The sequence below is a fragment of the Gossypium hirsutum genome, chromosome D13 (genome assembly GCF_007990345.1).
Source record: "Gossypium hirsutum isolate 1008001.06 chromosome D13, Gossypium_hirsutum_v2.1, whole genome shotgun sequence".
NCBI lineage: Eukaryota > Viridiplantae > Streptophyta > Magnoliopsida > Malvales > Malvaceae > Gossypium > Gossypium hirsutum.
Window position 1 is genome coordinate 59562116 of NC_053449.1, and position 121095 is coordinate 59683210.

Sequence of the window (121095 nt, forward strand, 5' to 3'; positions counted from 1 at the left end):
TCTAAAAGCCGAGGATTGAATCCAAGGTGAAACGAGACAATTGGAGGTTGGAATCTCCCATAAGAATTTCCTTTCTCTCAACTTTATTTTTAATTTCTCAAATTTTCGATTCAATATTCCTAATTCTGTTTTTATTTTATTTTTTTGTTTCTAGATCCAAACCTTTAATTCTGTTATTTTCTTATTTTTTTCAGGAACGCAGGTTTTCTTGGGCAAGATTCTGCTTGGGATTTCACGGAATAAGATATTGTGCAAATCTAGTCCCTGAGGATTTGGCCCTACTTCCCCTTTACTATTCGTTTTCATTATTTATTAGGGATAGGATATTTTTGGCGCTTTTAACGACCGCATCACTTCCGAAGCAGATTTTCATCAAGATCGAATACCTCCTTTTAATTTCTTCTGAAGTTTTTATGAGTTTCTTTGTTTCTTGTGATTTTTTTGACTTTAAGATGTTTTTGTTTAGAATTATGAACTAATTCCCAAGATACCTAGAGATGATGAAATTTATGACAATTCTATTATTTAATTTCTGTTTTACATGATAAATACTTAATTTTTGTTCTCAATTATGTGTGCTTATTTCTTGTTTTAATATTTCTGAGATATTAATTCATGTTTAATGTGCTTAATTCAATGGAGCAAAAGTCCCTGTTTAAGAGTAGATCTAGATTGAGTGGAGTTGCATGCAATCCTAGAAATAGAACGACATAAATCTACTGAAATAGAGTCAAATCTCATAGGAGAATCCATAAATCAAGCTAATGCGACAATAGGGGTTTTAATTAGAAAGAGATTTTAATTAATCAACCTAGAGTCAGTTGCTTCTACTCTCGAAAGAGATATTAACATAATTTAGGGATTTCTACAGATCAAGACACCAAGTGAATTAATCGTTTAAATTAGATTAATAATAATAGAAGGAGTCTAGGTGGATTCTTTCCTGGGTATTGTCTCTCTCATTGGTTATCTTTTGATTATTTTCCTGATTCGTTCTCTGTTGTGTTCTTAGTTAAATTAGTTTAATAATTTTAGATTAAAACTCATCACTCCAAATTGACGGTTAAATAATAAGAAAATGATAATTATTAATAATTTTAGTCTTCGTGGATACGATATCTCTACTCATCGTAGCTATACTATTATTCGATAGGTGCATTTGCCTTAGTCGTATTTTTAGTTAGTCACATAAGACACATCAGCTATCTTTTGATGAGTCAAACCAGGAAGGAAAAAAGAAAGGTCTAAGTTGAAGCTAGACAAGACAAGTCTCAAAAGGGGGTTTACAAAAAGAGTAAGGTTATGACCAAATTCGCCCTGATATGTTCGCCAGTGATATGTTTGCTAGTGATGTGTTCAAGAAGAACATATAGGCGTCAACCATGCCAGTAAATTTCATGAGCTTACATGAAACTCAAGGAGTTATTTACGTGCATTACTCCCTATTACTCGTAATATTAATAATATATTAATATGTTATCATTTAATAGTTGATGTATGGAATCTCACTATGTTCATTCAAACTTATGAGTGGCTTGCCTTAAGTGCAGGATCCAAGGCTGTTATGAAAAGTGTGGGAAGGGACCAAGGCAGATCTTGCGGAATCCTTATGGGCTTTTTTTTGTTCTGGTATCATGCATATAGAGGGGCTCCCTTATAGGCTACATCTTGAGGTTGAATTTGTAATTAAGTAGAATCCAATTTTTCAGAATAAGTGTATAAATAAATTCAGTGGATGAGTATGATTGTAAAGAACATTAATCTACTTAGTTAGGTAATCATATAATAACAAGTTTAATGTGATGTTCATTTATGGAAAGATTATGGATAATTAATTGATTGGATTAAAGTTGTACGACAACATAATATTAAATCTGGCATGAAATTAAATAAATTAAAAATTTGTTGTTAGATAATACGGTTCAATTATGACGTTCAACACCCGGACCTGACGATTGGGTTCGCGAAGTGGCAAGGTGCAAGTTATAGCTAAAACTTTGGTGCATGCACATTTTGTCTAGTTTGCATGCTAGTCTTTTGTTTAGTTCCTTGTAATTTCATTTAGTTAAGAATGGATTTGGTTTGCTTTTGTTTTGATGTGTTTAAGTGCTGATTGACATAATCAAGTTATGTGCAAGCAAAGTTTTACAAGTTACAAGGTTATTAGTGGGAGTAGTTAAAGGTTCGATTGTATTTGGTATTGGTTTGACAATATATGTTGTATTTTTAAAGAAATGAAATACATATTGTTATAGTAGGCGCCGACAATAGAACGAATGTAAAACAATAAGAAATAAAATTAAAAATATAGATTTTACGTGGAAATTTTTTTGGGAAAAAATCACAGGCAAAAGAGGAGAAATTCACTAATGTTAAAAATTAAATGTTAGAAGAAGAGTTTCAACTACATTTATATAAATGTTAAAAAACTTTATTCTAATCTATGTAAAATAAAAAAGTGTAGTTTTTACGAATTCTTCTTATGCAGCATATATCATTTGAGCATCTTTGCTGTTGTTTTTGCTCCTTAAAACTATAGCCCTTGGATGATGAAGTTCTGGCTAGGGCTGATAGGATCAATTTGTGTAAATCATATAGTAATTCAAAATTATCAGAAATGTAATAAAACGTCAACTCTGAAATTCAATTTTGTGTAAATCTTTTCGTCAGTCCAAAACAGTTCGATGATGATGATATTCACATGGCGAAATAGAAGACGGTGTGAGCACGGAAAGAAAGGCGGTCCCGCTTTATGTGGTTCTGGCAATCGATAGCTTCATTTGTCAATAGTCAAGTCTGAAAATAGTTAGCCTTGAAAGTGACCCACCTTAACTATATACTGGTACACTTTCTATTTTCATCCATATATAGGGAAGTGCTATACGAAATCTTGTTCCATTGTGAAAGAAAACCAATGCATTGGTGATGGCAGCTGAGAATTTCATCTTTTTTTGCTCTTTCTCTCACAACCTATGTTAAAGTTCAACAAAAGTGATGGTCAAGTTTTATTTCAAAAATCAAACCCTTTAATTTGATGTAAGTTTCCACCTTCAGCAATGATCCAGTCCAATCTCTCTTTGTCTCTTCAAACCCAACGGTCAAGGAAGTTTCCTCTTTTGTTTACACAATTGAATAGAGTTCCAGTTTTCTCCGAGAACAAAATAAATGTTTCCCACTAACAGTAAAAAGAACGTTAGTTTACTTTACGTAATCTAGACGTGTTGATGTTGCTTTACATATTATACAACTTTCACGTTTCTAGGCAAGAGATTGATTTTTCAATGGCTTCTAATAAACCCATTTTTTTCTCCTTCTTCTTCTTCCTTTTTCTGTTTCTCTCATTGAACCTGCAAAGCTCAGTCTCACAAACATGGATCAAAGCTGGTTACTGGGACTCTGGCGCTTCCCTTCCAGTTTCTGATATAAACTCTGCTCTTTTCACTCATCTTTTTTGCGCTTTTGCTTTTCTAAACTCAACCTCCTATCAGCTCTTTATCAACTCCTCAAATGAACAACATTTCTCTAACTTCACCAGGACTGTAAAACTAAAGAATCCATCCGTTACTACTATTTTGTCCATTTGGGTTAGAAGAACTGAGTCTACCACCTTTTCTTTGATGGTTAATGAAACTTCTCGTCGAAAATCTTTCATTGAGTCTTCAATCAAAACAGCCAGGTTTTATGGTTTTCATGGTTTAGACCTTTGTGGAGTTGAGCCTCGGAATGGCATCAATATGACCACTTTTGGTACTTTCTTGGCCGAGTGGCGAGCTGAGGTAGCATCCGAGTCAAGAAACTCCGGTAAGACACAGTTGCTATTAACTATGTCGGCTAATCGCTTGCCGATTGTCAACTCAGTGAGTTATCCTATTGAGTCTACAAAGCTAAACCTGGATTGGGTGTCTATTATAGCATATGACTACTATGTGCCAACATTAGATAGGTTTACTGGTTTTCATGCTGCTTTATATGACCCATTAGGAAGGGCCAACACTGATGATGGCATAAAGGAATGGTTAAAGAGAGGATTCCCTGCTGATAAGCTAGTTTTAGGTTTGCCTTACCATGGCTATGGATGGAGGCTTGTTAACTCTGGTGACAGTGGCATTGGTTCAGCAGCTTCAGGGCCGGCTGACACCATTGATGGTTCAATAGGGTATAAGTCAATCAAATCATTCATTCTAGATTATGGTTATGGCGTTGAAGCTGTGTATAATTCTACTTATGTGGTGAATATTTGCAAAATCGGGTCGAATTGGATCAATTTCGATGATGTGGAAGCCATTAAAGCTAAGGTTTCTTATGCCAAGGTAAAGGGTCTGCTTGGTTACAATGCCTTTCAACTTTCCAATGACGATAATTGGGTCCTTTCACAAGCTGGTAAGATGGTTCTCTCCCTTTAGAACATAACAAAATTTTCAGAAATTATTGAATTTTTAAACATTGGCTTGGAAAAAGACTTCAACTAGCATTATTTCTTGCCTCTATTTGGTATATTTGACTTGGAAAAATACATTACCTGTCATTTCTTTTTGTCTCTTTTACGGCATTTCAGTTGGAAAATATGCCACATAGGTGTCTTGTCATTATTATGCCATGTTTGCATGCTAAAATATTAAAGAACAGAGCTTAAGTTTGCTAAAATTCTGAAATCTTTACAGAACATTGAACTGTAATTAATGTAATGAATAATGTATCGTTGTTCCGCAGCTTGTGGAATAGGCACCAGTCAGCCAAAGAAACATCGATTATTGGTTATTGTTTCGGTTACAGTTGCTGCAGTGGTTTTCCTAATGTTAGCTATCACCTGTTACCTGCAAAAGAAAATATTCAAATCACAAGGTAAGAATGGACATGTGAGAATCTGCAATGATTCCAAACAGTTATCGAACATTGACTCGAGAAGGTTTCAACTGCAGGGCTTTGGTGTGCATTGAAAATGTTGGTTTCTTGGATAAGAACCAAAACATCAGCTGAAAAAAGGCATGAATACGATGATCCTAATCTCCAAGTTTTCAGTTTCTCTAGCATTAAAGCTGCCACCAATAACTTTTCAAATGATCATAAGCTCGGAGAAGGTGGATATGGACCTGTTTACAAGGTAATGTACTATTACTCTATTAGCCACTTTCGGGGGCTTTGCGGTAATGTATAATGTGTTTGAAGAACCACACGTTTGCCGCTTACCTGCAGGAGGTTCTGAAATTCCAAGTACATTCAAAGGATTAATCTTTTATCGTACCTTTTTTTGGTTTTTAAAACTACTAACTGAATTGTGGATTGTGGACTATAACAGGGAAAGTTACCAAACGGGCAGGAAATAGCGGTGAAGAGGCTCTCGAAAAGCTCGAATCAAGGGTTCGAGGAGTTCATGAATGAGGTCACTCTTACAGCTAGGCTTCAACATGTGAATCTAGTTCGAGTTCTGGGAATTTGTACTGAGAAGGAAGAAAAATTGCTGGTTTACGAGTTCATGCCACACAAAAGCTTGGATTTCTACCTCTATGGTAACCAATGCTTAATTTTTTCAACTTAGTATGAGTGTTAAGACATTTTTATGGCATGTTATTTCATAAACTTCTTCAGCAAAACACATTGTTCATGCACTTAACCGATGCAGATCCAATTAAAAGGCATCTGTTAGATTGGAGAAGACGAGTCTCGATAGTCGAAGGCATTACACAAGGGCTTCTATATCTCCAAGAATACTCAAATTACACTATAATTCATCGTGACATAAAGGCGAGCAATATCTTATTAGATTATGAAATGAACCCAAAGATATCAGATTTCGGGATGGCTAAATTTTTCAAGAAGGATGAACTTGAAGCAAACACCGGCAGAATTGTTGGGACATAGTAAGTGAATCAGACGGTCTCAAATGATACATATCCGATTGTTTTCCATCTTTTCCATTGAATCTATACATAGTTATTAATTCATTGATTCAATGCAGTGGCTATGTTCCTCCGGAATACGTTAGGAAAGGAATATACTCAACCAAGTATGACGTTTATAGTTTCGGAGTTCTACTTCTGCAAATTATCAGTGGCAAGAGGAATTCCAGTCTGTATGGATGCCATGAAAACTTGAATCTTCTAGAATATGTAAGTAACTTTGAGACACTTTTTTTTCATCTCCATTTGGCACACTTTTTCTTCATCTCCATTTTGCAGTACGAATATTGTAAAATGTATAATGTTGAATGATAATATCCAGGCATACGAATTGTGGAAACAAGGTCGAGAGGCAGAGTTTTTCGATGCATCACTGGATGATTCATCTTCGTCATGTAAGCTCATTAGATGTATGCAATTGGCACTGCTATGTGTGCAGGAAAATCCTGCAGATAGGCCGTCAATGGTGAAAGTTTTTACTATTCTCAAGAACGAAAACAGTGCTGCAATCTCTGTACCTAAGCAGCCTGCATATTCAATAACAAGATACGAAAGGAAGGAAAGTATAGACATTGGGAGGAAGAAAGTTTTTTCTGTTAACGATGCATCGATAACCCAAGTGGAACCTCGATGACTGACAGCTTATGCATTTGGGAAACATTTATGTAAAAGGATCATGTTTTTTTTTTTACCAACCTTTGGTCATGCAAATATAGATATTAAAGATTGGAGCAAGTTGTTGAATCTATAGGTTTAATGGTGATTGATTTTCAAGCCAAAAAGAACAGGAAAAGAGGAAAATTTTCATTACAAGCTGAAGTTGGAACAAATAACTAACCTTATATTGAGTCTGGGTTTTCCTTTTTTGCGTATGAAAGCTGCATGTCCCTTCAAAACTTCAACTTTGTTACACCTCAGGATATTTTCCTCTTTCCTTACAATATTCAAAGATTTTCATATTTTCTTCAACGTCGTATGTTTTCTGCTATGCAATCACCATGAAAACAGAGAAATAAGGAACCAAAGCCCTCGACTCCAAGTCCAAACCACACCATCAGCAAGAAAGAAGGTATGAACCCCATACCAACAGGTAGTGATGTTGGAATCAGTACCATATTAATCGGTTGAACTAAAAATTCGTATTAATCGGTTCAACTAAAAATCGGTAATTAACTATTTACTAATTTGAACTTTGAAGAAAAATGTAATAACTCAATATCCTTTTATATATATATATATATATATATATAAAGACTATGAACAAATTTGTCAATTGTCGTTTCATTGTCTCCTGCGATAATTATATCATCCCAAATGTAACATCATTTGAATTGAACAAACATCGATGCATTTCATCGAGATAATGAAAACAATGGTAACATCATTTGATATATAGCTCTTAAAGATTGCTTTAACCTGTAAAGTGGCTCATGAAATTTACACACAAGGTTTTTACCTCTAAACGTGTTGCTTATAAATTGGGGGTTGTTGCATATATACAATTTCTATAATATCCCCTGTTGACATCTATTTTCTATGGATGGATGAAAATTTAATTAAAATTTTCAAAGCAGTCTATTTTTATGTCTCAAAACATACTAACTTTGAAGCTAAAAATCTCAAAATAATTTATGACTTGTCTCAAGACATAAATATCCTTGTCTCAAGGTATGAATTTGAAATTTGATATTTGAGTTTAGATTCGAATTCTAACTCTAATATTAACTCATGCAATTCCGTAAATTGATAAAATGAAATCATTGAGTTTATAAATAATATATATGTGAATTATATGATAATTAAATTGAATGTATTTATGCTATAGTAGCTTGAGTTGTGATAAGTCATAAAAGTAACATATTTTAATCCTATTTTTAATGCGTTTCTGGATGATTAATGATGTAAATTAGTGAATTTGATGCTCCTAATCCTTTAAATTCATGTTTCTATCACTACATCAAAACAGGCTTTTAGCGACGTTTTTTTAAGCCTTTAGCAGCGCTTTTTAGCGCCGCTAAAAGTATTTGCAACGCTTTCAGGAGAGCATTTAGGAGCAAAAGGAGCGAAAAACGAGTCAAAATGGGACGAATAAAGTTGTTTTCAGGATCCACATGACCTAGGCATATCCAGACGGGCTGGCCACACGCCCATGTGCTAGCCCATGTTGATATCGCACACTGTTTCCCAAACACGCAGAAAAACTCAATTTTTAGACTTTCTTAGTATTCTAAAGTCTATAAATGTCAATTAGAAGAAGACTTAAGGGGGCATTCAGAGAAGATTGAAGAAAAGACTCGAAAAACGCCATCGGATTCAACTCGAAAGCGGATCTCCTTCAAGATTGAAGATCTCCATTTAATTTCATTCGAAGTTTTATTGAGTTTCTTTATGTCTTGTTGTTATCCTAATTTTGAGATGTTTTCATTCCAGATTATGAACTAAATTTCCTAGATACCTAGGGAAGATAAAACCTATGATGAATCTTATTATTTGATTTTTGATTTACATGATAAATATTTGATTCTTGTTCTCAATTATGTACGCTTATTTCGTGTTTTAATATTTTTATGATATTAATTCATGTTTAATTTTTTTATTTCAATGGAGCAAAAATCCCTGTTTAAGAGTAGATCTAGCATAATTGAGTGGAGTTGCATGCAATCCTAGAAATAGGACGACATAAATCTACCGAATTAGAGTCAAATCTAATAGGGGAATCCATAGATCGAGTTAATGCGACAATAGGGGTTTTAATTAGAAAGAGATTTTAATTAATCAACCTAGAGCCAGTTGTTCTTACTCTCGAAAGAGATATTAACATAATTTAGGGATTTCTACGGATTAAGACACAAGTGAATAAATCGTTTACATCGAATTCATAATAATAGGTGAAGTCTAGGTGGATCCTTTCTTGGGTATTATTTGTCTCATTAAGTATCATCGATTATTTTCCTATTTCATTCTCTGTTACGTTCATAGTTAAATTAGATTAGTAAATTTAGATTAAAAACAATCACTCCAATTCATCGGCTAAATAATAGAAAAAGTAATTATTAGTACTTTTAGTTCTCATGGATACGATATTCCCTACTCACCATAGCTATACTATTGTTCGATAGGTGCACTTGTCTTTGTCATAATTATAGTTAATTTAGTGACCATCAAGTAGTTTCGACAACATAACATGACATCACATGTTCGGAACCGACAATCAGATCTAGAGTGTTACAAATTCCACATTTACTCACATTATATGTTTTTTGATATCTCAAAAAATGAATTCTACTGTCACTAAATGTATGAAATTAATCATACAACATCTGATCATTTTGACCATCCGATCCTTTATGAAACAAGAGCCATAAAAAAATTATTAATGAAACAAGAGCCTTAGTCGTATTTTTAGTTAGTCACGTGAGACACATCAGCTATCTTTTGATGAGTCAAACCAGGAAGGAAAAAAGAAAGGTCTAAGTTGAAGCTAGACAAGACAAGTCTCAAAAGGGGGTTTACAAAAAGAGTAAGGTTATGACCAAATTCGCCCTGATATGTTCGCCAATGATATGTTTGCTAGTGATGTGTTCAAGAAGAACATATAGGCGTCAACCATGCCAGTAAATTTCATGAGCTTACATGAAACTCAAGGAGTTATTTACGTGCATTACTCCCTATTACTCGTAATATTAATAATATATTAATATGTTATCATTTAATAGTTGATGTATGGAATCTCACTAAGTTCATTCAAACTTATGAGTGGCTTGCCTTAAGTGCAGGATCCAAGGCTGTTATGAAAAGTGTGGGAAGGGACCAAGGCAGATCTTGCGGAATCCTTATGGGCTTTTTTTGTTCTGGTATCATGCATATAGAGGGGCTCCCTTATAGGCTACACCTTGAGGTTGAATTTGTAATTAAGTAGAATCCAATTTTTCAGAATAAGTGTATAAGTAAATTCAGTGGATGAGTATGATTGTAAATAACATTAATCTCCTTAGTTAGGTAATCATATAATAACAAGTTTAATGTGATGTTCATTTATGGAAAGGTTATGGATAATTAATTGATTGGATTAAAGTTGTACGACAACATAATATTAAATCTGGCATGAAATTAAATAAATTAAAAATTTGTTGTTAGTTAATACGGTTCAATTATGACGTTCAACACCCGGACCTGACGATTGGGTTCGCGAAGTGGCAAGGTGCAAGTTATAGCTAAAACTTTGGTGCATGCACATTTTGTCTAGTTTGCATGCTAGTCTTTTGTTTTGTTCTTTGTAATTTCATTTAGTTAAGAATGAATTTGGTTTGCTTTCGTTTTGACTGTGTTTAAGTGCTGATTGACATAATCAAGTTATGTGCAAGCAAAGTTTTACAAGTTACAAGGTTATTAGTGGGAGTAGTTAAAGGTTCGATTGTATTTGGTATTGGTTTGACAATATATGTTGTATTTTTAAAGAAATGAAATACATATTATTATAATAGGCGCCAACAATATAATGAATGTAAAATAATAAGAAAAGAAAAAATATAAATATAAATTTTACGTAAAAAATTTTTGGGGAAAAAAATCATGGATAAAAGAGGAGAAATTTATTAATGTTAAAAATTAAATGATACAAAATGAGTTTCAACTATATTTATTTAAATGCTAAAAAACCTTATTCTAATCTATGTAAAATAAAAAAATATAATTTTATACGAATTCTTCTTATACAGCACATATAATTTGAGCAACGTCTTTGCTGTTGTTTTTGCTCCTTAGAACTATAGCCCTTGGATGATGAAGTTCTGGCTAGGGCTGATGGGATCAATTTGTATAAATCATATAGTAATTCAAAATTATCAGAAATGTAAGAAAACGTCAACTCTGAAATTCAATTTGTGTAAATCTTTTCGTCAGTCCAAAACAGTTCGATGATGATGATATTCACATGGCGAAATAGAAGACAGTGTGAGCACGGAAAGAAAGGCGGTCCCGCTTTATGTGGTGCTGGCAATCGATAGCTTCATTAGTCAACAGTCAACTCTGAAATTTGTTAGCCTTGAAAGTGACCCACCTTTACTATATACTCGCACACTTTCTATTTTCATCCATAGGGAAGTGCTATACGAAATCTTGTTCCATTATGAAAGAAACCCAATGCATTGGTGATGGCAGATGAGAATTTCATCTTTTTTTGCTCTTTCTCTCACAACCTACTGTTCAAGTTCAAAAAAAGTGATGGTCAAGTTTTATTTCAAAAATCGAACCCTTTAATTTGATTTAAATTTCCACCATCTGAAATGATCCAGTCCAATCTCTCTTTGTCTCTTCAAATCCAACTTTGTTACGGTCAAGGAAGTTTCCTCTTTTGTTTACACAATTGAATAGAGTTCCAGTTTTCTCCGACAACAAAATAAATGTTTCCCACTAACAGTAAAAAGAGATTGATTTTTCAATGGCTTCTAATAAACCCATTTTTTTCTCCTTCTTCTTCCTCTTGCTGTTTCTCTCATTGAACCTGCAAAGCTCAGTCTCACAAACATGGATCAAAGCTGGTTACTGGGACTCTAGCGCTTCCCTTCCAGTTTCTGATATAAACTCTGCTCTTTTCACTCATCTTTTTTGCGCTTTTGCTTATGTAAACTCAACCTCCTATCAGCTCTTTGTCAACTCCTCAAATGAACAACATTTCTCTAACTTCACCAGTACTGTAAAACTAAAGAATCCATCCGTTACTACTATTTTGTCCATTTGGGTTGGAAGAACTGAGTCTACCAACTTTTCTTTGATGGTTAATGAAACTTCTCGTCGAAAAGCTTTCATTGAGTCTTCAATCAAAACAGCCAGGCTTTATGGTTTTCATGGTTTAGACCTTTATGGAGTTGAGCCTAGGAATGGCATCAATATGAGCAGTTTTGGTACTTTCTTGGCCGAGTGGCGAGCTGAGGTAGCATCCGAGTCAAGAAACTCCGGTAAGACACAGTTGCTATTAACTATGTCGGCTAATCGCTTGCCGATTGTCAACTCAGTGAGTTATCCTATTGAGTCTACAAAGCTAAACCTGGATTGGGTGCATATTAGAGCATATGACTACTATGTGCCAACATTAGATAGGTTTACTGGTTTTCATGCTGCTTTATATGACCCATTAGTAAGGGCCAACACTGATGATGGTATAAAGGAATGGTTAAAGAGAGAATTCCCTGCTGATAAGCTAGTTTTAGGTTTGCCTTACCATGGCTATGGATGGATGCTTGTTAACTCTGGTGACAGTGGCATTGATTCAGCAGCTTCAGGGCCGGCTGTCACCATTGATGGTTCAATGGGGTATAAGTCAATCAAATCATTCATTCTAAATTATGGTTATGGCGTTGAAGCTGTGTATAATTCTACTTATGTGGTGAATATTTTCAAAATCGGGTCGAATTGGATCAATTTCGATGATGTGGAAGCCATTAAAGCTAAGGTTTCTTATGCCAAGGTAAAGGGTCTACTTGGTTACAGTGCCTTTCAACTTTCCAATGACGATAATTGGGTGCTTTCACAAGCTGGTAATATGGTTCTCTCCCTTTAGAACATATCAAAATTTTCAGAAAATACTGAATTTTTAAACATTGACTTGGAAAAAGACTTCAACTAGCATTATTTCTTGCCTCTATTTGGTATATTTGACTTGGAAAAATACATTACCTGTCATTTCTTTTTGTCTCTTTTACGGCATTTCAGTTGGACAATATGCCACATAGGTGTCTTGTCATTATTATGCCATGTTTGCATGCTAAAATATTAAAGAACAGAGCTTAAGTTTGCTAAAATTCTGAAATCTTTACAAAACATTGAACTGTAATTAATGTAATGAATAATGTATCGATGTTCCGCAGCTTGTGGAATAGGCACCAGTCAGCCAAAGAAACATCGATTATTGGTTATTGTTTCGGTTACAGTTGCTGCAATGGTTTTCCTGAAGATAGCTATCATCTGTTACCTGCAAAAGAAAATATTCAAATCACAAGGTAAGAATGGACATGTGAGAATCTGCAATGATTCCAAACAGTTATCGAACATTGACTCGTGAAGGTTTCAACTGCAGGGCTTTGGTGTGCATTGAAAATGTTGGTTTCTTGGATAAGAACCAAAATATCAGCTGAAAAAAGGCATGAAAACGATGATCCTAATCTCCAAGTTTTCAGTTTCTATAGCATTAAAGCTGCCACTAATAACTTTTCAAATGATAATAAGCTCGGAGAAGGTGGATATGGACCTGTTTACAAGGTAATGTACTATTCCTCTATTAGCCACTTTCGGGGACTTTGCGGTAATGTATAATGTGTTTGAAGAACCACACGTTTGCCGCTTACCTGCAGGAGGTTCTGAAATTCCAAGTACATTCAAAGGATTAATCGTTTATCATACCTTTGTTTGGTTTTTAAAACTACTAACTGCAATGTGGATTGTGGACTATAACAGGGAAAGTTACCAAACGGGCAGGAAATAGCGGTGAAGAGGCTCTCGAAAAGCTCGAATCAAGGGTTTGAGGAGTTCAAGAATGAGGTCACTCTTACAGCTAGGCTTCAACATGTGAATCTAGTTCGAGTTCTGGGAATTTGTACTGAGAAGGAAGAAAAATTGCTGGTTTACGAGTTCATGCCAAACAGAAGCTTGGATTTCTACCTCTATGGTAAACAATGCTTAATTTTTTCAACTTAGTATGAGTGTTAAGACATTTTTCTGGCATGTTATTTCATAAACTTCTTCAGCAAAACACATTGTTCATGCACTTAACCGATGCAGATCCATTTAAAAGGCATCTGTTAGATTGGAGAAGACGAGTCTCGATAATCGAAGGCATTACACAAGGGCTTCTATATCTCCAAGAATACTCAAATTACACTATAATTCATCGTGACATAAAGGCGAGCAATATCTTATTAGATTATGAAATGAACCCAAAGATATCAGATTTCGGGATGGCTAAATTTTTCAAGAAGGATGAACTTGAAGCAAACACCGGCAGAATTGTTGGGACATAGTAAGTGAATCAGACGGTCTCAAATGATACATATCCGATTGTTTTCCATCTTTTCCATTGAATCTATACATAGTTATTAATTCATTGATTCAATGCAGTGGCTATGTTCCTCCGGAATACGTTAGGAAAGGAATATACTTGTTGGAGCTGAGAGCAACTAACAGCAAATTTCAGCAAGAAACTTGAGCAGCAAGTGTCGTGACTTGCAGCAAAAACAAGCAGAAAACAAAACAGAACTTTTAAAGTAAAAGCAAGAAAAAATGAAGAAAGTTTTTGAATGAAAACTTGATTACATTTTGTTCATTCATTAATTATATAAATGGCTTAAAGCCAATACATAAATCAAGCTTCTAGCTTGTCAAAATAGTAGGTTAACCAAAACAATACCTACCATCACTAGGTTTCCTAGTAAATTGGAATAATAACTTGTACAAATGAATAAAGCTGGTGAACAGCTCAATCACTATCAAGATTACATCAAATATCGTCTTATCATAGTTCAAAGTGAACTAAATTACATTACATAAACAAAAAAATTCAAAATGAAGCTAAACATCCTTGCTTTCTCGTGCAAACTGCTGCTTCTGCATGGTGGTCTTCAATGCTGCATGCTAACCACCTTTCAACACTCTTCCTTGGTTAGCATGTTGCTGACTCCCATCTTCATTCTTAAGCTTTGAAACCTTGAAACATTAAGAGGTTTTGTTAAAATATCTGCTAATTGTTCATCAGAACTGCAATGAACCAGTTTTACTTCATGAGCTTGTTGCATTTCTCGAACTGCATGAAGTTTAATGCTAAAATGTTTTGTCCTCCCATGAAAAACAGGATTCTTTGCAATTGCAACAGCCGATTGGTTGTCACACATTATCTCTGTTGCTTCCTCTTGTTCAAGGTTGAGGTCGATTAGGATTTTTCTAAGCCACATGGCTTGATTAACAGCTGCAGCAGCTGCTACATATTCTGCTTCTGCAGTAGATTGAGCAACCAGTGCTTGTTTCTTTGAACTCCAACAAAATACTGCTGAGCCAAGATTAAAAGGATAGCCTGAAGTGCTTCTCATATCGTCTATCGAGCCAGCCCAATCAATGTCACTGTAACCAACCAATTTCAGGTGTTTTGTTTTGGTATACAGCATTCCATAGCTCAGGGTTCCTTTGATGTATCTGAGAACTCTCTTAGCAACTTTAAAATGACTTTCATTGCAGCAATGCATGAACCTCGAGAGTAAGCTCACAGCATACATTATATCTGGTCTAGTGGCTGTTAAATATAATAAACAACCAACTAGACTCCTATAAGTTGTCTCACATACTGGTTCAAAAACACTTTGACTCGATAGCCTTTCTCCAACAGCAATTGGTGTGCTGGTGGCTTTGCAATTTTCCATTGAAAATTTGCTGAGAATTTTCATGGCAAAAGTCTTTTGACTTAGCCAAATTTCTTTCTTTGATTGTGTTACTTCCATGCCTAAAAAATAGGTCATCAACCCCAAGTCTGACATTTCAAAATGCTGTTGCATTTTGGTTTTGAAATTGATCAGCATCTCTTGATCTCCTCCTATCACCAATAGATCATCGACATATAATGACACAATGAGCTGAGTTTCTGCCTTGGTCCTTTTGACATACAAAGTTGGCTCGCTAATACTCCTCTCGAATCCCAGACTGATCAAATAACTGTCAATCCTGCTGTACCAGGCTCTTGGAGCTTGTTTCAAGCCATACAAGGCTTTGTTCAGCTTGTATACCATTTCTTCTTTGCCAGTCACTTCAAAGCCTTGAGGTTGTTCCACATAAATCTCTTCTTTTAGGAATCCATTGAGAAATGCTGACTTTACATCAAGCTGATGTATCTTTTACTGCCTTTGTGCTGCTAGTGCAACTACCAATCTGATGGTGTCAAGCCTGGCCACTGGTGCAAAAGTCTCCAGGTAGTCTGATCCAAACCTCTGACTATAGCCTTTGACAACCAACCTTGCCTTTAATTTGTTTAAACTACCATCAGCATTCTGTTTAACTCGATAAACCCATTTAACTCCAATAATTTTCCTGTTTGCTGGTCTTTCAACTAAATTCCAGGTCTGATTCTTTTTAATCATGCTGATCTCTTCAATCATTGTCTACTTCCAACCCTCCTGACTTTCTGCTTCTTCAAAACAACTTGGTTCAGCAATGGCCACTTGTGCTCTTTCATAAACATCAGTCAATGATCGAGTCCCTCTAATTGGTTCATCATCCACATCCATTTCAAATGTGTCTTGATCAGTTCCAACTTGATCAGATGCAAGTTCTTCAGTTACAGCTCCTGGTTCATTTTTATCCCAATTCCAGCATGCCTTCTCATTGAACACAACATCTCTACTCACAAGGATCTTGTTTGTAGAGGGTTCCAGCATTCTATAGCCCTTTTTAACTGTACTATAGCCTATCAGAATCCTTGCTTGAGCTCTTTTATCCAGCTTTCCTCTTTTCACAGCTGGAACTTGTGCATAACATATGCAACCAAAGGTTCTGAGATGAGCCAGTGATGGCTTGAACCCAAACCAAGCTTCAAACAGAGTCTTCTGAGCTAGGGCCTTGGTTGGAAGTCTATTTTGAAGATAGATTATTGTGTTTACTGCTTTAGCCCACAAGGTTTTAGGCAGATTTTTTTCAAACAGGAGGCACCTTGCCATATTCATCAAGCTTCTGTTTTTTCTTTCACTGACCCCATTTTGTTGAGGTGTATATACATTAGTCAGCTGGTGTTTAATACCTGCATTTTTACAGTAAGCTTGAAACTGAGCTGAGGTATACTCAGTTCCATTATCTGACCTTAGTGTCTTAAGTTTGCAGCCAGCTTCAGTTTCCACAGCAACTTTAAACTTTAAAAACACATGAGCCACTTCTGATTTGTGTTTCATAAAGTAAATCCAGCAGTATCTTGTATGATCATCTATGAAAAGAATAAAGTACCTGTTCCCATTAAGAGACTCGGTCTTCATTGGTCCACACACATCAGTGTGCACAAGCTGCAACTTCTCTGATGCTCTCCATACTGTGTTTGCAGGAAATGGAAGCCTTGCTTGCTTTCCATGTTGACACACTTCACAAATTTCATCACCTTTCACTGTTTTGATGAAATTTTCAGCCAACTCTTCATTAATCATCTGAGCCATTGATTTGAAGTTAACATGTCCAAGCCTCTGGTGCCATAGCTTGGAGTCATCAATAGAGGCAATACAGGCTGAATGTGAGTCATTTGGCCATTCCACTTCAAAGCACTTATCAGTCATGGTGACTGTCATGAAATTTGATCCACTTGGATAAAAAATTTGGCATTCTTTCTGCTTGAACACAACTGAGTATCCTCTCTCTAGCAGTTGAGCTATGCTAAGAAGGTTTCTGTTAATTTTAGGCACTAATAGCACATTCGAGATGACTTTGATGCCTGCAGGAGTGTGTATCTGTACATCCCCTTTTTCCTTCAGCCTTTATAAACTGACCATTTCCAATTTTTACTTTGGTTTTACAAGCTCTGTCCAAAGTTTTGAAAATGGTTGCATCTGGTGACATGTGGTTTGTGCATCCACTGTCCAACAACCAGCCTTTCGAGCTTTTCTTTTGGTTTGCTGAGCATGACACAGCAAAAACTTGTTCTTCATGATCACTGCTATCCTCAGCTACTTGAGCTTCAGCCTTTTGTTGCTGAAATTGGTTCTGTCTCGGTTTACTTTTATTTTTGCAAACCTTTTCCACATGCCCTTTCCTTTTGCAATACCGGCATACAGCATCTGGTCTGAACCAGCAATCTGCTTCAGGATGACCAGTCCTTTTGCAGTATCTACAGGGTTGATCCCTTTTCCTTGTGTTTTCAGACCGTGACTTGTCCCTCCAAGTCTTTTTACCTTTATGAGCAAAGGTGCTCGATGTTGGCTTGGCTTTTCTCCTTCTTGGTGCTCTTCTAGTCTGCTGGCCCTTCTTTGCTCTTGTGCATACAAGGCATTGATTAACTCAGTTAGGGAGATGGTTGTCAAGTCCCTTGAGTCCTCGAGAGATGAGATCTTTGCCTCATACCTCTCAGGTAATGTGGATATGACTTTCTCCACTATTCTGGCTTCACCGAACTGCTCTCCTAAGAGCCTTATGCTGTTTACAACAGCCATAATTCTGTCTGAATACTGCTTGACTGTTTCTTCTTCTTTCATCTTGAGATTTTCAAAGTCCCTTCTCAAGTTGAGAAGCTGTTGTTGCCTTGTTCTCTCAGTCCCCTGAAACTCTTCTTTCAGCTTGTCCCAAGCCTCCTTTGGTGTTTCACAAGCCATGATTCTTGTGAAAATCACATCTGAAACACAATTTTGTATGCATGACATGGCCTTGTGCCTTTTTTTCTTTCATCAGCATGTTGCCTTATTTGAGCAACTGTTGGATTTGCTCTGAGAGGTGCTGGCTCAGCATCTGAATTAACTACCTCCCATAGGTCGAATGCCTGCAGGTAAGTCTTCATTTTGACTACCCAAATATGAAATCCTTCTCCATTGAAGGTTGGTGGTGCAGCTGGTGAAAAACCTGATGAAGCCATGGTTTCTAGTACTGAACTACAACAGGTCCTCTAAGAATATGGCTCTAGATACCAATTGTTGGAGCTGAGAGCAACTAACAGCAAATTTCAGCAAGAAACTTGAGCAGCAAGTGTCATGACTTGCAGCAAAAACAAGCAAAAAACAAAACAAAACTTTTAAAGTAAAAGCAAGAAAAAATGAAGAAAGTTTTTGAATGAAAACTTGATTTCATTTTGTTCATTCATTCATTATATAAATGGCTTAAAGCCAATACATAAATCAAGCTTCTAGCTTGTTAAAATAGTAGGTTAACCAAAACAATACCTACCACCACTAGGTTTCCTAGTAAATTGGAATAATAACTTGTACAAATGAATAAAGCTGGTGAACAGCTCAATCACTATCAAGATTACATCAAATATCATCTTATCATAGTTCAAAGTGAACTAGATTACATTACATAAACAAAAAAATTCAAAATGAAGCTAAACATCCTTGCTATCTCATGCAAACTGCTGCTTCTGCATGGTGGTCTTCAATGCTGCATGCTAACCACCTTTCAACAATACTCAACCAAGTATGACGTTTATAGTTTCAGAGTTCTACTTCTACAAATTATCAGTGGCAAGAGGAATTCCAGTCTGTATGGATGCCATGAAAACTTGAATCTTCTAGAATATGTAAGTAACTATGAGACACTTTTTTTTCTTCTCCATTTTGCACACTTTTTTTCATCTCCATTTTACAGTACGAATATTGTAAAATGTATAATGTTGAGTGATAATATCCAGGCATACGAATTGTGGAAACAAGGTCGAGAGGTAGAGTTTTTCGATGCATCACTGGATGATTCATCTTCGTCATGTAAGATCATTAGATGTATGCAATTGGCATTGCTATGTGTGCAGGAAAATCCTGCAGATAGGCCGTCAATGGTGAAAGTTTTTACGATTCTCAAGAACGAAAATAGTGTTGCAATCTCTATACCTAAGCAGCCTACATATTCAATAACAAGATACGAAAGGAAGGAAAGTATAGACGTTGGGAGGAAGAAAGTTTTTTCTGTTAACGATGCATCGATAACCCAAGTGGAACCTCGATGACTGACAGCTTATGCATTTGGGAAACATTTATGTAAAAGGATCATGTTTTTTTTTTTACCAACCTTTGGTCATGCAAATATAGATATTAAAGATTGGAGCAAGTTGTTGAATCTATAGTTTTAATGGTGATTGATTTTCAAGCCAAAAAGAACAAGAAAAGAGGAAAATTTTCATTACAAGCTGAGGTTGGAATAAATAACTGACATTATAAGAGTGGTTTTGGATTGGCGATTGGGTGCGGTGGGGTGAGTTTAGTTGACTTTTTGTCTCACACTACATTATCGCTACAATGTCTAATCTCATCGTCACCGTTATTTTTACACTAACTGCAGGTAAACGCGCTGCCCATCCAAACTCATCTTAAGTCTAGGTTTTCCTTTTGAGCGTATGAAAGCTGCATGTCCCTTCAAAACTTCAACTTTGTTCCACGTCAGGATATTTTCCTCTTTCCTTACAATATTCAAAGATTTTCATATTTTCTTCAACAACGTATGTTTTCTACTATGCAATCACCATGAAAACAGAGAAATAAGGAACCAAAGCCCTCGACTCCAAGGCCAAACCACACCGTCAGCAAGAAAGAAGGAATGAACCCCATACCAACAGGTAGTGATGTTGGAATCAGTACCGTATTAATCGGTTAAACTAAAAATCGATAGTTGATTATTTACTAATTTAAACTTTGAAAAATATAACCAGGGATTTAAATAACGGTCGCGGTCGCGTTACGTTTATCGCGGTTGCGGACATAACGGATGCTATTGCGGTCATCGCAGGTGTCGCGGTCGTGAATTTTTTTAAAATTCACACAATTTATTGTAAAACATTCTAAGCCTTTTCCACAACTTCACTACTCTCCTTACTCTCTTCAGTAACCAAGGGCTTAACTTGACCACTTAGTTCTCCAATTTTACCGACTATTGCATGGCTTCCACGTTGTTCTTTACACTTGTGCACGTGTAAATCAAACAAACTCCTCTTTGTTCTTCACTTAAATTTTTTTATCAACAAATTCAACGTTTCATTACTTGAAAACACAGAGGAAATACACCCCCAAACTACTTTCTTTCAAAAATATTTCAGGAGAAAGAAAGTGAGTGCAAGTGTGCAACAGTTGTTCTGGTTTCAACAGCAACATGGATATTGCTTCAGCCTACAAGTATATCAGTTCAACTTCATCACTATCGCTTCATGGCTCATCATCTTCATCCTTGCTTCACTTTTCCTTTGGGGAAATGTTCTCAGGCTTTTCGGATGTTCAAAGTCTCTCATTTGTTTTTCAGGTGGTCATACAATCGGCATATCCCATTGCCCGGCTGTTTCGCGCCGGTTGTACAATTCCACTGGCCCCCGCAGAATCGACCCAACCATGGACAGCAAGCACGCTGAAAACCTCAAGATCTTAGCTACTACTCACTCTTGCTCAAAAGAAGGGGTGGACTGTGAACCTAAGCTAATTCTTTTCTCTATTGTACCTGAACGGAATCCCCAACCTTCATCTCATCCTTCAATCTGATGCTGCTTTAACCACTGTAACGAAAAATAACAGGAATAGCGGCCCGTTATTCCCGTAATTGGCCGTTACCCGTTAAATTGCGGCCGCGATCCACCGCTATTGGTGTGACTCCGCTTCATACCGCTATTTTTAGCAATAGCGGTTTCGGACGGCGCCACTACCGCTATATAACGGCCGCTATTCCGATATCGGTCCGCTATTTAAATCCCTGAATATAACAACTCAATATCCTTAAATATATATATATAAAGACTATGAACAAACTTATCAATTGTCGTTTCATTGTCTCCTGCGATGATTATATCATCACAAATGTAACATCATTTGTGAATTGAACAAACATCGATGCATTTCATCGAGAAAATGAAAATAACGGTAACATCATTTGATATAGCCGTTAAAGATTGCTTTAACCTGTAAAGTGGCTCATGAAATTTACACACAAGGTTTTTACCACGTGTTGCTTATAAATTGGGGTTTGTTGCATATATACATTTTCTATAATATCCGCTGTTGACATCTGTTTTCTATGGATGGATGAAAATTTTAATTAAAATTTTAGTAGTGTCTCAAAACATATTAACTTTGAAGCTAAAAATCTCAAAATAATTTATGACTTGTCTCAAGATATAGAGATCCTTGTCTCGAGAAATGAATTTGAAATTTGGTATTTGAGTTTAGATTCGAATTCTAACTCTGATATTAACCCATGTAATTCCGTAAATTGATGAAATGAAATCATTGAATTTATAAATACATATATACGTGAATTATATGATAATTAAATTAAATGTATTTATGCTATAGTAGCTTGAGTTGTGATAAGTCATAAAAGTAACATATTTTAATCTCATTCTTAATACGTTTTTGGATGATTAATGATGTAAATTAGTGAATTTGATGCTCCTAATCTTTTAAATTCATGTTTCTATACTTAGTAGAGCATTTGGGAGCGAAAAACAAGCCAAAATCGGACGAATAGAGGTATTTTCAAGATCCACACGACCTGGGCATCTCCACACGGGCTGGCCACTAGCCCGTGCCGATATCGCACCCTGTTTCCCAAACATGCGGAAAAACTCAATTTTTAGGCTTTTTGAACATTTTAAAGTTTATAAATGTCAATTAGAAAAAGACCTAAGGGGGCATTCAAAGAAGATTGAAGAAAAGACTCGAAAAAAGCCATCGGATTCAACTCGGAAGCGAATCTCCTTCAAGATTGAAAATCTCCATTTAATTTCATTCGAAGTTTTATTGAGTTTCTTTATGTCTTGTTGTTATCCTAATTTTGAGATGTTTTCATTCAAGATTATGAACTAAATTTCCTAGATACCTAGGGAAGATGAAACTTATGATAAATCTTATTATTTGATTTCTGGTTTACATGATAAATACTTGATTCTTGTTCTCAATTATGTATGATTATTTCGTGTTTTAATATTTTTATGATATTAATTCATGTTTAATGTGCTTATTTCAGTGGAGCAAAAGTCATTGTTTAATAGTAGATCTAGTATAATTGAGTGGAGTTGCATGCAATCCTAGAAATAAGACGACATAAATCTACCATATTAGAGTAAAATCTAATAGGGAAATTTATAGATCAAGTTAATGCGACAATAGGGGTTTTAATTAGAAAGATATTTCAATTAATCAACCTAGAGTCAGTTGTTCTTACTCTCGAAAGATATATTAACTTATTTTAGGGATTTCTACGGATCAAGGCACAAGTGAATAAATTGTTTACATCAGATTCATAATAATAGGTGAAGCCTAGGTGGATTCATTCCTGGGTATTGTCCATCTCATTAAGTATCTTCGATTATTTTCCTATTCCATTCTCTGTTACGTACATAGTTAAACGGTAATTACTAGTACTTTTAGTCCTCGTAAATATGATATTCCCAACTCTCCATAGCTATACTATTATTCGATAGATGCGCTTACCTTTGTCGTAATTATAGTTAATTTAGTGACCATCAAGTTGTTTCGACAACATAACGTGACATCAGATGTTCGGAACCAACAATCAGATCTAGAGTGTTACAAATACCACATTTACTCACATTATATATTTTTTGATATCTCAAAAAATGAATTCTACCGTCACTAAATGTATGAAATTTGTAACACCCCCTAACCCTTATCCGTCGCCGGACTAGGGTTACGAGGCATTACTAAACAAAACACACCTCAATACAAACGTTCAATAGAATTCAAGAATTTAACATTGATATGCAATTCGTTTGAATACATGTTTAAATCAACTATTTCTAAATCAAAATATAAGCATTGTATACATATATAAATGGAAATATATTAAGCTTAGCCAAATTTTAAGTAAGTATAATTATAAATTCTACTTTAACCTTTTTAAAACAAAACATAACATTTTGATCCCGTTAAACCATAAGAAAATAAGCCATTTTCGTATGGCTATTAATTTCATATACAATATATCAAAGTACGACTTTCCAAAACATTTATCTAGCCTGTACATGCCAAAGTTAAAATTTAAACAGTTTAATACCGAGACAGTAAATAGAGTGATGAACTTGCTAACGATCCCCAAGCTTGAAGCTTGATCTTAAGTCTAAAAATCAAAAAAACATAAACAAACAAAGTAAGCTTTTATAGCTTAGTAAGTCTATAGCATAACAGAAATTATAAAAATAATTATGTAATTTCCTGATACACTTAATGAATTCGCAAATACTATATATGTTAACTATTACATATAGTCAAAAGCATATTTAATTATCAACTCTTAAAACCGAATGTAAATTCACCATAAACATGAATAGTCGAATGCTTATATACATATATGCTTAACAATTATTAGCTCCAAATGTATATACACTTATTATAACTAAATGTATATATGTATTTATCACCTGCATATATCTAAATGCATATATGTGCTTATCGCTTGCACTTCATCGAATGCATATATATATTATTCAAATACATATGCCAAAAGCATATACTTATACTTATCAACCACATGTGCCGAATGCACATATATATATATTTACTATAATCCACATATGTCGAGTGCATACACATATATATATCCAACAATTTCATGATAACCAACATATATATATACTCACTAAACACAAAGATTCGAACGTTTATATTCTCATCAAATACTTAGAAACAAATGTTCATATATTTATCCATTACATATAACCAAAATCATATATATACCCAATGCAAATAATCACTTAATTTAAACAGATTCACTGGCACTTAGCTTGTTAGGCTTAAAGCCTGATTCAGATCACCGGCACTTAGCCTGCTAGACTTATAGCCTGATTCAGATCACCAGCACTTAGCCTGTAACAGCCCGATTTTGGGTCTAGTCGGAACAGTGGTTTCGGGACCACAAATCTGACGAGGAAAAAAAATGTAATGTAATGGCCTGAATTTTCAAATGTGTCGGAATGGTGATTCGAGATCGCTAAATTCGACAAATGAGTAGAAAATATTATTAATTTAGTGAGTATAAGTTAAATGTGAAGTTAGGAAAAATTTTGAAATAGTGAATAGTGCACTAGAAATAAATATTAAAATAATTAGAATCGAAAACGAGGTATTGAGACCTCAGAGATTTTAAACATAGCCATAAATATTTTTATAAATATTTATAGAGTGTTAAAAAGTTAGTATTAAAGTTTCATCAAGAAATTTTAAAGTTCCGATAATTAATTGAACAAAAAGGACTAAATTGTAACAAATGCAAAATTATAGTAAATCATTAAATAGCTTAAATGATAAAAGGAAGAGGGCTTAAAAGGAAAATAGACCCAAGGTCTATTTGAGCTGGACGGCAAAGGCAGAAAATCAGGAGAATTAAGGGCAAAATTGGTATATTGCAAAATTTACTTAATAAAGTTAGGACCAAAGTGGAATTATCTAGATTTCTCTTCATTTTTTCTGCATTCTCATCAGCTAAAACACCATGGAAGGGTTTCTTCAAGCTGGTTCTTCATATTTTACTGCAAGTAAGTTCAATTCTTGATCATTTCTTGAAATTTTTGTATTTTTATGACTTTTACAACTAGGCCCACTTGTTGAATTCATTAGTTTTTGATTTTATGGAAGAAGTTGAAAGTTGATATGAATTTGTGCTGGAATTATATGATGATTTAGCATGAAATTAGAGCTTTAAATTGTTCATATGCTGATTTTATTGAAAGAATTGAATAGAAAGTGAATGTTTGGGACCTAATAGTAAAACAGTTTGAAGTTAGAGCTATATGTGGAAATTCTAAATTTCAATAGTTGTGAAATAACTTATAATGTCTAGTTAAAGTATTAATTGAGAGAATTAGATCAATTGAGGGGTTAATTGAGAAAGGACTGAATTGTATAAACTGTGAAATTTGGGGCAAAATAGAAATCAACATTTTGCACTAAAACAGTTTTGGACAGTAGCAGTAGTCTAACTTTGAAAAAATCACCAAAAATTGTAGAGATTTAATTAGAGGATGAATAAAATATGAAATTAAAGCTTATTGAGTCTAGTTTCTTATAAAAGAAACGGTGTAAGCAATGGAATTATAAATCATGAGATATAATGGATTTTGTGAGACAAGGTCAGAATGAATTCTGGTTCCCCTGTTCTGACTTTGGAAAATCATTAAAAATTGTACAAAAATGATTATGAGTTATAATTTATATGGTTAGAATCCTTAATGAGTCTATTTTCATAAGAAATAAACGGAAACATTATCCGAATTCTGTACAGTGAGACAATTAATTTTTAGTGAAGAGTGGTCGGAACTGTCAGACAGCAAAATAGGAGAAACTTTAAAGAATAAACTGTACTATTTTGCTAAACCAAAAATTCTGAAAATTTTATGGTAAGAAGATATATGAATCTAGTTTCGGGTAAAATTTACGGATATTAATTTGGAGCTCTGTAGCTCCAAATAAAAATAATTTAGTGACTCTGACTCGGATAAACAGTTTTGAATATACATGTGAGTGAATAGTGAAATTATAGTTAATGTTCTTTAAGTGTATTATACACATTAAGGATGTGGAATGGAGAGGAGGAGGAGGAAAATTGGGAAATGTATGAATGATTTGTGTATAATTGGTCATATGCTTGATTATAATTGATAAACGATAAAATAGAAATGATACTTATATTTGTGCATTATTGGATATGGTTTAAGCTCATGTGTAAAAATAAAGTTTCATAGTACGTGTGAATAGTAAATTTGGTATATGATTGGGCATGAAGTAATGTCATGAATGGTTTATGAATTAACATCTGTTGATAAATGTGGCACATTAATAAATGTTGTGCTCATCCATGCTTATAATGCTTATGTTATATGTGTATTTGGCTAACATATTTGGTATACATGCTTAGGCTTTGGCCACGTAGTGGCTGAATTATGTCACGTTAAATTTATAAGTTATGCATTGAAATGTGATTATTGAATAGAAATTGAAATGGTTTGAATTGAATTATTGAATTAAACTGGAATATTGAAATTGGTGATTGATATGGATTTTATTGGAATTGAAACTGAGAAAGTAGAAATTGATATGTGAGACTGATACTGAACTAAATTACAGAATACTGAATATTGTTATGTATACTGCATTGAACTGTGAAAATACTGAAATAATGAATTACTACAATACTGTGAAACTGATTGAAATAAGAAATTATAATTGATACTGAACTAAGATGGAAATTTATACTGGAAAGTGAAGGTTAAATACCCTATTAACTAGTTGGGCTAGTCGGATATAGTTGGCATGCCATAGGATATGGAAGAGTACGGGGTATTTGCCGGATTACTGATTAGGCACTTATGTGCCGACTACTATTACTGTTACTGATTCGACACTTTGTGTGTCGAATACTATTACTGTTACTGTTACCGACTCGGCACTTTGTGTGTCGAATACTGTTACTGTTACCGACTCGGCACTTTGTGTGTCGAATACTGTTACCGTTACTGTTACAGATTCAGCACTTTGTGTGTTGAATACTGTTACTGCTACCATTACTGATTACTGTATACTGGTGTGTTTGGTTGGAATCCGTGTATCCGTCGAGTCCGAGTCAAGTTAATAGGGGCAAATGAAATAAAGTTACTGATAAAACAAAATCTGAATGATAAGACATATGTGAAAAGTGAAATTTGAAATAAAGAAATAAGAATGATAGTTATATATAATTAGTTGATAATATTAAAAGATTGAATTGTTTATTAGTAGTGATAATTGTAATGAAAAGTATGTGTGTGATTTAATGTAGGTAATGATAAATTTTATGAAATAGATTTTGATAATATAAAATGATGTAAATATGAGAAGTGAAAATGAAATAATTTGAAATAGTGAAATAATATTTTAATTTAATTGAATACAAGTTATTGAAAAATATTTATGGATTTAGTGTATGAAGTGAGTATGTATCGGGTCTCATAGGCCATATTTATTAAGATTATAATATTTTGAGGATATATTATGAAAAGTTATAAAAGCTTGTTAATAATTTTGAAGTTTTTAATTTAGATGAAATTTTATAACTCGGTTAAATACATTTACAAGTGTATGTGTTCTGGTAATGCCTCGTACCCTATCCCGGTGTTGGATACGGGTAATGGGTGTTACATAGCCTGCTAGGCTTATAGCCTGATTCAGTTCACCGGCAGTTAACCTGCTAGGCTTATAGCCTAATTCAGTTCACCGGCACTTAGCCTGCTAGGTTTTAAAACCTGAAAATCTCAATTTCTCATATACAAAATAATTCCTCAAATATTTATTAACAACAAATACATATTCACTGTTGTCCATGCTCAAACATAAATGAGTTTGCAAATCATATTTTCAATCAAATTCAAGTACTAATAACTTATAATCATATAAATACATATTCGAACCTCATTTTTAAAAACATAAACTTTTATGTCTTTAATTCAATCTAAAAACTTGTACACAAATGTACATATAGATATATTCAAACTCCCGTATACATATTTAACATTTATACCTTTTAAATAAAAATTAAAAGCCCATACAAGTATGTTTATTTATATTCGAACCTATATGAATTTATATATATACACATTCTTGCCTTTACCTAAGTTCACAACTTATTCATGTATATATAAATATACTTAGCTAAATTTAATACAAATAATTTACATGTGCTTATGCATACACACCTATTCGAGCATAATATATATATATTTGTATCTAAGCTCAATATGAAAACATATTTATGTACATCCATACATATTCAAAACTATACATATATGCTTAACATTCATATCTTATAATATAATCAATACTTAATTATATATATAAATGTTCCATCTCACATATAATCACCTTATTTAAAAAAAATTACCTATACAATTACAATATACATATCACTAATCAAACCCAAAGTTTTTTTTTTTACATATATATATGTATATTCGAAAACCCATGTATACATGAGTATAATACGTACCTTTAATCAAAGCAAGAATTTATACATGTGTTTATTTTCTCATATTCGAATCTTATGTATATATATATATAACCTTCAAACAATCAATTAAATTCAGAACATATTCATATAGATACATATATAAATATTAATACATTATATATTTATATATATATATATATGCTTTTATAGCATTCCTACTTTAACTTAACTCAAAAATTTATATAAGCATATATATATATATTCGAACACTTTATACACATATATATATACCATTTATAATTCTAATTTATTCAATCAAATTACTTCAAATTAAAGCTCAACAACAACTACAATCGATATACATACATATATACTAATTTAATATCATTAAATAGCTAATAGACTTACCTCGGATATAGACGGAGACGTTCGACTATTCGACTATTTTTGTTTTCCCCCAATCCAATTCCGTTTTCTTTGTTTCTTGATCTAAACATATTCAAATTTAGCTTTTTTATCCATCAAATCATTCAATTAAATCCAAAAATATATAAATGGGCAAATTACCATTTTGCCCCTAACATTTTACTTTTTTTTTTAGTCCTTTTTGCACAAAACACAAAATACACAAAATTTAATCACACCATACTAGGGCCGAATGTTCCTAGTGTTCATGCAAGTCCACACATTTCATTTATTTCACATTTTAGTCCCTCAAAAATTTATTTTCACAATTTAGCCCTAATTACTCAATTTCACCAAAATTTCAAAGACAAAACATGTTAATCTTTCACATATCTTTCATTTTTCATCATCAACTATCACAAAGCTCAAGCATTCATCAATGGAACATTTCAAAATCATCAACAATTCACAAAATTAAGACATGGGTTTTGAAGTATTCAAAGCAACGATCTCAAAAACGTAAAAATTATCAAAAACCGAACAAAAACTAACCTTGAATTAAGCTTCAAAAGATGGCCGAACCTAGCTTAGGTTTCTTTCTTTCTCTTTTCTCTAGTTTCGGTCAAAATAAGATGAAAATGTGGCTTTTAATTTGTTTGTCTTTTAATATATATTAACTTTATAATATAATATATTGTTAACCTTTATACATAATATAAAAACTATAAATTATAAGCATAATGCCCTCCACTATCATGATTAATGGCCTAATTTCCTATTAAGGACTTCACATTATAAAGACATTAGCAAGTTAGTACTTTACACATTAATTAGTCAATTTCACATTTTACGCGATTAAGTCCTTTTATTAAATTAAGCACACAAACAATAAAATTAATTCACGAAACTTTCACACATGTAAATTAACACATAATAAACACAGAAAATAATATTAATTTTAATATTTTTTTATTTTTAGACTCAGATTCGTAGTCCTGAAACCACTATGTCCGATTAGGGTCGAAATTAGGCTGTGACAAAATTAATCATATAATATCTCATTTTGACCCTCCGATCCTTTATGAAACAAGAGCCATAAAAAATTATTAATGACTTTTTTTCTCAATAAAATTTTTTATTAATAAAACGTGGCATTTGTGAAAGAGAAACATAAGGACTAATTGATGAATATTATATGACACTGGTAACTCTAAACTTTTTTGCTTTCATTTATTTCGATCAAGAAATAATAGGAAATAATCCATTTCTCGATCTCTTTCATCATATACACTCGCATGTCCAGAACATGCAGAATCAAAGTTTATTTGCGACAAGTGAAAACAAGCATAAAAGAAAAAAGGAAACAGTTTTATAATTAAGGCTCCAGCTGCGTTCAGATGAATAAATCTCCATGAAAGCTCCAGAATAAATTGCGAATATTTGGTACGATTTCCAACTTCAGGTGGCTTCTAGTGGATTCGTTCCCATGTATTTGATGCTGTCAAACACATAAAATCATAGCAGACTTAGCCTAGCAGTAAATATATACAGATTAGTGAAGTTCTTGAAACTCCATTGAAAAAGGTTATAGTATTCAAATGGAAACAGCACTGAGATGAAAACCTACCAATTCCTGAAAGTGTCCAGTTCATGTCATATCCAAGGGCCCAAAAGAAGTAACCCCCAAGATTCTGAGTCTTAGCATACTCAACCTTCTTTTCCACAGATGTCGGTCCATCATAACCGATCCAATCGGTTCCCGAGTACGAATATTCCGATACAGTATCTCCGTCATACACTACATGGGCATAGTGTTCATCATTGTATTTTACAATATCACTGTACAACATTATGCCATTGTTTCCCGGCCCAACACCATTAGCTGGCGCTCCGATCCCATGGTTTTTGGGGTGTTTCAGTTCCCACGATTTTCCATAAAGTGGCATCCCCATAACCAGCTTCTTTGGAGGGACACCAGCTTCAATCCATGATGATATACCATAACTTGTGCTTATATTGCTAGTTTTGTCGTAGAGTAGAGCATGTTCACCAGTGACTGAAGTGTCCCAACTTCCATGGTAATCAAAGCACATAGGATTTACAAAATCAAGGTATTTTGCAATGGCATCAGTAGGGTATGTTCTAGGCAGATCTAAGAAAAAGCTTGAAGCGAAATAAACAGCAGCACTTAAAAGAAGAGGAGGCTTGCTAGAGGCCGAAGCCTCACTCTCAACAGCCTCACGCCATTCTTTGAAGAAAACCTCAAGGTTCGACATGTCAGTTGGGTTATTAGGAAACTCCCAATCAATGTCAAGTCCATCAAAGCGATATTTCCTTGCCGTAGCAATGGTGGATTTTATGAAAGCGGCACGATTATCAGGGTTACTGACCATGTTGGAAAAAATACCGGAACCGGAATTCGCTCCTCCAATCGCTAACAAGGCTTGTGCCAGTGGCTTTTTGGCATGAAGGGTGGCTGTAAAGTTTCCCATCCACTGATCATCAGGTTGGGTGATGGACAAACCGTAAGAAGAAGCATCAATGCCAACAAAAGCATAAAACACATGTGTGAAGTACAAGGTAGGGATTGAGGATGGTGGGAGACTATAAGCTAGCCATGAAGGCCAATAGCCACCCTTGATCACATCATCAGGATAAGGTGAAGGACTAGGAGCCGGTTTTGGTGACGGAGATGGTGCTACACAGTTAAGCGTAGGGGATCGTGTATCCCACGTTGGCTGGTAATTACGAGCAGTGGAGAAGGAGACACTTGCAACGAGAATTATTACAATAATGGCCAAGAACAATGATGATATTCTTTGCTTGGCCATTTTCTGATGATTAGAAGATAGTACCTTAAATGATTCTTTTAATTACTTTGTAGAATCAATAGAGAGTAAATGCTGTATATATAGAGAAACATATAGGAAAGTGGAATAATAACTAAGCTATGGTATTATCGATTCAATGGCGTTTTCTCTTTGGATGTGTGATAAATGTATGTTGTTTCCTAAGTTTGTTATCGGCCAGCTTTCTTGTTCATTTTCACAAAGGAGCCATGAAAGTTGAACCTGCTTTTTATACGTATATGAATTAGAATTGGAAATATAAATCTTTTGAATTTCACTTTTTATACGTATATGAATCAATCGAAATAAAATTCGAGTTGAAATGATATTTTATTTAGCATCTCAATAGAGGGAAGAAGATTTTCATTTTTTCCTTGTCATTTCTTTGGATGAATCAATAAATTCATTCATATAATACATATGGACTTGAAGATAGACAGGAGCAGACAGCTCAGTAGTCATATAAAAAGAAACAAAAAGTGACCCTTCCAATGTTCTTAACGTTACTTCATGTAATGACATAACAAAACTCCAAATTATGTGGCAACTCCATTTTAATTCAATCAAAGTCTCAAATAATATTTTTTTTACATTATCTCGTATTCTAATTAATTTTGTAGCTATCAATATTAAAAGTTTACGGTTATAAATAGATGTGTTCATCACAAGAGTCAGGTTAAAACATGATATTAATACTTTATGTTTATCTAAGCTCGTCTTAACCCAATATATGGGCATAAATTTTTGCTCATGCATGTCTATATTTGTAAATGATTAACCCTAAACTCATTTTAGGCTTACTCATATTATTTTTATTTTTTAAAAAAATATTTATATATTTTAAATTTAATATTAATAATTATATCTTTCTCATTTATTAAAATTATATATATCTTAAAATTTTTTAAATATATATTACTATCATTTTAATTTTTATGTGTTATAAATTATATAATATATTATACTATAAGCATAAAAAACAAGTCCGATTAGTCGGGCATGGGCCTCAAAAGTTTGAGCCCAAGCTCAAGTCATATTTTAAAATGGCTTATTTTTTTTATTCAAGTCCGTTTTTTGAGCATAATATTTTTACTTAAACTTTTTAAATTTAGAATGAACATTCGAACTTAAGTGAATAACTTAACCCATGAATAGGACTCATTATAGAGCATATAACTTTCAGATCAAGAAATCCTATTGGAAAGGCCCAAATAATGAATATAAGAAACCCAGCTATGTTTGGGCCGAAAACCATCAACAATCCATGAAAGGCTCAATAACAATAAGGTAAACCCTAAAATACCAGTTGCAGCACTAATTTATTACGTGAACCGCTTTCATTCTCCTTTGCGCCGCATTCCCTCCAAAGCTCCAATTCACCGCCAACCATGGTAATCTCCTCTTCTCTTTCCCATCTTCCTTGAATCTATTCATTCATTTCAATCTTTAATTGCTCTGTTTATTTTTTGTTTTTTTTTCTTTGTGCAAAAATGGTTGGTTTTCTCACATTATCTGTAAACAAAGTTGAGTTTTGAAAGTAACCTATCTGATCTTTTGAATTTGTTTATTTTGACATGGCAGCCTTCACACAAGACATTCATGATCAAGAAGAAGTTGGCCAAGAAGATGAGGCAGAATAGGCCTATCCCTTACTGGATCCGTATGCGCACTGATAACACCATCAGGTCAATACATTTTTCTTCATTTTTCGCTCAAATTTGCTTAGAAGTTATTGTTTTGGTTTCATTCTTAAGATATTTTCAGTTTATTGATGGGTTCCTTTGAATTTTTTTTGGTTTTTGGATTGCAGGTACAATGCGAAGCGTAGGCATTGGCGCCGCACCAAGCTAGGGTTCTAAGCACCATGAGCTTATTTGGGTTCAAGCTTTTCTTTTTTCCCAAGTTTATTTGCAGACATTTTGATGTGGGGTTTAATATAGGAAACTACCAAGGATGAAGGATTCTTAAATTAAAGATTTTGATGAGATTTTTGGCAATATTTCAAGTATTTTATCTTCCGCTTTTAGTTCCTTATTCTCATTATCTTCGTTTGGTTGCTTGGTATTGAATTGTACTTTTTGATGATCTTTATGTGCTTGGGAAGGACCTTGTTGAGTTTATCTGAATCTTAATCATGTTGTTCTGTATCAATGAACTTGAAATTGTTAGGTAATAGCAGTGTGTCGAGGTTTCATCTAAGTGTACTTGCACCTTGCACCCTAGCACTAGACAATAAAAATGCCTTAGCCCCTTTTGGTTGAGGCCTGTTTAATCAGGCACACACGTCCGGCGTGCTTTTTTGTGAGGGAATAGGCATAATAAAAACCCACCTGATTGAATGTCTCTTTAATTTGTTTTATTTTTTCACGTTTTTCATTAGATATACCTTTATTGGTAAGAAATGGATATTATTGACCTCTATACTTTTCAATATTTCAGTATTCAACTATCGACATTGACAGTAAGAAAATCATGGGTATTGACTAATAAAAAATACATGCAGATAAACTATACCACATTTTGGAGTTTATTATGTCTTAAGCGTTGTATGTATATATATACATGTGTATACACACATACAAGAACTCACATGTATATGTTGTGCTTTACATTATAAAGGCTATTGTTTTCTTTTGCACCTTGCGCTTGTGCTAATATAAGGGTTGTAGCGCCTAGAATGCACCTTGTGCCCTGGACAACACTGGGTAATAATAGTGATAACTGATTCTGTTTAACCTTGCTTTTCTGAGTGACATGCCTTGCTGTATTAAAAGAGTTATTGGAGTCTATACTTTCACATATTATGGGTAACGTAGGAGACATCTCTATTATTCCCCCGGCAATCTTTCGAATTACCACTGTTTAGCTTTCAATTCGCCTTTGACCATCAAATGAAATGTGAATAACCCGTCCTTCTGGTTCTGTCGGTGCTTGAAACAATTTTGTCTTCTCCATATTACTGTATCTCTAGAGTCAATAATTTTATGTGAGGAACTACTGAACTCAATCACTTGCTACTGTAACTCTTCAGTTTTCTGTTGAGGTCTTATCCTGTAGAGGTACTCGAATTGGATTAGTGATCGATTTTTAGGTTTCGTCGTAAACCTAATTGGTTCGTTCCAATTACCTAAAATCAATAGGGAGAGTGGGAATTTGGTTTAAAATAGGAGAACTTTGAATATTCGATTAATGGTTTGTAGACTGTCATTTTTATTTAAGATATCGTGAAGTTTGCTTGAAAGTGCAAATGCTTTTTGTAGTCCTACACAAAGGAGAGGATGTAGTAGTTTGAAATGAAAAGTACTTTGATCAGTAAGGTTGTTACTTAGAGTAAACTAGAATGTTGGATACGGACATGTGTTTGACATGGTTATGTTTTTGTATTTGAAGGGTCTATGGATTGTCGTATCTCCTTAATCATCTATGGATATGTCGGATATGGGTCTCGAAAAGAGTCGGAGTAGCATAGTAGTTAAATAGTTTCTATGGTTGGAGAATGAGTAGTATAGTAGTTAAATAGTTTGTATGGTTGGAGAATGAGTAGCATAGTGGTTAAATAGTTTGTATGGTTGGAGATGAGGCAGATATCTCGTAGGACCCAAGTTGTGCAAATGAGTGAGCTTTGGGAGGGTTGATAGTCCATAGATCATGGGTATGATGTAATTGTTACATACATGATGGCTATGATGTCTGTTTTAAGATGAGATGGTAGAAAATGTTTATAATGTTTTAAAGGAACTTATGAATTTGATAGGTTGGGATAAAATGAGTTGGTTTAGTTAATACTTGTTGGATTTGAAATGCCAATCAACCTTTCGGCAAAGGTTGAAGTTGTAGTCAAAACTCATCACTAGTAAATAAATTGAATTTGAGTTTAATTAAAATTAAGTAATTGTGTCGAAACTATTTTTTATTTTGAAAAAAAAAACAAAAATTAGTTGTCGAAAAAAAACAAAAATTGGGAGTCGCCACTAATCTTTTATTGAGGTGTGATTGGATCACCTAAACAATAACTTTGGTCTACGAGTTTTAGAAAAATAGATTCGGGAGTCGGTTACGTACGAGGAAAGATTAGTACTTTCGTAACGCTCAAAATTAGTACCTAGTTAATTAATTAGTGTCTGAATGTCGAAAATTTAAAAATATGATCCTTAATAAAAATTAAAAAACGTTTCTTATTAAGACTCTTATCATTTCAAAGAAAGAAAATGTCACACCCAATACGTTAGGGCACGACATTCTATTTCCTCAAAAATGATTTAGTCCAAAATATTCTTATAATAAAAATTTAAAAGAATATTCATTTATTTAAGATTTAAGAAATCGTGGCCCAATATGTTAGGGCACAATTTCTCAAAATCCTAAACTCGGAATATTTCCTTTGTTATTATTTTTTTGATACAACATATTAAATTTCCGACAACAAACTTTAAATTTTATTTTTTGATTAATGAGCAACTCTCGATCGTTAAATTTAACGAAGAAAATCAAAACTCAATACGTTAGGGCTCAATTTCCTTGAAAATTTTTGAATAAAATGATTTTGATGCTTGAATGATATCGAACATAGCCTTTTAAGCAAATAGAATGCGATAAATGATAATATACAACATGGAGCGATAATTCGTAAATAAAACATACACTAATGAATGATAAATAATAAATGAATTCGAAAGAAAATACATAAACCTATTTAAGAGAGAATTTAAAGGTAATAGATAAAATAATATGAAATCAATAATATATAGAATAAAAATAATTTATTACAAATTATATATGTATATATAAAATAGTATTGTATAAAAACATTTTCATATAAATCTTTAAGACATATAAATATCTAAAGTGAATTTTGAAAATATATTACAAAATAAGGATATCAAAGAATATATACAAATCATGTTGAATTTACCTAAAATATAAAAAAGTGTGATAAATGAAATAATAGCAATATATATTGAATTTCAAAATAATGATACATTATAATTTTTTAAAAAGGGTAATATTTACATATAATTCAATAAACTTATAGCCATAATACATATAAAACGTAAAATAAAATGGAAAATACTAAGCTTAATCATTAAAATAGTATTAGATTTAAAATTAAATATATTTAAAAAAAACAGTGTAAGAAATCAAGCACATTGAATTAACAAGGATTTAAATTGAATTCCAAACAAAATTAAAGAGAAAAAAAATGAATGGTCCAATTAAAAGGCGCGAATAACTCATAGGGCTCGAATGGGAAAATATCTCCATCATTTGAAATGCGTCACTTTATTAGGGCTAAAGAAATAAATAAAATTCGCAATGGTTTTTAAATCATAAATAAGTAAAAAATAAAAATAAAATAAAATAACAATAAGCCACCTTTAAAAAACTATCAATCGTTCTCCCCTTTTTTTATTGATTTTTTTCCTCCTTCTACAATGAAGGGAGAGGTCTCTATTTATAATTGAGCCTCCCAAAATCCAACGGTACAGATCAATTACATCAACGGCTAAGATTAAAGGGTATCTACAAATTAAATCTCTAAGATTACAAAATCATATCTTCCAAGATTGCATATCATATCCAAGATTGCATATATCATATCTAAGATTGCATATCCTTGAAGATTATGTTTCTATAAGCTTGTAGATGGACCTTCAACCTTTTTAAGTAATAGGCCATTCTGATCGGGCCAAATGATATAATTTTGTACTGGACTTAGACTTTATTTTATTATTGTGAGCCCGGACTAAAATTAGGTATTACAAATTGAATTGTAATAATTAATCTCAATTGAATTTTTTATTAGGCTTAATTTATGATTTAGCCCTTAATGTATACTTATTTTCTCATTTTGACATTTAAATTTGTTTTTTCAATCTAGTACTAAAAAGTATCAATTTTTTTTTTATTTTTGATCCATTTTTTAATCACTGTTAAAAAAAATTTATTAGGCCACTTTGGTCTATAGAAAAGTGTCATATGATTTGTTTTTATCAATGAAAAATGTCATGACAATTAAATTTGTTTAAATAAAAATATTAAATTTAAATTAAAAATAGAAAATCATAATAATAAATAGTTAAATATTAAAAAATACTATTAACTTTGATCGACCATTGACCGTCATTGGACAATGATTGATGTTGATCAACCGTTGGTCGATGTTGATCTACCACATGACGCTATTACAATTTGTCACATGTCTTTTTTATTTTATTATATGTATAATATTAATTAAAAATATAAAAAATTAAAAATAATATATAAAATTTTAAAAAATGTACATAAATTTCAAGTAATGCAAAAAAACTTGAAATTCAAATGCTTTTTTAGAATTTTATAAAAGAATTAATTTTTAATATCTTTACATTTTTTTATAATATTTACAATTTCTTTTTACATTTTTTAATAATATTATTAATTTCAACTAATTTATTGTAAATTTTATTTTTATAAATTATATTTTTTTCTAGATTTTATATGTTTTTTATGAATTTGTTATATATTTATTTTCATTTTTCATATTTTTAATGTGTTTATACATTTAATAAAAAAATATTTATATTTACATAAAAGTTATCACATGGAGGTTTGTTATTGGCTATCTGTTCAAGATAGGCTTAAAAATATAATGAAGGCATACTTTAGTTACCAAATTGGGAATTGACTTATACTTTAGATATCAAATTAAAACAAAAAAAAATTAAATATCAAAACAAAAAATAAGTATACTTTAAAAGCTAAATCATCAATTAAGCTTTTTTTGTTAATAGATTAATAATTATATAAAAAAATTAATTTATAAAACACAAAAATAATAACACATGGTCACATAGTATATCTACCATTTTTAGTTGGTAAATATTCTTTATTTTACCGTTGTCTTTCCGCTTTCATTGCATTTTATTCCAATATTAATTGAATTGAGAAATGATTGTATGAAACAATATTTTCATTCTACATTTTAACATTTTCACCCTGAAAAAAAATTAAATCCAAATGAAAATACTAAAATATAAGATGAAATCGTTAATGTGGCATTAAACTATTAAAAATAAATAATAGCACTATTTCATTCAATCCTTTCTCGGATTGATAGATTCGTATAAACTGGTGGAGAGAGATGAATGGTCACTTTGATAGGTTTAATTTCTAAATTAAACAAAAAAAGAAAAAGAGTAAACTGTAATTTGGAAAACAATTTCAATCAAACGAAATCTAAGTGAATAACCCAAGTAACTAAACCAAAATTTAATAGATCTTTTTCAATAAATTATTTCCATTTTTTATTCATATTGGACAATGTTAGAATAATTTCAATATTGAGTTTCGGTTTTCTTATTAATATTGATGTTTAATTGAGTTTGAATAAATATTTAAAATGGTTAATATATCATTTGGGATCTGAATTTAGTTTCAATTTTTAATTTGGTATTTAAATTTGGCTTTAATATTCGATTTAGTTTTTGAGTTTGTTTGGATTGAATTAAGTACCTAAGTCTAGCTTTAATGTTCAATTTAGTATCATAGTATTTTTTGTCCAATTAAGCACCTATGTTTTTTTTTTACTAGAACTAGGTACTTGAGTTTTTTTTTCTCAATTTGGTACCTAAATTAGGCTTCAATATTTAATTTGGTACCTGAGTTTTTTTCAATTTGATACTTGAGTTTGTTTTAACCCAAATTAAGTATCTAAGTTTGGTTTCAATGTTCAATTTAGCACCTGAGTATTTTTTTGTCCCAATTAAGCACATATATTTTTTTACTAGAACTTAGGTACCTGAATTTGTCTTCAATATTACTTTACTCTTTCTACCCATCAGGAGAATACAATTTCAATTTGGTATCTGAATTTTTTTTCTCCCGATTAAGTACCTATGTTTTTTTTTCCTAGAACATATGTGTTAAATATTCATTGAGTCACACATACTATTTAATATAAATACTGGAATAAACGTTCAAACTAAATTCAAATATTAAACTAGATATTAACCCTATTTTAAAATATCATTTATCTATTTTAAACCAAATAAATTTAACCAAAAAAGAATTTTGTATCCAATAGATTGCCTAACCCTATAAAAAGCCATCATTAGTTTAGATTTGCAGTTATTGTTTTGACTTTTCTTTTACTTCTTTTAGCGGCTGTCGCTAAAAAAAGATGTCAATGGCATCATCCTCGTCCCTCCAACACCAAAGGAAAAATGGAGTTGACACTTGTTCTTCCCATAAACCATTGAAAACCATTTTACGTTTCAAAACAAACAAAATGGGGGGACAGTATAAAGATACACTCTAATAAAACAGCCAACCACAAACCTAAAAACCCCGAGACTTATGGCAGACCACAGGGTTTTTCAACATGAACAACCCATCTTCATTTCAACCTCATTACTAGCTCTCTCTCTCTCTCTCTCATTTACATTTTTGTGCCTTGTTTTCAAGTTATTTATAAAGAAAGCAAATTTCCAACCAATAAACATTCCTATCCTTCTGAGCATAAACAAAAAAAAAAACAACTGATCTCCTCTTCTCATTAATTTGTATATCCATCCCTGTCTAATGGGAGACAGGGAAAACTAAGGTTATACATTGAAGAAAGAAGAAGCTCAAGAGGCAGAAAACACCGCGTCTTTGAATCAAGAGTTTTCTTCTTTCTTCTCTTATAAACGAAACGAAATAAAAACAAGTTGCTTTTGTCTTTTATCGTCTGTATCCAATGGCTTCTGATGGTGATATCTCTTTGGAGCAGATCAAAAACGAGATTGTTGATCTTGTAAGCATGTTCTAGTTTAAACCCTTTTTTTTTCTTTTGCATTTAAAAAATAAATAAATTGATGGGGTCTTTTTTTTTTTTTTTGTAGGAGAATATCCCTGTGGAAGAGGTTTTTAAGCTGCTGAAATGCACGAAAGAGGGTTTGACAACAGCAGAAGGAGAAACAAGGCTAAGCATTTTTGGCCATAATAAGCTTGAAGAGAAAAAAGATAACAAAGTACTTAAGTTCTTGGGGTTTATGTGGAATCCACTGTCGTGGGTGATGGAGGCTGCCGCCATCATGGCCATTGTTTTGGCCAATGGAGGAGGCAAGCCTCCTGACTGGCCAGATTTCGTTGGTATCGTTACTTTGCTTTTAATTAATTCAACAATCAGTTTCATAGAAGAAAACAGTGCTGGCAATGCTGCTGCTGCTTTAATGGCTGGTCTTGCACCCAAAACTAAGGTATATTATACCTACATATATGTATGTATATATATATTCATATAGTCATGGAGATTCTATCAACATCATGGTTCACTTTGTAGGTGCTAAGAGATGGGAAATGGAGTGAGCAAGAGGCATCAATTTTAGTACCTGGAGATATAATTAGTGTCAAATTGGGAGACATTATCCCTGCAGATGCTCGTCTTTTGGAAGGCGATCCACTTAAAATCGATCAAGCCGCCCTCACCGGTGAGTCCTTACCTGTTACAAAGAATCCTGGTGATTCAGTCTTCTCAGGTTCCACCTGCAAACAAGGTGAGCTCGATGCCATTGTCATCGCCACTGGTATTCATAGCTTCTTTGGCAAGGCAGCTCACCTCGTTGACAACACCAACAACGTTGGTCACTTCCAACAGGTACTTCTGATAGTGCAAAAATGTACATGATTGCATTATGTAATAGTAAGAAGTAATAGTAACCCATTACGTTGCAGGTGTTGACATCCATTGGTAACTTTTGTATCTTCTCCATTGGAATTGGAATGGTGATTGAGATCATAGTGATGTACCCAATCCAGCATAGGAACTATAGAGATGGTATTGACAACCTGTTGGTGCTTCTCATTGGAGGAATCCCAATTGCCATGCCTACAGTTTTGTCTGTAACAATGGCTATTGGATCTCACCGTTTGTCAGAGCAAGGAGCCATTACCAAGAGGATGACTGCCATTGAAGAGATGGCAGGGATGGATATACTGTGTAGTGATAAGACGGGGACTTTAACCCTTAACAAGCTAACAGTAGACAAGAATCTCGTTGAGGTGTTCATAAATGATATGGACGTCGACACCCTTGTGCTGCTTGCTGCAAGGGCTTCCAGGGTTGAAAACCAGGACGCCATTGATGCTTGCATTGTAGGAATGTTGAGCGACCCAAAACAGGCAAGGGAAGGAATCACTGAGCTACACTTCTTACCCTTCAACCCTGTTGATAAACGCACTGCTATTACCTACACTGACAGCAAAGGCGAGTGGCATCGTTGCAGTAAAGGCGCTCCCGAGGAGGTAAGACAACATCGGAAAACTTGGTTACACAATTGTGGTGTCTCAATATCCAAAATCCTAATTTTGGTTCGATGCAGATCATTGATCTTTGCGGGCTCACTGGGGGCTTGAGGAAAAAGGCGCTCAGTATCATCGACGGATATGCCAACCGTGGCCTACGGTCCTTGGGGGTTGCTAGACAGGTGGATGAACCCAATGCTAATACATACTTACATGATTTCATATGAAACTACCCATTTTGGCTAACCATTTTACGGTGTCTTTTTTCATAGACAATTCCGGAGAAAACAAAGGAAAGCCCTGGAGGACCTTGGGAGTTTGTGGGACTATTGCCTCTCTTTGATCCTCCTAGGCATGATAGTGCTGAGACTATTAAACGGGCACTTGAACTTGGCATCAGTGTTAAGATGATCACCGGTGACCAGCTCGCCATTGGCAAAGAGACCGGTCGGAGACTTGGGATGGGGACTGATATGTATCCCTCTTCTGCCTTACTTGGCCAGTGTGGGGATGAGGATATTGCTGCTATTCCTATCGATGACCTCATTGAGAAAGCTGATGGATTTGCAGGAGTCTTCCCTGGTAATTAGATTAATCATCTCAAGTTCATAAGTTTACTATTCGTAGTTTCATCAAATTACTTAAAATTTGTTGTATGCAGAACATAAGTACGAAATTGTTAGAAGACTTCAAGAAAGGAAGCATATATGTGGCATGACAGGAGATGGTGTGAACGATGCCCCAGCACTTAAAAAGGCAGATATCGGCATTGCAGTGGCCGATTCAACTGACGCGGCTAGGGGTGCTTCGGACATAGTGTTGACTGAGCCAGGGTTGAGTGTGATAGTGAGCGCGGTACTGACAAGCAGATCCATCTTCCAAAGGATGAAAAACTACACCATCTACGCAGTTTCGATCACGATCCGTATCGTGCTGGGGTTCATGTTGGTGGCTCTCATTTGGAAGTTCGATTTCTCGCCTTTCATGGTATTGGTCATTGCAATCCTCAACGATGGAACCATTATGACTATCTCGAAAGACAGGGTAAGGCCATCCCCGAAGCCTGACACATGGAAGCTAGACGAAATCTTTGCCACTGGGGTTGTCCTTGGCACCTACATGGCTATTGTTACCGTCTTCTTTTTCTGGCTTGTTCATGACACTGAGTTCTTCACTGTAAGTGAATCACACTCTGAAACTCACGATTACCCTATAAATTCCAAAATATATATTAACATTGTCTTTGATTTTTGCAGAGGACTTTTGGGGTTAAGCCAATCAATGATAATGAGGACGCACTTACTACAGCTCTCTACCTTCAAGTCAGTACTGTCAGTCAAGCACTCATCTTCGTCACACGGTCCAGGAGGTGGTCTTTCATCGAGCTCCCAGGTCCCTTGCTTCTCATTGCCTTCATTTTAGCACAACTGGTAAATCCATAATCATATAAACTCAAATAGCTCAATTGAATTAATGTGAAACCAACTTAATTGTATAATAAACTCTTGTGACTTGGTAAAAAAGGTGGCGACTCTGCTTGCTGTGTATGCAAACTGGGGATTCGCCAGGATCCAAGGCATTGGATGGGAATGGGCAGGAGCGATCTGGGTATTTAGCATTATCACATACATCCCTCTTGATGTCCTCAAATTCTTCATTCGCTACGCTTTGACTGGTGATGCCTGGGGAGACGTAGTTCAGAGCAAGGTCAAACAACACCACCTTTCTTTTTTATTATAAAGTTTATATCTACATTTTTTAAAACTATTTAAATAGTATTTGTCTCTGATTAAATTTGTCCTTAATTTTAGACTGCATTCAAGGGAGAGTGTGAGGTACAATTGATAGCAAATTACCGTCCACTTCCAGGCGTCTCGTCACCACCTGAAACCTGGTCCAATGATGAGCTTGCTCCAATTGTCTGATTTAGCTCAACAGAAGCAGCCTAAGCAGCGCGCTGATATTGAAAGGTATAGTCCACACTCCACAGCTAGGGATCTAAATTAATCCAAATTTAGCTACAGATATATATATACACACGTATTTGTTTGTTTATTTTTAGTTTATTTATTCATATATGTTAAAGAATCTTAAATTTGTGTTTACATTCTGTTCGTCTTTCATAAACAAGTTTATTTGGGAATATAAATAAATCCAACATTCTTATCTATAATTATATAGAGGGAGCTTGAGAAACAAATATAAATGAAATAAAAATCTAAATGTTCATCAAACGCTCTGTTTAAACCCTTGACTTTTCAATCATCACTATTGAGAAGCATGATTTTACGAGTCTTTTTTTCTAAACAATGATCAGAGTTTGACATTGCTTTGGTTTGATAGGCTAAGGGAGCTCCACACACACAAGGGTGAGGTTGAATCAGTGGTGAAGCCGAAGACAATTAAAGCTTGGTTTGATCCAAATGCCCGGAGTATATGAAGCATGTGATAGAGAAAAGACGACATCAGAAAGAAAAAAGTCCCCTGCTTTGTAAATATTTTGTTTTAATCTTTTAGAGGCAGGGGAAAGGAGATTAGTTGTTTTTAATTGTATTAAAGGGATTATTGTATCAATTTTTTTTCATAATTTATGCAACATTCATGTCTTTACAATTCAAAATGAAAAAAAAAAAAGTTAAGGTCTACTATCTTTATTCTTCCATGAGGTTAGTTCAGAAGGGATAATCTGTTCATTACAAGAAAGGACAGCCTCCGCCGTCAACTTACCTAGCCAACCATGGTACAACAATCCCCTCGAACCGAGCCCTCCGAGTAACCAATACTTGCATATAAGATCATTGCCTAAAATATTGTTGACACATCCCAAAAGCGGAAGTGATCCGTGAGGAGTAAGCGGTGGCATTGCCCTTAAACCCGCCCTTGCTCCGGCAAAACTCCAGCTAGTTATACCAGGGTAAATAGCAGATGCTTTCGGAAGAAGCTCTTGAAGAGCATCGGAAGCTTCATCTGTTGAGACATTTGATGAAGAATTTCTTGACTTCCATTCCCATGTCGAACCCAAATCCAATCTACGGTTCCCCTTGATAGCAAGCCATGCATCTGATAATATTGAAGGTCCATGGTCAGGATAATCTTCCCTGAAAGAACATTATTTTTAGAAATTTGAGGATGAACCCCAAGGCCATATCACTAAAGTTGGTAACTTTAGAATACAGCATGATTAGACGGCATGAACATGATAAGAGAAAAATAACTAAAACATATACACAATGCAAATAATTCAAATGTCTTAAAATCTATAAAAATGAATTATTAATATATAATACATTCAACATGATTATAACACAAGTACCCGAGCTGCCAAATCCAGGTTAGGATTAGCCAGTTAGGGGTGCTTTATAAAAGCCAAAGTAAGCTAGAGTCGTCATTTGCTATGCCATGTTTCATCCTCTATACATGAACTCACACTCAGTAACCATTTTGAGGTTGACTGTATGTGGAACTACAGTTTCATGTGAAGACTCCAAGCCATATTTCATATCTGAAACTATTGCCTGAATTACCAGCCCTCAAGTTTCATAGTGCAAGTGAGAAGCCTTACCCTATATTATCAGGCAGTTGTAAGTGCAAAATAACACCTCTACATGTCCTCAAAGGAAGCTTCCCTGCAAGCTCCGGAAGCAAGTCTGTTTTGGCACCTAAGCATATTATCACAGCATCATATTCTCCTAAAAAAAACATACAAGCATAGATTAGAGCACATTTGGTTCACTGGAATGAAATGGAATAGCCATTTATATTAGTACAAACATGCTGAAAACAAGAAAGAAAAATAACCCTCCCTGAAATAAACAAAACCATTCTCCGGTGTCCACCAGAGTACGAACTTGTTCTCAACATTTTTCCCATCACCATGTCTAAGAAAGCATTGCTTACCTTCTAATTCACGGAGTTCGTAAACAGATTTCTTCTGCAAACAAAGATTTTTCTTTCCAAAGCCGGAAGCAGATAATTCCTTCACTATATTTTGACAAGCTAAAAAGAGTGCCTGGTAGAATAACAAAAAGAAAAGGACATTATCAAGAACACAAAAATGGAACTGATAGATAATGTCAAAGAACAAAAGCCTAGTTATCCTTACATTGAGATAATACTTGGAATTCACATTTATAGCTTCAGGCATATAGAAAGCCAAGTTGAAAGGCATATGTATATGGGGTACAAGCTTTTCAGCAGCGTTCTTATCAATGATCTCTATTTTGCAATTGGCAAGGCAGTTCTTAGCATTCTGATTTCACCAAGATAGAAAACCCAACATTAGACAATTGATGATACATATATATAAACATGTATATAACATACATATATATACATATATATAAATAAATCAATTAGCGCTGCATTAACAAGGGTTGAGGAAATTACATCATTCAATACATTCAAAGTCTTCATGTTTGTGGCAGGTCTTATAATGCCCCTATGAGCACAAATTAATAAAAATGTTAAACCGAGAAATGCCCTTAAACAGGCAAATATAGTAAAAAGAGAGGATAAAAATTAGACATTTGCATGTGAAATGAAGAACAAAAACAAACCTTCTCCGGTCTAAAATCCCACCAAAATCTTGACCAAATTCACCACTTAAGGAAACCAAATCCTCCTCGGAACTAACGGCTTGTTCTGCAATGCTTAAGAGCTTCATACATTCTTTCCAACACTCGGCACCTCTCCATAGAAGCTTAACTGCCAAGCATATTCACTGATAAGCTCAACAGGGCAGAAAAGCTACAAAACAAGGCGAAAAAAGGACTTGGGTTCTTTTCAAAGCATAAAGAATTAGCATACATTGAAAGGAGTTGATGCAAAACCTTTAGGAGAATAGGGGTGGAGGAGTCCCCCGGAGACTCCGGAAGCGCCTCCACCAATGCCCATTTCATCATACAAGTCAATGTGCAGGTTCAAATCCTTAGGACTCTCCTGGAAAAAGGCAATGCGACAACAATCAGAGAATTCAAAAGAAACCCATTAATGGGAAGAGGTAGAAGATTTAGAATTACAAGGCAAAAGGAGTGTACCTTGAGTAAATGCCAAGCAACGGAGAGACCAGCAAAACCAGCACCAAGAACTGCATATCTGCATCCATAAACAAATGGGGAACGTTGACGTTTAGAGCTTAAGTGTAAATATGAAGTGAAGGAAAGAGTGGAGTAGATTAAAGGAACCTGAGAGGACGATGGGAGAGAGAAGAGAGAAGCAGTGGAGAAGAGAGTTTGGCAGAGTGGGTTAAGGGAGATATTGAAGAATCGAAGAGAACCATCTATTGTTGTGAGGGGGGTACGAGGTTAGGGTTGTAAAGATAATATGATTGTCCTATTGGCTATGGTGGGTTTGCAGAGGACAATGGAACGAGACTCTCCTGCGTCTTTTTTCAGAATAACTTGTGGACTCTTCTAGCCTTCCGTAAATGGAGGTGAGCAGAAGTAGTTCTTTTGGGAGGGCAGAGCTGAGGTGACTAGGTGAGAGAGTATGGTGCATACGGGAACTCCTTCCTTCGGTTCGATAATTATTAATTGAGTTGTCTAATGTAATAATGTCGATGTAAAGAGTGAGCTTTTTTTATTTTATATTTTTTTGACCATTTTAAAAAAAAATAAATTAAGCTCAATTTTCTTCACCCAATTAAATTTCTGAATTAATAAAGCTAATTAAATAGGTCAACATATTGTGTCTAGGTTTATTCGTTTTAAAGTTCAATTTTTTAAATATTATTAAAACTTATAAAAAAATATTAAATAAAGTTTAAAAAGTTAAAAATAAAAGTTAATAAAAACTATTTAGAAATTAAATATAAAATAAATCTGTACAAATAATTATCTAAATTCAGTTCAACTCCAAATTCATTCAAGACAATAATATAATTCTATTGATGAATTTTTAATTTATAAAAAATAAAAAATATTTATAATATAAATAATTTTAATTATTTTTAAATGTATGGATATTTTTTAAAAAGTTTACACAGAACCGATTTGGGAATTGCTCCTTTCCTCCCTTGGTGGATCTTGAGATTGGTGACTGTTTGTGCTTTTCAGGTTTTTGTCCTCAATTACTTTTTTTTCTTAATTGTTGAAAAAAAAAAAATTCAGTCTCGAGACAATCCATCCACTGAATCCATTAAAATGTAAGATCAAAACAAGTTGCAGAGACGTACAACATAACATTACACAACTTTTTGTTAGCCCGGTCATTCCTGATCAAGACCACCACTACAATTGGAATTTGGAACTTCATCTTGCAATAAAACTGCTGCCCTGATAATTTCGGTTCCAAACATTACAACCGCAAGATTTATACTTTACGAACGATAATATGCCTTTCTCGTTGATATTCAACTTCACCTCTCTGGTGCATGATTAGAATGGCTCTCCTTACCTGCCAATTATAACATCAACCATGTTACAAATACAAAGCTTACTTTTTAACTCTTCGCTAAGAATACTAAAATTCATTTCCTACAATGACTCGGTTTTTAACTATACTTACGATTGACTCATTCATCCCCATTCTAGTAAGATCATCAATCAGCCTTCTTTCTGATATGCGATTTCCGATTCCCAGTCTTCTCTTTATCTGGTTCTCCGCTTGCTATACATGTACCGAATTTTGTTAACTTAAGAGAAGATCACAAGAATACAAGAACAAGTTCAGCAAGAATGTCTACAAACCTTAATCTCATTGGCCATATCAGGAGTGATATTAATATGTTGGTTTATTCCAGAACGTGCTGCATCCATGGTGGAAACTTTGAAAAGTCTCAATGCTTCAGCTACATCACCTTCAGTGGCAACATATGACCTGAAATACATTTTAAATGTTAAAACGGGGTAGAACTTTATTCTATTTATACAAAAACAGGCCACTAAATATTTATCCAATTATCAAAATAAGTCAAGTTCCTGTTTGAATTTAGTTTTAAGCATTCACAACTTGATTTTGCTAGATCCAATACTTACAATTTCATTTTCGCAAGAGACTCGCTTAACCTTATGATGGCCTCCAGCTGCCTCACAGTGATGGGAATTGCGGCACTCTCTCCGGTCTCATTTGCTTGTTGCCTCATGCCCTACAATAGTAACCCATGTTGATGACAATGTTAGCTAGCATTTAAATCAACTATAATAAAATTATGTTAGCTAGCATTTAAAATTATGTTACTATTACATAAATTTATGTTACACTAAAACAACTTGAGATTATTTTAAAATCACTTTCACAAGTTCTCATGATAATGGGCGGTAAGGGCTCCTTGATAGTTTAATTTAGACTTGAAAAAAATAATTCTGGCTAAAGTTTGAGAATACCCTTCTGATGTCAACATAATCACTCTGGAGTTTAGCACATGCAGCTTCTGAAAGCCGAGGATGGCATTCTGATCGACAGTATTGTATATACCTGTAAATTTTGATTCAATTTAGCAGCATATACAGTATGGCATAAACATTCAACATGCCCAGGTGACTTCATTTTATTTATTAAAAATAAAAAGCAACTATTTTACATGTACCTTTTCAGCCAATTCTCTTCTTTAGAAGTTCTACTATCATTGGATACTGTCTGAGCTGATGCATGAACTTTTATGATATGACTTGCTATTGTCTGTAAAAAGGATAGTGGAAGTCAAAGCCCTTGGCAGAGGCACTAGTAATACATGTAAAACTATTAAGTGAGAGCTTTTGTTTTATCCTTGTAGCATTAAAACAGAAAAATTACTGTTCCGTAATCAAGAAATGTTCTGACAAACAATTCTCAGTTAGCTGTCATTGAGGGGGGAATCTAAGGTGAGCTAAATAACAAGAATACCTTGTCTTGGTCATACATCCTGATATCCTTTACGATGAAGATCAAGTCAAATCTTGAAAGAATTGTAGTCTGCAAATCGATATTATCCTGTGCTGTCTGCGAGGTGATTACATTTCTTTCAGTTTCTTCGTAGGAATAGCAAGCATAAATTTGAGAACTTGACAAAAATGAAACAGGAAGTGCAGCTACTGACCTTAAGATCATCATAACGTCCTGAAGGAGGATTCGCAGCTGCAAGCACTGAAGTTCTGGAATTGAGAACAGTTGTAATTCCAGCTTTGGCGATGGATATTGTCTGCTGCTCCATAGCTTCATGAATAGCAACCCTAGGCAAAACAAAGCAAAACTTCATAAGCATCATAAATGGTAAAGCCTAACAAGTTTTGACATTAATTTAACTTACCTATCCTCTGGTCTCATCTTATCAAACTCATCAATACATACAACACCCCCATCTGCCAAAACCATGGCCCCGCCTTCAAGATAAAACTCTCGCTGACATTTCATAGATACATGAATAAATGTGAGAAACTTTTGCATAAAAAAGGGCAGAGGGAAAAGAAGGAAACTTTTCTCCAAATCAAAGAAATCGGAGAAACAAAATTCTTTCCACTAGATGCCATAGCCCACCAAGAACTTACAGAGCTACTATCTCGAATAACTGAAGCTGTAAGACCAGCAGCTGATGAGCCCTTTCCAGAAGTGTAAACAGCTATTGGAGCTGTCTTCTCAACAAACTTGAGAAACTTTACAAGGTAACCATAAAACAAGCACCAAATTGTGTGAGAAGCACTAGAAATTATAGTATGAAAGAACTTCAACTAAAAAAACCCATAGAAATATCCTAAAATAAAAAGTAGAACAATAAAGAGAGGGCAAAAGGTGATGGTGAAGCATTGCAATCTATTTCAGCAACCTCAACCATCAAAGATACATGTAACTAACCTGTGACTTGGCAGTAGAAGGATCACCAAGAAGCAACACATTAATATCACCTCTTAGCTTCACCCCATCCGGCAAATTCTACGCATTAATGAAACCAGTTATGATGACAGTAGATAGTAGGAACACAGAAGGGTAGACGTTTAAGGATACGAAACTTACTTTCCTGGCTCCTCCAAAGAGAAGACAAGCAACAGCCTTCTTGACATCTTCGTGACCAAATATGGAAGGAGCAACCTTGGAGCATATGGCTTCATATGTATCTTGATTTGAGGCAAATTTTTTGAACTCTTCTACCTGTGAATGATAATTTACATGGCGATGATGACAAAGGGAATCCATAGTAACTTTAGTTTAGTACTTGGGCAGAAAAACCCAAGTCATACAAGTTAAATTAATCAACTCAATTCATAAATAAGTTGCCAGCAGCAGGAACATAACAGTAGCACGATCATGCATATAGTTCACACAAAAGCAAAAAAAAAGCATGATCAAATGGCAAAAGATGCAGTGAAGTGGGGATGCAACTTCTTAAGAAAACAATACTAATGATCACTTTGATATTTACCTCTTCTTGGGTGAATGTGGCAGGCCCTCGAGAGCTGGCTTCATTCGTCTCTTCCATTCCCACTATCCGGATATAAGGCTGTCTAACTGCAACTGCTCCTTTATGGCTACATAAATCACACAGAATCAAAATCCCTATTAGAAGAGAAAGATGAGACTAGATATACAGGAAACAGTCAATTGAAGACATAGTGACTTACTTGGTGGGTGAATTAGAAGCTTGAAAGATACTATAAATTCCCATTATTGTCAACCTCGAGCCAGGTACAATTGTTTGAACCATATGTCGGTCCACCGAAAGCAACATGTTTCGAGGAAGCTCACCAGTAGGTACATCCTTCAAATTCAACATGAATGCATAATTCAATCAATTCTATAACTTTTTTTCGTACCTTGTTCTCTTAAAATCAAGAGCATTACCTCTGGGTTCTCTTGCAGTTTCAAGGTTTGTTGATCAACATATTTGCTCTTATCAGGAACAATCAGCCATGGATCAATAGGGCAAGGTTCTTCTCCAGGCTACAAACATTTCATAACTGCTATCAAAGCTATAATATGAAATAAGTATTATTAACAACTCAAATTTTGATTAAGAATAAACCTGTGGAACATGGTCACATGATCGTGGAACAATTGCCCCACCAAGACCTGGACGGCAGGGAACTGCCCTTGCACTTTTACAGTTCTTACAGATTAAATGCACGTAAGTAGCCTTTGCTTTAATCCTTGAAGCAGCAATGGTAATTCCTGATATCTTAACTAGTTTTGATATATATTGAGCCTAAGAAAATTGAACAAAAAAACCAGTCAATAACTGAAAATAACCCATTTATTTCATACTAATATATCAAACAAATTCTCAAACTTACCCCGAGTGAACGCATAGAAACCGGATCCTCCTTTGACGTAAGCAATATTTGAACCTCGCCCGTCTGTGGCTCTACCATTTCCCCTGAATCTCCTGCTACTTTCATCTTCAAACCCGCTAAAACCTCCGCAGCCGCCGTCTCAAACTGCACCAATTGTTAAGAAGCAAAAACGTTAAGCTAATTGGATATATGTCGATAAAACTGATAGTGAGGTTCGTGAGAATGTTTTACCAAAGGCAGGTAATCAGAGGGAGAGGAACGAAGGAGGGAAGGCAGATCGGAGTCGAAGGAAAGAAGGTCCTCAAGATGGACCGTTAGGAATTTAGGATTATTGACGAGGCTCTCCCTGTACGGGAACACGTTCTTCTCCTTCTCAAAATTTCTGATGAACTCCTTGAATTTAAGGAGAATGGAGTGGCGGCTCGCCGTGGTGGATGCTGCAGCCGCTTCCGCTTCCGAGGAGGCTTCCGTGAATTGAGCCTGATTGCTGTAGTAAACCGCTCCTTCGTCCCATCCCGACATTTTGTTTCGTCTTTGTTTTTCCCCTTCGATTACCTTCTCTCACTCTCGCTGAAAAAGAAGCAAATATCCACTTTTTCCCTCTATGTTTATTACCCATCAGGGTTCTTCTTGGCGGGAAGGGTACGGTGTTTTTGGCGGGGAAATGCCTCGCACGTGCTTAGGCTGATGTTAAGTACATTTATGGGCTTGGGCCTGTCATCCTTGTACCATTCCACGTGGCCCAACAAACTGTGATTTTTGTTGAAATGCTAAACTCAAAATAGTAAAAATCACATTATTTTAAGTTAAATTTATTGTGTATTTTTCCTTTTTAGATTTTATATAAAAATATAAATAAAATAATAATTGTTATTTTAAAATTTAATTGGTTTTTATTAATTTTATGGATCATTTAAACATAAATACATAATGCAACGTATAACTTGATAAATATATATTAATTTAATGCATGAAACTTTAATTATAATTCATATGAATACATGAAACACTGATTTTGATAGGATTAATTGAGCCTGGTCTGTAATTGCTGTTACTAGCATTTTCTGTTGAAAATGGTAGCAAACATTTGCTTTATTGGATGAAACGGAAATCTTAATTGTAAAAAAAAAAAAAAAGATTTTGATTCAATTATACACATTTAAAGAAATGAGTACAAATATTTTTTTTATATTTGATTAATATAATTATTTATGTATACAATAAATCTACATAAAATGGTGCTAATTCAATAATATTGTTAATGATTTATGAAAATTGAATTAAGTCAAAATTTGATATATAAAAATATACGAAATCAAAATTATGGATCAAAATTCATGGTTTTATATAAATATATAGTTAATTTCTTGAGATCATCCTCGTAAAATTGATTGAAACTCTAGGGGAATAGTGGAAGATAAGGTTGGAGGAAGAGAAGGAACAGTTTCAGTAAGCTGCATAGACTGTTTTGGACATGCTTAATGACACGGATACTGAAAATTTTAAGCTCTATATAGTTTCCATGACCACCTTCCCGTTATTTTCATGGATAACCTAATAACTGAAGATGGATTAATATTGGGAAATAAATACACCCCTATACTACCATTAACATTGACGCATAACTTATTACACATTTAGCATCATCTCTTAAACAGATCAATGTATGGATACCAAACCAAAAGTTACTTTAATCTTTAAACAACGAATAAGTGATCATTCTCTCTCAGAACATTCAGTTCTTCAACTTTTGAGCCATCAGCCATAAGAATAGTGCTCCCTCTCTTTCCAAATTTCTTCTCTGCATTAACCAAATATAACCAAATTCAGTATCCTGCATTACTAAGTTTGTTAACTTTTCAATCATGTGAATCAATGAAATTAGCTTTCTAAACTTTTTTATACTATATGTTAAGTGTTTTTAGCCTATGGTGTGAAGTGATATGGAAGTCTTTTCTATTGGTTTAGTAGGTTTAGCTAGTTAGCTTCATGTTTGAGGCCTCAAGATCAAATCTTTCAGCATGTAGTCACGTGATTGATCACCTTCTCTAAGGAATGAGTTTTAATTAGGTTAGCATGTCAACTAGAAGTTCAGTAAAAAAATGTTCGCTTTTTAAGAAGCTTGTCATACTATAATACCTGCTAGATTGAAGAGGTCTTGAAGTGAGTCAGGCAAATACACGAGCTTTCCCAATCTGTCACTAGACGTTCCTTGGCTTGGATGATGCCCATGAATTATCACCCGGATTGTGCTTTCACCAGGAAGACTGGAAGTGCCTGTTCTTCCTGCAAAACAGTGGAATCAGTAAGTTACAAATATCTACATATTATGATTTATGAAAAGAACATATATCTGGATTTATCTGACGAATTGTTCGGTATAGGTATAGCCTGTCGTGCAATCGATGAGCTTGAACTTTTAGATTGACTAGATAGAGAAAACTATTGACATCATTTTAAGATCATTTCTAACATTCAAGGTATATGATAGACTCAATATCTTCCTCTCAAAATTTCAGATTGGTTCATATGCTCAAATACGCTAGTCAAGAGTCAATAATACTAGGGAAAACAAGTGAATGTGCCGACAGCTTATTATATGATAATAGCCAGTTGCAGCGACCATAGGTTCTATTAATTATCAGTTTAAAGTATGGTTCTTTGGATGTGCATCCACTTATTGTGTGGGCTTATCATATGATCTAGATGGTATATGCTTGAAACTTCTTACTTCTATTATACATCCTTAATGATGGTGCTCTTTATTTACCTTCTGGATTTGCATCTTGGGAATCCAATGTTTCTCTGTTTTGTTGCTCCTCATTTTGTTCCGTAGGCTGCAAAGGAACAGAATAAAATCTCTTCTTCTTACATTTCTCTAATAGGTTCAACTTTAGGATGAAAATATACCTTTTGAGTCTGGTCTGCCAGCAATTCTGTTAGGAAAGGAATCTCCTGTAGGACATCTTCTTTTAAACCTTGCAAGTACTGTGAATAGAGGATTCAGAGTAAAGAACTGCTCTTGAATTTATGGACAAGACTATGTATGAATTTTTGGACAAGACTATGTATCGTGCTTTGAATTGTTGTGAGGTTTCATTGCTTACTTTTACCCCCAAACTAATCATGGAACCATTTATTCAAATTTAAATATCTCTTAACTAAAACGTTTTCTTTAACAGCTTTAGGCCATATGTGGATGATTTCCTCTAAAATTTTGCTTTCACTTATAGGTCACATCTTGAATCCCTTTTGCTTTTGTAATTTTTTCCCCCTGATACTGTAAATCTGACTATAAACTGCCTATATATGGAGAGAGATGAAGTTTACAAACCTTCATGAAGTTAGCAATAATAATCTTTCCATCTTCACTCTGTGGTTGAATCATTTGTTTGAAATGGTGATGACTTATCCGAACAACCTGGGAGAGCCTCTTCGTTCTCACTGTAAAAGGTTGGGGAATATTGAAAATTACCCCAATTTCTCCTGCCATATCTGCAGCTCCTAGTTTTGACAAAAACTTGAAAAAAAAGAAAGGCAGGAACTTAGTTCAGACAAGATATGGAAAGCAAGAAAGATGCTTTACTTTAACATCACATGTATGACCTGTTATGTCTTTTTCACTCTTATAGTCTCAAGAAAGTAATTTCTTATTATCAAAATGCATTTGGGTCTCTTGACCAACCATCATAATGTTTCTTCGTGATCATATGTTGTCTTTCTGGTCTATGGTATATGCAGCAATTCATCATGTGCATTTTTTAGGCTATTAGTAAAAGATGTCGATAATGGACTTGCTTCGTTTCTAGTTTCAGGTTGATAATAAAACAAAGCATCCTTCACTTTGTTCATCTTTCAACAATATCTCTGTTATCGTACTTTGATAGAGCCTACACCACTCCCGCCTCCAGGAACATTAGGAAGACCGAAAGCAAAAGGAAAATCTGTAATTGTAGTTCCCTTCACATTTTTTCTAAGTCAATAGGAATATTATTTGTTTTTCTGACTCTCCTTTTTTCTGGAAGTATTCATGTTCTACATCTTAAACAAGATACAGGAATATAACCATTAACCCTCCAATGACCTTCCAAATGCTTGGAAAAACTTCAAAAAGAATTGAACATACTCGCATTAGTTACATTCTTTTATTTAACATTTACACCCAAGTATGAGTAATATAGAGAAAATTATGCTCCAAGTCTATAAATGCAATCCTTTTGAAATTATACACTTAGCAAAAGACATACCTGTTCCGTTCCGTTCTTGTATGTCAGCAAATCCTGCAGTTTCAGAAAGTTTAGGTTTTGCATCTCAGGTTAAATAGTAGGCATAAACATTCGGAAAATAATGATAACATACCACTGCTCCTGAGACTAGAATGTAGAAATCTGTAGGTATTTCATTTTGTAATATAATTTCAACCTTTGGAGGAAAGTATTCTGCTTTCATGTCAGACACCTGAAAGAAGAAAATGCCATGAAAACTAGCTGTTTGGTATCATCATAGTTTTTCGATAGTAAGGTGGAAAACTTTCGATTACCATTTCGTGACTGACATCCACTGTTAATATTGGAATGTAATTTTATCATGGTGAAAGATATTTTCTAGGTCGATGAGGCATTGGCCTCTATAATATTGCTAACCCGATGTGTGTTGGACAAAATAACTAGAACCAGAGTTTTGATCTGACTCAACTTTATAGGGCAGTTTTTTTTTCTTTTTTGAAATAAATTAAGGTTGGGGATGAGTGAGTTTTTTTCATTAAAGTTTGCTGAGTTGGATTGAAGATGGATAAAATGAATTTGTCCCGCTTCACCCTAAGATAAAATGGAAGGCTCTATTTTATAAAAAAAAAAATGGAAGGCTCTAAATTTGGATCCTCTGCGTGACAACATATAAAAGAAATGGAAATATTGGTACCAGTTGAGAAACAAGGTCTTCAGAGACTCCATTGAATAGGTAGCTTTTCTCGACAGTTCTACGGAAAAGGTGTTGGGCAATGCTGGATCTTATAGCCTTAGGCAGGTCCTGTAGCACTTCTTCTTGTTGTAACTCTGCTGTCTTGAACTTGAGCTGCATGTGTGCCATCATTTGTTCTCTCAACCCTTCTGGGAGTCTATTTTTGCTTGCATAACGCAATAACTCATTCAGAGCATCTCTCTGTCAAAACATGATCTTACTTTATTCCCTCATTTATGATACGTTTGCATAAAAATGACAGCAGTATTGTTATGGTTATCGAGTCTGTCATGCATAAAGCTAATAGATTCCCACATAAAATCATCATTAACCTCTTATTTATTTTTTATTTGTATTTCTGGATTATTATATGATGCTAAATTTATATAGAAAAAGAACCCACATCTCTTATAGTCCCCTATGAAATGAAGCATGAAAGCAAGCCATTATGAGCTCCGAGGACTAAGATGGAAACTTCAAGTTCATATCGGTGATGAGTTGTGAGCCGGAATGAACTTACTTTTTTTCTGTTAATCTATTACTATATAGATGAGACTCTTCATTTTCCTTAAAATATTTATTTCTTAACACTCGTGCCCGACACACGAATATGGAATTATGACTTCTAAGAATCTTCCAAATACATGAAAAACCTTAGAAGAATCTGACCATGCCCAATTAATATAGTCTAATTTTATGTTAATGTTGTCTGTAAATGGAGGGAAAGCGGAAGAGGGAAATACCATGGCAAAGGTTCTGACAGCAGCATGAACGACCAGGTTAGTCATGTTACCGATTGTGTAGGCTGTAAGACCAATGTTGAATAGCATATAAATCATGTTAAATATCTTTTCTCCTGTGTTCACTGCATGCAAATCTCCATAACCGACTGTGGTGAGAGTGACAATTGACCAGTAAATGGAATAAGTGTAGCATAACCACACACTTCTATGCTTAAAATCTTCAATTGCAGATCCAATCCATGTATTAGCTGGTGTTTTGTGGTGTCTAGCTAGCCAGTAATAGAAGCAACCAGCTGAGTGCACCGCAAATACTATGACCTGCCATTTTTAGCAGATTGAAATTTAGTTGTAAAATTTATGGTTAGATGGGGTTAAAGTAATTAGGCAGTTTTTGTGCCATGTCAAAAATTATAATTTAGTTAAATATACTATAGAATGAACTAATTCAATCTTTATACCTCTGTTATTGGTGCAAACAAGTAAAATTGATAATAAAATATTAAATGTTGACAAATTTTTATTATATAACATTGGGTGAAGGAGAAAGATCCTTGTCATCGAATGTCAAATCAAAAATTTAATCACTACTCTAATTAAATTTTAGTGATATATATCAAAAATTTAACAAAATAAATATTAATTTTATCTCGATTTATATTTAGATCTTAAAAGTTCAATGGTTCATTTGCACCAATATTAAGCATATAAAGATTAAATTACTTGGTTCTCTAGTATGGAATTAAATTATAAATCTAACTATAATATAAAGATTACCTGTATACTTTAACCGGTTTGATGAACACTGGAGAATTAAAAGAAAAAGAAAGGAAAATAATACTCACACCGAGTAGTTTAAGAAGTCTTGTCCAAAAGTAGCTAAACCTTGTGTCCTTTTCTAACCTAATTGAAAATATTATTCGAATTTAAGTGAGTCTTGGGTAGAAAATCTATTTAAGAAGTGTATATTTAAAAAACATATGTATTTGAAAGATAATATTTATATACAGAGTATATATATAAATTATATAGACAGTGTAGTTTAGAATAATACATGTTGTAATTGTTGAGTTGGACATGATTGTACCTTTTGAAGAATTCACTAACACGCCAAAGACGCCATAGACGAAGCAAGTTGAGGAAGCTAAAAATTTCACCATCGTGCCAAGCACCGGTAAAAATTCTAAATATAAACTGATATGGTAGAGTTGATGTTATATCCATAAAGAACCACACTCTTGTCACATATCTGAAGAATAGAATCACAAAATTTTATTTAAATGTTACAACATCAATCTATGCATATATATATAAATCTTTTTTTTAACAACATACGTATATGTATCTTTTAAAGGGATGAGAGATTAAATAATTTATATATTGTACTACACAAGTGACATTAGTTTGTGCAGATTATATATATTTGAAAGAATTTACAATATATTTAATTTATTGTGTTAGAATAGAGTTATAAAAGAATAAAATAAGTATAAAAATAGTTGGGTTGAGTTAGATGGGATAGACATGTAACTGATACTGCATTGTTTAGCTTATTGTATTGTTGCTAAGGAATATACGAGGGATAAATATAAAGTGATAGGTTTACCCTTAAATTAAATAATATAATTTATTTATATTATAGATTATTTTGAAAAAAAAAAAGAAGAAGAAGAAGAACAAGAAAGGGCATCCAAATGCCCTTATGTCAAATGAATTCATCAGGCATCAATCAACCATTTTTTTTTTGGTACATTTTTCAATTGATGGATAAATTTTTAAGGTGCTTTTATTTTAGTCATTTAAAATGAAATTATTGTAATTTTATTATCTAATATTTTCATTTTAATCACTCAAACCTTAAATATCTAACAGTAGTTAACTATACACACCACATCATATTTACACTTTTATTTTAGTCGCCCAAAAAATTATCATTTTTTAAGTATTAACCGGGATAAAAAAAGTTAAGAATTAAAGTGAAAAAGTGGTATAAACCAAAATAATACATTAAAAATTGTTAAATTGTACTTGATTAACCCATTGTCGAAAATTCTAAAATTTTTTAATATTAAAATTTTAAATTTTAAAACATCAAAATCAATTAAATAAATGGTAAACTACATTGTTAGCCACTAAATTATGGGTAAGTTTTCGTTTTGGTCACATAACTAAAAAATTACAGTTTGGTCACTAAACTATTCGAAAGTTTTCATTTAAGTCACTGAGTAGTTAAAATCAATATTATATATTGCTTTCTTTGTTTGCACTGTCTACACCAATCAAAAGCTCTCTTTCCCCTTTTCTTCTACAGTTCATTTTACGGTATGTTTTACTCGTTGATGGACACTGATCCACCATACTAATAATCGAATCGTCGCTTGGAACTCACTACCGGAACTTAAAAAAAAACTTAACAGTTTAGCGACTTAAATAAAAACTTTTGAATAGTTCAGTAATCAAATTATAACTTTTTTTATTAAGTGATCAAAACGAAAACTTACACATAGTTTAGTGACTAATGGTGTAGTTTACCCTTAAATAAATTGTCGAAAAATTTTTTATCCCTTAATAATATCAATTGATCTGTTACCGTAATATTGAAATTAATTAATTTAATCACTTTCTAAATTTTAAGTCTTTATTTTATATTTCCATATTATTTGAAATCAATTCAATTAATACATATTTAATAATTATCTATAAAGTTTAAATTTATTTTTAATTATATAATCCTGATCTTCCATACTAAGCTAAAAGTAAAGAAAAAATTATTGCAATTAATTAATTAATTGTTTGTTCTTCGTTTGGATAAAGAAGTAATAAAAAAAACTACAGGTTTTGTCATGGAAGATAAAATTATTTAATTAAGTGCAAGAACTTTTCTTTTTCTTTTTAGCTTAGCACGAAAGATTTAATATAGTATAATTCCAACAAAATTTGGTTTCGTAAACAATTATTAGAGGGGTTATTTGAGTTGATTTCGGGTAATCTGGAAACATAAAATAAAAATTTTAAATTTTATAAGGAGAATAAATTAATTATTTATTTAACTAATTTTAATATCATAGTAACAAATTGGGTGACACTCTCAAAGGGTGATTTTTTTCAATAATTTATTTAATTGATTTTGATGTTTTGAAATTTAAAATTTCAATATTAAAAAAAAAGAATTTTCGGTGAAAGGATAAACAAGTACAATTTGACAAATTTTTAATGCACTATTTTAGTTTCTACCTATTTTACTTTAACACATATTTTTTTTTACCCTGATTAATACTTAAAAAATGATACTTTTGGGTGACCAAAATGAAAGTAACCTAGAAGTTAGGTGGCCAAAATAAAAATCTAAACATGATATGGCATGTTCAATCGACCATCGTTAAAGATTTAACGCTTGGGTGACTAAAATGAAAGCGTTTTAAAAGTTGACTAATGATTGCAATGATTTCATTTTGGATGGTCCAAATGAAAACAACCTAAAAGTTGAGTGACCAACTAGACAATTTACCTTTTTCTAATGAAATACTTCATTGATGATTTTGATTTTAAGGGTTTATATATTGGGGAAATATTTGGTATAGTGATAGTAATTTTTTTTAGTTTCACAAGTAACCTTAAAAAGTGACATGAGCCTCTTATATTTAAATGTTTATTTTTTTAATATTTTATTACATTCTTATAACCTTTTAACCTTACTTATTTTACCGACAATATATTAAATAATTTCTCTTTTTTATTATTTTTACCTTAGTAATTCTAAGAAATAAATGCGTAAAATCGAAATTGAATTGAAAGGAAAGGAAATAAGATATGATAGTGAATAAAAGAATTACCGCAAAGCAATTTTTTTGTGATCATCAACGAGGAGATAGGTTGATTTATCCAAGTAAGCGACGAAGAAGGTGAGGACAATATCGATGGCAAAGAACACATCCACCACCAAATCCACAATCAGTAGCGGTCCTCTTGCAGTTTTGTTGAAAGCTAACTCGAACACCGATGCCCATGCCGAGTATAATACCAACACTACCAAAAACGTTTGCCACCATCTGCACCATAGTACATTTCTTTTTTCTTAACTACTTCATCTCACATAACATAAAATTAAATCAAAAATTTGTATTTGAATTTAAATCAAAATACTTTTTATTAATTAAATTGAATTCGCTTCAAATAAGTCATTTGATCGATAAATAAGTGTAGCTCATCGTAAAAGTATTATGAATGTCCTTTTAGTAAGGGTTAGATTGCATTTTGCCTCATTTACTCAAAAAATAAAAAAAAAGTTCAAACACATTAAATCTAAGAGCAAATTGGTTTTTGTGCTAAAAAATTCACTAAATTGTACTATTAAAAACTGGTCCATGTACGTCAACATGAGGTAGATGTGGCACACCATGTGTCATTGTTTGATTTTTTATTAGTCACATCAGTTTTTAACAATAAAAATGATGAATTTTTTAATAGAAATAACCAGAATACTCTTTTATCTAATGTATAAAATTAATTTACCCATGTTTTGAATAAAAAAATAAAAATACAATCTAACTTTTAGTACAAAAACCTCTATAATATTTTTTTCATAACTGAATCCGATTTAGAACGATTTTATGAGCCTGAATGAGGAATTAACAGCAAGGCAGGCAGCATGTGCAGGGAGTCCCAACTATTAAAGAAATTAAAACTCCTCTAAAGAAATTATTTTATAGATCTTTCGTACCACATTATTCATTATCTCTTTTAATTAAAATAAGACATAGTATCTTCTTTTTTCACATCATAAATATATTTAAACTAAACTTTCAAATTAAAGATGATATATCTTATTTTAATTGAGAGACTATAAATAATATGATAGAAAGGATGTATAAAATATTTTTTCTAAAATTGAAAAATCCATAAATCATTTAAAAAGACTACATACACTGTAAATGCAAAAACTCAAAACCCTCACTTGTAAATTCCCTGCCATATTTAACCGAATTGATTAATCTTAGAGGCTGGTGCATGTGAACATATTTTAATAGCCTAGATTCTAGTGCCTAATTACAACATCCACAGTTTCGCAGTCTTAAATAGTTTTTTATTGGTACAAACGAGGACTTCTAATGATGTTGATATTCAAACTTAAGTTTGAGTTCTTAGGGTTTTGGTTTTCATCTTTGATTCACTCTTTACATAAATTATGTATGAGTTTTTGTATAGATTTATTTTAATTTAAATTTTATTACACGTGAGTTTTATGTAAAGTTATTATTTAGATTATATTATGTTGGATTTGTATTTTATTACAATTAATTCTATATATAATGATTTAGATGTTATTGTTTTTTTATTAATATGATGATACTTGTGTTTTACTTATGGAGCTTTTTAACACCATTCAATGGACCAAGTAATTTTCATATATATACTAATCGAAATTTGATCCTAACCCTCTATTTTGATGGAATTTGAGGTTTAATTATTATATTTTAAAAGTTGAAAAATAAATATTCTTATGTTTTGGATTAACAAATCTTAATTCAATTATTAATATTATTTTTACTTCAACTCAAAGTTTATTAACTTAAGAAAAAAATATATTCATTTTTCATTAACCATATCTTACATTATATGTTAAGTTGATAAATTTTGAATAACACTGTTAATCATTTAAGCAATTTAATTATTAATATATTTTAATAATAAAGATTAAAAATGATAACCACTCATAATATATTTTAGTCTATATATATAAAAAATTATTTCACTCCCTACTAGTGGGAGTTTAAAAACTCCATATGGTTGATAAGGTAACATGTGGGTGTACAGTGTCATTACAATTACATAAAAGGACATGTCATATTTATTTATTATTCGTGGAATTAAAATATTTTGTCCATAATTTATTAAATACTAAATTTTATGTCTATACTTATATTAATATTCTGCTAATATCACGAGAACACCAATTCAACTGGGATATTATTAAAAATGTCTTTTTATATAGAAAATAACAAATATTAATGCGTACATTAATACAATAAAATAGTATTATGGTAAAACTTGAACTTAGGTATATGTAAGGGAAAAACTAGAACATAGTTTAAGGGGCAAATTTGAATCATGAATTTTTAGGGTCAAGAGTCTTATAATAAGTTTTGATCATATTTATTTTTTTAGACAATACTTAAAATTACCTGTAATTCATCCCAACATTTAAATAAGAAAATAATTCATTTCAACACACTTAAATCTACATACTTTTGCATCAACGACAACGCTCATTCCAATAAAACTAAAACTCAATCGAAGCATAATAAATTTCTAACTTTACAATTTCAAGTAAAATATCATTTTATTCTTATATGAATTTATAATTAAATCTATTTGTTGCAAAATTTTTGTTGAGTGAGTCACAAATTTAATATTTTAAATAAATAAAATTCTCTAATCATTAAAAAAATACAAATGGCAGCGTGTGCAAGCACGCCGTCTACACACTGTATATCATATCTAATTTTGAAGCCACGCTGAGTATATCATATCTATACGCTTTGTTTTCCTTTTTTTGAAAGTAAGTTTACGTTTTCTTCAACATAACTTTGTGATGTTTTCGGGTAGTTTTGGCACCGGTTTTTAAATTTTCAAGATAGAAATTTCCAGATTGCAAAGAACTAACAGGTTTCCTAGATCTAAATCCATCATTCAAATATGTTTTTTGACTCATCATAATCCTGCAAATTAATTTCAATCAAAACTATTTTAATTTCACCATTTACGCAAGAAACGGTCGAGGTAATCAAGAAATGCAAAAAACAAAAAACGAAGCCATGAAACCTTGGAGAATAACAAGAAACACGAAATTTTCAAAAAAAGGTTTTATTTTACGGTATTGTTAATTATCGAAACAGAAACAATATATATGAGAATAAATTAAGAAGAAATTTATGACTTACCGGTATCTCTGATCATAAGGAACAATAACATATTTTTTGAGGTGCGAGTAGCCGTCATCGACGACAGTTCCGAACGCCGGCAAGATACTACTCGAAACGGTGGCCAAATTCCTTATTTCACCGCTCGATCGTCGCCGAAAAAGTAACGGTAACGGAGATGATCCTATATCCGCCATTGCTGTACGCGACATCTTAGGAGTCTGGAGAGATCGAAACAAGGCATCGGTAGCTGCTCGTTGATTTGTTTTATTAAGAGATAAGTTTTGGAGTTTAAATAATTAAGATCTGAGGAGAGGAAGAAAATGACTTGGACGAAGTTCATTAGAATATTATGGAAAGGTGGCAATCAGCTTTCTGACTTTGAGATTCACATTTTATTGCTTTCCATAAATTAATGTCATTCTTGTTATTTATAAAGCGGAAAATATTCCGCATATCACCGGAGTTTTTAAGACTCCACAAGTAAGAGTTAATAAGTATCCTATAAGATAAAGTAAAATATTAGAATGTCAATTTTTTAAAATTATTTGTGAAATAAAAAAAATATATGTTGCTAGTATATCAAATACTCACATTCTAATAAATTAGTTTGTTTTACATCGTTCTTAAATTGGTTAAAATAAGTTGACAATATTTGTACTTAAACAAAATTTGACAACCTGACATATTAATTAGATTACCCTCGAATAACTTTGTATATATGATTTACAAAAAATAAATATGTTGACGCATCTTCATAAAAATTACAAATAACAATAAGTCAATAATAACTGGATAAGAATTTTTAAATTAAAAAGTAAAAGTATTAAAATTTTAATTTTTTAAATATAAATACTAAATTTCAAATTTTGAATAAATATATAGACTAATAACATATTTTAACCTCTTAAATTTCAGAAGCATATGATAAAAAAATAACAAATTAAAATTTGAAAATAAGATATAACATTATTTAAATCTTATTAATAAAATTAAATATTTTACTAATTATAATTTATAAAATATTAATTTATTTAAAAAATATCCAAAAAGATTTAAGCTCTCGGAGTTAGAAATCCTATAATTTCAAATTAATTGTTGACCCTATTGTTTTGTAGAATTTTGCAGTTTCCTTCTCAACTTGTTGTAAAAAAAAAATCAAACAATTCCATTATTGACACGTACCCCTCTCTACGGATTAGGGTCGGTGACTTCTTTCCATTATTTTAAAATTTAAATATTCATTTATTAATATTATATAATAATAATTGTTAAATATTATATAATCAGATTTAAATCATAAATACTTTTTATTAAGAAATGATGCTTTAATGTTATTTGAATTCATAAAATACTTTATCCAATAAGGTGGATAGTCAACTATTCGATTTGTTTAATATTAAAAGTTTTGTTAACTTAGTTGACTTAATTGGTATTAATATTGTCGTCAATATAGGAGGACGTGAGTTCGAATGCGCCGAAGCGTATTTTTCTTCTATTTAAAAGTTGAAGAGAGAAGATTTTGTTAAAATGTTAAAATATTGTATATATAATTTTTAATATATATTAGATAAGATATTAATGTGGGTAAATAATTTTAAAGATTATATTTAAAATAATTGTTAATAAAAAATGTTATATTAATTAAACACAATAATTGGTAATTGGTAATTGGTAATTTTGAAAATTGTCAAAACTATTATACTAGTCAAAGACAAATTATTAACAATTGAGACTACTTAAGACCTTTTGGATGAGTGTTTATTTTTAGTGCAGTACGTTTAATTTTTTTTCTTACACCATAATATTGTTATAGTATCTAATTTCACTGTCATCACTATTTTTACTCTAATCGTAGATAAATACAGCATTCATCTAAAGTATCCTTAGTTAATGGTGAAATTAAAATGAAAAAGAATAAAGAAACGATCGTTGAAAAATTAACGATAAGTTAAATAATAATTTCGAAAATATTATACTATATATCATGTAGATTTCGCATGCAACAAACGTCAGAAGGAAGGGGTAGCCGGTTCTTACAGTCCACGGTCTGGTTAATCTTGGCTACACGTCCATACTTGATTGGATGAAGCGAACATTAGATGTGTTTGCAGCTCTCAAATTTAATAATTATCTAGTTTAGTAATATTTTATTTGAATAGTTTTAATTTATTATATTATATTATTATTCTTAATATATATTATTAATATTGAGTTTAATTATCGAGTCAAACTTAAGTAAAAAAATTGATAATTGAGTTTAAACTTAAAAACAAATGTTTAATCAAGCTTAAATTAAATATCAAACTTTAAATTTTGAATTAAACTCGACTAAGCTCGATTACACCCCTAAATATGAGCTTATTGGTCCTGATCGGAGTCTTAAATCCCTTGATTTTTTTTTCTTACTTTAAAGTTTCACTTTCTACCTTTAAATTTTAGTTAAATTATTGTTTTTCCATCCTAAAATTAATTGAACTGTTATTTTATTATAGTGTTAATGTGGTAGCTTGTTTAGTAATGTGTAATTTATTGCTGTTATAGATAATTTTTTTCTTAAAATATCATTTTTTTGAAATTTTAATAATTTTTATTTCTTTTTTATTTTTTATGAATTACACATGGATTAATATGTGGATTGTCAAGTTCATGCCATGAATTTTTTATTTGTTCAAACAACATTTCGAGGTTTCAATATAAGATTTTATTATAGTGAAATATTTTTTTAATCAATAACTGTGGTTAAAAGATAGAAATAAAGAGATTGTAACCATTTGATCAAGTCAAGTCGGAAATTAGAAAATTGTGTTGATAACTTAAAATTTGCTAAATTGATTACCAATAACATTGCCTTTCTTTTTAAATTAGTTTCTCACGTTCTTTAGTGTTAAAACTGGTTGAATTGATTAAAAGATAAACTCACATTTCTCAATAAAAATCCTATTTGGTGTGATGAACGATGGATTGATTTTTTTTATTTAAAAAATCTCATGAGATACTAATATAATGAGATTTTTAAATAAACGCCACCACTTTTCTATCTAGAAATATCAATTTGATTAAAATTGAAAATCTGAGAGCCAAAATGACAAAAGAAGAAAAGAATGAAAGTAATAAAAAATAATAAACGTTAATTGTTAAATTTGTATTAAAAATGAATAATATTTGGTGAATTGCTAGTGGAGTTTTTTAGAACCCACAAGCAATATTAAAGGGTTGACAAGTGTTCTATAAAAATATAGTAAATAAAATAATAATAGGACTAGCAAGAATGTCAATACCAACTAAGTTTGTTTGTTTCACTGAAAATGGCTTCTGGAAAATGACTTACTTTTCTAAAAAAGTTAATATTTTCTTGTAACGACTCAAAAGTCAGATGCCAAAATATATAATTCTGGTACTCCATTTTCATAAATCGAACCTGTAAATATTTTATTAAATATTTACAAAGTTATATTAGAGGTGAATTAAATTTTGGTTAAGTAATTTCCGTGAATTAGGAATTATTACAGTATAGAGACTAAATTGCATTAGTGTTAAAAGCTGAATTATAATTAAATTATAAGTAAATGTATTATTAAAAAAAAAGATGTAGCGGATGGAAAGAGAAAGTATAACACTCTTCCATTTGCATGCAATTCGAGCAAGAGGAGAAGAATGGGACGAACAGCCATGGCATTTTAAATTTCTAAGCTTAAATTTAGTTAATTTAGTCTATTTTTTTCATAATTTTTATATTTTTAGAATCCCGATACTTAGAGTTAGTTGACCCATGTCCTATTTTTCGGTACTGCTTAAGATTAATAATGTTAAAATTATTGTTTAGTTAAAGTTTTAAGGATTGAATTGATAGATTTTTAAGTAATTATTGATTTTGAGTAATAGGGATTAAATTGTAAAATTTTCAAAATTATGGAGTAAAATTGGAAATGAATAAGTTAAATTGGCTTAGAGTGAAATTGGGATAAAAAAATATTGAGGTTAATTGCGGAAGTTAAGCTAGTCTCGATTTTAGGGACTAAATTGAAGTTCATGCAAATGTAATATAAAAAATTGAAATTTAATGTGAATTGAGTTATATATTATTAATTTATTTTAATTGTTTTATTCTGTAGCTAACATCGCCCCAAAATCCTCAAGTAAGAAGGAGAAAGACAAGGTCAACGTCGAATAATTCGGAATTTATGGTTTGTATTTTTATAATCCGAACTAATTTACATTTTGTTGCATATTGTTTTGTTGTTTATGGTAAGCATCGAGGTGAGATTTCTTGTTCAATTGAACTTAATTGAATCAACTGAAGATTATAAAAACTCATTTGAGAAATATATGTATTTTTTAACTATATGAATTGAATATAAATATATATTAGGATACTATGGTTGTTATTGATTTGAATATATGTATACACATGTTTTCAATGAAACAAAAATAATTTTCTTATATTCTCATTGTCTAAATGAGTTTACTTTATATCTATAAAATTATATTTTACATTATTTTTGCATATATTAAAAATATTTTGTTAACTTCAAATTTATTACAACATCATTTTTTAGTTACATGACTACCAAGTGAGTATTTTTTATTTAAAAATATGACATCAACAAATTTGATAAAAAAATTTAATAATGTCAACAATTGGACTTGATTTTCAAATTTGAAAAGTAGAGGGACTAAATTATTGAAAATAAAAATATAGAGACTAAATTACAAATTTATGAAAAGTACATAAACTTACGACATATTTTTACATTTATACTACAAAACATTTATTATTAACATATTTATAATTGTAATAAATATTTATTATTAAAATATTAATATTGAATATTTTGAAGAATATTATTTAAAATTATTATTTTTAAAATTTGTTATTAAAATAAATTTAAAATATTACATAATTTATTAAAACAATAAATTATATTAATTATTTATTATATAATTAAATATAAACAATTAAATATGTATGTTTAATAATATTAAAAAATATAATATTTTATATTAATATTTTAATAAATTTTAATATTTTTAAAAATAAAAATATTATCAATATAATATATTAAATTTGATTTAAATTAATTTTTATATAAAAATAAATTTAACTATAGAGAAATTCTTTTCTGAAAAAATGATTTATTTTCTATTGACCTATGAGTGATTTTTTATTAATTTTTTGTGAAATAAATACAAAAAAATATATAAAATTATATTTTTTATAAAATATTTTACATGTAAAACGGAGTACAACCGAAAATAATTGGAATCATCATCAATCAAATTAAGGAAAACGAGATATACATTTACAAGATTCGACGCTGTCGACATTATGAGCTAAACTATGCCCTGGCTTCATAAATACAATACCCAAAACCCAGTCATACCCACTGTTTATCGCCCAAATCCCAAACACTGATTCGTAGATTTACTCATTTTTTTCAACACAAGCGTTCCCTCCACGCGACCACCACTAGCTGCCTTTATATATACTCAGCTCAGCTCAATAACAACTCAAAGTAACTCCAATTGCATTTTCAAGTTCCACCTAGAGTGAAATGCAGACACTGCAGGAAAAGGCTTCTCAATGGAGCGGTGTTGATGCTGCCGATGCCTTTGCCATTGACGACACTAATTTGTTCCAGAAATTGGGACTCCAAACTTTCATTAACCTTTCCACCAATTTTTACACTAGGTTTCTTCTATTCGGCTTCTTTTAAATGGGTTTTTTTTTTTGCGATAGATTGTGTTTTTTAATTGGTTTGGTTGGAAATTGTTAGGGTGTATGATGATGAGGAAGAAGAGTGGTTTCGATCAATATTTTCCAATTCCAAGAAAGAAGAGGCCATTCAGAATCAGTATGAATTCTTTGTGCAACGAATGGGAGGGCCCCCTCTTTATTCTCAGAGGAAAGGTTAGCAAATTTTCCATGATTTGATTGCATTTTATATAATTTTTCTCATCCTTTTATTTTGGTGCGTTTATGTTTTAATTGAACTGTTATTTAGATCTTCCCAGTGGATTTGGAGTTTGTTTTATTAACATAAATTCATGAATTTGAAACTAAAAGGAAATGATTTTTGGGTAAATATTGGAATATGAAATTGATTTCAATTATTCAACAGTAGTAAGTTGAGTGTTGAGACCCCTATTGATTTACGCGGATCAGACCCGAGTCAACATAAAGTCAACCATACCCTGGTTTGGCCTTTTCAAGAGATCTTTCTTCAACAAATTGTATGCTTTAACCTATGGTTATATTCAATTTTATTCTAAAATTTTCATATATTTAACCTCCTATGTTGTATGTCCAAATTCAGCACGAATGTGGCACACGAATATTTCAAGAAAAATAAAAAAAGGTAAAAGTAACATAGTGCTTAAGTGACCTACAAATAAACCTCCAGGCAAATTGTAACTTAAAAATCTTTTGGCTGTTACATTATGTTTCCCTTGATTTAGATACATTAGGGTGAACAAAGGGGAAAGCTGACCATCTATTGTTTCTGGGGACTTAGGCATCATTCCCTTAATTTTTACTTTCAACTTTTGTACAATTGTGTGTATTTGATAGTATTAGGAGCTGGGCTTGTTTTCGTACAGTCTTTAATGGCTTTAGACTTATTCTTACTTTGTGTGAGTGATGGAAGATAAAGTGTCCTTATTGAGGCAGCCTTTAGGGTAATAAATCAGAGAGAATATAGCTTCAGGTTACTAGAACCATTTCTTGTTGCTATTTGCCACATGTTAATCATTTGGTAATAAGGCTTCTGCCCACCTATGTTAAGTGTTGTATATCTAAACCCTTGATTGAATTGTTGTCATGAGTCAGTCGAGCACCAATGCAATTGGGAAATTATAAAACATGCCCTTTCAGATTCAAGATATTAAATATTAAAACAAGGGTGGTTTTGTCTTTTCATGTTTTTAATAAAATAATATTATAATGTGATTTGAACTCAAACACATGAATTTTAAGCTCTTAATTAACCATTTCAACGAAAGTGTTACATGATTTTAATATAAATATATTTTTAACATAGATATTTTTCATCCACATAATGGCTGTGCCAGAAATCTAGTAAAGATAAATTATGTGTCTGTAACACACGTATTTTCAGTTTTGTTTTTTAGGATCATACTCCAACATACATATATGAATATATGTTCGACATAAATACTTAAAAGAAAATAAAAAAGTTGTCTAGTCTGTCTCTTAACAAGTTCTTGGAGTGGGGGTTCATTTTGCACTTCTTGGCAGGTCATCCTGCATTAATTGCACGTCATAGACCATTTCCAGTCACACATCAAGCTGCAGAGAGATGGTTATATCATATGGAGAAGGCATTAGAGAGCACCCCAGACATTGATGCTGATTCAAGAGTCAAAATGATGAACTTTTTGAGGTAGCGTTACACATTTCTTCTTCTTCTTCTATTTTTTGTGCTTCCTTTGCCTGTGTGGGACTGTGAGTTATTGTGATCTTATTATTGTTTGGAACTCATGAGACGCTTATAATGTGTTTTTTTCTCAGGCACACTGCATTTTTTCTTGTGGCTGGAGATGAGTTGAAGACTCAAAAGCAACAAATCCCATGCAAACATGGGGCCAGCAAATCAGCTGAATCATAGACTTATTATCAGGAATCCTCCCCCCTAATTACTTTGTTGGAAGAAACCACTCATGTTGCCATTCATTCAACTCATCATTGTAATAGCGTTGCAACTTACACAACCTTTTTATATTAATAAAATCCCAAACTGTTGATGAAAATATTATTGTATATCATATTGATTAAAATATTAGGGCATATACATTTGGGTATGACTATTAGTACGATTTGATAGGAGACTTTTGTATTAAGAGTCGGAATGTATTTTGCTCATTTATTCAAAAAATGGATAGATTAGTCTCTATATATTAGATAAAAGCGTGAACTAGTCTTTCTGTTAAAATTTTTTTATCAATTTTTACTATTAAAATTTAATCTTCGTATATTAGCATGGGATACATATGACATCACAAATGTTACTATCTAGTTATTATCTGGTTATTCTGCCATACAAATGAATGAAAATTTTAACAAAAAAGATTAATGTAACTTATGGGGATTAATTTGTTTATTTATTGAGTAGAGGGAACAAAATGTAATTTAATTCTTAATATAGGAATTTTCATGGTACTTTTACCGAGTATGATCTTCCAAAAAGACCTAAAATGGATTGAAAATATCATATTTATAATTTATCATTTATAATCTATAATTTGTAATATGTATAAAAGCAAATTATTTTATATATTTTTTCTTAAACATTAATAATTCATTTTATGTTAATTTTAATATGTTAACAATTCGCTAAATAAATTTTTTATTTGAATAATCTCATTATAGGTTTTGATTATATCTAGTCTTTTTGACACAATACTTAGAAATAACCAATAGCCCCCTAATTCATAAATAGGAGGATAATATGTTTCAACACACTCGAACTCACGTCCTCTTACATTGACAACAATATTCACACCGATCGAACTAAAACTCAATCGACAATTAACTTTATAATTTTGAATTCATTTATTTAAAAATTGAATCATTATATGTTGTTTAAATATTTAATCTGAAGCCTGACAAATAAGCATGTTCTCAAATTTGGCATGCCCGTGTATCATGTTAGTTCTTTTATATTAATGTTATTTTCTCACGGTTTATAAATATGTATTTTTAGATTTTAATAATTTGTTTTATGTAGATATGATTTGTTGATGTATAATTGGTATATTTATGTTATATTATTATGTATTATTTTTTGATAGTATGTTGTTATAGTGATGGTTAATTATTGTGTTTGTGTTGCATTTTGTTTCAAATCCATTTCATACATTTGCATAATTTATTATAGTAGTTTAATTGAAAGGAAAAAAAAATTCATGTTCTGATTATGGTCATGCTTTTTTTTTCATATATTTAAAATATTATATTTTTTTTATAAACTTTAGCATATTGATTATTGGCTTTATATATATATATATTTATATTTGTATATTTTTGTCGAATATTAGATTATGTTTTAATTGTTTTTCCTTGTCGGGAAATTTTTTTTTCATGATCAATATTAAGAAGATTCAAAATCATAAATCTTGTACATCTTAGCATAGGCATAGAGATTCTTGAGAATTTTATCCTTTCAAGACCCTAAGATATTAAATAAAAACTTTAATGGAATAAAAGGCCTTAAAGAATTTTTAAAAAATTTAATTCACTCCCAAGCTTTTGCATACAATTGACTTTTTGAACAAATTTGACCAGTGAGACCATTTAACCAACGTTAACGATTAGAAACTAATAACAATATTGATATGACCATTAACAAATGCCAAATCAGCCAACAAATGGTTGGTTAGCATCCTGTGGCAGATCAAGAAATACGACATCGGGGGAGGGGACAAAATTATATTAGTATTATCGACTACATAATTTTTTGAAATTCTAAACTTCTTAAATTTGATGATAACCACCAATCAATTAAATGCTTTGTTTAAAACCATTACGTTATAACTTATCTATAACAATATGATAAGGTATCATTATTCCTCTCCATGCAAAGAACCCTAATTTTAAAGACTCATACTTGCTATAAAACCCACCCACCATACATGATAAATTTCATCAAACAATAAAACCAAAGACGAAGTGAAGGGAAAGCAAGCTTCATTTCCCAATAAAGTTTTCTACTTCCTTATTCCCTTCATTTAGTTGGAGAAAATTAACAAATATGTCGAAGAAAGTGATTATAGCTGTGGTTTCAATCATTCTCGTGGTGGGAATCGTCGCTACCGCTATTGCTACAGTTTATCATAAACGTGGTGATAATACCGATTTGCATAAAAAAATTAACATAATGTCTAACTTTTGTTTATATACTCTGTATCAAGAATCTTGTTGGCAAACTCTCAATTCTGTTAATAGCACTGATCCTAAAGAGTTCATTGCCAAAGCTATCTTGGCCGCTGAGGAAGCAACCAATAAGTTTTTCAACTATTCTGACTCCCTGAGTATTCAGGTTGAAAACAATAGCCTCACAAAGATGGCCTTGGAAGATTGTAAAGATATGATGAACTATGCAATTGATTCATTTAAGGCTTCATACTCCAATGTTTATGATAGTGAATTGCACAACATCAATGTCAGCATAAATGATCTTAGAACTTGGCTAAGCGCTGGTATATCATACCAACAATCATGCTTGGATGGTTTCGAACACAACAACAACATGAAAGAAATCATGCAAAAGGGTATTATTGTTGCTAGTGAACTCACAAGAAATGCTTTGACAATTGTGACAAATTTGCAGAATATTCTTTCCAAATTTGACTTCCAGCTTAATATTACTAACGCTCGCAAACTTCTTGCTATTGAAAAGAATAATTATCCTTCATGGTTCACAGCTAAAGATCGACAACTTTTGACTAGGATTGATAACAACAACTTGAAGCCAAATGCTATTGTGGCTAAAAATGGCAATGGCCAATTCAATACCATTGGTGCAGCTTTAGTTGCTGCTCCTAAAAACTCCAATGTCCGACATGTGATCTATATCAAGGTTGGAATTTATAATGAATACATCACCGTTGACAAACAATGCACCAATATCCTCATGTATGGTGACGGCCCAAGGAAAACTATTGTAACTGGTAGAAAGGGTGTCAAAGATGGTGGCAGAATTACCACTTGGCAAACTGCCACTTTCTGTAAGTTTACAATAACTCAAACCATTTTGTTTTTGCTCAATTAGGATAATTATTTAGTTAATAGAAAAGGCCTTGCATAACAAACAATAAATATACGTAACATATAATTACAAACTAGAATTTCATAATTGGGTAAAAGGCAACTCATGCCAATCAATTATCACGATTCTCACCCATAATAATTGTTTTATAATAATATGATTTCATAATGGTGTAGCTGCTATTGGAAATGGGTTCATTGCCAAATCCATGGGATTCCAAAACACTGCTGGTCCTGAAAAGCACCAGGCTGTGGCTCTTCGCATTCAATCAGATAAGTCAGCCTTCTTCAATTGTAGGATTGATGCCTACCAAGACACCTTGTATAATCAAGTAAATCGCCAATTTTTTCGCAATTGTGTCATTTCTGGAACTATTGACTTCATATTTGGTGACTCCTCCACCGTCATCCAGAACTCATTGATCATTGTGAGGAGGCCAATGGATAATCAATTCAACACAGTGACAGCTCAAGGCAAGGACTACATTGATGAGAACACTGGTATCGTGATCCAAAATTGCAAGATTGTCCCTGAGAATAAACTATTCATCGATAGGTTCAAATTTGCAACATACTTGGGAAGGCCATGGAAGAAATTCTCTACAACTGTTATCATGGAGTCTAAATTGGGAGACTTCATTAGGCCTGAAGGATGGATAAGTTTTGAAGGACCTAACAAAAACAATTATGAAGAAACTCTTTACTATGCTGAGTACAACAACCGTGGCCCCGGTTCTAATCTTAATGAAAGGGTTAACTGGAAAGGTTACCACAAGATCAATAGGACAACTGCCATGAAATTCACTATTCAATCCTTCCTTTCGAGCAAAGAAAATTGATTACCTTTCTCTGACATTCCTTTCAATGCCATGCTATGATATTGAACATCATACAATTGAATAAATTAAGATAAATTAACTTTTATAGTGTTCTTTTAATATGATAAAAATCAAATGGAAAAATAAAACATAATACCACATTCTTTTTCACACATGGATATATAAAAGATCTTTAAATTGCATAGCCATCAACCATTGAATAAGATGTAAAATTTGTAGTTGATTGCATAACTATTTAAAATTTTGGATTAATTTATATTTTATGTATCATTATATTAAATTATTTAAAAATATAATAATATTAAATTATTGAATATTATATTTAAAATTCTAAAATATTTAATGTATAATTAAAATTACAAATAATTTATTAATTATTAAAAAGTATTTAAAATATATATTTTATGTATAATTATATTAAATTATTTAAATATTATCTAATTTAATTTATTTTTAATTTTGAGCATCATATTTAAAATGATCATTTTAACTTCCCACCACAATTTTCGATAGCAATGTCAAGCACATTCCTATAACACTTTCCAAAATGGCCACGTCAAGGCCGCAAAACGACAAAAGCCAACAATGACCTGGACTCAGTTTTAAACCATTTTACGTGTTTAAATGAATGCTTTAGTTCTTTAAATGTTTAATTCATAACAAATAAATTTTAAGTATTTAATTGTCGGTTAAAATATACTCGAAGTTCTTATATTCTTTGTAATTTGGAAATTTAGTCACTCCACTTTTATTTCATAGAACTTAGTTTTTATATTTTTAAATTTTTAAATTTTAAAATTCAGGTCCAATTGTTAATATCACTTTACAATTCATCTGCCAACTTTGTTGATGTGATATTTATAAATTAAAAAAAAATCACTTTGTAGCCGCGTAATAAAAAAATATATTGTTGTAATGATCTTGGATTTATCAGAAAAATTTTGACAATATTAACAAATTTGAATTTTTATTTGAAATGTAAATGGACTAATTTCTTAGAAATAAAAAGATAAGGACTAAATTTCAAATATATAAAGAATATAGGGACTTAAAACATATTTTAACCTTTTAAAGAACGGATGGAAAATTTACATCAATTGATTCTCCATTTTCTATTTAAGTAAAACAAATGATAGATTCCAACGATAATTACTTTATTTATTTTGTTTTATTTTCTTTTTTTTTTGTTGGGGTTTATTTGTAAATTGTTTGCCAACGATGAAAGTGGAAAAAGCAATCAAACGATACATCGTTTAATAATTCTATAAGAAAAAGTGGAAATAAAAACAATGTGTAAAGTGATTATTTTATGTGCTATTTGATAAATAGGAAAACAATTATTGTTGAATTTTTAATATGGAATTCAATAAATATTTATTTTGAATTATAGAAGTTGTTATTAGCAAAGTTGGTGCTGAGTGCTGACATTGTCGTAAGTACAAGAGAGCATACTGAAATACATTTATTTTATTATTTAAGAGTTTGGGAGGAAATTATGAATAATTTTAGATTTTATATTAAAAATATTAAATAAAAAATCATTAAAATATATTTAACTATATTTAAGCTAAAATTAAAAATAATTTATTTAAATTTAGTGGCGTATCTAATGGGGCTGGCATGCCCGACCCCCTAAAATGAAAAATATTCATTTAAGCTCTTTAGAAATTTTAAAATTTTAAATTAGTAAAGTTAAATTTGAACTTTGCCTCCCTAAAAATGAGAAATTTTTTATTTAATCTTTTAAAAATTATAAAAATATAGGCTATTAAAAATTAAAATTTAATTTCGATCCCCGCAAAAAAAAAACTTCTGATTTCTCCCCTGTTTAAATTTGATCTTTTATTTAAAAAACTAACTTAACTAACTCATAAAAAAAAATTTAACCAGTTTAGGTGGAATTCTATTATTGATTTTTTTTATAAGCTTTATTTTCATTTTTGAAAGTTGATTCTTATTTGTCTTAGTAAATTCATCTTAGTCCTTATATTTTTAACTTTAATTTTGATCAAATGGTAACGGTTAAATTCTTTAAGTTAAATTATATTATTTCCAAAATTTTATGTGGCAAACATGTTATCATACCTCCTTGTCATGTCATCCTACTATTTCACAATATACTTCCAAAGAGTCACACCATTTTAGTCAATAGATTTGGTTGCTACCGTTGAGGCAAGATTAAAATTTTAAAATTCAAAAAGTATAAGGACTAACAATGATTAAAATGAACCGATTGAGTTTTAACTTTGCTATTGCAATAATCAAGAAGGTATGGGTTCAAATAGGTGCTTAAACGCGTCTTTTCTGTCAGGAGAATTTATAGTAATAGGCTTTTATTAAAATAAATTAAATTGGAAAATAATGACTAAACTTAAAACTTATGCATAGTATATGACTAATATCAAAATTTATCAAAACAAATTTAAGTATTATTGTTTGAATAAAGATTGAAATTTCAAAATTTTTAAAAAATAAGAATTAAAATAGACTAATTTGAAAAATACATAAGTTAAAATTGATGAAATTTAATTTAATTTACCCATTCTTAAAATAAACACATAAAATAACTAATTTACCCTAAACAAACTTGAATTACACTAGCTATCTAAATATAATAATTTTTAGGGTAAATTATCAAAATATTCACCCAACTTTTAATATTTTCATTTTAGGCACCAAAAAGTTTACAAAATGAACACTTATATTACACAATTTGTTCATTTTGATCACTCTCCTCAAATTTGCAAAAGGAAATCCAAGCTTCATTCCAACTAATTCTTTTTCCATCTTGGATATTACTATCCACCTCATTTTGCATTAAAAAAATTATTTTCTTTTTAATTATAAATGACCCTAATGGAGTGACCAAAATAAAAAATTATGTAATGTGAGTGTCTAAATTACAAATTTTTTATTTTGAATGATTAAAATGAAAAATTTTAATCCTTGTGTGACTATTTGTGTAGTTTAGTCTAATTTTTACTTTCAGTGAAGCCGGAAAAGGAAAAAGTGAAAAAGTTAAATACATGAAGGGCACAATTGCAAATACATAATACTAATATTTTTGAATCACTAATTGAACAGTATCAAGTATTAGAGATTTAAAACTCGCTCTCGCTAGCTCCCGGTCTCTCTATCTCGCTCTCGCTGTGGCTTTCGCCACCAGGCTTTCTTGGCGCTCAGTTCGACGATTCAAACATCACCACAACGTCGCATTTGAGACTCCCAACACCATAAAGAAAGATCAGTCTTCGCAGAGTGTGGTCGATCTTTCCTATTTCCGATGATGGCGTCTGGTTCGCCTCGAGCACGCATCGATAAGGTTTCTCCTAAATCATTTTTTTCTCAAAACCCTAATCTTATTTCAATGTTATTTCGTTGGACGCTCAAATATCAAGATTTTGATTTTAGAATCGGATTATAACTTAATTTCTTTTTCCTCTTTTTTTTTTTGGATGAATTTATTCTCTTCGATTAATGTTCTTATTTACAAACTTGGAAGACATTTGTTTATTACCGAGTGTTGTATTTTGGGAAACTGATATTTGCAAGAGAATCCCACCTGAGAAAAAAAAATTGCGAGAAAAGTTTATAAAGAAGAGAAAGGCTTTGGATTGATATTTGCTTTCGTATTATTGGTTATGCAGTTTTTTGCTTCGAAGAAGAGGAAAACCCAATCACCTGGTTTGAAGACGGGGAGACTTGAAAAGAATGAAAAAACAACAGTGGAATCTTCTCCTAGTGCCAAAGGCACTTTGAACAGTTACATAAGAACGTCACAAGATAATGAAATCGTATACCCTTCATGTGCAACTTGTGGGAAAGATCCTATTAAAATGAACTTGGCATCGGAGATTGATAAATCTTTCAAACATGAAAATGAACACTCCTTGTTATTGGCAGAAACGAAGTCTCAAGCCTTTGAAGAGACTCATAAGGGAATATCTATGGGTTTGTCTGAGGCAGGAAATGCTGCCTTTGGAGATCATGCTGAGGGTGCTCAAATCGGGGAAAATCCAGAATTAAAAAAGTTTGCTACTGATTTTTTGTCTTTGTATTGTAGGTAATACTGTTGTATCTCGTTTATTTCCAAGAACTGTTGATTTTTAGCCTTTTTTTCCTAGTATTTAGATTGTGCCTTTTCTTCAACTCTGCCAAAGAAAAAAAACCATCTTATTATTATTCTAATTGTCTTCATATGTAGTGAAGTTCCAGTAAATGTTGATTCACCATCAGAGACGAAGGTGAATAATTTAAAGAGACATGGTGGTCCATCTATGTTGAGTGAGGAGGATAAAAGATTCAAGAAAAGGCATCTGATAGCCCAGCAGATAGAAACAGAAGATATTGCTGTTTGTTCTACTAAGAAGAATCTTGAATATGAAACTGGAGAATTCCTTTGCAACCCTTCTCAAGATGTGAGTGATAACTTTGCTCTAGTTTTGATGATTGAAATTCTCCCCACTTTTGTTTGACAATCTTTTGTTAATTAAGGTAAACACTAGTAGCAATCCATTTGAGCTTCAAGCAGGCTTAAGAAAGTGCACTACAGCAACCAAATCTGTCCTACATACAATGGAATGCCGTACACCTGGTTCATCAGTTATTAAAGGATGTTCTCATAGGACACCACAGTCAATGCGAGGAAGTTCTATGTTTTCTCCAGGGGAAGCTTTCTGGAATGAAGCTATTGAAATAGCTGATGGTTTGTTTTCTCAAAGTGATATGTTATCTGCTCGAGTTGCCGAAGGAATTAATAATCCGGAGAGCCAATACGAGGTAAACAATACAGGCAACTTAGGAAATACAAATGTTGGTTACAAGTCAAAGGAAATTTCAGATGAATGTGAGAGCAGAGTCAAACTTCAGGGAATTAGTGCTTCTTTGGAGTCAGCAGTGAAGCAGAAGAAAGAGATAGATAAAGAAGTGTCTCTGCTGCCTGTCAAGCATCTCGACTTTTCATTTGAGGACAAAAACTTGGATGGAGGTATTTGCCATGTATTAGAAAAGGACAGTCAAGAGGCTGAAGGCAGTATTATCAATCATATATTGCCACCAACTGTTAATAAACTGATAGATCATGCTGAACTACAGAAAACTGAAGAGGGAGGAAAACTAGAACAGGCATCTATTCATGTGGTGCCCAAAGTGGAAGTTAATTTATCAAGTCAAGATAGTGATAGCATAACTTCCATGTCACCAGCTAATGCAGCAAAGAAGTCAATTGGTACTGATGAAGGCAATGAATCCAGTACTCCATTAAATTCTGTGGCGCTTAAAGACAAGCTAAGTATCAGCAGTTGGCTTCCTTTAGAGATATGCAAAATATATAAAAAGAAAGGAATTGAACAACTCTACCCATGGCAGGTATATTTAAATATTTGCATGACCCCCTCCCCCCCCCCCTTACATACACCCCTTGTAGGGATCAATTTGGACAGGTTGATTCAGCACTTATTGTTGGGATTTTGTTTTTTGGTTCTTGACTAAACCGTGATATGTGCCTTTTTGGGTTTGAATTGTAATTATAATTGCATTTTTCTTGATAATCATGCTTAAATGCATGCCAAGGTATCAATATTCAATTATTCATTCTGTAGTTCCATCCTTAGACATGCTACCTGGATATGCGCACACGTTTTTATATATGTTATTTATTACTTTTGCTATTGATATCTGTTTTTATGTAGTTCTTTTGGCCTACTTTTGGTTAGTCAATCCATTAGTATTATGTTACTTTTATTGTTTATTTAAATGAATTGAATTGATGGTGCTGTCAAACATTGTTATCTTTTTCTTGGCTTTTTGCATACCGTGTTTGAGTATTTTATTTGCGTAAACTTCTCCTTTCCAGGTTGACTGCCTTCAGGTAGATGGTGTACTGCAGAGAAGAAATCTTGTATATTGTGCATCTACAAGGTACTTTATAAGTATTTAGAACTAAGGATAAGTTTTTTCATGGTCATTTTTTGTTCCTCTCTTTGACTGATATTTTAGCAACAGTACCTGTTTCTGTGATAGAAAACGTTGTATAGGATTTGTTTGGCTCTTGATATGTTGTCTTGCATTATATATGCATAACCTTTTTCTTTCTGCCACAGCGCTGGGAAAAGCTTTGTCGCAGAAATTTTGATGTTGCGGCGGTTGATATTAACAAGAAAAGCAGCATTACTCGTGCTTCCTTATGTTTCAATCTGCGTAGAAAAGGTTGTTGGGCACCAAATATTACTTATTCACCAGATAATAGCTGATACAAACTAGGTCTTCTTGGGCAACTTATACTTATTTGCTTAAACATTCTGCAGGCAGAACATCTGGAGGTCCTTCTTGAACCACTTGGAAAACAAGTTCGTAGTTATTATGGAAATCAGGGTGGTGGCACACTTCCTAAAGATACTTCTGTAGCTGTTTGTACAATAGAGAAGGCAAATTCTTTAGTTAACAGATTGCTGGAAGAGGGTCGTCTGTCAGAAATCGGAATTATTGTGATAGATGAACTGCACATGGTATTTTATGACTAATCTTTTTGTTGGCCTTGCTTATTACTGTGCACTTTGGTTTTGTGAATACCTTTTTCTAATTGTCCTTATTCTCCCTTCATGCTTTTTACATTTTGGATGGACTAATGTTGATAGTTCCCATGCCTATGATTCATGGCAGGTTGGTGATCAGAGTAGGGGTTATCTTCTGGAACTTCTGTTGACAAAACTTCGTTATGCAGCTGGTGAAGGCACGCCAGAATCAAGTAGTGGAGAAAGTTCAGGTTCCAGTAGTGGTAAGGCTGATCCAGCTCATGGTTTACAAATTGTAGGGATGAGTGCAACGATGCCAAATGTGGAAGCTGTTGCTGATTGGCTTCAAGTAAGTGAGATTTACAAAGTATCAGTGTTTCCTCATTTTGCTGTCTCTCTTTCCTTTCAATTGTTCATTAATATCTTTGATCTCATGAATGTTTTTCCTTCATGATATTGATGTCTGCCTGGGGATTGTTTATAATGCTGTGAAGCTGTTGGCTGGTGGATGTATCCATGACTTGGTTTTAGCATGTTGATATATTTATATTAAAATTCACCCAAATCAACTGATTTTAGACTATTGAACATGTGTGCTTCACAATAAATTATTTTTTTGATAATATTAGAATAATAGTATGCTCTATAAAGCTTTTTATAAATGCAGGCTCCTTAATCAGTCAACTGCTTATATTATTTGATTTTTTTTTCTGGTTTTCTAATAGTTTCTCGCGATCCAATTGGATGGATTTTGTTTTAAATATTCCGGAATTTTATCCTGTCAAGTTTTTGTTAATCAATGATGGAGTTGAAGAAACAGAGTTCTTTAAAAGAATTCAACACCAGAAATATTTTACGTTGAAGGGTCATATATCAATTTTGTTGTCACACCACTTTTTTTTTCATATTATTTATGCTTTCTTATGTGCTTACTGGTTTGTCATTTGTTTGTCATCCCTCCGCATTTAGGCAGCTCTGTACCAGACAAATTTTCGACCAGTTCCATTGGAGGAGTTTATTAAAGTTGGCAATACCATTTATGACAAGAATTTGGATCTTGTTAGAACAATTCCAAAGGCAGTTGACCTTGGTGGTAAAGATCCTGATCATGTTGTTGAACTGTGCAATGAGGTTGGGACACTTGGTATTTTTTGCTGTATTAAAATTTTTTTGTACTTCATTTTTCAGGTAAGCTCTAGGTTTTATGAGTGTTGGCAAATTTTTAATTTATGGAATGTACTCCAGGTTCTTCAAGAGGGCCAGTCAGTGTTGATATTTTGTTCTACTAGGAAAGGATGTGAATCAACTGCAAAGCATGTGGCAAAATTTCTCAAGAAATTCTCCGTCACTGCCCATGGTGATAACAGTGAGTTTATTGATATTACTTCAGCAATAGATGCCTTGCGAAGGTGTCCTGCTGGGTTGGATCCAGTATTGGAAGAAACTCTTCCTTCTGGTGTTGCATATCACCATGCAGGTCTCACGGTACTTCCTCCCAACTCTTATATTTGTTATTGTTGTTCTAGTAGTAACTTTTACTTGTTATTTTTTTTTCCTTTATTACCCTGTACAAGTTACAATAATGTAAGTTTTTTAGCCTCTTATTGATTGTCCAATCTAGAAAGTTCTTTTACTTTTTAATGGTCAGTGTGTACTTTTGTTTTTGTAAAGGTTGAGGAAAGAGAGGTTATTGAAACCTGCTATCGTAGAGGGTTTGTTCGTGTCTTAACTGCTACATCTACCTTAGCTGCTGGTGTCAACTTACCTGCCAGGAGAGTAATTTTTCGACAACCCCGAATTGGCCGTGATTTTATTGATGGGACTAGATACAAACAGATGGCTGGTCGGGCTGGTCGGACTGGTATTGATACAAAAGGAGAAAGTGTAGGTTCAATAATTTTATGGGTATCTGTTTTTGTCTTGTCATTTTTTATATTCTGCATTTACAGTAATTGTATTGACTCTAAGAGTTACAACTGTTCATTTTCATTTCTTTTCATTGTATTTGAAATAAGTTTTCTTTTTCCTTTTTGGTTTTCCATTAATTATTAATTTTCTTTCTACCATTTTCACGTGTACACAGGTGCTTATTTGCAAGACAGAAGAGATCAAAAGAATTAAAGGACTTCTAAATGAAAGCTGCCCACCATTGCAGTCTTGTTTATCAGAAGATAAGAATGGAATGACTCATGCAATTCTAGAAGTTGTGGCTGGTGGAATGGTTCAAACTGCCAATGATATTAACCGCTATGTTAGATGTACTCTTCTCAATTCTACAAAACCATTTCAAGAGGTTGTAAAATCGGCTCAGGAATCTCTTCGGTGGCTGTGTCATAGAAAATTTCTTGAATGGAATGATGAGACCAAGTTATATGGTACTACTCCCCTAGGACGTGCAGCCTTTGGCAGTTCCCTTTGCCCAGAGGAGTCACTGGTAAAGCTTATTTTGTTTGTATTGTTTAATTTCAAATTAGCTTTTTGATGGTCCAGCAGTTTTCAGCATTGTTTCTCTTTCTATCAGAACTTTTATGTGTGGATCATATCCCCAGTGATAGGAATAAAATTTGTTATGTTGACATGAAGTATAATTATTTTACTAATCTCACAGATTGTACTGGATGATCTTTCAAGGGCTAGAGAAGGCTTTGTGCTTGCATCTGATTTGCATTTAGTTTATCTAGTAACACCAATCAATGTTGAAGTTGAGCCAGATTGGGAGTTGTACTATGAACGCTTCATGGAGTTGTCTGCTCTTGAGCAGGTGCATTTGCGTCTTGTTTAAATTCTCAATTCTTTTGGATGCATTGCGAATTTTTAACAGTAAATTTTAGCCTTACAATAGGCAAGCGCAATTTTTTACTCTAATCTTGAACCCTTGTCTCCCGGTTGCTTCCTTTCTTAGTGATGATTTACTTGGACTGCTTTGGCTCCTCTGCAATTATATTGTTTGTGTTTTTAAGTTACAACTGTTGATTTCTTGAGTCATGCTAAAGAGATATTTGATTTCTTGCACTGTAATCATGATTAATGGAAAGAAAATGAGATAATGGTGCTCCAGCTTTTTAGAAATGGGATATTTCCTAGTTGATAATACTGAATATTTTAACAGATAGAAAGAGATGATTTAACATTTGAATTCAAGAGTATTGTTATTTCTGAATGATATGAAAGTAAAATTTTCTTCTGTATTTATTGAGATGCAGTCTGTTGGTTATCGAGTTGGAGTAACAGAACCATTTTTAATGCGCATGGCTCATGGTGTACCTATCTCCAAATCAAATGGATTAAGAGATAGCCTGAAGAGGTTACCTGCACAGTTTGGAAATCAACCTGGGATCAACAACAGCACTATGCTTTCAGACGAGCAAACACTTCGAGTGTGCAAACGGTTTTATGTTGCCCTCATATTGTCAAGATTAGTGCAGGTCTCTTTGCCTTTTTTCTCTCCATGTCAATTATACTATTATTGTTAGTGCATAGTATATGTATCCTTATTACTTCTATTAAATATATGTGCCTGTAGTATATGATTATTATGATACTTTGTGAATTAAAAGCAAAATGTTATGTATATGTTTCTGGTAAGTGTCCAGTTGCCCACTAACCTGAGCTGGTGATGGTCCTGGTCAGACGGTGCTACATTCGATGCTCGGAGGTATCTCTGGTGATATGGCTGGTGAACTATAACTTTCTGGAGATCAAACAACTCTGGTGTCCCCATACTGTTGGTCTATGTCATCCAATGACTCTAGGCCCATCTATTTGGTCTAACTATGGTTTATAAATAACTCTGAAGTATCGATTCCTTTATGAAAGGTATCGAGACTTGGCAGTTTATCGGTATTGATACCCAGCCTTTGGGTATCATTATCAGGATCCTCTAATTTTTTCTTCTTCTAATTTTGCTGTGATGCTTGTAAGTACCGATACTCACCCTTCGAGTGTTTAAACTTGGCCTATAAGTATCAGTATTTGGAGTCTAGGTATCCGTACTGCAAAGTCAGTAGCCAAAATAGTGAAACAGGGGAGTTGCAAATTGATGTACTCCATGTAATTATCTCCTTTCGTCTTTGACCTACTATGTCTAGTTGTTCAATTGATTGTTCCTTGTACATAAGTCTCTGATCATGCATATCATTCATAATTTTCCCCCTTTTTTCCTGGTGTTTTAAATTCATGTTCTGTAAATTCTTCAATGAAGGAAGCTCCAGTAGGTGAGGTTTGTGAAGCTTTTCGAGTGGCAAAAGGCATGGTGCAAGCCTTACAAGAGAATGCTGGAAGGTTTGCATCGATGGTTTCCGTGTTCTGTGAGAGACTAGGATGGCATGATCTAGAAGACTTGGTAGCAAAGTTTCAAAATCGTGTTTCTTTCGGAGTCAGAGCAGAGATTGTAGAGCTTACTACTATTCCATACGTTAAGGTAATATTTTGTATTCTTGAGTTATAGACTTTGTTACTTCAATTCTCCATTTTAAACATGTGTGGCAGATGTTTTGGACTGACATTGGCATAACTTTTACTCTTATAGACAATGATTATCTATTTATAAGAGAAAAACTTATGAAATGCTGAATTAACTTGTAATGTGAATATACAAGAATATCATCATGCTGATTCATTACTATTTATGCATGGTAGAGTGTCTGATGATCTTAGTTTTTCCATTGCCTCATATTTGCAATTTTATGTCTGATTTTAGGGGTCACGGGCTAGAGCACTTTATAAAGCTGGTTTGCGTACACCTTTAGCAATTGCAGAGGCATCTATTCCTGAGATTGTTAAAGCTCTTTTTGAATCCTCCTCGTGGGTTGCACAAGGTGAAGTTTTTTCAAGGTTTTGATTATATTATTTCCCCAATCAAGGGTTATGGAAATGATAGATTATTTTGATGCACTGTCTTAAATGTTTGATGCGTCCTTAATTTGGGATAAATCTATTACTTTTATTGTTATGTTTTTTTCTTTTTTGGTTATCTGGCGTAGGTTTTGTTTTCTTGAAGTAGTTACTTTATTATTAAAAACAGCTGCTGTGTTGCTTTTCTTTGTTTTTGTACTTCTCTTTTCTATTTCAATTTTTACCATATTGACAAACTTGATATGTCTTTAGAAAGCTTATCACAGCGACGCATGCAGTTTGGCGTGGCAAAGAAGATCAAGAATGGTGCACGCAAAATTGTCCTAGATAAAGCTGAAGAAGCCAGGGCCGCTGCCTTCTCAGCTTTCAAATCACTTGGCTATAGTGTCCCACAATTTTCTCGACCTTTGATATTGAGTGGAAGTCCAGGAGGAGAGGAAGCTGCAAGTACCGGTGCTGGGGATGGCTCTCCTTGCAATGTTATTGGGGTTGAGCAAATCCACACGTCAGCCATGCCACTGATGGAAACTGGCAAGAATTTGGAGAAAGTTTCTTCACCTAATGAAGGAATAATGCTGACAAAAGCCTCAGCTGATAACTTAGTGGCTTCAGCAGAAGTAAACATAGACACTACCTTGCAGAGCAACTTAGGTTTGGAAAATCCTGCAGCTGTAACTGGTGACAAGGTCAATGCTGTCGTTGAACAAGGCAGAAGTATAAAGATGGCAACTGTTAGTGAATATCTGGATCAAGGAATGCAGGATAGGCTCAATGAAGATCTCTCTGTTGGCAATGCAGATAGTGCTTGTGCGAAAGGTCCTCTCAATGCAGTTAATGCACCCGGTGGATTTGATTCTTTCCTGGAGCTGTGGGAAACTGCTCCGGAATTCTGTTTTGACGTTCACTTCAACAGACGATCAGAAGCAAATTCTGTTGCTCCCTTTGAGATACATGGCATAGCAATCTGTTGGGAAAATTCTCCTGTGTACTATGTAAAATTGCCCAAGGATTTACTATGGTTGGATAATAGAAAAAACAATTTCTTCTTATCAACAAGTGCCTCTAGTGGTAAATGCAACAGCCTACCCCCAGAGCATATGTTGGAGATGGCTAAATTGAGATGGAAGAGAATTGGTGATATAATGGGAAAAAATGGTGTCCACAAACTTACATGGAACTTAAAAGTGCAAATTCAAGTGCTTAAAAGTTCTGCCATTTCTATTCAGAGATTTTCTGGCATGCATCTTGGAGGGAAAGATATGGGTCTGGAAATTATTGACAATTCATGCTTGTTATTACCACCAGTTCTGATTAATGATGGATTTGATATGTGCATCGCAGCATGGATTCTTTGGCCTGATGAGGAGAGAAGCTCTAGACCCAACCTAGAGAATGTAATTTGCTGTGCCTGTTACAGAAATTAACAATTTTGGGTTAATAGATTAAATAGCTCTTAATGTTGGTTCTTAATTTCCATTTTATTTTTGGCTAGCCCAACTTATATTTAGACCTTGAAATTGTTAAGACATTCCTTATAGTTCAAGTTATTGTGATCTCTTAGGAAGTAAAGAAAAGGCTATCCAGTGAGGCAGCTGCAGCTGCTAATCAGAGTGGCAGGTGGAAGAATCAGATGCAGAGAGCTGCACATAATGGTTGCTGCCATAGAGTTGCTCAAACACGTGCCTTATATTCTGCATTTTGGAAGCTACTCATCTCTGAAAAACTTATTGACGTGTTTTCATATATTGAAACACCATTGGTAAGCTCTCCTATACATTTTCTTGAGGGACTATAATTAGATCTAGGCATGTCAAACTGTGGTGGTAGGTAACTCTAACCTAAATAAGGGGTGGGGAGTTTAATGCTCTCCCATCCCTGTCCCTGACCTGGATCCCAGATTAAACCCATCTCTGGTGCCTTAATGGCAAAGATGGTTGATTCCTTAAGGGTAGTGCATTAGTGATGTCCTGCTTCTTAGGTGATGCCTTCTGGCATACTGCTTATGAGCAGTTGTTAGTTTTTGACTAATATTTTTCTTCCTCTTCTAGGGGTTCTAGTGTAATTCATGTTGGTTTCTCTTGAACTTATTCTTGATAATCTATTATGCGGAAATAATAGTTTCTCATCTTAGAAGCTATGGAACAAATATTTTATAATGATTTTGCTCTTTAACTGGTTCCATTAGCAATGCACAGTGATATATTAATGTTAGGTTTAATATTAGGTTAGGGTCCTTGCTGAGATGGAGCTTTGGGGAATAGGCATCAACATGGAGGGATGCCTCTGGGCACGAAACCTGTTGGGTGAAAAACTAAGATATCTTGAGAAGGAAGCTTATAAGTTGGCTGGCATGAAATTTTCATTGAGCACAGCTGCTGATATTGCAAATGTTCTGTATGGGCATTTGAAGTTGCCTGTGCCAGAGGGGCGAAATAAAGGAAAGCAGCATCCAAGCACTGACAAGCACTGCTTGGATCTACTGAGGTATTTCAAAAGTTATTTTCTTTATGCATGTTATAGATGCAGAACCATAAACAGGGTTTCTAAAAGTGTCATAAGGTTGATGCCAATTGTTTATGCATTAGAGAGCATTAAACATCCAATTATTCAAGGGATGCTGCTTTTATTCTAATATGGATGTGGTTTGGATTTAGGGATGAGCATCCAATTGTTCCAGTCATTAAAGAGCATAGAACGTTGGCAAAGCTCTTAAACTGTACGTTGGGATCCATTTGTTCACTTGCTAGGTTGTCTCGGAGTACAAACAAATACACATTACATGGTCGTTGGCTCCAAACATCGACCGCAACTGGTCGTCTTTCAATGGAGGAACCGAACCTTCAGGTTGTTGCATTCTCACACTTAAAGTAACTTGTGTAGTTTTCTTTTATAAGATTAATTTTATCATTTGTGTTATGACCTATTTTGTTTAGCAGTTTGTTTGTTTCTGATATGTAGTGTGTTGAGCATATGGTTGAGTTCAGTCTGAGCAAAGATAAAAATGGAAGTGATGCCAATACGGATCACTATAAGATTAATGTCCGTGACTTTTTTATTCCTACTCAGGTAAGGATTGTTTAGCTTGTGCTCCTTAAAGTGCTGCAATGCTGTTACATGCTTTCAAGTATTTACTAAAGAGCTGCCTTTCAGACACCTACCTTATAGAACTGTTGTTAGTTTTTCTTCTATAACCTTCTTAAGTTTCTAAAAGTAGACCAGATTGTCGTTGCAATTATGTGTTGTATGCTGATCCTAAAAATAGATCCTAGAGTCTTACAGTGTAAACTATGCTGGAAGATTAGAATCTGTGGATCTTCCTTTTGTTGGATGGTTGCTCATGAGGGTGTGCTTGGTGGGTGGAAAAGTGAAGAAAATAAATTTTGAGTGTGCTTGGTAGGGAAGAAAAGTGAGAGGAAAAAAAATAGGAGAGATTATCATTTTTAATCCTAATGCACAAAAAACAGTCATTTCAAATTGGAATGATGAGAGAAGGGACAATGAGAGATGCGAATGTTAATTTAAAGTTACACATTTTTCAAATATTTTATTTTCTTTCCTTTCATTTTTCAACTCTACCAAGCAATGAATGGAAAGAAACTTACTTTTTCTTTCCATTTTTCCATCCTTCCTACCAAGCACAACTATGGAAAGAAAATTTATATTTTCCATTTTTCTATCCCTTCAATTTTTCATCTTTCCAATTTTCTTTTCACTCTACTAAGCAAAGCCAAAAGGTTAGGTCAGTTGATCTGCTGATTGTTGGTTGGTTTAAACTAGGGAGGTGAGACTTTTGTAGACTAGTGGGTGTTGCAAGAGTGGGTTTGAATTTTTAGCACAGACAGCTTTTATAAAGCTGTAAGTGGGGAAGGTAACCGGCTTTTCATTTTAGGTAATGATGGAATTCGGGGGTTGGGACAGAGAGGACAAGGGCCTTTGTCAATGTCTTTGGGGTGCTTATTAGGAGTTCTTATTTCTTTTTTAATATTCATCAGAAGGTCATTATTTGGAAGTTGTTTGTCTTACCATGGTGAGTATTTCCCACTTTAATTGCAGGATAACTGGTTACTATTAACAGCAGACTATTCTCAAATAGAGCTGCGGTTGATGGCCCATTTCTCCAATGACTCTGCTTTAATTAAACTCCTTAGTAAGCCACAAGGTGATGTTTTTACCATGATGTCAGCACTATGGACTGGGAGGGCAGAAGATTCTGTCAGCTCCAATGAGCGAGACCAAACGAAAAGGTTAATCTATGGCATTCTTTATGGAATGGGTGCTGACACACTTGCTGAACAACTAAACTGCACCCCAGATGAAGCTAAAGAAAAAATTAAAAGCTTTAAAAGCTCTTTTCCCGATGTTGCGTCCTGGCTTCGTGAAGCCGTGGCATCTTGTCGTCAAAAGGGGTGAGGAAGTTCTTTATTATTTCTTGAGAAGACTAGATAGTGAATCAGTTTCATATGGGATAGCCTTCCAACTAGCATCATCTCATATTCTATTCCTTCTCGTAACTCATCAGTTATATATGAAAATGCTGCGACTGTTTACTTATGACGACTAAAAAAAGGGGAAAAAGGAAAAAGAACTATAAAACAATTATTTTTATTGATTGTCTAATCTGCATTCTCTCCAATTAATTTGTTCATTTCAAAAAAAGAATCTTCTTTCCTTTTATGTCTTATTTGTCTGTTATTGCTCCATATTAAAGGGCTATTGCTTTGTAGACCTCTTATTTGTGCTTCGAATGATTTATATCTGCTTAATGTCTTACTGTTCAGAGTTTTTATCACTGGCGTTAATTGTCTGCATCTCTTCAGTGAAGGCTTACGTAATATCTAATACTTTGAGAAATGCAAAATCTTAATGTTGCAGCATGCTCAAAATTTAATCTTCATCAAGGAACTCTTATTAATTTTTATTTTTTTTCTCTATATTTGCCTGTAATCCAGATATATAGAAACCCTCAAGGGAAGAAAGCGCTTCTTGTCGAAAATAAAAATTGGAAACAGCGAAGAAAAATTAAAAGCTCAAAGGCAAGCTGTGAATTCTATTTGTCAGGTAAATAGCAAATCCCCTCTTTTTTTTTTTTTCTCTTTCTTCTTTTGCATGTTTGAGGTTACCTTTGTCTATAGGTGACATGAAATCATAGCCTCCTATTTCTGATAGTCTCTTATCTACAGGGATCCGCTGCTGACATAATCAAAATAGCAATGATAAAATTGCATTCCGTCATCGTTGAAGGGGTTGACAGCCTAGAATCTGGTTCTTCAATTTTGACCAAGTTTCACATGCTTAAAGGCCGCTGCCGAATCCTTTTGCAGGTTTTTTAAGAAATTGCTGCCTTCAATTTATATTGTTTCTCTTATTATGGTTGCTTCAGTGAATCACTTCCTCCTACCATTCTGCCTCTTTGAGGATAATAATTCATGAAGATTTTCTTAAACTCTATGCTCTAAAATGTAGTTGACTGAATCTATGTTGCCATTTTTAGGTGCATGATGAATTAGTGCTGGAAGTTGATCCTTCAGTGATAGATGAAGCTGCATCGCTGCTGCGAATGAGCATGGAAAATGCCGTCTCCCTTCTAGGTAAGTGTTTACATATTTCTTAACTACGTTGTATAACACATTTTCATGTTTCTTCTTATTCCTTGTTTCCAGTTCCTTTGCGTGTTAAGCTGAATGTTGGAAAGACATGGGGCTCTTTGAAGCCTTTCCAGGCTGATCAACAAATGGAGGAAGCTATATCAAATGTTTAGATCAGTAGGAGATATCCTGTTCTCTACTTCAAAATGCAGTTATATCAAATATGAATGGAATATGATCAAGATTTTAACTTGCTGGAGATCTTCTGATTCCGATGTCTTCGATTAGAGGTTTAAGGAAAATATCTCTTAAAAGGGAATTTTGGTTGAGTGGGGGTGCAAATGGCATATAGGAATGGTTACTGGCTCAACTTTAAGGACTTGGAAAGCCAAATTCTATGGGATCGATGATGCATATGGTGACAGATTGCTACTGCTTTGGCTTTTGCCAAAGGAACCATGTAAGCGCTGGTTGTTTTCTGAGTTGTGGTTGTGGCCTAGGAGACAACTTATGCATAATTCTGCTTATGGCACACTATAGAGATTTCACCTGCCATGCTCTGCACCCTTATCTGCTATCGTCTACTTTTTGCGTCGGGTTTATTTTTCTACCTTGGTAGAGATCGTGTGAACATTTCCCGAGCTTGGAAGTAGTAAAGCCAATCATGGACTCTAGTGACGTTGCACAGTATTTGTCCTCTCCTTGATTGTGTTCTTCATCATCTCAGCTTCCATTGATCCAGGTTTCACTGAAAATTTGTTCAAATTTTTGGAAACTTTTGGGAATGTGGCAAGGTAGAGAAGTTGATATTATGTATTTTCAGTGAAATCAAATCATTGCTGCTCCGGAATGCATGCCATTTTTCCAGATTGAGAACAACTATATCTGGATCATCAAAGACTTGAGATTTTGGGTCGCTGCGTGATTGTAAAGAAAGGTTTCTGCTTCACCTTTGCCTCCAACTTTATACAGTCATGTCACACAAGGCAGCTCCTTTGCCTCCGGGGATCACATCAGTGTCACCTCTGGCTTTCATTACCTGTTTTCACATGAGCTACGCGGTTCCCATTGTTCATAGAAGCGTCCCCAGGTTTATCTTTTCCTATGTCGACATTTCAAATCAATCCTTTCTAAATGGAGGGGTGGTTTGAACAATAGAGGTGAGGTAGGTCAAGGTGGGTTTTTTCTTCTTCTTAAAGGTATATCAAAATAATTTTGATATTTGTATGGTTTGCTCTACCTGTATTTATATGTTCTTTTAAAAAGATAATAAAGTAACAATTCATTATACAATCTGAAAGTAAAATATATATTGAAATGGATATGGAGGTAGTAATGGTATTTAGCATTCACGGCAAAACAGGGTGAAGGTTGAGACAAAGCTTGATCACAGTTGACCAGTGGTGGATTTGATAATATTTAATTTGTGGCTCCAAGAGTTGAATAATTATGAATATATTCAACATGGCGATAGTGGTTATATTTAAATTTCAATATCCATTACAGAGCAATAGGAGAATGCAGTATGTAAGGCAATTGATGATGAATGAATCACTTCTCATATTCTTTCGTGATAAGTATATACATGCTGAACATATTCTATTCCTTTCATTCTTCCTGACTAAGTGGAAAAGGTAATGGTCAAATTCTATCTAGACTTTAATTTGATCAATTTTAACTCTTATTCTTTTCAAAATTTGATATTTTAATCTTTTAAATCTATTTGGTTAAATTATGTCATTAGTCCTATATTATGCCTAAAGTTATAGATTTAATCTAGTTCGCCAATTGGATATTCTTAGTGGCTATATTTTATGAATTTCAATATTTTAATCTTAATGCAAACAACAATCATTAAAAGACATAGCATTACACATGTAATAATATGTTTGACACATCAAATTTTAAAAATATCAGAACTTAATGAATTCAATAGTTATCATTTGGTCAGGATTAAAATTTTCAAATTCTAAAAGTACAAGGACTAAAAATAACCAAATTAAAGTAAGGTACTAAATCCACAACTGGTCTAATAGCAGAATTTGACCAAATATAAAACAGACCTTATTCTTAGTTAATAAATTGCAAAAACATAACATGTTATTAGCAGTTCAACTTTTCTATTACATAGGCTCTAGCCTGATTCCCTTATTACATGGTTGTATTTGTCTGCTCAAGCTTGATCAAGTTTTGAAAATAAGGCTTGATTCAAGCTAAAAACCAAAGTACTCAAACACAATTCAATCAAATTATTTATCTAATAAATAAAAATTTGATTCTCATAATCGTTCAAACTTAAGTTATTTAATACGAAGCAAGTTTTAGCTTTTCTATGTCTTGCTTTGAGTACCTATAAATTTGTCAACCATCTAAACGAAATTCTAAGTTAAGCTACTGAGAAAACTGAAAAGATAGAAAGAAGTTTCCATCATAGTAATAATCAAATAAATCCATTTTGATTTAACCTTGCACCAAATTGCTAAAAATTCAATTCGACATTTAAGAGCGGGCATGATACAATATTTAGAAGAGTACTACAAATCAGGAAGAGACATACCTCCAAATCTAAGCTCAAACCATAAAAAGCATCTCTGTCAACTAAAACAAAGTGTATTTTGTTAGTACACAAGTGTAAATGAACATTAAGCCGAGACTTACTCATCTCCAGTTCTCTTGTAGTTCTTTCCTCTCGGACAAAGTCCAGGTTAAAGAGATTGCTGCCACGAGTGCCACGATTGTTATGAGGAGCAGGGCGTAATTAAAATCGTCTGTGAGTGAATCGTATGTCCTCGATGGTGCAAGTTGAGTAAAAAAGAGGTCCACGCCATGTGCGAAGACGAGGGTTGTTGATTCCAGCTTAGCAGGCACAGTTATTATACCTCGAAGACCTTCCACTCGAAGGGCATGTGTAACATAGGACTGGAAACAATTCATTAATGACTGTCAGTTATGATTCCACATATGCATATGTCCATGGGTGCATGCTTGCATGATACTAAAGGAGAATCTTAATAAATTGGTATTTCTCAACCGAAACGATGCTACCACTTAACATGTATGAAAATTAAAAGAAATAAGCTGGCTAATATAAAGAAACTAACCTGAGGAATGATTGGCAATGAATCAGTTAGTGGTATAATGCCCTCTTCTTTCTCTGCTTGTGTGGGATTAACTGTTCGACGAGGATCCAAGAAACGCTTATCAAGTGCCAAAACCTGTAAAACATGGTTGAGTTCATGCAGCAGACAGAAGTACCATACAATGCTATTATTTGTATAAAGGAATACCAACGCTTTTAAAAAGAAAATATGAATAACTCATAAAGAAGCAGTGAAGGCAACCCTATCTAACAAACCTGATCACCAATTGTACCAATTAGAAGCTGCTTTGAAGTAATACCCTTTGTGGTTGAGGTCACAGCTATGGTTTTCACAGAATGAGTGAAAAAGTAAGATTGCGATTTTGTTATGACGTCTGGGCGAGAATATAGAGAAATCGGCGAGGTAAGGTTGTGCTTTCCAAGAACAAGCTTCCAAACATCTTTGTTGTCCTGTAAAATAGTATTTAAGTTGGAAAAAGATAAATTTAACTGAATTAAGATACAGGCAGTTCAACGTAAATGACTCAAGTTTGGTCCACTTACAGCCCGAGATTGGTCATAAATTTCAATGACTGACATCTCATATCTGTGCGCTTTAAGATTGAAGTAGTGATAGACAACCCAGTTCTCACTAAAAACCTACAATAAACAAAAAGCATTATCCATTGTATCCCTTTCATAGCTGCTTGTGACACCAATGCGAGAAAATAATGTAAACTTACAGCATGAACAGGACCCTGTGAGCCATGATGGGTCACTCGGTGCAATATACGGCCTGTTACAGTGTCAATAAGATATGCAACCAACCACGATTCTTCTGGTGTAACAGATCCAATTTCACCACTGCCTTTGAGTGCAACAGTTGCCACAAAAAGTAGATTTCTTGATATATATTTATACATGACCTCCTGGTCTGCTATAACCTTTGCTTGAGTATGTACAACCTAGAAAACTCAAACCAAAAGTCATTAACTATGGTTTATACATGCAAAATTCACAACAAGGCACCAATAAACATTCAAACATTTAACCAGATTTACCCATCTTCCGTAGCCCCCATTAACCACATGACACTACAGCACAAGAAAATCATACAGAACTGGTTTTTATGAAATAAGAAGTCAATACAAGTCTCATGCAACGGTTAAAAGCCTAGAGTTGAGAAGTGCATAACCAAAAGCTTTAACTTGTGAGAGCAGTCAATTCATGCAATATTGCTGTACACTGCAACTAAGTCCACAAAACTCCTAAGATCACCATGCTGATTGACGCTTTACCTCATTCAGTTTTCTAGTGACAGTTGCAATGATCTTTTCTGATTCCGAGGGGAACACAATTGACCACAACTCCCTGGTGTCAAAGCAGACTTCATCAGCCACTTCACCAGTGCACTTGCCCCTTAAAGCATGCCCCTTGATTATGCCATTATCATCCTCGACAGAGTACCAGTATATGTTTGAAAGCTCACGTTCGAAAATACTAATAGCCTCGGGTGTTTTGGGGTATAAATGTGCATGCTTATCAGCATCAATTAACAGATGGAGACGTTGTTCTGTTGAATCTGTATATGGCAGTGGAATAACTTGTGCAACAGAATGAACAAGACTTAAAGAACTAAGCTCCTTTCCTGTATAAGTGTCAACAAAAGAAAGTGCACCTGGTGCATCAGAACTCGGACCACACTTGCCAATTACAAGCACAGATGGATTTTCATCCATAGCGTGATGATGCGGAACTTGCCACTTGTACAAGTTTAGTCCTATCGGATGTTGACACACCTTTGATTTTTGTAAAGACTGTAACAAGTAAGACCAGACAATATGTCCATCTCCAGTATGCAATGCAAAAAGCTTCCCTGCCCTTGTTAGTACTATAAGCAGCTTCCGAAAGCCATTGTGATCTCGGGTCATTTTGCTTTTCTCGGAATTTTTTAATCTCATACTTTGTATGGCTGCTATATCCTGAGGGCTTGCAAGCATTAGTGTTCCCTTGAGCTTCAGCATATGACCCTTAAGAAAAAGAGCACCTTGTCAACACATTGTTAAAGAGGATTTATAACCAAAGAAATGCATCTTCAAGTCCATTTGAAATAATGAAAGCAGTTATGGAAGGTTTGAGCGTTTTAGGAAGTTCATGTTTCTAACAATAAAATAGCATAATACTATTTAGAGAGTAGACAAACCACTTAGCAAACTCTGTGGTGAATACACAAAGAAAAGAAAAAAGTAGGCTCAGAAATGTTTATCCATAATCTTTACAATATCAGAACCACATCAAAGATTATGGGCACATAATCTTATGTTAACTAAAGGGAGCTGCAGGCCGTGGGCTTCTATATCGGAATTATGGGCACACAGTCATTGAATGCTTCACTGATGCAGATTCGGCAGGATCAAAGATGGATAGGAGATTAACTACCGGTTCCTGTGTTTATGTGGGAGGAAATCTAATTTCTTGGTAAAGCAAGAAGCAAAGTGTAGTGTCGCGGTACAGAATCCGAATATAGAGCTATGTAACAATCTGTGTGTGAGATTATGTGGTTACAACAATTACTGGCTGAACTGGGATTGGAAAAGTTGTTACCAGGAAAATTATAAAGTGACAATCAAGCTGCTCTTCATATATCTTCCAATCCAGTATTTCATAAGCGAACCAAACATAAGATTCAACAAAAGCTCATACCAACAGGTTATGTCAGAATGGGAGATCAATTAGGAGATATCTTTTCAAAATCTCTTAGTGGATCTCAAATTGATTATATTTGTACCAAGCTAGGCATGAATAACATCAATGCTCCAACTTAAGAGGGAGTGTTAAGAAATGTAAATAGAATAATATAGCTGATTATTAGGTATTATTAGAGATTTGATGATGAATGAGATACAGAATTTCATTCTCTCTTTCTCCTTGTGCCTCGTTAATTATTCTTTCAGGATTTCGTTATGATAATTCAACATGTTATGAGAAACGAAAAGAGTTATCATGCAGTCAACCAACACATTCAGTTAAAATGAGAAGAACATTCTTGAAATCATCTTATAAGATTCATATTTCACATACCTTAAGCCATTCAAAGAGGTTGTGCTCCACTTTTGCAACAGATACACCATCCCTTTCCACAGGGAGTTCTGAAGTCGTGACATCAATTATTGATGCCAAACCGTCTTCCCTGCTCCAGACAATCTCACCTTGTTGCAATAACAACAATGAATGATCTTCCATCACAATCAATGCCCGAAATCCATAAGACTTATCGGTTCTGATATAATTATTGATGTAAATCTTGTGGACCAGCCCACGATGCTGGTCCATTTTAACACTTTCTTTAAGCAAATTATCATCCCAATTGTGAGCAAGCTTTACTCTGAGATGAATCTCGGGGCCTGCACGTTGAACCAATGCAAATGCTTGTTGGCCCTCAGAGACTGGGAGAGCATCACTAATCGATGTTTCATGATTTGTTTTTTCCACCACTTCCAGCTTGTTCTCATCTGTCACTCTAATAACTATGGTAACTGCATTCATTTTAATTGCAAATATTCCTGTAACTGATGAAGGTATTATTTTAGCCGGTCCAAAGGAATCCTTGACAAGATTTGAAATTGGCGTCTGTTGAAAACTAATCATTCCATTTTGGAAACTTACTGTCAGCAAAATCAACCCTGTGGAATCAAGGGCCACAACTGTCTCACTAAAAACAGGTGAAACTTCTCCCAAAAACCCACCAGAAAAGGCAGCACTTTCATGCTTCAACAACTCTCCATTTAAGGCATTGATTTGATACATCTCAAACAGGGATGAAGAAGCAAATCCAACAACGTATATTAAATTACTGCCAGGAGGCTGAATTACCTGCTGAACCTCGAGACTGCAAGTAGCATGTCAATGTACATCAATCATACAATTAATCTGAAAGAGGAGGAAGCTGTTGAAACATAAAACTTTTTAATTGGACTAACCTTTCTCCTTCAAAATCCTTCTCCCAGAGAACCTCCCCATCTATGCAGGAAACAGCATTGAGACGACCATTGCTGAAAATGATGACTATATTATCCTTTTCAATTTTCAAATTTGTCTGCAAAACATCAATATACTATATAGTCAATCATATGTGCTTCTAGAATTATACAATTTCCATGTAAACCGCTAAATACAATTTCAAACGGCCTGTCCAAAGGGAAGGTATGAAGTTCTACTGGAAGATATATGTTAAAACAATAATGAATGGATAAAAGTCACGGCAATAAGAAATATTCAATAAAGAACACTTCCATACATATACTAGCCTCATCCTATAAGATATAGGGACAGCAATGGAGCAGAGCGGGGGCGAATATTGCTAAATTCATCACCGCTCCACAGTTGGAATGCTCTGCTCCACCACCAGCCCTGCTCCACTATGGATGTATAATCTTAAAAACCACAACCACTTCCATGGATGATGGATACATCCATCTCCGCCCCACCCCACTCCTTTTCAATTTAAATTTTTTTAAACATCTTTAATATTTTCATTCTTTTTAAAAGAATGAGTAAATATTTAAACAGATTTTTTCAAAAAAAATTTAAACATAAAATATATGTATTCTTTTTTCTATATTAAATTATTACATTTTTACCCTTTTAATAGTTTATATATATAAGGATAAAATAGTAATTTCATATAGTAGAGCGGGTAGGGTGGAGTAAGTAATTACCAAAACTATTCCATACCCACTATACAAAAGAAAAAATCCACCCCACCCCGCAGCCAGTTTTCAAAGAAAAATTCCGCTCCATTCGAAGCGGATTGGTTCGGAATCCATCAAACGGTTCGGGTTTTGCCTTCCCTAATAGGATGTGCTACATAGTACAGACAACTAAAATCTTTTGGATTAAAATTTAAGGAGAATAATCTAGATTGTATAACAGAAAATCTAATAGAGAGGATTCCTATACAATCAGCCCATCAGAAAACATCAGAAGCCATGATCCATTGAAAAAAGACTATCAAAAAATACAAAGGGAAATTATGTTAATTAGAAAGATTATGGAAAATGGAAATTCTGATGCTAACCGGCACTAATAACAATGATTTTGAGTGCTTTGGACCCCGAAGAGAAGATTCCCACACCATCTGCCCATCGGGAAGATTCCATGCTCTCAAAATACTTCCTCCTGATGAAAGGGTAATGACATCTACAATAATGAAATTTATTCAAAACATAATCATCTGTACAAGCATGAAGTCACGCCTTCCCTTACTGACACCAGAAGAAGAAAACAATAGTCATTCAAACAAAATATCCGATCAAATGCTCAACTAACACAAGTTAGAAACCGAACCAAGTAATACAAGAACAATAAATAACTAAAACCACACAAGTGTTTTGTTTTTTTTTCTTCTTTTTTTTTTCTACTTCTTTAAAAGTAAATTGGATATCAGCATACTTACACTTTCCAAGAGCAATATCGATTCCATCGATGACATCGTTAGACCCAAGAACATGTCTCCAAACTACATTAAAAAACCAGCCATAAACCAAACAAGAGTTCAATAGAAACTGAAAACAGAAACCGAAAACAAAAACTGAAGAAAAAGTATAAATAAAACAAAACGCGATAATTAGTAACTCAAATGAATTGGACTTACAAATCTCGCCTTGGCGGAGATCAAGTAAAGCTACAACGTTCTCTTCAGTGGATACTACAACTCGTTTCCGACCAGTTTTATGAGTGTGGAACACAGCTTGCTTCACTTTCCCGAGGTATTGTTGATGCCTAATAGATAAAAAAAAATTAATTAGAATTAAAAAATTAAAGAAAAAAGAGTTGAAGCTGAGTTTGAATCAAGTTCAATGAAGTAAAAAGAGAGCAAGAATTGTTGTTAAATGTGAAATTGAAGCGAGAAGTTGAGCTTACCAATCCACCAGGCCTACTTGATCTTCGTAAAGAGAAAGGATTGGATTTAAAGAAGAAAAAAAGAAGAGAATAAAGAGAATAAGAAAGGAGCGAATCGCCATGGCTATGGCTACGGCTACGGCAATGGAGGAATATTAGTTATATCTGCTTCTCCCTATTTGTCGGGAAGGAAAGACAAACAGATCTGAGTAAACTCGGAGGACTGTCGACTCCGGTTCATGGGCGTTTAACCCTTAATTCTTTTATTAGTTTTCAAATTAATTATTGAAATTGAACTTAAAATATAAATTTATTTCACTAAAAATTAAATATAAATAAAATTAGATAATTTTTACTAATTAATTCAATAGTTTAATAAATATTAATTTTAAACTATGAAAATTTGATATTTTTAAGTCATTTTATTTTATTTTATTTCGAATAAAGTTAAAGTTTAATGAATTTTGATCAAATATAAAATATATGTATAATATTTTAAATTAAAAAAATAAATAAGAGAAATGTTCGCATTGATGAATTGATGATGTATGTTTTATATAAAATTTTGTTGAATAGAAGAGTTAGAAAAATAAATGTAATGGTTAAGTTGTTAAAAAGGGATACCCAATAATCTTAAGTAGGAAATATGTGTTTAATTGTATTCAAATTTATATTTTATTTTTATTTTTATGATCATAATTGTGAGATACAACTAAGGCTCAACCAGAAAATAAAAATAAAAATAATTGAGAATATTATTTATTAAATGATTTCTAACATATTTAAAATTTTAAAATATAATTTTTATAATTTTTATAAATTTAAAATTTAATTGTTATACTTTTATTTTTAATAAAATTAATATTACATTTTAGATTTCAAAATTCAGTTACTAACCATCCAAATAATCCTGAGACATATATAATTGTGTATGATATATTCGAATATTCACCTTACCAATAATTTTTAATAATATCTCAAAAAATACCATAAATGGAAATAAACTTCATATTTGACTAGAAAGTCAATAATCAAACTCCACTTACCAAAACAAAGGTTGAGTGTCTAAGCTGTAATGGCTAAAACAGCAGAAATGAACTTAAAACTGGTGCGCCCGTGGCGATTGCCTTATCGGGCCGCCATGGATGCCGTGTGCTGCTATCACGTCCTCACACACACGTATTAAAACACCTCAATCTCTTCCATTTCCATTACTAAGAACAAAACAAAGCAAGTAGCAACGGAGCGACAGTGCAGGCTCTCAACTCTCAAAGCCAATGCAAATCTTCCACAATTTAAGACTTTTGGGGTCGAAAATTGAATACCCATTTTCGTTCTTAAGGTAATTCAATTAAAGGTTATTTCAAAACCATTGATATAGTTGCTTAGACAGTTCATTGTAGTTCAACAAAGTTTACTTTGACATTGTTACTGGAAAACGTTGCTATATATTTAAGTGTCGTATTAGTAAAGTAAACCTATTTTCTGATAGAATTTGGTTGCTGTTTTGTGGTGATTCCTTATTGATTTAAGAAGTAAATCAGACTAGTGTTGATGGCATCCATTAGAAGAAATCTCCTTTGCCTCGGCAAGGGACTTCGAATACTGGGGAGGAGGCTGAACGTTCAGTTCCTTCTCCTTTATCCAATCCTGCATCATGTAATGAGAACTATCCACCAATTGGTGGTAGATTGCTATCTTCTCTTTTCGGTTTATCGGATTCTCAAGCTTTGATTCTCAGTGTTTTCTCGACAAAATCAGCTCGGCCTTTCGACAGGTGTAAACAGAAGGAACAAGTTTGGAAGAGGGTCCTTTTACATTTCTTCATCTGTTTCATAGTTGGTCTTTTGATTGGGTTAACACCATTCATTTCCATGGACATTTCTTATACGAATCCCAGTTCAAGGGCCAAGCATTCTCTTATGGGATAGTATCAACAGTTGGTAATTCTCTAAATCTCGATAACAAAGGGATCGATGACAATGTCGGGAATTTAGATAATGCCATGACGAATTCTACACTTCTTGTCAATAAAAATCAGGAAACTCGTAAGCTTTTGATAGTTGCGACTCCGACATATACTCGACCGCTTCAAGCTTATTATTTAAACCGCTTGGCATACACATTAAAGCTGGCTAAAGCTCCTTTACTGTGGATAGTTGTGGAGATGAACTTGCAGTCTGAGGAAACCGCTGACATCCTAAGAAGGAGCAGTGTTATGTATAGACATCTTGTTTGTAAGAGAAATCTGACTGATATAAAAGACAGACAAGTTCACCAAAGAAATGTGGCATTATCTCACATCGAAACTCATCGTCTTGATGGAATTATCTACTTTGCTAATGAGGATAATGTCTGCTCAATCGATCTCTTTCAGCAAATGAGGCATATTAGGTATCTTCTTCACATACATACATATATGTATTGATTATGCTTACCATGCATTTCCTAATGAAAATGAAAACGAAAGTTAGCTTATTTAGGTCATGTCTTGGTTATGCTTCTTTTAGTTAGTTCATTTAGATTCACAGCTTGTTTCTTTTCCCTTTTACATGTGCTCACTGCTGTAGTTTATTTCACTCTGGTCTTTGTTTATAGGCAGTTCGGGACATGGACTGTGGCCAAACAAACATAGGACAAAAGCAGATTTTGTTTGGAAGGCCCTGTTTGTAATGGAGTTCAAGTCATTGGTTGGCATCTAAACAGACTAAGTCGGAGATTCCGAAGATTCCATGCTGAAATGTCGGGTTTGCCTTTAACAGTACCATACTCCGGGATCTAAAGTGTTGGCATCGACCTACTCTTGAACCGATTAAACAGCTTGACACTGTCGAAGATGGCTTCCAAGTTAGTATTTCTTAGATCTTCTTTGATCGTCTTTTAAGTTTCTTATTATTTTACCTCACTGTAGGAATAAGTGAAAAGACATAAACAAAAACGAAACCTATAAAAAAGGTGAATGGAATTCTTGAAAACTCGGTGTGCAAGACTGAGACTCTGTCCTCCAAAAATTTACCCTTGGAAGAGTTATATGCGCCATAAACTATGTTGAAATGCCTTGGTACATATTTCTTTCATTCTTTTAATTTCCATTGCTTTGAATTGGAAGGTAAGCTCATTCATAGAACAAGTTCTGGAAGATGAACGCCGGATGGAAGGCTTACCGCTGGAGTGCTCGAGAATCATGGTTTGGGAGCTTAGTATTGAATCATCAAATTCCTTCTACCCTCAAAAATGGTCAGTGAAGAATAATTTAGACGTTATTGTTCCACTTGCATGAAATTCCGGATGTGAAAGGAGTCTAATTTTTGTTGTTGAGGTGAGCATCGATTCATTCTCAAGAAAGCAAAGTATTTGTTCAAAAAGTTTAGCATATGAAATGTAAAACGACTTGAAATAGAAGTTTATATCAACTCGAATTCTGTGTATTCATCTTCCAAACAAGAGCAAAGAAGATGCAGGAACATAACATAAATAGATATAATTTCTCACTGTCGAATGGATAATGAGAAACCAAACTAGTGCTTCTAGACCATCACCAAGCTGACTTCTCTGAATTCTACCTACGTTCGTGTTTAGAAATATAGCAACCGATTCCTAATGAACCAATTTGAGCTTTATTTCATACCAATTTTATAAAACTTTATATGCATTCCATGATGGAATGATTGATTTTCTATACTAGTGTTCATGTTGAATTTGTCATTACAGATAGCAGTGGCCAAGCATATGGAACACTGATACACTTACCTCCTAGTCGAAATGATCCGGTACTTTGCATACTGGTCTAAACTGAAGCATTATACAATATATCGTTCATCTGTTTCCACAGGTTCGTTTTGGTTGAGAGAAATTTCATTGGCCTAATGAATAGTATACTTTAGTGATATAAGACCGTAGTGTTGCTTTGACTCTCTAACCTATGTTGCACCGGCTCTTCACTTTTCTTAGTACCCATATGCAACACCCGTGTTCAATCCATACTCGGGATGGGATGGGATCCTCTAAGTATCCTCCAATTACGTGGAAAGTTTAAGAAAATATTAAACATACAACATATCAATATCCCTACTCATATCCTAGTCCAAGTAGTAGTATTGCAGTAGTCCCTTCGTGATTGGGTTATGTTATTTGGATTTTTCGTTTTCTAAAGTATCCGTTCTTGACATCTATAATCGTCGAATGTTCCGACAATAGTATGGAGTAAGATCCTTCAAATACATGAAAAAATACGAAAACAGCTAATTTTGTGAGATGACCCCCTGAAAACGATTGCCTTAAATACTGATTCCAAGGCTTATCTTAGTTGAAATCTAAGCATTACAAAAGAACTAACGTAAGAACAACCAAACTGAACTACCAACATAAATATTGTCTTAAATTTACTGGAAAAGATTGCCTCGAAGCTTCTTCTCAACCCACGAAGGAGACAACACGGGACTCATCTCATATTCCGTCTTCGTCTTCGTCTTTGAATCATTACGATCTGCAAAATCGAAACAAGTTTGCTCTTCAGGCATGACTTTGACCCTCCAAACCTTGAAAGTTTGATCCAAACTAGCACTGTAAACCAAAAACCCCATCACAATTTTCTCCATTTGTAAACAAGCGGCCAAGCATTTAACAGGCCCTCGATGTCCATCAAGCACAGCCAAACATTCATGAAAACAACTCCCTTCCTCTCTTCTCCACACCCTGATCGTCGTATCTTCCGAGCCACTGAATATCAACTTCTCAATAGCCACTAAACAAAGAACCGAAAACCGATGACCCTGTAAGAACCCGCCATGATTGAACCTACCGGATGTTTTTTCTTTCTCCCAAAAGTTTACAGTGCCATCGGATGAACCTGAATAGAGAAAACAATTGCTAAATGTCGAGCTTATCGCCATGGCATTAACGGGTGATTGTTGGAACCGGAGTGTCATGGTTAAAGTGTGGGAATTTTCTCTATATAACCTTCTCCATATCTTCACTGATCCATCAGATGAACAAGTGAAAACGCACCCATCATCTTGGTTAACCACTATGGCATTAACTTTGCTTTCATGAACCACAAATGAGTCCACACATTTGTTATCTACGAGCCGCCATGCCTTAACTGTTCTATCATATGAACCAGTGTACAACAGCCCTTCGGCGTGGTAATAAGCCATGCAAGAAACACAATCTTTATGTTGTTGGCTGCTTGTCTTAGGGAACAAAAGAAACGAGCTTCTCTTCGGGAGTGTTGAGATCTTTTTGTACCCGAAACTATCGGAAACGGTGTAGTTCCAAATCCTGATCTTGCAGTCTCTATGCGCGGTGAAAAGCTTGTTACCGTAAGCTAAAATGGCCCGGATTTCACCGGAACTTGTCTTGATACAACCCCGCTCGATGCATTCAGGCTGCCTCCATACTCGGATACGTTTGCTATCAGAGACAGTGAAAACCAACCCTTTCGAGATTGCAATCGAGTGGATATTTCCGTCTTGTCGATGAAGAGAAGCAACGCAATGGTAGAGGAGAGCAGGGGACGGCGTTTGAAGAGGAGAGAGTGTCCATGGTGTTTCAGGACTACCAGGTGGCAACATCAACTGCAAAGCAGAGGCACTTGATCGAGGGCTCGGTGGACTTCCGGGGCTGAACTGGGGATCTTGGTCATACATATCAAGGTGAGTTCGAATCGAAAGCCGAGGAGGAGATTGCAATGGATTGCTTTCGTTATCCATGTAGCAATGAGCAGTTTTTCTGCCATGGAATTCCATAGGAATAAAAAGAAACTGATATCGGAGGATTATGACTGAAAAGCTTGTAAGAGACAGGCAAAGATATATACAAAGGTATACATTGGCGGTGTAGTTATGAACTTAATTTAGTAAGTTGGGGTTATTGGTATGGTATGGTCTCAATGGCACCATTAATGAAGACAGTGTACCAATGGTAGAAAATGAAATGAAGAAATAAATTAACATAAATGAGAAGTTATGTTTCAAGACTAGCATTGTTTCAAGAATCATTTATTTTCCTACCCAATTTTTCTTCCATTTCCAAAAAGATAGAATAGAATATGATTATTAAGAATATGAAGAAGTAAATAAAATTTCAACAAAGTGTTAACATGAATTTTAATTTAGTTAACATTGACATTGTTGTTAATACAGAAAAATATTAAAAATTTTAATTCATTAAAATTTTGAACTTACCCCATCAAATAAAATGTAAATTTTATTAATTTTAACATTTTTAGTGATATTTATAATTAATAAAAAGTTAGTTTATTATTAACAAATATGTAATTTAATCAATTTATTTGTAAAAAATAATAATTTATTTTAAATAAAAAAGTAATACCTTTATCTCAATTATTATAGGATTAAATTTAAAATAAAATTTTAAATTTTAAATTAAATTTAAATTGATAGTATTTAAAATAAATTTAAAATTAAACCATTTTCATGATTTTGTAGTGAAAAAATATTGTATAAAAATAATGAAATAAACACCTTCAAAAAATTTATGAAAAAAATAAATAAGAAAGAAAAGATAATTTTATCTCAAAGACAAAATTTAACTTTCCAATCCCAAAGATAGTGCCTTTAATATGCCAAACACCAAAATCACTCTCCCATTAATTAAATTCTCATGTACCAAACCCCTCCAAGCAGTGAATGGGTTAGCTAAGAATTCCGTACCATCCAATCCATGGCCAGTAAATTCTAAATGTACGGGTAGTTCAGACCATTTTATCATTGTTAAAAATGTTAGGCATCCTACTTACTGCACTTAAACATAATGGTAAAAAACTAGCCTGGCCGACACAGGTAAAGGAAAACACCATCCAATTTACACAGTTCCTTTGGGGGAAACGGTTGTTGTAATAGTTTACTGCATTGACATTCCTTTGATGCCGTTTTTAAAATTATCAAATCTAATAATCTAAGAAAGCATTGTAATTACCGAGAGTAAAAAGCCTGTTGATTCATTAAAAGACTACAAAAATGTGACTTCGAGCCAGTTAAAGCGCCCATTTTTCTCCGATTTTAGGGTTTAAAAATTTTATGAGTAAAAGTAGGCATTATATAATAAATAAATAAAAACTCAAAATAATAAAGGTAAGCTATCACTTCTCTTGGGAATACCACATTCATTAATCAACAATGGTACTAACAAGATCACAACTTAAAAACAATAGGGGCCATAAAACTACATATCCTTTACATCAAATTTCTAATACACTTTGGTCAGAGAGGTTGTGAAAGTGAGAAAATGAGAACTAGAAATCAGTACAACAATGGTTAATGCTAATATCCGGTAAAAAACGAAATTCAACAAACCGGGGATTCCTCATCGGTTGAGATTATGGGACCGAAACTGCTATTAAAGTCACCCAGCTTTGGATGAATCAGTTGACTGCTGTTGCAAGTTCCTCCTGAGAAAATCAGACAATTTGACACTTGCAGCTCGCCCTCGTTCTAAGCAGTAAAAATAATCATCCACTGGGACAACGGTTTGAATGAGAAAATATTAGAATCAAAAGTGGAAAGAGGCCAAAAAACAACATCACAGTTTTTACAGCACCCTAATCCCATGTAAGAAAGACTTCAAAGGCAAGCAATTCTATTTCATTGAAGCTGGTATTAGCAATTCCCAAGTTATTGCTCCAAAATGCAAATTACACACTGAATTTATTTGATAGCAGCCTTAAATCACCAAAAAAATTGCCTTTCTTTAAGATTATATGTGATTCCACAGCCACAAAATAAAATTAACTTGAAAAAGATAGACCAATAGACAGCAATGAATACCTGACATTATACCATGAGTGACAGATGTAATAATCCCATTTTCAATAGGTTCACCTTCCACTCTTAGTGATCCTTCAGGAAGGACTGAATGGACAGAGTTTGGGAAGACTAAATATGCAAAAGCCTTCATTTTCTGCTATTATAAAAGACGTAAAGGTCAGAAGATAGAAATTAAACAAAATCTACAAGAAGCCAACTACTCGATTCATTCTGTATAAAGCTGCACTCAAATGAAAGCCACTGGTGTCAAAGTATAGTTTATAGTGCAGACTGCAGACTACTTGAATACAATTTGATGTTAATCAACGAAATTTTATACTATTTGTTTTTCCTTTCTTGGGGCTTAGAAGTCTCACACATGAGCTAAGTTCTAGTTAGAGAATAAATGTGCAGGAAAAAGGAATTCTAAAATAACCTGCTCTTCTAGCTTGGTGGGATCCAATATAACATATCCACTCTTGGCCACACAACAACATATTGCGACTGCATAATTCAGCAAAACATTGGCAAGAAGTCAAGTACTCATTATTGATGAAACATGAATATGGCTGCATGTCTGCATTGCTTACCAGCAAGATGCTTCATAGGAATCCCTGCGTCTACAAGGGCCATACATGCCGCATTTATGGCACTCGGGAGAAGCTATTTGAGATAATATCAAGGATTACCACGATATCATCAAGAAGATGCATAACATATCTACATACTATCAAAACCGTTTGGGTTGGGGGTGAGCAAACAATCACTGAGTCGTAATTTTAAGCAAAAGATAAACAAAATCTCTAGCATGAACACTCTCAGGGGCAATGCCAATGTCTTTCAAAAATTATAGTTTCCCCAATGTAAATTCTGGTTACATGTCTAACAAAGATTGGAATATAAACACTGGAAGCCTAATCTTCAGAAAACTGAAACCTAGGGAACAAAGAAATGAAACAGTACAACAATAGTAAGGGAAATGCATAAAGGATACAGCACCATCATCGTTGACAACCTGAGACACAACATAAAAAACTTTGATCAATGAACAACTCGGCCACAAACAAGAGATACTTTTCACAGATAGTTAACAAATAACCTACCTGGACTATAATTGACGTTGTAGTATTAGGATTAACTGTCAAAATACAAACACTCTCTAGGGTCCTCTTCAATATCATCTCATATTCCTTTTCCGGTTTCCCTAAACACCAATGTAAGATATTTTGGAAATTCCCAGCATACCAAACTTCAAATGCAAGAACAATTAAAATGGATTTTAAGAAATCACCTATTTGTCCTGTTTTTGGCTTCCAAATAACTTCAATGCAAGCTTTCTCAGGGTTCTCATTCTTTTTAGTTCCAGCTTTCGGCCCATAAACAGCAGCAAGTACTTTCGTATCTCCTAAATTAATGTATATATCAGATTTATAATCGAAATACTAAGATTTCTCACCAAATTTCATTTTTTTTCTAAAATGAAGTACCTTGAGACCAACTGGCAGAGCCATGAGCACGATGGAGAATGTTGCGAGAACAGGCGAGAGGTCTCAATTGGTTCTGCGAGCGTCCGTCCTCCCTATCGACCTCCATTGCTGTCTCTCTCACGCTCAATAAAGCTTGTTTGTCCCGGAATTTACTTTAATTAAGTAGATATGCTAAGGAAATGCATTAGAATTGCGAACTTCACAAGGGTTTTATAGTTAGGGTTTTATAAATTTGCCCTCGTTATTATAGCGGCAAAATTAACGGTGGCAATGAACCGGGCCGTCGGGTTAATAAACCGGGTAAAACTTATAAGTATTCCTCCAATTATTAGTAACTTTTTTTTTATCACTAAATTATAGAATGTTACAAAATAGTCGGCCAACTATTCAAGTTTATCTTTTTCGGTCACCTAATTTACATAATATGTAAATGTTGAGGGTTAGATTTTTTTTAGAATTAAGATTAAAATGACACAATGTATAAATATTAAATGTTAAAGTTGTTATTATGCTAATTCTAAAAGCTGCCACTGTTAGCCAACTAATGACCAACATAAACAAAATTGAATACTTAGGTGATTATTTTGTAACTTTTTATAGTTTGATGATTAAAAAAGAAATTTACTAATAATTGGGTGATCATTTTGTAACTTTTCATAGTTGGGTGACTAAAAAGAAATTCACTAATAGTGGGGTTACTACTAGTGCAATTTACTCAACTTATTATTACCAAAAATCAACTTTATATTTGGTCAAATTCTTGTGTTGATCCATCTACTTTAAGTTGGCATAATTTAATCTCTTTACTTTTATAATGATATTAAATAGCCTGAATAATTAATTTTGTTAATTATTTCAATTAAAATATTAATGTTAAATTTTCTCTTTTGACAAAAAAAATTCACGTCAGCATAATGAATTGGAAGTAGAAGTACTCATGAGCCAGGCTAAGTTTAAGTATGATATTAATACACTTTATACTTGTCTAATCTTGTCCCAACGTGAAGTATAAACCTAAAATTTTGTCAAAACTTGCTCATATTTATAAATGGCTGGCCCGTGTTCATTTTAAGCCCGCCCATATTATTATTTTTGAATTTTTATGAAAATATTGTTTTATTTTTAATTTAATATTTAATATTTTTATTTTTTTTTCATTTATTAAACTTTTATAAATAGACATTTTAACATTTTTTTAATATTTACATTATAGTATTATATATTACTATAGATTTAGTTTTTATGCGTTATAAATTATATCATGTATATAAAAATAACATAATATAATATTTTATACACATAGAAAAAGAGTCGAGTTCAAGCCTTGAGTGTTCGAGTCCAAACTCAACCCATATTTTAAATCGGCTTGATTTTTTTCCCTAGTTTGTTTTTTGGGCCTAATATTTTGCCCATATCCTCCCAAATTTCAGGCAAACCTTCAGGGTTGGACGGATAGCCCTGCCTATGAACACGTCTAGTTGGAAGGTAATGGCTTTAAGAAACATTTCGCATCAACATTTTGGTCAAAATAGTTAACAATATTAACAATTTGGACTAACCATGACATTATAAAAATAGACGTAACAAGTTATGTCAAATTAAAATATATGGATTAAATCTAAATTTTAAACTATTGAAATTAGTGCTCTTAGTGTAGTATTTTCTTCAATATATACTTGTATTTTTTGAACAAAATTGGTTTAATAAAATATTTATTGATTACATTAAAATTCTTCATATATTGTCCTTAACGAATTTTACACGCAAAGCAAAATGAAAGCAAAATTGACTCATTGGTTATCTAGCGTTTAACCAATAATAAGTAGTATTACGTGGTTGGATCATAATATGGAAAGACAGCTTGTATGAGTAGATAATCTAAACATGTTCTTAGTTTAACCGGAAACAAGAAAACCGATTGAAAGACTAATATGTCGTCTATCAAGTCTAATTGGTAGATATTTTGTCTTCAACATCAGAGCACATGACTGTAATATCCCGAAAATTACTACTGTAATACCCCGAAAATTACTACAGTAAGAAAGTAGGTATCCTTGATAGTAAAATAAGGAAATAAAGTGACAAAAAGGGAAATTTTGAGTTATGAAAACATTGGGAATTATATTATGACATATTAATTCAAGAAATGATTAAATCGCAAAAGTGAGAAAAGTTTTGTTGCCCAAGAGTAAATACTCGAAATTTGAGGGTTGAAGTGTAAATACGAAAAATTTGAAGAACTAATAGTGTAAATATTTTAAGGGTGGAATAATCTAGAAGCTAAGGAAAATGGATCAATTAGGACCAAATTGAAAAGATGAAGAATTTTGAGGGACTAAATCACAATTTTACCAAATTAAGTGATAACTCAATGATAGAATTTTTAAAAATTATGAAGGGCAAAATGGTCAATTAGAAGAGAGAGAAATCTAGAAGGCAATGATGATGTTAGTGATATTTTAGATTAATTAATTAAATAAATATTAGTTTATTAATATTTTAATTTGATTTTTAAATGATATTTATTATTTTATTATTATTATATTTAGTATATATATGGAAGGAAAGATGAAGAATCTTCATCTTCTTCCATGCAACCAACGTGAGAAGAGAGGAAAAGAAAGAAAGTTTTACTTTCTTTACAATTTGGTCCTTCCACAACAAATTTACCATTTTCACTTAGAAATCAAAAGAATTTCCATAGCTTCCAAGAGAGAAAAATAACAAGGAGACAATGGGGAGCTAGAATATCAAGTTAGATTCAAGAAATAGAAGCTGGAAGAGAGAGAAAATGAAGTTAAAGATTGAAATCAATATAGCAAGGTAAGAACATCAAGATTTCAATATATTTTTAAGTTTAATATTATTGAAAAAGCATGGAAATAATGTTATAGTAGAGTTTTATTATATAATGTCTTATGTTCTTGATATATTAGTGAAGAAAAATAAGTGAAAGTGATGAGAAATATTATAAAGAAAGGGAATAAGGGAGTTATACACCTAGTAATCAACATTTTACACTAAAACAGTTTTGGACAGCATCAGTAGTCTAACTTTGAAAATCACCATAAATCGTGAAAATTGAATTAGAGGATGAAAAAACTATGGAATTAAAGCTTATTTAGTGTAGTTTCTCAAAGAAGAAACGGTGTAAGTAATGGAATTGTAAATCATGAGTTATAATAAATTTTGTGAGATAAGGTCAGAATGATTTTGGGTTCCCCTGTTCTGACTTTGAAAAATCATCAAAAATTGGAGAAAATTTATTAGGGGCTTAAATTTATATGTTTAAAATATTAAATGAGTCTATTTTCAATAGAAATAGACAGAAACATTATCCTAATCTTGTAAGAGGAGATAATTAATTTTTAGTGAAGAAGGGTCAAAATTGTCAAATAGCAGAATAGGGATGAATTTAAAGAATAAAATGTACTTATTGGTTAAACCAAAAATTATTAAAATTTTATGGTAAAAATATATGTGAGTCTAGTTTCAGAGAAAATTTTTGTATCTTAATTCGGAGTTCTGTAGCTCAATATATAAATAATTTTGTGACAATGACTCAAGTGGACAGCTTTGAATGAACAAATAAATAAATAGTGAAATTATAGACGATGTTACATATAAGCATGTTATATACATTAAGGATGTGGAATGGAGAGGAGGAGGAGGAAAATATATGATTATTCAACTAGCATGAGTTTTCATTAAAAATGGCTAATTTGCATGTTTTAGGTTCAGGGACTAAATGAATAAAAGTAATATTTTAAGGGTAAATTTGTAAAAATGTCAAAAAGTGACCAAATTGCATGAAATGAATTGTTTTATTATTTAAATTAATAAATTGAATGAAATATTAATTTATATCAAGATTGAGTGGAAATTCGAGGAAAATAGAAAATTACCAAAATGTCCCTGAATTTTGGTATTTCTGCAATTTAGCCTGGTAAGTTCGTGTAACTTGAATTATATTCTTAGATGATTGAAATATATATATTGGATTGAGAAATTGATTTGAATTGTAAACATGAGAAATTGTGAATTGAATGAAATAGAAATGAAGCTTTGAATTACATGTGTAAATATCGGGTCTCGTAGGCCCTATTTGTTATGAATATAATATTTTGAGGATATGTTGTAAAGAATTATAAAAGAACGTTAATAATTTAAAATTTTTAATTCGGATGAAATTTTATAACTCGGTTTAATACGTATGCAAATGTATGTCTTCTAGTAATGCCTCGTACCCTATTCCGGCGTCGAATACGGGTAAGGGGTGTTACAATGTGACATCGTCAGATTCGGTCATAACGTTTAGACCTGGTTTGGGGTGTTACAATGACTCCCAGAAGATAATAACATAAATGTGACTAACTGGGCTAACAGTATATCGGACATGACTAAAGTATAATAGATCATAGATCTGTTTATAGATTTATTCACTTGTGACGTTCATAGTGTGACATACCTTAATCTTGAGTAGATGATGGACTATGTATGTGTGACTCATATACTTTGATATAAGTTTGAGTTCAAATAGACAATGAATTGAAAGTTGGTGCATTGTGTATACGACTTCTACAGTATGTAGCATCACTCAGCAACAATGAAATTCATAGTCCAACTAAAGGGTAAATGAAATCCCCCAATCAGTATTACATGATAGATGAAAAGTAAACATGACCAAGAGTTATTTGTCTTTGTGATAAATGACTCGATTACTATCTTATAGTAATAAACATTTAATGAATGAATATGTAATAATTATCACGAGATAAAATAGAATCATATTAGTATAATGGAATTATACAAAGAGATTAAAGATATTCTATGAAAGTATCACACTTATGATAAAGTCACTGGATGAGCACTTATTAAGTAGATTTCGTATGGTATATAATTAATGAAAGCTTAGTCACAAAACATTAGTGAAATGACTTTGTGACTAAATAATTTTATAACTAATATGCGAAAAGTTAGAACTTAATTATAAAGTATTTAAGGCCTAATTATATATGTCCAATCAATTTCTTCACTGCTTCGTTGAAACCAAAAATGAATTGCATATAAAACCAAATGAATAGAAGCGATGAAGTAAGAGAAATAGATCCCTTTCACAAATGAATGCATTTTCTCTCTAAGTACAAAAATGACTTGAAAATTAATTTAAGGTTTTTTGAATTATTTAATTAATTATAATTAAATAATTGAAATTTGAAAGTGAAATTAAATTAAAATAACTAGTTATTATGAATTTTTAATAAGAAAATTAAATATATTTCCTCATAGATTCTTTTATAGCAAAGTTGTTATGATTTTAACAGAATTAGAATTGGATTGAAAAAATTATTTGATTGAGAAATTAATTTTAGTTAATTTAATTAATTAAATTAATTGAATAAATTATATTTATTTTGGGAAATATAAATCAAGTATTGGATTATATTAAATTATAAAATGTTAGGTCAAAAGTTCATGAAGCACATATGATTAGACCTAATACATGAGTGGCCTAATTTGCCATTATACATGATACGAGGGGAGACAACCCTAAGGGAAAATAAGAAGTTGTGTCGCCCCCCTCTCTCTCGGTCAGGCTAGGAATGTATTTTCTATTAAATAAATATTATTTATCAAATGTTATTCAACAAGGATTCTTATACTTTTCTCTACAAATAGAGAGCACTGGTTGACCTAAAAATACACTTCATAGATTATCAAGTTATTGTTATTCTGTCAAAAAGTTACGAAAATTAATTTACTTTGAATAAATTCTATTTTATGGGAATTATGATCTTTACCAATTTTTATAAAGTGGGATTACTTTCTTAGTGAAAGTAATTAATTCGTTTCTTTTTCGTGATTTGGTCCGTGTTGCTCGAGTCCACACTCGACATAATTCCCATAAAATCGATTTGGTATGAGAATAATAATAAAAAGTTCGGTTGAAAACCAAGATCAATTTGAATCTGTCTCGCACAAAGCAAAGTAGTATTCGGTTAGAGTTTATTATTATAAATATCACAAAACGACTTAGTTTTGTAAATTTTTAAATCTTTCACCGTAACTATAAAACCGGTTTTTTAACTAATTTTTCCAACATAAACATAGTAGAAAGACCAAAACTATAATTTAAACCTTTATTTTTAATAACATAATGCTAAAAATCTTAACTTTTTATGTACCCAAAAAATTCCTAATTTTTTGAACTTCTTTGTTTGTCCTAATGACCAAGGGCTTCACCCATAAATTTCACTCGAATTCGAGCCTTCAAGGAGCAAATAATAAACTTTTATCTAGACGACTCTCTTTAAATAATATGTGTGGTGTGAGTATGTCCTAAAAATATATGTGTGAATGCTAATCCTCTATATAGTAACAAAAGAAAAATCTTAGCTCTTTTACATTTTGTTACCATGCAAAAAGAAAAATAATATTTAATTCGACTTCTATCCAATCGTTAAATTGTTAGTTTGATATGTCAAGTTTTTTTTGTCAATTTAGTTCATTTACTTTTGCTTCGTCCACCACATTATTCAATCTATTTTTTCCGTTAAAAAAAAAGTGACATGACAATAAAAAGTTGATATATTATTTATAGCTACAAAATTTATCACACGTCTATGCATGTAAAAATCACAAATTTAGAAAAAAAATGTGTTTAAGAATAACATACAATAAATACTGAATTATATATTAAAGAATTATTTTTGGTATAGTGATAAAAAATTTGTTTATAAATTCATTAAACATGAGTTCAAATTCTAAATATGTTATTTTTAATTCTTTTATTTAAAAATTATATAAAAGTATGAAACAATAAAAAAACCATCAAAATAAAGGGGAAATTACCAATAAAAGCCGTTTTTTTTCAAAATTTACCGAAATGGGCCGATTTTTTGATTATTTACCGGAATGGTCCATTTTCCGAGAAATCGCGCCCACGTCAGCGCGATGTCAGGGTACGTGTTAGGACATCGCGTCCACGTCAGTGCGACCTGCTGACGTGGAAGGAAATCGCGTCCTCAATGTCCTCCGCGCGTGAACAGTACCCCAACGGTCAAAAATTTGACCGTTGCCCCCCCAAACGGTAAAAAAAAACTATAAATACCCCCCACCCTTTTTTTTTCACAAACAAATCCTATCTAATATTTCCTCTCTAATCCTCTCAATTTCCTTCCAAAATTCTCTCAAACCCATATTTAATTTCAATTTCCTCTCAATTTCCTTTCAAAATTCTCTCAAATCCATATTTAATTTCAATTTCCCCTCAATTTCATTTTTTAAAATAATTTTAAAATTTTTTTTATATTTTTTAAAAATAATTTTAAATTTTTTTATATTTTCATCAATGGCCGGATCATTGATTCGTCTTGATAGGAATCACATATCGGTGGAGCAAATGAAAATGGTAAGTATTAAATTTAATTTTTAAATATTATTTAAGATTTTTTATTTATGTATTTTTAGATAATTATTAATTTATTATTTGTTATAAAAGTCTGAAGATCGGTTATTGGAATGCAATATCCGGAATATGCATGCTCCTCCATCACCGTTAGTAGAGAACTACCTGCGGGAAGCGGGTTTTTGGCACGTGGCGACGGTAGGCCGGGGATGCAAGTTGGACCCGAAACTAATCAGTGCGTTGATCAAGAGGTGGAGACCCGAGACGCACAAATTCCGTCTTCCCCGATCCGAATGAAAATTCAACCGAAATTGAAAGAATCCGATATGCTCGATCATACATTCTTCAAATAATTGGAGGTTATCTGATGCCCGACACGTCACGGAGCCGTGTACATCTAAGGTGGTTGCTGAAACTCGTTGATTTTAGAGGAGCCGGTGAATTTAGTTGGGGGTCTACCGTCTTGACAACATTATATCGGGAGATGAGCGGGGCGACGCGACCGAGGAGAGCAAACATCGCAGGTTGCCTGTCACTACTGCAATCATGGGCATGGTTTCGCTTTCCATTTCTACGTCATCGAGTGAACCACCCATATACATTCCCACTCGTAACGAGGTAAATTTTATATTACATTTTGGAATTATTATGTAGATTTTTAAAAAAATAAAAGTACGCTAAAAATTTATTTAATTAGGTGGAACCATCCGACAAGTTATCGTGGATTACCGTCTGAACTTGAAGATATACGGCTTCTATTGGAGCAACGGTAGGAAGCAAAAGTAAGTATTATAGCAAATAGATATTTTCATACATTTGCTAGTCGATTGATATTTAGTATTTAGTATTTAGTATTATGTATATAACTAATATTTCTATCATGTACGGATAGTTTTAATGGACACCATACGAGGATCCAGCAATTCGAGCAGTAATCCTGGAAGAGTTTTTACAAAATCCGAACGCTTGGCACGCGAAAGTGGTGTTGATCAACTATGCAACCGTGGAGCCCCACTAGACAGACAGAGTGTTACGGCAGTTTGGATGTAGACAACCGATTCCTGCGGACCCTGAGGTGTTTGACGATCACCGCAAAATCGACCTTCGGCTATTAGGTACGGATTGACCTAGATACTGGTCCGAGTACACGAAAATATGGGAAAATCGGCATGAATATCTACCTACTCGGGAACAAATCATCGTTTCGGAGTTAGCGTGCGTTCCAAAATACATGCCATGGTTTAGGATCCACGGCAAGCCGTATTTACTTACTTCAAAGGAGAGGCAGCGGCAAATACGTGTCGGAAGGGAAAGGCGCGGGCCTCTAAATCGAAGACGACAAGACTACGAAGGCAGCCCCTTAACGAGGCCCAGACAGTCACTTGACTCATCATTAGCGGCCATGCAATCACCGTCCCCAACAAGAGCACCGACGCAGTCACCTGACGCAACAATTCAACAGATGATACCCACGCAACCGCCTTTCCCTATGATGCCAGGTGTGTTTCCTAGCCCTTATATGTACCCTAACCCTTACATGTATCCTTTTCCGAATCCTATGGCAGGTTGGAACCAAATGCCCGGTTCAGCTCCATTTCTTGTTATGCCGAGCGGACCGCCGATATCTAGGCCAGCGGCGCAGGAGGGATCCCAAGGGGGGCCGTCGGGGAGCTCTCCTTTTTACTAATCGCCACCAACGTATGGCTTTCAAACACTATCGCCGTTCATGATGCAAACACCTCCACACACACTATTCTTTGAAGGTGGATCATCGTCCCCAGTCCGACAACTAGATGTCGAACCGGAAGAACTACAATCACCACCGGAGGAAGAACAACTGCCGCCGGAATCTAGAAGAAGGAGGAATCCAGCGCGTAACCGTCGATGGCCGCCATGAGGAACCGAATCCCCCGGGCATAGACATTGATTGCCGTATTTAAATTTATTATTTGATGTAATAAAATAGAAGTTTATTTGATGTAATACGCATAGAAATTTTTTCGAGTTATTTTGATATTAT

General features: G+C 33.1%; 15 protein-coding genes and 1 pseudogene across 20 annotated transcripts; 9 read left to right on the forward strand and 7 right to left on the reverse strand.

Annotated features, from left to right (window-relative positions):
- The first annotated feature begins 2910 nt into the window (after positions 1 to 2910).
- LOC107937955 (cysteine-rich receptor-like protein kinase 19) lies at positions 2911 to 6664 on the forward strand. Its single transcript, XM_016870971.2, has 7 exons — positions 2911 to 4380; positions 4711 to 4842; positions 4920 to 5101; positions 5297 to 5507; positions 5621 to 5858; positions 5957 to 6107; positions 6220 to 6664. The coding sequence occupies exons 1-7, from the start codon at positions 3225 to 3227 to the stop codon at positions 6529 to 6531; spliced, it is 2382 nt and encodes a 793-aa protein (XP_016726460.2). The 5' UTR covers positions 2911 to 3224; the 3' UTR covers positions 6532 to 6664.
- Positions 6665 to 11002: 4338 nt separating this feature from the next.
- Positions 11003 to 19667, forward strand: LOC107937950 (G-type lectin S-receptor-like serine/threonine-protein kinase CES101). The gene is given in 8 exon segments (XM_041109345.1): positions 11003 to 12433; positions 12764 to 12948; positions 12951 to 13154; positions 13350 to 13560; positions 13674 to 13911; positions 14010 to 14042; positions 19017 to 19134; positions 19246 to 19667. Coding segments are annotated over 8 exon segments (2397 nt in total). The 5' UTR covers positions 11003 to 11337; the 3' UTR covers positions 19558 to 19667.
- Positions 19668 to 20376: 709 nt separating this feature from the next.
- Positions 20377 to 21493, forward strand: LOC107937959 (peroxidase 39-like). Of its 2 annotated transcripts, none has more exons than XR_001694797.2 (2): positions 20377 to 20716; positions 20841 to 21493. XR_001694797.2 is itself a non-coding variant. In XM_016870975.2 (2 exons), exons 1-2 carry the CDS (start codon positions 20694 to 20696, stop codon positions 21071 to 21073), a joined length of 264 nt encoding a protein of 87 aa, XP_016726464.2. In that variant the 5' UTR covers positions 20377 to 20693; the 3' UTR covers positions 21074 to 21468. The 2 variants fall into 2 exon arrangements, 1 of the variants encoding a protein (XP_016726464.2); XM_016870975.2 differs by having other exon boundaries at positions 20377 to 20724; positions 20841 to 21468.
- An 8642-nt stretch (positions 21494 to 30135) lies between these two features.
- LOC107937967 (class V chitinase CHIT5a) lies at positions 30136 to 31789 on the reverse strand. The gene is made up of 2 exons (XM_016870982.2): positions 30556 to 31789; positions 30136 to 30426 (listed from the first exon to the last, which is right to left on the reverse strand). The coding sequence occupies exons 1-2, from the start codon at positions 31757 to 31759 to the stop codon at positions 30398 to 30400; spliced, it is 1233 nt and encodes a 410-aa protein (XP_016726471.1). The 5' UTR covers positions 31760 to 31789; the 3' UTR covers positions 30136 to 30397.
- A 1223-nt stretch (positions 31790 to 33012) lies between these two features.
- LOC107937953 (60S ribosomal protein L39-3) lies at positions 33013 to 33803 on the forward strand. The gene is made up of 3 exons (XM_016870970.2): positions 33013 to 33168; positions 33359 to 33462; positions 33588 to 33803. Exons 1-3 carry the CDS (start codon positions 33166 to 33168, stop codon positions 33634 to 33636), a joined length of 156 nt encoding a protein of 51 aa, XP_016726459.1. The 5' UTR covers positions 33013 to 33165; the 3' UTR covers positions 33637 to 33803.
- Positions 33804 to 40137: 6334 nt separating this feature from the next.
- Positions 40138 to 44009, forward strand: LOC107937981 (ATPase 8, plasma membrane-type). Its single transcript, XM_016871002.2, has 10 exons — positions 40138 to 40550; positions 40639 to 40995; positions 41079 to 41393; positions 41471 to 42040; positions 42118 to 42222; positions 42313 to 42622; positions 42702 to 43216; positions 43297 to 43470; positions 43565 to 43747; positions 43852 to 44009. The coding sequence occupies exons 1-10, from the start codon at positions 40494 to 40496 to the stop codon at positions 43963 to 43965; spliced, it is 2700 nt and encodes an 899-aa protein (XP_016726491.1). The 5' UTR covers positions 40138 to 40493; the 3' UTR covers positions 43966 to 44009.
- A 471-nt stretch (positions 44010 to 44480) lies between these two features.
- LOC107937983 (uncharacterized) lies at positions 44481 to 47591 on the reverse strand. Its single transcript, XM_041109346.1, has 9 exons — positions 47224 to 47591; positions 47077 to 47134; positions 46870 to 46978; positions 46597 to 46744; positions 46427 to 46478; positions 46143 to 46289; positions 45938 to 46049; positions 45603 to 45729; positions 44481 to 45138 (listed from the first exon to the last, which is right to left on the reverse strand). Exons 1-9 carry the CDS (start codon positions 47316 to 47318, stop codon positions 44676 to 44678), a joined length of 1311 nt encoding a protein of 436 aa, XP_040965280.1. The 5' UTR covers positions 47319 to 47591; the 3' UTR covers positions 44481 to 44675.
- Positions 47592 to 48149: 558 nt separating this feature from the next.
- Positions 48150 to 52854, reverse strand: LOC107937982 (DNA replication licensing factor MCM5). Its single transcript, XM_016871004.2, has 18 exons — positions 52471 to 52854; positions 52240 to 52383; positions 51972 to 52151; positions 51791 to 51889; positions 51571 to 51707; positions 51372 to 51477; positions 50966 to 51100; positions 50807 to 50884; positions 50503 to 50607; positions 50265 to 50356; positions 50055 to 50187; positions 49862 to 49957; positions 49566 to 49657; positions 49363 to 49453; positions 49015 to 49124; positions 48727 to 48856; positions 48545 to 48646; positions 48150 to 48433 (listed from the first exon to the last, which is right to left on the reverse strand). Exons 1-18 carry the CDS (start codon positions 52759 to 52761, stop codon positions 48350 to 48352), a joined length of 2205 nt encoding a protein of 734 aa, XP_016726493.2. The 5' UTR covers positions 52762 to 52854; the 3' UTR covers positions 48150 to 48349.
- Positions 52855 to 53662: 808 nt separating this feature from the next.
- Positions 53663 to 65260, reverse strand: LOC107937952 (potassium channel KAT3). Its single transcript, XM_016870969.2, has 13 exons — positions 64880 to 65260; positions 61772 to 61987; positions 59026 to 59187; positions 58784 to 58841; positions 57942 to 58259; positions 57160 to 57399; positions 56599 to 56697; positions 56487 to 56519; positions 55574 to 55759; positions 55150 to 55227; positions 55010 to 55076; positions 54379 to 54525; positions 53663 to 54040 (listed from the first exon to the last, which is right to left on the reverse strand). The coding sequence occupies exons 1-13, from the start codon at positions 65068 to 65070 to the stop codon at positions 53937 to 53939; spliced, it is 1899 nt and encodes a 632-aa protein (XP_016726458.2). The 5' UTR covers positions 65071 to 65260; the 3' UTR covers positions 53663 to 53936.
- A 4855-nt stretch (positions 65261 to 70115) lies between these two features.
- Positions 70116 to 72628, forward strand: LOC107937948 (two-on-two hemoglobin-3). The gene is made up of 4 exons (XM_016870966.2): positions 70116 to 70550; positions 70636 to 70769; positions 72117 to 72261; positions 72390 to 72628. Exons 1-4 carry the CDS (start codon positions 70414 to 70416, stop codon positions 72484 to 72486), a joined length of 513 nt encoding a protein of 170 aa, XP_016726455.1. The 5' UTR covers positions 70116 to 70413; the 3' UTR covers positions 72487 to 72628.
- A 2000-nt stretch (positions 72629 to 74628) lies between these two features.
- LOC107937962 (pectinesterase) lies at positions 74629 to 76483 on the forward strand. Its single transcript, XM_016870978.2, has 2 exons — positions 74629 to 75604; positions 75822 to 76483. Exons 1-2 carry the CDS (start codon positions 74629 to 74631, stop codon positions 76481 to 76483), a joined length of 1638 nt encoding a protein of 545 aa, XP_016726467.2.
- A 3106-nt stretch (positions 76484 to 79589) lies between these two features.
- On the forward strand, positions 79590 to 94756 carry LOC107937970 (helicase and polymerase-containing protein TEBICHI). 5 transcript variants are annotated; one of them, XR_005923106.1, is made up of 27 exons: positions 79590 to 79805; positions 80131 to 80546; positions 80688 to 80901; positions 80978 to 81850; positions 82338 to 82402; positions 82585 to 82690; positions 82789 to 82989; positions 83144 to 83344; positions 83965 to 84126; positions 84241 to 84480; positions 84667 to 84900; positions 85079 to 85429; positions 85604 to 85756; positions 86199 to 86420; positions 87197 to 87415; positions 87695 to 87812; positions 88102 to 89243; positions 89411 to 89608; positions 90074 to 90333; positions 90504 to 90693; positions 90808 to 90915; positions 91903 to 92255; positions 92799 to 92907; positions 93030 to 93170; positions 93341 to 93437; positions 93510 to 94176; positions 94258 to 94756. XR_005923106.1 is itself a non-coding variant. In XM_041109347.1 (26 exons), exons 1-26 carry the CDS (start codon positions 79767 to 79769, stop codon positions 93605 to 93607), a joined length of 6510 nt encoding a protein of 2169 aa, XP_040965281.1. In that variant the 5' UTR covers positions 79590 to 79766; the 3' UTR covers positions 93608 to 94727. The 5 variants fall into 5 exon arrangements, 4 of the variants coding, with proteins under 4 accessions (XP_040965281.1, XP_016726474.2, XP_040965283.1 ...); XM_041109347.1 differs by having other exon boundaries at positions 93510 to 94727; XM_016870985.2 differs by having other exon boundaries at positions 84667 to 84879; positions 93510 to 94727.
- A 1109-nt stretch (positions 94757 to 95865) lies between these two features.
- LOC107937971 (ER membrane protein complex subunit 1) lies at positions 95866 to 102658 on the reverse strand. Its single transcript, XM_016870988.2, has 12 exons — positions 102436 to 102658; positions 102167 to 102294; positions 101969 to 102031; positions 101591 to 101712; positions 100494 to 100609; positions 99595 to 100402; positions 97812 to 98543; positions 97257 to 97478; positions 97078 to 97173; positions 96790 to 96984; positions 96536 to 96649; positions 95866 to 96353 (listed from the first exon to the last, which is right to left on the reverse strand). The coding sequence occupies exons 1-12, from the start codon at positions 102534 to 102536 to the stop codon at positions 96093 to 96095; spliced, it is 2958 nt and encodes a 985-aa protein (XP_016726477.2). The 5' UTR covers positions 102537 to 102658; the 3' UTR covers positions 95866 to 96092.
- A 792-nt stretch (positions 102659 to 103450) lies between these two features.
- On the forward strand, positions 103451 to 106243 carry LOC107937956 (probable beta-1,4-xylosyltransferase IRX9H; annotated as a pseudogene).
- Positions 106244 to 106511: 268 nt separating this feature from the next.
- On the reverse strand, positions 106512 to 108202 carry LOC107937957 (protein JINGUBANG). The gene has a single exon (XM_016870972.2). The coding sequence runs from the start codon at positions 108159 to 108161 to the stop codon at positions 106797 to 106799; it is 1365 nt and encodes a 454-aa protein (XP_016726461.1). The 5' UTR covers positions 108162 to 108202; the 3' UTR covers positions 106512 to 106796.
- Positions 108203 to 109520: 1318 nt separating this feature from the next.
- Positions 109521 to 111897, reverse strand: LOC107937951 (exosome complex exonuclease RRP46 homolog). Its single transcript, XM_016870968.2, has 8 exons — positions 111668 to 111897; positions 111472 to 111585; positions 111284 to 111384; positions 111175 to 111195; positions 110771 to 110843; positions 110617 to 110684; positions 110202 to 110334; positions 109521 to 109892 (listed from the first exon to the last, which is right to left on the reverse strand). The coding sequence occupies exons 1-8, from the start codon at positions 111771 to 111773 to the stop codon at positions 109780 to 109782; spliced, it is 729 nt and encodes a 242-aa protein (XP_016726457.1). The 5' UTR covers positions 111774 to 111897; the 3' UTR covers positions 109521 to 109779.
- Positions 111898 to 121095: the final 9198 nt, after the last annotated feature.

Excerpts from the sequence above, each read along its gene's own strand:
- LOC107937967 (XM_016870982.2), bottom strand. The coding sequence starts at position 31,759 with ATGGCCAAGCAAAGAATATCATCATTGTTCTTGGCCATTATTGTAATA. Across the intron at positions 30,427-30,555 it reads CTGGACACTTTCAGGAATTG|CATCAAATACATGGGAACGA; the intron begins GTAGGTTTTCAT and ends TGTGTTTGACAG.
- LOC107937959 (XM_016870975.2), top strand. The coding sequence starts at position 20,694 with ATGGATATTGCTTCAGCCTACAAGTATATCA. Across the intron at positions 20,725-20,840 it reads TTCAGCCTACAAGTATATCA|GTGGTCATACAATCGGCATA; the intron begins GTTCAACTTCAT and ends TTTGTTTTTCAG.
- LOC107937982 (XM_016871004.2), bottom strand. The coding sequence starts at position 52,761 with ATGTCGGGATGGGACGAAGGAGCGGTTTACTACAGCAATCAGGCTCAA. Across the intron at positions 51,890-51,971 it reads CATGTGACCATGTTCCACAG|CCTGGAGAAGAACCTTGCCC; the intron begins GTTTATTCTTAA and ends AAATGTTTGTAG. Across the intron at positions 51,101-51,371 it reads CCACATTCACCCAAGAAGAG|GTAGAAGAGTTCAAAAAATT; the intron begins GTAAATATCAAA and ends TATCATTCACAG.
- LOC107937971 (XM_016870988.2), bottom strand. The coding sequence starts at position 102,536 with ATGGCGATTCGCTCCTTTCTTATTCTCTTTATTCTCTTCTTTTTTTCT. Across the intron at positions 101,713-101,968 it reads CGATATTGCTCTTGGAAAGT|ATGTCATTACCCTTTCATCA; the intron begins GTAAGTATGCTG and ends TCATTATTGTAG. Across the intron at positions 96,354-96,535 it reads CATTGCCAATCATTCCTCAG|TCCTATGTTACACATGCCCT; the intron begins GTTAGTTTCTTT and ends AATTGTTTCCAG.
- LOC107937962 (XM_016870978.2), top strand. The coding sequence starts at position 74,629 with ATGTCGAAGAAAGTGATTATAGCTGTGGTTTCAATCATTCTCGTGGTG. Across the intron at positions 75,605-75,821 it reads TTGGCAAACTGCCACTTTCT|CTGCTATTGGAAATGGGTTC; the intron begins GTAAGTTTACAA and ends ATAATGGTGTAG.
- LOC107937948 (XM_016870966.2), top strand. The coding sequence starts at position 70,414 with ATGCAGACACTGCAGGAAAAGGCTTCTCAATGGAGCGGTGTTGATGCT. Across the intron at positions 70,551-70,635 it reads TCCACCAATTTTTACACTAG|GGTGTATGATGATGAGGAAG; the intron begins GTTTCTTCTATT and ends GGAAATTGTTAG. Across the intron at positions 72,262-72,389 it reads AAAATGATGAACTTTTTGAG|GCACACTGCATTTTTTCTTG; the intron begins GTAGCGTTACAC and ends TTTTTTTCTCAG.
- LOC107937957 (XM_016870972.2), bottom strand. The coding sequence starts at position 108,161 with ATGGAATTCCATGGCAGAAAAACTGCTCATTGCTACATGGATAACGAA.
- LOC107937970 (XM_041109347.1), top strand. The coding sequence starts at position 79,767 with ATGATGGCGTCTGGTTCGCCTCGAGCACGCATCGATAAG. Across the intron at positions 84,901-85,078 it reads TAGGTTCAATAATTTTATGG|GTGCTTATTTGCAAGACAGA; the intron begins GTATCTGTTTTT and ends ACGTGTACACAG. Across the intron at positions 85,430-85,603 it reads TTTGCCCAGAGGAGTCACTG|ATTGTACTGGATGATCTTTC; the intron begins GTAAAGCTTATT and ends CTAATCTCACAG.
- LOC107937952 (XM_016870969.2), bottom strand. The coding sequence starts at position 65,070 with ATGTCGCGTACAGCAATGGCGGATATAGGATCATCTCCGTTACCGTTA. Across the intron at positions 58,260-58,783 it reads GACTTCTTAAACTACTCGGT|GTCATAGTATTTGCGGTGCA; the intron begins GTGAGTATTATT and ends TAAAAATGGCAG. Across the intron at positions 54,041-54,378 it reads AGACCTCTTCAATCTAGCAG|AGAAGAAATTTGGAAAGAGA; the intron begins GTATTATAGTAT and ends TGGTTAATGCAG.
- LOC107937983 (XM_041109346.1), bottom strand. The coding sequence starts at position 47,318 with ATGGTTCTCTTCGATTCTTCAATATCTCCCTTAACCCACTCTGCCAAA. Across the intron at positions 46,050-46,142 it reads ATTCCAAGTATTATCTCAAT|GCACTCTTTTTAGCTTGTCA; the intron begins GTAAGGATAACT and ends TTATTCTACCAG. Across the intron at positions 45,139-45,602 it reads CAACTGCCTGATAATATAGG|GGAAGATTATCCTGACCATG; the intron begins GTAAGGCTTCTC and ends ATGTTCTTTCAG.
- LOC107937981 (XM_016871002.2), top strand. The coding sequence starts at position 40,494 with ATGGCTTCTGATGGTGATATCTCTTTGGAGCAGATCAAAAACGAGATT. Across the intron at positions 41,394-41,470 it reads ACGTTGGTCACTTCCAACAG|GTGTTGACATCCATTGGTAA; the intron begins GTACTTCTGATA and ends ATTACGTTGCAG. Across the intron at positions 42,623-42,701 it reads ATTTGCAGGAGTCTTCCCTG|AACATAAGTACGAAATTGTT; the intron begins GTAATTAGATTA and ends TGTTGTATGCAG.
- LOC107937953 (XM_016870970.2), top strand. Across the intron at positions 33,463-33,587 it reads CGCACTGATAACACCATCAG|GTACAATGCGAAGCGTAGGC; the intron begins GTCAATACATTT and ends TTTGGATTGCAG.
- LOC107937955 (XM_016870971.2), top strand. The coding sequence starts at position 3,225 with ATGTTGCTTTACATATTATACAACTTTCACGTTTCTAGGCAAGAGATT. Across the intron at positions 4,843-4,919 it reads GAAAATATTCAAATCACAAG|GGCTTTGGTGTGCATTGAAA; the intron begins GTAAGAATGGAC and ends TTTCAACTGCAG. Across the intron at positions 5,859-5,956 it reads GGCAGAATTGTTGGGACATA|TGGCTATGTTCCTCCGGAAT; the intron begins GTAAGTGAATCA and ends GATTCAATGCAG.
- LOC107937951 (XM_016870968.2), bottom strand. The coding sequence starts at position 111,773 with ATGGAGGTCGATAGGGAGGACGGACGCTCGCAGAACCAATTGAGACCT. Across the intron at positions 111,385-111,471 it reads GCCAAAAACAGGACAAATAG|GGAAACCGGAAAAGGAATAT; the intron begins GTGATTTCTTAA and ends ATTGGTGTTTAG. Across the intron at positions 110,844-111,174 it reads TTGTCAACGATGATGGTGCT|CTTCTCCCGAGTGCCATAAA; the intron begins GTATCCTTTATG and ends TATCTCAAATAG.